General features: G+C 40.2%; 3 protein-coding genes and 2 long non-coding RNA genes across 6 annotated transcripts in view; 1 reads left to right on the top strand and 4 right to left on the bottom strand.

Moving 5' to 3' along the window:
- Positions 1 to 9,872: 9,872 nt before the first annotated feature.
- On the bottom strand, positions 9,873 to 12,581 carry LOC144992013 (uncharacterized). The gene is made up of 2 exons (XR_013655718.1): positions 12,342 to 12,581; positions 9,873 to 12,104 (listed from the first exon to the last, which is right to left on the bottom strand). It is a non-coding gene; the product is annotated as an uncharacterized LOC144992013 (long non-coding RNA).
- A 7,076-nt stretch (positions 12,582 to 19,657) lies between these two features.
- On the top strand, positions 19,658 to 93,394 carry fbn3 (fibrillin 3). Its single transcript, XM_004067848.5, has 65 exons — positions 19,658 to 19,805; positions 21,862 to 22,172; positions 29,764 to 29,846; positions 29,979 to 30,080; positions 36,065 to 36,160; positions 38,558 to 38,653; positions 52,384 to 52,581; positions 54,990 to 55,115; positions 61,720 to 61,845; positions 63,757 to 63,909; positions 64,264 to 64,509; positions 65,217 to 65,360; positions 65,566 to 65,685; positions 66,029 to 66,154; positions 66,234 to 66,356; positions 67,270 to 67,545; positions 67,652 to 67,705; positions 67,791 to 67,916; positions 68,631 to 68,756; positions 68,895 to 69,014; positions 70,848 to 70,985; positions 72,244 to 72,294; positions 72,439 to 72,564; positions 72,670 to 72,897; positions 73,002 to 73,127; positions 73,210 to 73,338; positions 73,435 to 73,560; positions 74,290 to 74,415; positions 74,545 to 74,667; positions 74,751 to 74,876; positions 75,093 to 75,218; positions 76,441 to 76,563; positions 76,684 to 76,806; positions 78,411 to 78,536; positions 78,636 to 78,758; positions 78,844 to 78,966; positions 79,336 to 79,497; positions 79,602 to 79,670; positions 79,746 to 79,871; positions 79,973 to 80,098; positions 80,922 to 81,071; positions 81,184 to 81,255; positions 81,341 to 81,466; positions 82,340 to 82,465; positions 83,572 to 83,697; positions 83,783 to 83,899; positions 84,216 to 84,344; positions 84,413 to 84,532; positions 84,703 to 84,828; positions 84,953 to 85,105; positions 85,180 to 85,245; positions 85,340 to 85,465; positions 85,655 to 85,774; positions 85,883 to 86,005; positions 86,123 to 86,254; positions 86,340 to 86,465; positions 86,558 to 86,764; positions 86,868 to 86,993; positions 87,503 to 87,625; positions 87,741 to 87,857; positions 87,970 to 88,098; positions 88,263 to 88,382; positions 88,856 to 89,087; positions 89,183 to 89,333; positions 90,713 to 93,394. The coding sequence occupies exons 2-65, from the start codon at positions 21,994 to 21,996 to the stop codon at positions 91,088 to 91,090; spliced, it is 8,667 nt and encodes a 2,888-aa protein (XP_004067896.1). The 5' UTR covers positions 19,658 to 19,805; positions 21,862 to 21,993; the 3' UTR covers positions 91,091 to 93,394.
- Positions 93,395 to 94,615: 1,221 nt separating this feature from the next.
- Positions 94,616 to 95,287, bottom strand: ctxn1 (cortexin 1). The gene has a single exon (XM_078946525.1). It carries the CDS (start codon positions 95,143 to 95,145, stop codon positions 94,765 to 94,767), a length of 381 nt encoding a protein of 126 aa, XP_078802651.1. The 5' UTR covers positions 95,146 to 95,287; the 3' UTR covers positions 94,616 to 94,764.
- Positions 95,288 to 95,812: 525 nt separating this feature from the next.
- LOC105353898 (uncharacterized) lies at positions 95,813 to 111,727 on the bottom strand. The gene is made up of 3 exons (XR_013655719.1): positions 111,632 to 111,727; positions 110,522 to 110,600; positions 95,813 to 95,946 (listed from the first exon to the last, which is right to left on the bottom strand). It is a non-coding gene; the product is annotated as an uncharacterized LOC105353898 (long non-coding RNA).
- Positions 111,728 to 138,902: 27,175 nt separating this feature from the next.
- timm44 (translocase of inner mitochondrial membrane 44 homolog (yeast)) overlaps positions 138,903 to 144,179 on the bottom strand; it is a 9,223-nt gene continuing 3,946 nt past the window's right edge. For both annotated transcript variants that reach the window (XM_004067714.5, XM_020702269.2), the window contains exons 7-13: positions 142,983 to 143,068; positions 141,436 to 141,528; positions 141,154 to 141,278; positions 140,932 to 140,982; positions 140,732 to 140,821; positions 140,380 to 140,490; positions 138,903 to 139,401 (exon numbers count right to left, since the gene is read on the bottom strand). In XM_004067714.5, coding sequence (XP_004067762.1) covers positions 139,282 to 139,401; positions 140,380 to 140,490; positions 140,732 to 140,821; positions 140,932 to 140,982; positions 141,154 to 141,278; positions 141,436 to 141,528; positions 142,983 to 143,068 — 676 coding nt within the window. In that variant the 3' untranslated portion in view covers positions 138,903 to 139,281. The remainder of the gene's footprint in view (positions 139,402 to 140,379; positions 140,491 to 140,731; positions 140,822 to 140,931; positions 140,983 to 141,153; positions 141,279 to 141,435; positions 141,529 to 142,982; positions 143,069 to 144,179) is intronic.

The raw sequence follows: 144,179 nt of genomic DNA on the forward strand, positions 1-144,179 counted from the left end.
AGCATGAGTCTTTGGTGAAACGCAGACATTTGACCTCACCTGGATGGGTTTTGCCAGCCCTGACTCAGGGCAGAGTTTACCAGCTGTTGCTGTTTCCCACACCCTTAACTAATGCGCTTGATGCTCTCATACCTGCAGAACAACCTGTTGCTTCATGACTCCTGCAGTGACTTGCAGGGATATATGCAGTGGAGCATGTCTTGCAAATCTGTGATTTTTAATTATATTCGTGTTCCATTGCCGTGCATTTTTAACCCTAGTGGTTAAAAAACGTGTAGGTTCTAAAAACATCCAGCTTTTCATGAAAAAAATAAAAATACACAGCGATTGACAATTCTGACACAAGATCTGTAAAAGCAGTTTCTTCAGTGGAATCTGCATAAAATTGTTATTTGGCACACTTTGAAGCTGGGAATAGGATTCTATTTGTGCCTCCACTGAAACTATTTTTTCTAGAGGAAATCTTGGTTTCAGAACCGACTTAGACTGGAGTCTCAGCCTCACATTAAACCCTCAACTGAATCTGTTTTATTGGCATTTTAGACCCAGAAAGACTTTAGGATTTCATGTCCAGACAAGCTTTATGCTGATTCATGCCGTCCTGTACTGCAAGCTGGACTCTTGCTATTTTTATTTTTATTTTAGCACCTTTATTGTACTTTCTTATGAATGTTGCACAAGCGAAAAGTTTTCAACACTTTCAGTTGCCTCAGTGAATGAAAGTAGCCACAGAAATAATGATTGCTAAATGACAGAGAGATTAAAAAAGCAATAGTTGCAGATTTTCAATTTTTAACATTTTCTTTTTTTATAATGGACCAAACGTCTAACTCGGGGAAACGATTCTGTTGTTTTGGTGCCACAATTCTAACAAACATCCTGCACCTAAAAGATGAATTTCTGAGCAGAGACTTTTGTCTGTGTGTCTGTCTGCCTGTCTGGGCCAACAAAAACAATAGTAGGGAGGCGAGGAATGTGTACAGGAAACGAGCTCCTTTGCAGCAGCTGCAGCAGTTTTGGCAGCTCTGAGCCAGGCTAAGGGCGGCTTAACGTCTGAGAACCTGGCTGGCTTAAAATCATATTTCAGCCAAAGCACATGGTAGTTGCTGCATGTGCTGTTGAGCTGCTCCTTAAAAAAGTACTAAATACTACCAAACCAAAGGTTACCAGCTGGTAGAGATGACAAACATCTGTACTAATCTACCATTGGAGGTTGGCCCTGATAATAAGTCATTCACATGACTGATTTTTATGCATTTTATTTGTTTTTTTTTGTCCTGTCCTGAGTAAATCCTTTTTACATATCATATTTCAACTGAAGAAACACAGTAAAAGAAGACATTTTTTAATCTACTAGGACATTCAAATGAAACAAATTACCAAAAAAAATCCTTAAATGATTTTAAGGTGTCAGAGTTTTTGAGCTCACTGCAGACAAGTGCAACACAACTGGAAGTCCTTCTCAATTTTCTGATGTAGAACCGATTCTGTATAATAATATTACTAGTTCCTTCTTGTCATTTTACTTTTCAATCCTGTCGTTGAATGGTTTTAATCTGTAGCAGATCAACTTTATTGTCATTGCACAAGTCAAAGTTACGAGACAATGAAACACTGATTAGGTTGAACCAGAAAAGCGATAAGCAGCAAGTGCAGGATGTGTATGAAAAACATTAGGAGAAACCGAGATTTACCGGTAATAAAAATTATTTGCAGTATGTATTGATTATTATCAGGAATGAAAAATACATAAACATAAGATACTGGTTGCTATTTACTACATAAAATATCAGTAAATTACAATAGGTACGTATATAAGTTTTCATCCAGAATGTTACTAATGTTATGCATGCATGGTCGTTTAGAGTGCAATAGAGTAATTAGAAAATAACTTTGATTACAGACTTGAAGTCTAAATGTCAAACAATAAAAAAGAAATCTAAGACCTACAGAAAAATTAAAATACAAGTAAAACACAAATTGTAAACTTTAAAACCTAAGGGCTTGAAAAAGGCGTCCATAGCAGTACCTCTAAATCAGGGACGGAAAATGAAGAGTGCTGTACCTCATGTTAGTGACAGAATGATTTCAATCTCTGGTGTGTTAAGACGTTGAACAAAACATAAATAATACTTCTCAAAAGAGCTTGGAGAGTGGTAACGCCTTCAGCAACACACATCTCACTCGTGCCACACCACTGCGGTCTTTTGAACAAAATCCTGCCACCTGCAGCCTCTGCATGTTAGTAACTAGTCCAGAGGTATGCCGCATACAGAGCTGAGCTGTAAGGTTTAAAATAATATTGATGAGAAAACTGAAATGGTGCATTATCATGGGAGGAGAGTATGATGAAGGGGAGCTGTGGGTTCAGAGGGGGGCGAAGGAAACTGCTGATCTTCAGCCTACTGGTTCTCGTCCTGCTGGGAACCTGAAGCGCCTGCAGAAAGGCTGGAGAGAGGAGTCTCTACATGTGTGCTTAACACAGACGTTTCCTCTGGATGTCCTCTTTGGATTGAAGCAGAGTCTCTGAGATGCTCTGGACAGGTTTCACCTTTCGCTGCTCAGGCTCACGCTCTGCAACAGAGCCGGTCCCATCTATCCTACACTGATGTGCCCTTTTTCTTTTGCCTGAAGAAAATAAGATTGGTTACTTTTACCATTGGTTACCTTTACAACTATGATTTAAACAAAAATGTAAAAGTAAGCGCAGTTGTGAAGGTTTAAACAAATGTCAGAATTGCTTCAAACCTTTTCTTCCAGCAGAGGGCAGCGCATGTTGTCAATTTCCTGAAAGCCACCAGGAGGAGGGGGTCAGCACATCATTTACGTTAGACAAAATAGCAAAAAATATATATGTTTGTCAAATAAGTGCAACCACAGTATTACCAACAAGAACAAGTGTGTGAATGTATTTAAATAAATATTATGGGAAAACAGTATTTGTCTATTTCACTGAATCATGGAAGTAGAAGTAAAGACAATTCATTTTTGTTATGAGCTCAACAGGTTATGCGAGACCATTCCAGATCCAACTAGAGAAAAGCTGCAGATGATTTCCTCCCATAACTGCAGAGAGGTGTGTGAGTGTTCAGTGAAGGTTTTCTCTGTTAAACACCAATGAAACCTGCAGTGAAGTGGGTGGGTTGAGTGTCTAGTATGAAGTCGGAAATAAAGCATTTATCACCAAACTGTGTAAAGCTTTAATTAGCAGGCACACTTCAAGCCAGATGGCGCCCAAGTCAGAGGGGTCGAGCTTTAGTGGGCAACCACACAGGAGGATGGATGGATGAGGAAGGTCTCTGAATTTCTGAAGATTTAAAGATCTTTTTAAAATGTTCAGGTTTTGGTGGTCTAACTTAATTTAGAGACTCAAACTGCTATTTTGGTTCAGATTTAAGTCACATCACACTCACATGTTTATATGTACAAACCCCAAAAAAGTCTCTTTGTTAGCTATGTTCTGGCTACATTTAATGATTTTTATCTGATGTTCCCTGTTTACACAAATTTTTTTTTATTGATGGGTAAAATTGCGCTTAATTGTAAAAATAAAACAACTTTCAATTTGTCTGACAATGTAATGAAGAAATTAAAATGAATGCATGCTTTTTTTACACTGCAAACATCCTTGCAAAGATTTATAACCGGTTTTTAGACATTCTAGATGTTTGATCAGGTTTGAAGTCTTTTTAACTACTCTTTGCTCCACATTATTCCTGTGACTAACAGGTTAGCTGACAAGGTTGTAACTGCATTTCACCTGATGACTTCTGGGATAAGAGAGTGAATGGATGGAAGAACAGACAGTTTTGCTTACTTTTCATCGACCTTGTTTTCTTCGTCTCAGCTGTTATCAGGACCTAAACTACACAACTGGATAACGCCAATATTGCTAGATATTTTTGTTGCATCAGTCAAGTCAGGTTGGGGGTGTGAGGGGCTGTAAACTAGCGGGAGAGCGTGTAAATAGACGGATGACAGGAAGTGTGGACAACGGTCCTGCCCACAATTTAGGAGTATTTCTAATTTCCTGCAGCTCTGCAGAAACTATGTCCTAGAAGACGACACAGGTTTTTTGATTTTGGGATAGTAACGGCAACATCATAATTCAGAGACCACTGGGAATGCTTTGAAAATAGATCAAAAGATGATTGGAGTGGCGTTTAAACATTTTTTTTGTAGCCATTTGAATTTGGTACTCAATTTAGGGCTACAATGTTGAATTGTAAAACAAAAACTGTAAAGTAAAGAGCGGGAAGTTTAGGCTGAACTACTTTTCCAGACGTTTGTTGACCTCTCAGCAAACAAAGCTGTATAATGCCAGATTGCAATCATAATGATTGATTAATCTCTACTTGTCAGAGCTTCTAGACACATAGTTCTTTGCTTCTCTTATATCCTATTGTTTTTTTCTATTCTAAGTCTATGTTACTACATTTTATTTTACTGTTTCTGTGCAACAATCTGTTTATAAAAAATGAAACGTGTTCAAATTCCTCTTGTTGTTCTCAACCACAGGAAAGTGAACGTTGTGTGCCTCTCTGGACAATGGTGCGTGAGTTATATTGAGATCAGGGGATGAGGGAGTCAACCGTTGATGCTGATCTTTGCTGAAGTTAAGAATAGGACAAATGTAGAGCATTGAAAGCTCTATAATGGAACAATGCTTGTTCAGTTTTGTAACAGGAAGCAGTGAAGCTCCAAAAGTGGGTTCCCGTCATAACTCCATGTTTTCTCATAGCTTTTGTTGTCATTTTGCTCGGCCTCCATTTTTAAATGAACAAACATTTCCAGGCACGTCCACTGGTCTGTTCATATTTGGGTAACTCTGCATCTGTATCATGTCATCTCACCTCTTGACTTCATGTTGAGTCTGGAGAAAAACAGGTTAGCATTGATCTTTGATAACCTCCTTCATCCCTGCTGCCCTCACCATCCCCTGCAGCTCAGCTTCCCATTGCCTTCCAGTGACATCATTCTAAACTCACGGTTACACAGCTTTCCGCATAGTTTTTGTAATGATTATAATTATTACCAGGCTCCACGGCTGCTCCATATCTGTCTGAACTCCAGTTACACCTGGGTTGAGGGGAGGCCGAAGTTAGAGGAGTAGGCGGTGTTTCAGGTACAGTTTTTACTTAAAAAAGAAAAACTTCAAAGGGCCCATATCATGCAAAATTAACTTTTTGAGCTTTTAAGTGTGTTTAAATGTTAATTCCTCATGAAAGAACAACCCCAAAGCGGTATTTGTATCAATATCTGAGTATTTCTGTAGAAAAAACCTGCGCTCTAATAACATGTCCCTTACAATCCACGAAAATTAGCGGGTCCTCACATTGTGACATAGATAAGTGGGAACAGCCCCTTCCAGGAAGAGTCAGGGCTGCCAGCACTGCCCCCAGGCTTACCCACAAACCGCAGAGCTACCAGTGATCGGCCAAACGCTTTCATTTATATGTGTAATAGGCACATTTATCTGTGCAAAAGTCTGGATGTTGTTTGTTTTCGTGGGCAAAACGCAGACACGCTACCGAGGCCGGTTCTAGGTTGACGTCATGAAATGGGCAGCACCCATAAAGAGAGGAAGCCGGATCCTCGGAGATCGAGGCGTCTTACTTCCCGGTAGGAAAATGAGCTGCAAAAATAACTTATATTTCATCGTTCTGTAGTGTGCCAAAGGTAATATATTATCAATTATATCAAATAGCTTCCTCTGAAAGGCTTAACCCTTGTGCTATCCAAGGTACTTTTACATTGGGAGTGGGGTCATCTGGACGCCACTAGACAGTGCTCTGAACCTTTTTTCTTCAATGATTTATGATCTTCACTGGTGTCCATGGATTACATGAAATCTTTACACCTTTATCCACCTTTTTCATGGTAGGGAGAACACGTCAATGTAAGGGTGGGGTCATCTGGACCCCATAAGATAGCACAAGGGTTAAGTATAGTATAATATAGGCCCTTTAACACCCAACTTAAAAAGATGAAAGGATGTGTTAACCATTTGAGAAGTGAGGTTTTCAATCACACATGATGGAAATTAACACCCAGATGTGACAGTTATTGAGCTGTTTCAAAATCGTTGCTGTTTCAGGCTTGGCTCTTTGTTGCAGTGATCAGTGACTGTCGGAGCGCTGCAGTGACCTCCCTCTAACAGGACAATACCAACCCCAGAGAGGACCCTCACAGTCAGATACCCGCTGACAAGAGGGTGTGGTTCCTGGGTTAAAAAATGATGACGCATCTACCTCAAAGAAAGACGCTATAAAATAACTCGCTTTAAAGTTCAGCAATCAAACACAAAAACAAAACAATCTAAAGAAGACAAACACAATAAATACATATCCATTCATATATATATATATATATAAATATATTTAATATAAATATTAAACTAAGATAACTAATCGGGAATTGATTAATTGGAAAATTTAAAAAAAGTAAAAGAAGATAAACACATACACATACATATACATGTTTTTTTAAACATCTATACACCTCCATATATTTACATCCACATGCATATATAAATGATGCCATTATAACTACACTTAATCATAAATGGACATATTTGCACTTCTACATACAGACATATTCCGTTCATCTTCCTCTCATCCTGGTCCTGGTTGCGGGGGCAGCAGTCTAAGCAGAGATGCCCAGACTTCCCTCGCCCCGGCCACTTCCTCCAGCTCCTCTGGGGGGACCCTGAGACATTTCAAGGCCAGCTGACAGACGTAGTCTCTCCAGCGTGTCCTGGATCTTCCCCGGGGTTTCCGCCCAGTGGGACACCAGAGGAACGCCTCCCTGGGGGGGCGTCCAGGAGGCACCCGAACCCAGATGCCTGAGCCTCCTCAATTGGCTCAGTTGACACATTGAATTCATTAAATATTACTTTTCTCCAAGAGTTCATTAAGTGCTTAAAATATCGTAGAAGGAAGTGAACTTATATCATCCCACTTATATTATATTTCTGTTTTTGATTAAGTTTAAGCACGTTAGATGTTTCTTTAAATCAGTGTCAATCAACTCTTATTTTTGCATCTATGTGAAAAGATGTCAAACTTAAATTAAGATAATGAATCTGAGAATGAATGTTTGGTACCGAAAGGGCATAACCTTCAAATAATGATTATAAATTATTATAATCAATGATACGAATAATAATTTACAGGCCGCTTGAATGAGAGCTGTATTGTACAGGTGCAGAGCGGCACGTCTGCGCTCCTCTGTGGGAAGCAAAGTTCGTTTTTTTAACAACAGAAATCCAATCCGACACAACAATGGTATTCTTATAAACAGCTCATAATAATGTTCAATGGAGCTTTGATTAGGAATCTGTGAACTTTGGAGCTTGTTTGAGCAAATAAAGTTGTCTGTTTAGTCAGATTTTTCCACAAATGTTTCTCTGCATAAATCTTTCTGAAGAGACAACGTTATTTGCTCCATTAAGCTCCAAAGTTCACTGATTTCTATATCAAAGCTCCATGTCTGTATATGTGTTGGCAGAGACGAGAGAACAACATGCGAAACCAGCAAGACAGCAAACTGCTCTGGCAGAGATTTTCCCAAAAATTCCTCACAACTATCACAACTAGCAGCGTTCAAGTAGTCCCAGATGCTGGTGAAAGAAAGTGATATAGAAAGCCTCTCGCCAGATCGTAACAAGTCTATGGAGACAGTGCACCGAATGCCATGACTTTGTCTCACTGTCTTATAATTACAACTCAGAATGTTGTAACAAAAGACTTTTTGGAAACTTAAAAATCAACTGGCCACGTGTCAGCCTCCGTTCAAGTGTGATTGTGACCAAACAAAATCCTCAAAGCAGCAAATATTGACTCCACTGTGTTCCTCAGAACTGGGCTGGCAGAGCAAACAGCTGGACCACCACAGCTCTGTGTTTCATCCTGACAGCTCCTACTCTCCAACCCTCCAGGCTCCTATGAAGCTGCACAACTGCTTCATCTGTGCTTGGGGGGGCACACACACTTTAAAGAGCTGTGTGTCTGAGCTCCAGGGGTGACAAGCAGCAATGACCCAGCTGAGCAGGATCACACTTGTCAATGTAGAGGCAACGCAGGCTGCAGTCTGGCCGAAGCAGCTTTGTGTTTTAAACGAATGACGGGAACACCAAAAGTCCCACTCCAAATACCTTTTTCCAAATATCTGTTGTAAAAGCGTTCGTAGTGGTCTTCTAATTATTATCATGCCATTCTCCCCCCATTTTTCTAGAGCATAGTTTCTGCAGAGCAGCAGAGGTTCATCAAAAATTTGCTTCTAAGTTGTGGGCAGGACTGTTGGTGGTAAATAAACCTGCTCTCCTTTTACATCATTCCTTTGTTTACACGCTCAAATTTTGTCTTTTTAACTGCATTTTTTCAGTCTGCTCCTGATTTGCCACTATTTGAATATAGAAAAATTCTGTTTTAATCTAGAATTTCTTAATATGTCTTCCATTATGAGAAAAATGCCACAAGAACATGTTAAACACAATAATAACACAATTTCCTTTCAAAGAGACTGCATGATATGATTTTTACAAAAAACGCCACAGTTTTGTGTAAAGTTTCTAAAACAGATTTCACTTATCATTTGCCACAGTAGTAGATCAAAACATTTTACTTAACAGGCAGAGAGGTTTGGACACCTCTGGTACTGTTCTGTGTGTTTTTTTTCCTATCTCACAGATCGAAGATTTTATGTAAGTATGGATACATGCTCTTTAAAGGCCTTTGTTGGAGAAGTGCTATACAAATAAAGTTTGATTTAATTTGATCTTCAAAACAGAAAAACTTTATTTTATTCAAATAATTGCAATATCAATATCTGTGACATATCAAAAGACATTTTTAAACTTTTACATATAAAGCGAATAACCACATATTCTGAGCAGACTTTTTACTTTTGCAGGTGTTTGGATTAAAAAAAAAAAAAACTAATTTATGTCTACGATTGGTTCCCTGGGTGCTGTGAACTTATTTTTGCCCTTCAGAATCACTTGTGTGATGTGAGACACTATCAGTCCAGTTAACCTGTCAGCTTGCATGTTAAAGCAACAAAATCATTGTCCATCAGTGTGACCACGAAAACAGCGAGACAGAAGGGGACGGAACTGGGTGTTAGCTTTATGACGTAAACACAGCTGGTCCTCTGATGGCCCCAGCCCAAACTGAACTGTGGAAGTGGCCTTGGACCTCATTTGTTTTGGGCATGTGCACTTAATCGTGTGTCTTGTGTATCTGAGTGGGTCAAAGTGTGAAACCTGACTCGTCGTCACTTCAGATCTTCTATCTTGTTTCCACATGTGCTTCGTTCTCTGCTCCAACCCCACTCTGAGTTCCGTCTGAGTAAAACTCCTGGGTGGTCCATTGATATGAGGCTCTAATGGACTTCACAGGCTAAACGTGTCTACTCGTGATGGAAGTTTGGCTCAAAACTACTCTGCCATGGGCAGTTATTGGGCTTTGCTTGTTCTGGTACCAAGATGGTCTAGGAGGAACTTATTTTAGATGTACATCCTTTTGCACAAAATAGCATTTTCAATAAAAACTTTCAGGCAAAAGAAAAAAGAAAAAACTGAATAAACATGCGGCTAAATAAAGTATAAAAGGATTATTTAGGACTCTAATGATCGTGATGATTAAACAGTCCACACACCTGTCTTACTGCCTCTGGACTTCCTGTTCTCCCATTTGTCCATGTCATTTGTGTTTCAAAGGGAAGCATTCACAAAAGCGTCACACTAATAGACACTTTTTGTGAGGTTTTGTGGCATAAAAACCCACAGCAAAAGTGAGAGCGTTAAAGCTTTAATCACGTTTGTGCACTCCAGCAGGATGGAACAGTAATTCAAATCAGAGCCTTTAACCTTTGTTCGTTTTTTCACAGTAAACTTTATTTAAGTTATTACAACCTTTCATTTTGTTTGAAAAATCTTTAAATTTTTTTAAAGACCCACTCAGATGAATATGGATCTTGACACAGCTTGTGACTAACGTGCAGACGTCCAGATCATCTGGTATAATTCACAAGGAAATAGACGGACGGACCAGTGCAGAAGTTCAATTCCGCCTCATTTTCAGTCCAGCAGGATTGAACAGTAATTTAAATCAGATGGATTTGATGGGTTCACTGTGGCCACAGATAACTTCCGCTTGCGTGAGTCACATAACGCACCATTCATGCACATTTTATCACTGCTGTTAGCTTTGTTTTAAGGCCGTTTGTTTTAAGCCGGTGGGGTGTCAGCGTCCTCAGCAGACTTATCTCTAGTGATTCAGAGGACAGATTTTGTATCTTTCCTTTCTGTTTGGCGGAATATCCTCACTGTGACGAAGTCTGAATGGATTTCTGAATACTCAGTTTAATTAAAAGGGTCTTAAAAACTGGTCACAGTAATGAGTGTTTAAAGTGCGTTCATATGCACACCAGATGCAAATATGCATGTATTCAAGGAACCAGGCAGTCCATCAAAATAATGCAGCAGAGCCGCGCTGGGCTCCTTGAAAGTGGAGGACAACCCCCCGATAAACCACATTTTTGCAGTGGAAGCATGACTCACTTTTTCCACTGTACAAATCTTTCTTTTGTGTGCGTGTGTCATCATTCTTTGCTTTCTCTCTGAACATTTTCACAGTTAACAAAAACATTTTCACAACAAAAACTACACTGTAAATTCTTACCTGTTATTGTTTTTTTCCTACCATCCTGATTAAAATGAAAACGTTCAAACTGAAAATGGTGGATTTGTGTGGGCGTTTGGTTTTTATTTTTAGTGATAAGGTTAGAGAGCCACACAGCTCTAACAATATGCAAGAGTTACAAGGATTTCATCCATTAATTACTCGGATTAAGCAAAACTCACAATAACATCATTTAATCTGAAACAAATCACTAATACCATTTTTGCAGGTTAATTTTTCAATTTATTACATCCTTCTACACCAGTCCCATTTTATTATGCAGAACATATTTTTTGACAACTAAAAACCCTAAACATAATTTTTTTCCCATCATTCCTCATCATATATCAGCATTAAGCAAGAAATTTGCTTTTAAATGTCTCAGAAGAGGCTCTCGTTGGTCTTCAAAGGACGAAATTCCAATGAGACTGGCAGAAAGATGATGTAAAGCCTGTAAAATTATCAAAAGTCACATTCATTTGGACTGCCCGAAAGAACAAGTACATTCTATAAGTAATAGGACTGTATTAAACCAGACTGTTAAAGTTTCACGTATAATAAACTCTGAAAGTTCACTTGAGATGATTTTTGGAAGCAATATTTACACGGATGAGAATCGGCAAACAGTGGAAGTTGTTTACCTGGATTCTTTTAAGAGTGTCTGTCAGAAACATGACCGTTGGGATCTGGAAGCACTACCACATGGACGGAAACACTCAGTCATGTGGAAAACATGTTCGCTCCCAGCCGCTGTGTTAACCACACTAACTTAGTTTAAAGGCACTCTGTGAAAATGTCCAAATTCAATATAAGGGTCATGTTCTTGTGTTAAAACAGACATGCAGAACAGTTTCCATCATGAACAGGCGCTTTGTAACCTACAGACTTTGCTGCTCCCTCCCTAAAACATTGCCCTGAGATACTTTATTTGATTTTTTTTGTTTCTATTTCTTTAATAACAAGCATTTTGTAGGAGATAAAAACATTTATTGGTGAACAAATTGCCCAAAAATTCAAATTAAACTTCAGCTTATATTTCCTCACATGTAGTTGCTTATTTTTGAAGCTTTTTTATTTCGATTTTTCTGAGTATTTTGATTAAATAAAGGTTACACGATGTCCTTCATTCAAATTTAACATATTTGTTGCTTGTTTAACCTTCAAAACTGATCATTTGTGCTTGTTAACTTGTGAAAACATCTTTTTTTTCTAAAAGACGAACCGAATGCAAGCGTGTTTGTGCTCACTCCTGTGCAGCCGTGCACACCGTGCACGTGTCTGAGACACCCCGGCACTCCACCGCCCTCCATTTTACAGTTGGAGCAAGAAATGATCTCACCTCGTCCAAGTCTCAGCTCCCCCAAGGTTTAAACAGGAAATAGGGAGAGCACAACCCCCGCCCAGGAAAAAAAAAGAAGTCTAAAAACGAAAGAAAAGAAAAATACAGATTTAAAAAATGTAAGATGTGAAACAAAAGCAAACGTTAGTTAAAACTCGTGGGTTCTCGGTCTGCATTGTTTGGATTCCCCTGAGAGGGAATGTTTCATGCTCCCCTGAAAATACAAAAGCTGTTGCACACATCTGAAAGCCATTAGTCTTTTAACTGTTAGCGAGCATTCAGAGGATTCTTTCTTCTCTCTCTCTTTTTTTTTTAACCGTGTTGCCTTCCCAAATCTTTGATATGTGCCTTCTTTCTCTTGTTATTTCTTCTCCTGGACTGATGCCTCTTTCTTTTGCAGCTCCAAGCTTTGTGGAACCTGGCGTCCATGTCCAAAAGTTTCACCCCATGGGCTGCAGAATTCCAAAAGTCTTCCACATTTCAGCTGCATATCATCTCCCCTCAGTCCCTCTCTTTCACTGTATATGTTTTGACAGTCATTTTGGGCAGGCTGTCCAGAGTTACAGTCTGCTGAATGGTTGGGGAACAACATCACGTGTATTCCTGCCTCCTCCTCCCCTGATTCCCCACAAAGCCAGCGTGGGACATGCAGGGCAGGTTTTCCCTCTCCGATGTGTTTGTGTGCTGTTTTATGAGATCACATATTCTCATTTGCCTTGAACACTGACATCCTTTGTCCCTGCCTCTGTACTACTTTGAAGTTCTGCATTCTTTGCCCACTGCATCACTTGTGCTGCACAGCTGCACAAGGCCAGTTCTAATGAAATCCATCCTCCAGGTAAAATGAGAAATGCCCCGCTGACAAGGAAACGCACTGATTGAGAATTAATGGACAGACATGACTTCAACAATCTATGTATCTTTCTAAGAATCTAGTCTGGGAATCAGATTATTCCTCATACAGGAAAAAAAACTCACAGGTGAACCACAAGATTCCCGCCTGGGATTCTCTATAGTCTGTCACGCTTCACCCTGACCCCACAGACTCCCACCACAGACCAGGACCATAAAGATAATCAAACCCTTCAGTTCTTCTTTACCAAAACCACACCAGCACAGTTGGACGTGCACTCATCCTGCTCCCATGATTTCACATTTAGTCTCTGTTATAACATAAACAAACTGAGGACAAAGTCAGATGATGCAATGTGGATGATTGTAACTCTGAAGGTGAGCGATGAAGGTCAGCGATGTGTGCATGCTTTCTTTGATCAATAGAAAGTTTAGAGTCTCAATAGAACTTGGTTTGAAAAAAAAATACATAAATGTTCTATTAAAGTAACACCTTCACAGCCACTTTCTTTCACTTCATTCTTAATGGATGACACCAAACCAACCAATATCCAGATATACAAACAGATTTATTCCAAGTGTCAAAAATTACCCAGCAATCATTTCATGGGTGGGTCTCTTATGCAGTCTGGTTGCTGACAGATTTCCATTTTAGAAACCACATAATCTCAATATTTCTCAGCCATGGGCTCTAAATACATAAGAAAGGTCCAGTGAGATGAGTCAACAGCACAACAGAGCGAGCAGCTTGATGGAACGTTAACTTTTTTGTTTAATTAAATAGAAAACAAGAAAAAACACTTTTTTGGGGGGGAATAAACTGTAAATCAAACAACTGCAATGAAGCTGAAAGCAGCAAGGGAGGTGAAAGGATCAAACAAGGAACAAAGAAAACCAAAGACTGTATTTGCTGGGAGGACAATGACAAACAAGAAGCAGCTGTGGTGAATAAACAATGATGCCCCATGTGAAAGCCAAATACAAGCTGGAACAGAGGAGTGGGGGAGAAAGATTCATTTTAATAACAATTCCATTTGATTCGAAATTTGTTGTTCCTGATTTGATTAACTTTCAATATCAGTTTATTTTGAACGATCAGCTTCTCTGACCTAAAATGGATCCAGAAGATCTTTAGCCAAAATTTCAAGCAGTGTGACTCAGAGAGAAATACCGGGTACTGAACAGCGGAAGTGAAGTTTTCCATACTCCTTTTATTTCTTGCAAGATGATCAATTAATCGATTAATTGTTGCCACCCTACCGAGGAGTTTTGCATAAAGTCACACGCAGAAAAATGACCAAAACAAACCAAGTTTAATTCAATTTTTGTTTCTTTTTTTCAGTGATTTGATTGGGTCAGCCCTGAAGACTGTTTCAGTTTTTCTATGGGATAGAACCATTAACTGTATCTGAGTACTGGAGTGACTCCTCATCCTCGCTGACGTACCAAACAGGAAGTACCTGCTGGCTCCAAGAAGCCAAAATCTAGACTTCTATAGAGAATTTTTCTATAAGTCATTCTATTTGTCAGAATATCCATTCTTCTTCTGATACCTTTTCTTTTTTTTAAATGTTTGTGCTAATCCTGTTTTTATTATATGTTTTCTGTATTTCAAGTTAGAAACTGACCAATCAGATGCCTTTATAAAAGGAATTAGGAAATCAGGAAATCAGGAAATCTTTATTGTCATTTCATCACATGATAAAACGAAATTAGGCTCTCTGGTCCCGGGCCAGCCGTTTACATTCAGACATAAATAAATAAAATAATGTCAATGTGATATCAATATGTTACGGTGTGGTTCCTGGTGAGTATTGCACAGAAAGTATGTTTCAAATTGCACAGTATATTATATTAAGTATTGCACAGCCCTGTGATATTGCACTTGAGAATTAGCTTGTTCTCAAAAAAAGTCGGTGGTCTCACATCCAACATTCAAAACATTTGATTGACATACTTCGTGTTGCTCGCTTTCAAGTGGTGGGGGGCTGGACTTCCATCAAGCTTATTCCTGATTAGTGCGAGTGGTTGCCATAGAAACAATGCCTTAGACTAATTCCTGCTGACTGACGATTTCTGGTTCCAACATGGTGCACCACGGAAAAATGGCGACTGAATTTACTTCTTTTGGTTGGGTCTGGAAGTAAGGCATTTTCTGTGGATGGCATCATATTTACTCACTCCAGTTCTCATTTACAGTCAGTGGAGTTTTAGTCATTATATGAGACTTTCAAACCCTACCACCAAATGTAAATCTATTGCCAACAAGAGTAAAAACTTTGATCAGGTCTTTAGATTAAGATAGTTTTGGACGTTTGCTATGTTTAAATCCAATTCACTTACCCTTTTCCACACCTGACAACTCTTTTTTCTTTCTTGTTTTCTTTTTAACCCTGAGATAAGTTGCTTCAACCTTTTGTGCAACAGCACAGCGTGGAGAATTCTGGCCGCGAATTTTTCCCCGCTGAGAAGCTGTCAGGGTCGTGATTCAGTTCAGGGAGGAATTTGTAACCTCAAGATTGAGGAAATCAAGCTTTAAGGGTCAGACGAAAGAAGCTGTCAATACGCTCCCGAGCAGAGTCACAGCATTAAAGCATCAGTTTTAATGAATGCTGGTGATTACAGCTCCGGATGGGATGCGTGGGTGAACGTAAACTTAAAGTGTTTGCACGAGGATGATGCAAACCTCCTTTTTCATGCCATGTGAGCCATGTTCAGCACTGGAGTAATCCAAACATTACTGCTCCTCTTGGACCAGACACATGAAATGATGATAACATTAATACATTCTGCTCTGTGGAAAACAAATAGCCTGCTTCTTTCATTAAGAGAGCGTGTAGCCACAAGACTGAGAAACCCCAGCGGGAGCATCTTTCTTTGATGGAGTGCTATAAAACATGACAGTTTCATGTCCTGCATGGTTTTTTGTTTGAGTGCATCTTGAGCCGAACTAATAGACAAACTAACACTAAACTGAACTAAACAAACTAAAAGAAATAAATCCAACATTAGAAAAATTATTCAAAGTCATTCATTTGGGTCACAAGTTACAGGTTTTTTTCTTGAGTTGACGGGGAATCTTTCAACAAATGTTTTCGCCGGAAAAAAAGGGAAATGGGTGAGAGACAGAGCAAGTAAAGGTGGAAGGAAATACTAGTAGAAGTATTTCCCGGGCTCTGACAGTACAATGCTGTCCAGACGGTGGCCTGCTTTCTCTGTAGTCAGATGTCTATGCAAAATGTGGTTCTGTTTAAACGGGGAATGGAGGGACTGCTGGGAGTCAGTGGAATAAAAGAAAGAAAGGGGACACAAGCAGACATGAGGGAATTTGAGAATAATGCTGTCTGATTCTTTTATATAGTCAGATTCCTAAAAAGCCCCGGCAACACCACGTTTCATACTGTGTGACCGTGCTACAAGTAATGGGCTAGTTTGACAGCATCCTGGATTTCCTTTACACCAAAAAACAAACTGAGGACCAGAACATTCTGACACAAAAATGTTGGAAAGATTATGTGTGTATGAGTCCAAGAGTCAGTAATTGCTAAAAATTCTGATTTAAGACAATGTCCAGATATCTTTTTATTCCATCCATCCATCCATCCATCCATCCATCCATCCATCCATCCATCCATCCATCCATCCATCCATCCATCCATCCATCCATCCATCCATCCATTCATCCATCCATCCATCCATCCATCCATCCATCCATCCATCCATCCATTCATCCATCCATCCATCCATCCATCCATCCATCCATCCATCCATCCATCCATCCATCCATCCATCCATCCATCCATCCATCCATCCATCCATCCATTCATCCATCCATCCATCCATCCATCCATCCATCCATCCATCCATGTTCTTGACCCACTGTATACCTGTCAGGGTAACAGAGCCTACCCTTGTTTGGGCGAGGGCAGAGTACGCCATGGACAAGGCCACACAATCACACAACAATACAGTCACTGGAACACTTAGGGGCAATTTAGAGTGATCAATCAACATGAAGCATGTCTTACTTTTATTGTCAGCTTAAAATAGCAAAACCTTGGTGTTTGTTTTTCACAGAAATAAGTTTGAAATATTGTAAATAAATATTGTAAATTGTTTTGTGATAATAAATAAAGTAAAACTTCTTTGAAATGCAAAACCTTTCCATTCACTTTCTTCAATGCAAATTATGCCATTCAGAGAGAAAATATAACATCATATTCTTTGCTTTCATATGATCTGACGACATAAACAGAAAGACGTTTTGTCCCCTTTTCAGGCTACCTATAAATGTAAAAACAGGAAAGCAATGATCAGTTTTGCAGAACACACTGGTGAAACCCAGAGGTTTATTGGGGTGCTATGCAAAAATTAACAATGGTCTTTTAATCAGCAATCCTAAATAATCAGATACAAACAACAACCAATAACAATTTTATTACTTCTTTTTTTGAGATTGAAAAAAAAAGTTTAATAGGAAAAAGTTTCAAACGCTGAACTAACAACCAGTACTATATTATCAAGGAGGAACTATTTCTGCCTTTATTTTTTTACTACTCATTGCCATTTTTGCTCTTCTCTTTCCTTTTCACTTCCTTTAAGCTGGTGGACAGCAATGGTACAGAGGTAGTGCAGCCGACCTCTGGTTGGAAGATCACAGGTTAGGTATGTTAAAGTGTCCTTGCGCAAGACACTGAACCCCACATTGCTCCTGGGGTTATAGGTTGGCGCCAGTGTTCGGCAGCGAAGCCGCCATAAGTGTGTAAATGTGTGTGTGTGTGCATGGGTGAACGGGACTGTGATTGTAAAGCACACTGGACCTTCTAAGAAGGTAGTGAAGTGCTATACATAAGTATATAAGTATACACCAATTTCACTCTGGTTTAGGGTCCCTCTGGCACAGAGATATGACACTAAGTCAAACACTTTACCTAAGTTTCCCAACAAACAGGCAAAGTGCAGATTTGCCACTAAGGATTTTATAAGCACAAGAAAACATCACAAAACATTAATGTAACATGGTTTCACTCCAAATTAGAGCTGTAAAAGACACAGATACGTATCAAACAATCGATTGAGAACTGATGGTAACAGCAGTAGAAGCTGAAAACCAGATATAAACACGATTATGTTGGTAAAAAATACAGTTCGATCAGGAGGTAAATAATCGATTTCCGTCAAACTTTGTCAGTATCTCCTTCTGTTTGGTCTCTAATGTCTTTGCCTTTCTATGTCCATGTGATTTAAGCAAAATAATGTCCAATCACAAGCTTGCTTTTACCAAGATGGCTGAAGGTGAACCACTGTGAAGGTTGTGTTGTGTGCACTAAAAACAGGATAACACTCTGTTTGACACAGCAATGCAAACAATGCCTGAATAAATTAATGTAACACTGCAAAATGCTGGTTTCTATGTTTGAAGCTGTCATTTTCGGCAGACATTTTGGTTTTGTAGCTTAAAACAAAAAATACCAATAAAAAAAGAAAGTTTTCCTGTTAAATTGCATTTTTACAGACAGGATCTCTGGGGCTCCGCCTTTCATTCCTTGTGGGCGCCGCCCATTTCATGACGTTAACCTAGAGCCGGCCTCTGCAGCGTGTCTGCATTTGGCCCACGAAAACAAACAACATCTGAACTTTCGTAAAGATAGATGTGCATATTGCACATATGAATAGAAAGCGTTTCTGCAGATCACCGCTAGCTCCTTAGAGAAAGTGGGCGTGTCTGTTAGCCTGGGGACGGTGCTGGCAGCACAGACTCTACCTGGAAGGGGCTGTTCTCACTACGTCAGCTCGTTAGAACCTGTTCATTTCCCTGAGTTGGGAGAGAAGGTTTTTAGGGGAATATTCATAAATTCATGAATGGAACAAATTTTTTTTGTGTGGAATGAACATTAAAATACACTTAATAGCTCAAACAATGATTTTGCATGGGTATATAAGCATTTTATCGTATTGCTACAAAGTTAGTTAAATGCTTTATGTATTGATTCAAAGAGAATAATAAGGACATACCCCAACTCCAAATGCAAAACCCCTTTTGGTTTTCCCTTTTCTGTACTGTATGAAAGTCTTTTTAAAAAAATGTGAGATGAATTGTTCAGGTATGGTACAATTAGAGGTGGAGCTAGAAAATTTTAGACGAAGGGGCGAAGTAGGGGTGCAGAAGACTTTGGAAGGGTGGCAAAGGAGAAGAGCTGAGTGGAAGGCCAATACAAATGGAAGGATTACAAATATGTATTTCAAACTGTTTTATTATTGTTATTAATATTAAAACAGTGGTTCTTTTATATGCGGTGCATTTATTAGTCCGTAAAGAAGCTTGTATTGTTGACTTCTTAATCTTTTCCACTGATGATTCTAATATTCACCCAAAAAATGGGGGGCTAAGATTTTTCTTGGGGGGGGGGGCACTGGCCCCTCTTGCTCCCTTGTAGCTCCGCCCCAGGTATAAAAATAAAAGTGATGCACCTTTAGAGTCAGAAATGGGACATTTTGGCTTTCCTTCTTGAAAGCTGCTCTGCAGTTTTATGTAGAGAGCTGGGGGGGGGGGCACAGAAGTTTGCAATTAAAGACCCTCTGAGTGGTATGTTTATGACACTTTGACATGCAAACCATCAGAGAGCAGAACAGACGTTGTGATATCCCGATATCTCAGATTAACCGTGAAGTCATGTCAGCCTCAGTGGCTGCTTGGCCCCTGTTCCAACAACTCAAGAAGTCTTGAGGAATGTGGGTTTGTCCTGCAGTCCGTTACTACCCCCTCTGTCTCTGCCTCATTCTGTGTCCCCTCCCCTCTCCTCCAAACAGAGGTTTCCCAAACTTTTCTCCTTTTCTCTCCAGTTCAGTATTCCACACTGGGACGCGCCGTATCCTGTCTTCTCCACGCGCGGGGCTTCTCGACGCAAAGGCGCACCGACCGCTCTAAGGTAAATACTGCATGTGGCCCACTTCACATCTCTGGATAAGTCATTTGGGTGTGAATGGCGTGGTTTGTAGCTTTTGTTTCAAAAGCCCGTGCTGGTTTCACGGGGATTATCCTGCTATGCATGACTGCTCTGCAGATGGGGACCAAAAAATGCGAGGCTGAGGATGCAGGGCGGGAAGAAAAAGTCACTTTCCCCCACCACAAAAAAAAAAAAAAAAAAAAAACCTGCAAGGAAAATTTGTTAGAAAGAAAAGAAAGAAAAAAGAACGAAACAGTCCAAACACATCGGTTGATGCCTCTTTGGAGCGTTTTGCGCGTTTTATGCGCAGAGCCAGTTGGTTTATTCATTCATAAAGTTGCAGAGGCATGACTGTTCAGTCGTGGACAAACCATTTTCACCTTCCTGTCAGCTCGCAGCAGATGGCTTTAATGGCTGGCTTGGCCCCCTTTTGGGGGGTGGGGGGGGGGGGGGGGGCAGAGGAGAGTGAATGTAAATCTCTTTTAAAATTCTTCACCACCTTAGATGTCAAAATTACACTCTAGACTTTAATTCCAGCTTTGCAATCAAGTGTCATAAGGAAAACCCCCTTTAGTCCAGGGATGAGAGGGTTCATTTGGGTAAATGATTGTGCCCCCCCCCCCCCCCCCCCCCCCTCCCCATACTGTACTGCAGCAAAAATGCATTTTTGTCAGAATCAAAGAAATCCCCCCTAAAGTTTGAGTTTCAGGTCAGGCAGAACCAAACAGTTTCGTACATCTTTGCAAGTCCCTTGTGAACATTTTGAATTGAATTCTGCAGACTAGAGCAGATTTCTTTTTGTTTAAAAGGGTTTGTGCAGTTATTTGCGATTATACTGTTTTTGGGATCGGGTTCAGGGTTGGAGAAGATGAGGTTTGCTTTGCTAAGGCTGTATATCACCAGGGGCCCACAGTTCTCTTTCTAACCTGCAGCCTTTTAAGAAGGAAAGAAGAGCAGAAAAAAAGTTTGAACAAAGTCTGTTAGGAATAAGATTCTATTCACTGTTGTTTGATTAATATGCAACTAATCAAATGTATACGACCTGATCAAATGCATTTTGTTTTTTATGACCTGCTTTCTTTGTTTCTTTACCCCTAAATCATTTTTTTCTGTATACATTAGAGAATAAATTCTCCTTAATCATTTTGTCATAATATTTTATTTATTTATTTCTAAGTTTTTGGTATAATTCTTTTCCTGACATTTTAATTATACTTTTCACGACTTTTTATCTGGGCTGCATGGTGGGGCAGTGGTTAGCGCTCTCGCCTTATAGTCCCTGTTTCCAATCCCAGGTGGGCCTTTTTTTTGTGTGGAGTTTCCATGTTCTCCCCGTGCATGTGTGGGTTTTCTTTGGGTCCTCCAGTTTCCTCCCACTGTCCCAAACCATGCTTCTTAGGTTAATTGGTTACTCTAAAGTCTCCCTAGGTGTGAGTGGGAGAGACTGTGTGCCCTGTGACAGACTGGAGACCTGTCCAGGGTTTACTTCACCCAACAGTAGCCAGGACAGGCTTTGGCAACCCTGTGACCCTGAACGGGACATAGCAGGTTAAAAAGATGGATGGTCATTTTATCCTGTGCTCTCCTGGCACTGACACCTTTTATTGTATTGCATTTGGGTTTTATTTTTATGATTTATTGGACTGCGAGTCTGGAATAAATTCTATCTGTCCATATATCTCTCCCTCCATCTGTCTTAGATTACTCCCTATGATATGTTAAACAGTAAGCTGTTTTGTCCACGTATATAAATATGGTTTATGAGGACCGATGCCACAAACATTTGAAAATGTTCCACTAATGCAGGACTGTAAAACGTAAAGAGGAAAAGTCTTTAACAGCCTGTTTTAAAATGAACTGGTGTGAACCGTTAAGAGCGATGCTGCATAAAAATCATCCCCTTAAAAGAAACAGCGGGTTTTCTGGTTTGTAGCGTGGCGTTTGTTTCTTAAACTCAAATGAAACTTCTGTCCTTCTCAATGTAAACACGTGTTTGACCTGTTTTTCTTAATTTTCACATCTTTCTTGCTGTGTTTAGCCTCTGCTGTGGAGTACACACCTGGACCTGGTCTAGATCTGGTTTAAGTCTGCTCACTCCGCAACCGCACATTGCACAGCAGGTGAGCCGAAGCGGCGGGCGATTGGGTCGGAGGGATTGTCCGGCACACCAATGGGATCAGGGCAGCTGGTTCAAGTGCTGCTAGGATGGACGGTGGCATGTCTGTGGTCGGCTCACCTCGCTGTTGGGGAAACTGGAAATGGACCTTACCAAGCTAGCCGCTTCACTGGGAGTGTGGATCAAAAGGAAGTACAGCGGGTTCGGCGCCGTGGCCAGGAGACTCTGAGAGGGTGAGGATTCTGTGGCAGTTCTTTACAGATCAACCAACCAGCCTTTCAGTGCCAAAAATGTGTAGCAACTAGCCCAGAATGTCGGTTGGTGAATCTGCTTTATTCACTACAAAATAAATAATGAAACCAATGTTTCCTTGATGCAATGATTAGATCCATATTAATAAAATGATTTAGGTTTAAATAGTTGTTTTAAAGCAGGGTTGTCAGGCTTCAGGCCTTAAGGTCACTATCCTGCTGGTTTTAAGAAATGTGCTGTCGACTATCTGGGTCAGGTATGTTTAGCCAATAAGGATCTTCAATGGCTGGTGAGTTGGAAAGCTTAAAGGATGCTGGCAGAGAAAATCTTCTCTTTTCTTTATTTCTTTCTTTATCATTTCTGAAAACAAAAATCAAAGATGACCCTGCTGACGGGGTAAAATATCTTTTGAAATAACACAATATTTCCAATAGGAACCTGGAGAAATACAACACCTTAAAATATATATAGCGGCAGTAAAATGATAGAAAAAAATCTTTAATAACTTATATATAAAATTGATTTGATATTTTCCAAGCATTACCTTTAGACAAAACAACAAGAAATCAGAGACACGAGACAATAAGCATTAACTGTTTAACAAACCGAAAATACATTTTATTAAGGTGCAAAAACCGTATCGATGAAGGAGCAGTCAAAACCCTAGAAGCATTGAACTTATGTTGAGTATCTATTCAAACAGCTGCAAGAAAATCTGGAGGCCTTGAAACCGAAAGATGGAACGGTTTATGTGTGGCTTCAATGTTTTTCATCTGGTTTGTATTTGGTGTTAAAAGTCCAATCTTTAGTGAAGGGCGAGATCCCCTCATTTTAAGTGTAAATGTTACATTTCTACCATCAAAAAGGCTTCTGCTAACACCCCCCCCCCCCCATTTCTAAAACAAAAGATGTTTTCTTGGAGCCAGATTTCAGTGTTTGCATCAGTTATTCCAATCAGTCTCCCATCTGTCCCAGCTTATGGTTCCTCCAGTGCCAAGCCACAGGAAATGAGGTATTCGGATCACCAGAAGGGGGTATGAAAGGGGGCATTTGTTTCACTGCTGTAGGTGACAAAGCAGCTGAAAGAGTAGCAGACGGGAAAAAAGTGTGAAAGACAGACAACACATGGGGAAAAGTGAAAGATAAACAGCAAATTGGGAGAGATTGTAACAAACAGACACTACATTTATTTTTTGTGAATGGGTTTCACAGATAAAATCACAACGAGCTTCAAAATATAAAACCAATAGATCAAATAGATTAAACAACATGTTCAAATAAAAATCTGTAAATAAAAAGAAATTATTTAAATGGTAAATGGCGTATACTTATATAGCGCCTTTCTTCCTACAAGGACAAAGCGCTTTACAGTCACAGACCCATTCACCCAGTCACACACACATTCACACACTGGTGGCAGCTCCGCTGCCAAACACAGGCGCCCGCCTATCACCAGAGGCAAGGTGGGGTTCAGTGTCTTGCCCAAGGACACTTTGACTCATGGGCGTGCAAGGCGGGAATCGAACCTGGAATCTTACGATCATGGGTCGACCGCCCTACCGCTGCACCACGGCCACCCAAAACATGAACAACCTACTAAATTTCACCCACAGGGCTCCTTTAAAAAGAGATTTTTAATCTCAATAGGACTTCCCTGCTTAAATAAAGGTAAATAATTAATAAATACAATTAAAAATATTTCCTAAATGAATAAGGTTAAATCTTTAGGCTTACTGTAATTGTAAAGAGAGGTTCACCTGGTCCTGTTGGAGGTTTAAGCTGAATGTGCTGCAGAGGTAACTTTCCATGCAAAGCTTCTAAACCGATATGGAAATTGACGGACAGCGGATCATATAGGAGAAGTGTGATGCTGAGTTTAGAAACATTTGAACCCAATAATGAGAGAAAACTACAGTGAGGGCATCACAGTCACTCTACATATTTAAACACACATTTTGACAAAAATGTTAATAGTTCCGTCCTTGTGACAACGGTTAAAAGATTAACAGGCAGGAACCAGAACCTAACATTTAAATTCGGTGCTCAGGGCGTGTTAACCGACTCAGCAAAGGCTCTGTTTTGGGGTCAAAAGTCAATTAGTTTTCTTGACTTTCATAACTGAGCTATTTACGTCGCTAAATGTGTAATGTTAGCGACTTAACATATGAGCAGTTTTTGTAAAGACTCCCCCTAAAAACCCCATTCACCCATCAGCACTTCTGATTTCCCTCGTTTCTATGGAAACTGTGCAGCATCACTGTTGGAAACAGTCGCCTGTTCGAGTCTGTTGAGCACATCCCGAATTTATAGGGTCGTTGATTTAGCATCGGTGAATCTGGTCTTGTTACACTGGATAAAAGTAGGAAAATGGCAGCCATGTTACCTGGAAAAAAAATAACTTTTGCTTCTCAGGAAGTGAAATATTCAACACCTCTTTGGATTGAAAGGATTTAAATTTCCTTCCAAGTTCCTGCAATGATGCACTGTCAGGCTGAAGCACAGTTATTTTCCCCCCTAATTTACATTTCTTCTGAAACTTAGTTTGCTATTGAAAAACATTCTTGATAAGAATATTTTTCCTGCAAGACAAAAAAAATAAGACAATCTTTCTTGAAACAAGGATCTTTTTCCTAGGATTGAGTTTTTGCAGTGAACTGTAAAAACAATGAGTTAGAGTTTGCGTGGTGTAATTCATGCAAGCCCATGCTTGTGACCACCACTTTCATTTGGGACTATCAGTAACTCAGCATTTCTGTGTGGGAAATCTGGAGAGAGATTAGTTTAATGATGGTCGTTACTCTGGCCTCGGGCTTGACTGCCGTGTTTATTTGATGGCGTTTTTCTGGTAGGGCTGGGTCTAAGGCTTACCACTGATTTATTGTCTGCCACACCACCCTGAACCCTGGCATTAGTCCACTCTGAGGTGGTACCTGATCAGGCCTCGGGCGGGCTCCTGGGCTCTCTGAGCGGCCTCGGTGATGGACTGTCTGGCAGCGGGAAATGTTGGGCTTAACGTGTTTGATAGAGTCACCCCAGCTTTTATTTTGATACAGTGTTTCACTTTTTAAATTGAACTATTCTTGGGAATAATCTGTAATGGATTCAGCAGAAAGTTGGCCTCAAAGTGGAGATTTTATTTGATTCCTTTGGAACTCCTTCAGAATGCTTCTATGGTGACTCCAGTGTCACTATGGAGGCATTACTTTCCACTTTATTTAGAGTTCAAATGTTAAAAAATGCGTCCTTTAGTGTGTGAAGGAACAGAGAAGGCAAAGGCATATTAAAAGGTTCTAGATGACTTTAAAAATGCGATATAGATGTTTGTACCACGGCATGAAAACCGCCACAGATTGATTTGAGTAACTTTCAGGCAATGTTTTGTCCAAAGGGGAAATTAATCTATACAACTGAAGGAGCCAAAGATCTAACAGATCAAAGTGTATGATGGACCTACATGCTTTTAAGGGTGCTTTCCCAAAAGGACCACCTTAAGTCATTATTTCATGGTGCAATTGTCCAAACAAGTCCTGACCTCATTATAGTTTTTTTTAATAAAATGCTTTTGTCACTTATTCTCTGGCTTATTTTCATTGGAAAGTCCATCTGCATTCACGCTCCGGTAATCCGCTTGCCTCTTCGGACTGGGTTTTGCTTGTTTTGTTCCAAATCAGACTTTCAGATGAGCCAAGCTAAAGGATTGTTGAAGAAACCAAACAGCCCCGAGTGAAATGACCCCTTTGAGGGAAACCTGGTCACATGCTACCCAGTGGTTTTTTTCTTTTTTTTGAAATTTGACTCTTGAGTGTCAGCAGAGTTTATGAGAAAGAGAAAGATACTTTCCCTGTGAGAAATTCATCACGAGGAACCCGGTTTCCCTAACCGCTCAGCCTAGTTAGAGAAACCAGATTTCAATCACAGTCAAGAAATCAGTCTATTTAACCCTTGTGCTATCTTAGATGACCCCACCCTTACTTTGACGTGTTCTCCATGCCATGACTAAGGTGGATAAATGTGTAAAGATTTCATGTAATCCATGGACACCAGTGAAGATCACAAATCATTGAAGAAAAAAGGTTCAGAGCACTGTCTAGTGGGTCTAGATGACCCAACTCCCAATGTTAAAGTGGCTAGGATAACACAAGGGTTACAAAAGTCTAATGTAACCAAGAAAGTGAATCTCATGGAAATTCAAACATTTAATTTAGTGTTTACCTGTCTCCTGAAGTTTCTCTCCCTATTAATTTTCCATAGTATTTTTCTTCTAAAGCCAGGAAACTGCTGAAAACCTGAGTTGTATTCCACAACAGTCCTTCTATAGAAACTTTTAGTCTTTATCCCTCTAATTTTCTTTATTCATTGTTCTTGTGTTAAGTCCAAAGCTAAACAGAAAAGTGATGCAAGTCCTCCTATAGTTGATGCATCAGCCTTATCTGCCGTCTGCATTCCTGCATCGGCCCCACCCCGACATCTGATAATAAAAAAAAAAACAGTGAGCTCTTGCTTCGCTGTAGGCACAAACACATACAAGCAGACACCTATGACCGACAACCAGAACACAGAAACGCACACACAAGAGAGTTGGATCAAAATCCTGGAGAGCTGAGAAGTTCTGGTCATTTTGGGAAGTAATCTTTAAGGTGTCATCCATCCTTTCTCCTTTAACTGTGCTCTAAAGGTTTTTTTTTTGTTTTATACTTGAACTAAAGACATTTCATGAGAGAACAATACATGTAGTTAAATATTTCTTGCATAACCATTTTTTATAATTAGATTTTAAAATTATAGTTCATTATAGTTAATAGATCATCTTTTGATTTATCCCAAAATTGTTCCAGTGGTCGTTTAATTATGATTTTGTCGTTTTAAGCCAAAATCTAAAAACCTGTGTCATTTTCTTGGACATAGTCTAGAAATTCATCTGAGTTATGTGTGGGACTGTTAGTGCGGAATAAGCCCGCCCCCATTTCCCATCACCCATCTGTTTACATGCATTCCCTCTAGCTAACAGCTAGTGTTAAAAACGCTAAAAACAGGATTTTCAGTGGTTTTCAAGTTAATATTTAACTGCACTTTTCTGAAAGAGCTGCAGCTTATTGTGGTTGTAAATTTCTGGGTTTTCCTAAATTACCAGACAAATAAATTGCAGTAGCATGAGTTAAATGTCATATTTCCTTAATGTTCCTGACTGACTTGTACTCCACCTCCTATACCTTTTTTCTTTGCATGGATTGCTGCCTTTTATGCACTGACACCCCACTGACGTGCTGTAGTGCAAGTCTTTTGGCTTCTTATACATTAAAAGGCTGAACTGAACTCATGCTTTGTCCAAATCGTTGGCTTTTCTGTTAGTCTGGCGTCTTTCTGCTCAAACTGCTCTCTGCTTCATTTCTATATCAGTGCTTCCTGCCGCCTCTCCTCATCCTGCTTCCCATTCTTCCTAACGTAAACTTGTTTTGCCCCTTCTCTCTTCACACCACCTCTTTTTTCTACTCCTGCTCTCATTGTTCTTGTTCTTTCTTCTCTTTAATACTGTTAAGAGTTTTTTTTTACTCCATTTTTGCCCAGCTCTGGGCAGAAAAGATGTCTTGGCGGCAAAGCGTGATCTAAATATGTGGCTAAAAGTCGACTCTACTTGCCGCACATAATAAAAATCCTTGTTCTTCTCTGTGTGACAGATCGGTCACCATGAAATCTGGAGAGATGACACACATCCTTTGTTTGAGACAGAAGTCTTATCTAAAGTTACTCATAATTCATAATTTAATTTACAGACTTGATTTAAGTAAACTTTCAAGCTAAAACAGTAGAAAAAAATTAACATGCAAGTGCCATTAATGTATTTGACTGCTTCTTTATGGCTATATTTAAGTTTTAATTTAATACAGCAACAACCTTTTTAGAAACAGAACTTTTAAAAATTTAAAATACTCAACTTTTTTCACTGGACCCACTCCAATGAAAACCACGTTTTTGGTGTTTTGAACGTGTTCTTGTTGCATTTTTCTAATGATGGATAACACATATAAAGAAAATTAAGCTTAAAATTGCATTTCTGAGTATTTCTATACTAAAATGTTTGTGAATCAGAAGCAGAAGAAAAAAAATGCCATTTTAAGAAGCTTGTAGATGTGACATAGGTGCTCTAATTGGCCACAAGCTCCCTGCTCCACTCCATTCTGATGCATCCGCTTCAGACAGGCTGTAAGATAGTGGAAGAGACTGTAAACAAAGGGATGATGGGCAATGAGCACAGGCTTACTCTGACCCAACGGTCCCACCCACAACTCAATCATAGAAAACAACATCGTTTTTTTATGTGGATAAAAAAGGCTTAATCATAATTAAAAGACCACTGGGAACACTTTGAAAATAGATCATTGGATGATTGGAGTGGGACTCAAATCATTCATTCTTTAAACCTTTTTTTTAAATTCATTGCAAGATAAGCAAACTATCACTTCAGCAACAGGAGGATTTCAAGGATGAAACCTAACCGTTCAAGACAAAAAAAAAGATTTTCTACTATTTTAAAAGTAGACAATCACTTTTCCCAATTTCCATTAAATAAAAAAGCATTTTTTATATAAATTAAAGGTTTAAAAGACTGAAAGATATGGAAATTGGAAATAATTTAGGAAATACCTTTATTTATCTTTGCCTATTAAAAAATAGAAACACTGCAGAGACTTTAAAATAGGCACAACATCAAGTAAGTTTATAATTTAAATGCATTTGACACTGAATAATTGTATTTGACCAAAAACTGCTCCGATACCCCCTATCTAATAAACGATGCCCCCGGGACAGAATTGTCTAGACTAAAGAGATGCAATCCGCTGGGAAAACGACTATCGGAACCACCGCCTTTGTTCCTGACAGCTCTGTGGTCTCTGTCTTTGTTGTCAGGCTATCAGCAGATGCAAACCGCAAAGACACAGATGACCACAAATACCTGTCACGACACGCCTTGAAAGGTCACCCAGCACAACCACGTACTTGGAACCCCCTCCATGTGGTGGTTTGGGTGTTTCAGATGAATGCTCACTTCCAAAAAGCACTAGCATGAATCACCTTTTTTCCAAAATAGGGGGAAAGTTGTTTCGTAATTATCTACCGAGGACCACACTGCATTGATCTGTTAGCTTGTGAAGAAGCGGGGTGTGTGTGTTTTTGTGTGAACTGAGCCTCTCTAGATGTGGTTTTTCTATTCCACCTAAAGAAAACTTTGCGGTTAACCTTCAGGCCTCTCGCGGCCTCCGTACTGTGGGATGACTCCTGCATCTGGATCAAAGTTTGCTCTCCCACCAGCTGAGACCGCTGGGCCCTGCTGGAGGAGGACTTTATTCATGTTGCCTCTCCAATACATTAGCATTTAGAAAATATTTTTTTAAATTTTGCTTTAAATTCTTCCCTCTTTTAAAATACCTTCATCCATCATTCAATGAGGTTTTCGTATTTTCTCAAAAAACAGTGGAAGAGATTTCATAGTCGTCCATATTTGTTTTATGAAGTTCGATTCTGAGGCTTGGCCGGGTATCAAGTTTGTTTGCTCTGTCTTTCTGTGTCCCACAGACCTAATGTGTGTGGCTCACGCTTCAACTCATACTGCTGCCCGGGCTGGAAGACCCTGGCGGGAGGGAACCAGTGTATTGTTCGTAAGTCACTCAAACCCTCTTTGATGCTTTGCCACGAAAAAACAAGAGGCCAAAGAACAAATCAGATTCCCTACAAAAGTGAAAAAAACAACTGAGTGGATTCTCGTCTGCGTCTGTCTTTGTTCCCTCCAGCAATATGCAGGAATTCATGTGGAGATGGGTTCTGCTCCAGACCCAACATGTGCACGTGCTCCAACGGTCAGCTCTCCCCCAACTGTGGAGGAGGAGGAGGAAGTGAGTAGTTCTTCTCATCTCACTTACTTTTACTGATATTTTAGCTTTTATTCAGCTTTAATATCACTATATTTCATTTATTGTCATGAATGCTCGTAGGGCTGAATGGGTTTTCCAAAGATATTCTTTTTTTTGTGGATAAAATTGATGTTTTTCTCTCTTTAAGGGCACATTAGAAGCTTCATATCATTTTTTTAATTCAGAAAATGCATTGCAACCTGGTTAATTTAGCATTAAGACTTCAAAGATTCAGTTTAACTCTAAAGAAAATGTTCCAACTCGTAGCTTCTTCCACAGGTAACACTAATACAACGTCATCTCCAAGTAAAACAAAAGTCAAATTAACATCAAAGTTTTAAACTAAACAACAAAAAAATATTGGTAGAGCATAAAAATGAAACTGTGTTTGTCATTCGTCAATGTGCACAGCTGTCCGTTGAGGGGGTTTGGCCGATGTGAATTTGGTTTTGAACTGTTCAAAAATTTTGATTAGTTGAAAATTACACCGTTTGCGTGTATTTTATGTAGATTATATGCAATTATTATGTAAATCTTACCCAATTTCCTTGATTTTTGTGAGATATAAACGCAAATATGTGGTTTTCCACGAGTGTTCCATGTATGTCTAACAGACTTTTCACCCATGTACCACCGATGTTTAGCCTTTAAATCGGGTTACACGCCGCACATATCACATAACTGACACACGAATCAGTAATGAATTGCATATAAACTGTGCAGTTATCATGCACGGTTCATTATACATTAATTTATGTGTTCTTTGCGTGGTTTATTTGTACTTCTGTGGTTTTCACGTGGCTCATTCGTGATTCATCTGTGAAAATTAAAAGACCACAGATTTTCTCACTTTTTCCACGTATATTTATGTAGGACCGATTTTCATCTGTGCAATATGTACATAGTGGCCGTGTAGCATTTAACCTGTGTCAGACACAGCAAAGACCTTGTGAATGGCCACTCTAGGAGAAAAATGTGGTTTCTTTAGCCAAAGACAACTTATCGGTCATCCTGGTCTTCTTCAGACACCTTACTTACTCTCACATTCCAAAAAGGCCACAGACACACAACTTCACTCGCACTCTGTGTATCAGAGAAAGACACAAGTCTCGACACACTCACTCAAATTCAAACAGACTCAGTGCGATCATCTCTTGGCTGTGATCCAAAGGCATGAAACACACCTTTGACCTTGAGATGTCTTGTTGTTTGGTGAGACTTTTGGAGTCGTACTTCTCAAGATTTTACTCTCAACAGATTAAGAAATAGCTGAGCAGTTGTTCCAACCCACTTTCATGTTTTTCTTGTATTAAAGATAATTTGGCTTTTGTTGGGAAAACAGGAAACCTAAGCGATCCAGGCATTTCAAAATATTTTTTTTAGAATTCCAACTGCTTGAAGGTTTTGTGTGTAATGTCAGAAACAAAGCAGCTGTGTCTGATTTTTTTACGTCTCGCTGGGCCTGTTTCGTTGCTCAAACACCACGGTGTCCATGTGGACCAAATGACATACCAGCAGTCTGCCACTGTATCAGATCATCCCATAATGCTCAAACTACAACCATAAACCCAGTTTTAGGGTTTGTCTCAGTTAAAGACTTCCCCCTGCTGCCTCCACACCCCTGTAACAAATGTTAAAGGTCTCACAACTTTATGACAGTTAATAAAGTCAACTCCTGACATTTCAACAAATAAAACCATGGAGGTCAACTCGTTTGGTGATGTGTACCCCTGTTAAGGTTCAAAAGTCTTTTTTTTATTTGCTTTTTCCTTTTATAAAATTAAAGCAATAAGCTCTTTGCCTCCATTTTAAAGACCCACTCTGATCATCTTCTGATCTAGTTCAAGTGGTCTTTTAATTATGATTAACCAAAATAAAAAAAACTGTCGCTTTCAAGGACATAGTTTCTGCAGGGTGGCACGACTTTTTAGAAATTTGCCTCTAAGTTGAAGAGAGGACCGCTGGCATGAAGCAACTCCACCCCCCTCCTTTTCTTCATGTTGTTAAGAGCTCGGAGGAGGGAGCTTGTGGCCCGCTTAGCGTGCTTTCATCACAAATATGAACTCTTTTTCCAATGACATTTTTTGTCTGCCTCTAATTCACAACAATTTAAACAAAAACAAACTTAGAAATACAATATTCTATAAATAGTCTTTATACAATTTTTCCATTGTCAGAAAAATACCACAAGACCACGTTAAAAACACAAAAAACCCACTTTTCATCAGAGTGGGTCTTTAACTCCTATTTAAGTGGATATAATTCAGCACAAATAGAAACAAACTGTAGTTTTACATAGATCTGTTTTTCCCCCCCAAATGTTACCTTCATCCATTTTAATAACAAAAAAGATTTTAGCCCCTGGTTTTTGGCTGTAGATGGCTATTTATGATTTGACAATAGAAATCGGCAGCACTTTTGCTACTTTTTGAGTTGACTCTGCATTACTTTTTGGATTACAATTATTTTTCAAAAGCTCTTGGTGGAACTGGGGCTGTTAATCAAGAAACTACATGTTTTTTCTACAAATTTGGAAGGTTTTGTAAATGTATGTGAGGCTCACATTCATTGATTACCTGAAAACGCTCATTAAACCTTGAACAAGAGTTATTGCTCCACCATCCTGCTAATGAACAGGTTTAGTGCAGAGCAGCTGTGCCGAGGACCGGACAGGGATGTCTTCCCGTAACCATCATTACAAAATCAGTACTGATGTTCTCACCCTAATGCTGAGAAAAAGCTGACTTTTAGACCGACTTGCAGTGAATGCTGGGAAAACATTTTCAAATTCCTCCACATTCTCAAACCTGAATGTACAATGTTCCTCTTTTTCCTATAAAGTAATAGGTCAGAAAACCAATAAATACATTTCTGTCTCTCACTTTGAAAATGTACAATTTACATTTTGTATGTTTTATTTATATAAAGAAAAATTTGTTCAGTGTCAGTTGACTTTTTAACATGTTTAAATGTTATACAAGTCATTATGTATACATTTTATATTTGTATTTAATTTAATTGGGTATTTAATTATATAATTATTAGATGTCGGTAATATTATTTGGATATGTTAAACATTCATTCATTCATTCATTTATTCATCTTCTAAAGCCGTTTTGTCCTTTTTCGGGGTCACGGTGCTGCTGAAACGTATCCCTGCCACTCAGAACCTATTTATTTTTCATGTTTTGTTACATTCATTTATTTATTAGTTATCTGATTTTGTCCCCTCTTGTTAGAAAGGACTAACTATCCACTGCCTAGTAATGGCCCATTACAACCAGAATCGAACTTGTCATGAGTCAAATCTAATCAAGCTTTATTTATAAAAAGCGCTTTTAATGGTTTGAGTAGCTTAAAGTAATTTAAAAGGTAAAAAAAAAAAAGACATAAGCCTGCCCCTTTGCTCCCCCCTTTCAGCTGACACACATCCCATGACTCCCCATTAGGGTTTGTGTAAATCCAGAAATCCATCAAACTCTTTTAGACATGCTCACACACAAACTGGGACTTCCCAGATGTGTAAAAACACCCAGATGTGAGCAGATCACCAGCGGCATAAAACTGAGCCATTTTGTGCTAGGATTTACATTAAAAAAACATTTTGCTTAGTGTGTAAATACATCCTAATTCATGCACAGGACGCAGTTATCTAGAGAAGGACGTGGGGGCCTATTTGTCACTTTTCACCTACAGAGACCAACTCTTATGACAATAAAATAAATGGTCTAATGAGATCATCCCTTTTTGTGTCCAGAAGTCCTTATTTCTTCACATCAACAATTATTTCCTGCAGAGAAAACATGACTTTGAGTTGATTTGTGGAAATCCGGCCAACTTTCCAGGCCCCTATCTCATCATGGGTTCGCAGAGTTCAGCAAATGGAGAGAGAACCTCTTCTCAGTGTGTGCCTTGGCTTCTTCCCCATGCTTTCTTCACCTTTAACGCTATCCCTGGGAGGGGACGGGTTACCTAAGTTGCCCTCAGTTTTGGAAAATCTTCATGCAGCTTACTGGAACATTTTTCTTTATTCCTTCAGCAGGGACATTTAAATCACTCCCAATAGTCAATATTCATGTTTCACATCACAGCTCCATTCTCTGGCTATAAAGTGACAGAAGATGGGCTGCAGTGTTTAGCACTGAATGTATATTGCATTGAGGTGGAGTTGAAACCAGGAGAAAACAAAGGGGAAAAAAACAGAGGCCTAGAAAACCAGTATCAGTTTTTTTTTTCCAAACCTGCCTAATGAGTCAGTTTCTGGAGCCTATCCCACCAACTGTTGGGTAAAGACGGGGTACACAGTGGACGGTTTACCAGTCCACAGCAGGGCGTCCTAAAGAAAACAATCTTTAAAATCAGTGTTATGCTACGTACACAACAGGCAACACCAAATGCTACGGGATATGGTCGCTACCTGATACTAGCGTATGTACCTACAGTTGGAAGAGACTCAAGGCTTCTTCTTTTCCAGCTCTATTCCGATACACGAAAGACTTTGTGTCATATAATTCTGGCCGGGCACAAGCCACAATGATTACTGGTAATTTCTCCTTCACGATCAATTTTCAAACTGTTGGCACCTCCCTGAATTAAAGAAGGACGTCATCCATGCGTCACTACCAAAGCTGAGTCCCAGATTGGTCAAAGTTTGAAACTGACTTAAAAACTTGCTTAGCGATAAATGTAGGCGAGAGTTTTGAACGCGGAGGCCTGAAACGTGCATTTACACACATTTACATAAACTTTTTATTGGAAATGGCCGCTTGAACATGTGTTTCTGAGGCCTGTGTAAATGTAGCATAAGGAGGAGTCCAGAACTGCTTTAGATATTACAAGACTAAAGCAGTTGTTGCCATGATTAAATCTGCAGACAGCCAAATGTTGCAACATTTTCCATAAATTCTTTGAAAGGTTAAAAACAAAACTGCAAGAATGTAGTATGTTGGAAGCATCACAATGAAAAGCTCCCTAACTTGTGAGCTTGACCCACATAAATCCTATCGAGGGGGTTCAGTCAAAAGCGGCTGGGTAGCTCAGTTGGTAAGGTAAACTGACATGCAGGAAATCAGGATTCGACTTCCAGGGGGGAATGAACAAGCAAGCAATTGAATTGGTGAGCAGTTAACACCACCCAGTGAGGGCCCTTGGGCAAGGCCTTTAACACTACTGCCTACCAGCATGAATGTGCATGAATGATCCTGGTGATGGTCAGAGGGACCAGCCATGCCTCTACCATCACCAAGTATGAATGAAGAGTGAATGAATGAATTTTTATTATTATAAAACCTGTGTGTGGAAGGGGGTTGCAGTATAGTGACTGTTTTCCAAACTCCAGAAGTCTTAGTTGGATTTAGGTTGAAGCAAAGTGATTTCCTCTCTTCTGCACAACCCTGCGTGCCAGAAATGCTAAAGAGAAAAAGACGCAAAAAGGAAGGATCGGAAGAAGACAGGAAGTTAGATAGACTGAGAGGAAATTAATGGCGAACCGGTGATTAAGTGACAGTCAGAGGAGGATGGAAACCACAAAGAGAAAGTAAAAGCCTGAGGAGAGTCAGGGAGAAAAGTAGAACTTTCTTCGCTCTTAAAACAATAAATAAAGACTGTAATTCTTTTTTCGATTGTGTCATAAAGTTAACTTTGAAAAGCCATCAGGCAGATCGGTCTTGACTCAATAAAATCTGACAGACTGGTTCAGTATTTCTGGCTTCATCTTTACTTTCACTGTTTTTCCCTGAGCACCTTTTTTCTCATCTATAATTTCCTTCCTAATTCCCCTTTCCTCTCCATTCAGCATATTTTTGCTGCACCTATATTTATTTATTAAACCTTTTTATTTTACCAGGAGGTCCCTTGAGATAAAATCTCTTTTTTGAGCCTGCCCCTCCTTCTGCCCAGTTAATTCACCAGACTGGCCCACTGGCCGTATAAGACTTGTTTGGTAAGTCTGCTCCTTTCTTTTGCAGTTCAGTCCTGTAATGTCAGGTGCATGAACGGAGGCAGCTGCATGGAGGACTCCTGCTTGTGTCCGAAGGGATATTCTGGCGGCCATTGCGGACAACGTGAGTGCAGCTCCTTCAGAGTCCACATACCTGAGTGGACATTGTGTGCAGAGTTCAGTTTCTTGTGTTGTTTCTAATCTGAGCCTTAATATACAGAAAGATGTAAACGATTCCAAAAATTAGAAATAGAGACTTGTACTCGACCTTTAACCTCCTAAGACCTGGCGTCCAGATGTGTGGACGTCACATTTTGTGGCCCCATGTGACTACGCCTGTAGAGGGGATAGCACGGGTCTTAAGAGGTTAAAGATTTCCGGGTGGACTTGAACTTTGAGACTTGTGGTTGCTGACTTGCTTTTCTGGAAGACTTCGCCATCAGACTTGACAACCACAATCTTTTTGCAATTCTTTTTACTGTTAGCTTGCATCTAATGACGCTCAGAAATTCTAAATTGAATATCCATCAGGTTTTTAAAGCACCATATTGACTTTTGGGAGATGCTATTAACTAGGTTTTAAGATTTGACTTGGCTTATGATTATTCCTGTCTCTAAAAACTGATCTGCTCAAACGACCTCTCTAACTGGAACGTGGATGAACTACCTATGACATTTGTGGACATCACATTTTGGGTTGTGTGCATCCCAGACCTAAATTTTACTCTACAAAATCTTGATGTCCACATTAAGGTTATCTAATGCAGTGTTTTTCAACCGGTGGGCCACAGCACACTAGTGTGCCGTGGGAAATTACCCATTTTCACTGATCTAAAAACATTTACCATCTCCACGATATCAACTCTGTGTTCATCCAAAAAGGCCCTAATAAAACACTGAGTAGTTAGGAATATGAAAGATTATAAAATACTTCTATTAAAGACATTTTGATAAGAATAACGGTACCGCGATTTAGCCGGAGCTTCAACTCTGTTTTTGGAAAAGTCCCACCCCTTTAACTGTCTCCAATCATTCTTGGAGGCTTAATCATACGTCATCAGTCTAAATAATCAGGAGTGATTAAAGTCTTCACTTCCTTGTTCCGATTCTGCTCATAAAGTCTCTCAGTTCCAAAAAAAAAATACCAGCTAAAGCTCGTCTTTAGCGGTGCAGCTTTCTACAGAATCCGGTATCAGACCGTGGAACAAGTGAACAAAACAATGAAGCTCAGAGAAGCGAGTCTGTCTGGCATTGGCGGCTTTTGCACTACATTTCCCATGATGCATTGGGTTAAAGTGACAGAGTCTCAGCGTACAAGTCTTCCCTGTTAAGCGTCTTGAAACCCCAATGAACACACATCAAACAGTTTTTAAATCTTCTTGATGAAATCAGAGGTCAACAGTTTAGTTCTCCTTCAAGGTTTGTGTTTATTAACAGCCAAACATCCCAGAGTTTGGTCCAAGTCATCTTTCTAACTGAAACATTTTTCTTATAATGTCTGGATTATTTTATATGTTAATTTTAAGAAGAAGTAATAAGAACGTTTAAGAAACAGGATTAAGGTGAAGTGGCCAACAGACACATTTAAACTAAATTGAAACAATTTAATCATCTAAAAAGAAATAAAACATTTTTGTTAAAGTTTTCAAAAACTTCATCTTTGATTAAAACAAGAGAAAAACTAATAGAACTTCAACATGTTCCCTTTTTGTGTAGCTACAGAAAACATAAATATAATGTTAGTCTTTTTGTGTAAAATTTATCAAACATATTGTGATCATATTGTTCAAAAATGACAGTTGCCTTTGTACGAACACTGAAAAAATGTTTAAAAAATAAATCATTATTTAGAAAGAATATATTTGTTTTTTTTTGTGAGGTTACATACATTTGCTTGTTAATAAACTGGAAGAAAAAACAACTACCAGGGTAAAATTTCAAATAATTTAGTTGAAAATTATTACGGAAAACTAACTTTATTACATCTTTAGGAAACAATAGCTGCAACTTGCATATGAGATTGCGGAGGGACTGTACATCAATACAGACCATGAGTTTCTCTTTTTTATTTTTTTTTTTGGATGCTGATGTGCCGCAGGATTCTTGTCAAGGATTGTGTGCCTTGGCTCAAAAAAGGTTGAAAAACTCTGAACTAATAGAATAAAATTGTTAGGAGTGTCATCCTGGAGGAAATGGCAGTTGCGGGAATCTTAATTACAGCAAATATACTGTAGTCACGTTGTTGACTTGTCATTGTACCTTTTTAAACAGCAATGACTCTTTTAATGAAGCCCAAATTATTATTATTTTTTTACTTTTGGTTATTGTTTTTACTTTGAATGAGATATTATTTTTAGTTTGAACTATTTTTATAATTGACTTTTATGAGGGTTAGATCAGAAAAAATACTATAGAATATAAAACAGAGAGATGCTCAGTTTTCGTTATTCGTGTGACTAAGATAGAGACTGAAGCCGAAGAATCGTGCTGATCTGCGTCTGACTCCTTTCACGTCTTATAGCTGTGTGTGAGAATGGCTGCCAGAACGGTGGGCGCTGCATCGGACCCAACAGATGTGCCTGCGTCTACGGTTTCACTGGCCCTCAGTGTGAGAGAGGTAAGTCCCTGGGCTCCTATTGTCTAATATTTTGTGATGCTGAAAAAGTTCTTGTGGTGCAATTATTACATGGTCCAGAAACACCAATCAAGTTCCACCTCTAAACTTCAATCTTTTGGACACTGTCTTGCACATCCAGACATACTAGAAGTTTTTGACAAAGGAATTTTGTTCTGATAACTTAACCATACTCCAAAATTTCGTATCATTATGATTTTTAATGAAGACAATAATAATACAATAATACAAAGAATGTATTTGTGGACTAGCCCAAAAACACACTGTTCACTATTAAAACGTGGACAATTTCAGAAAGTTTACTTAAAATGAATGTATTTCTAGGTAAAAATAAGCTTTGTGCAATGTCACAAAATGGAAAGATGCCTCCCAATGGGTGGAGGGCAGGTCCCACCCTGGACAGGTCGCCAGCATGTCGGACAGCTCACAATCACTCCAACACACACATACACACTGTAGAGACACCAACTACCCTATGAAGCATGTCTTTGGACAGGGGGAGGAGACCGGAGTGCCCGGATAAACCCCATGCATGCACGAGGACAACATGCAAACTCCACACTGAAAGGGCTCAGCCGGGATTTGAACCAGGACTTTCTGATTGTGTGTGTGTCTGTGGGGGGGGGGGGGGCTACATTTCCATTGATTCATGGGGTTACTTAGCTTTCATAGTTCCTCATCTTTTGTCTCACTGAGATAATACATCCATCAAAAAGACAAAAAAACTGTTTTACTTTGAAAGAAGTTGTTAGCCATGATGATTGACGCCATGAAGTGAGATCGGAAGGGTTGATACACCTTTTCAAATCAGTTCACACACATATATATATGCACGTCTATGTCAAGATAGATATTGCTTAAAGATATGAAGGTTTCAGCACTCCTAATTCAGCGCTCAGGAAGAAGTGTGGATGACTTCACACCCTCAGACAGACAGACAGAGGGTGTTTATCTACTGTGCTTTGATCTGAAGCTTGTGGTCTGTGTCTGCTGGGAAGTGGTAGCATGATGTTGGAGCTTGGTTATTGAGCAGCTAATGACAGAAAAAAAATGTCTCAACCTTTGAGATAAATCTACCGTTTCAACTTCCCAGAAGACCAAAACTTACATTTTTCTTTGTGTTTGACACCCCTGCCGACCTGTAACTGAATTCACTTTGTCCGTCTACAGATGTTTTTATCTGAAACAAAAACCCTCTGTTCTCCTTTCTTGTCCACTTCCTTTTACCGGATGAATTAAACCACAGCTTACCTTTAATCAAATGTTAGGAAACTAGTAACACTAAAAACCTTTGGGTTTTGTTTTCTTGGAAAATGTAAAACGTAAGGAACGGGTTTGTTTTAGGGAGTCTTACAAATATCTGGCAATAAATGACCCCCCCCCCCCTCACCATCAACACTCATTCTCATTCACAAAAACAATTGTAAAAGTTCCTCTGAAAAGTCATCATGGACGTTTCCTCATAAAGGCTAGAAAAAGGTAGGGAAGCATAGATGGAGGTAATGTTGGGAAGGGGTTAAAAGAAGAAAATGGAGTCTGCAGCTGTGTACACAAAGGCTGCTGCAGGGGAGTACAAACGCTCCCCACATCGACCAAAGAACTTTTAGGGGGACGGCACATAAATCTCAGCTTTTGTGCGCTTCTTGTGCCAGATAACCTTCAGTGAAATGCAAAAATCGTTGGGAATCACAATAGTTCAGAGCCTAAAGTTGCCACTTTGTCAGCATATCGCAGATATGTACATTTATTTTAATCAATACTTGCGTTTCTATGCTTTATTTTTATACTCCCCTTTAGAAACAACCACAGGGTATAAAAACGTTCATCCTTCAACAGCACATTTGTGATCACATTGAAAACAATATTATTCCTCCTGCAGTGGGTTTGGCCAGAGGAGATGCAGTGCCCCTGGTGTATCCTGCGGTGCTTTGGCTTTTTCTTGTGGTTTTAGAGTTTGTGTAACTCAGGACACGAGTAATTTGATTTACAGCATGATGCAGCCAGAAGAGTGTGATGAGCTGCGCTTTGGAAAGTCTGCCAGTGAGGGTGAGCGGGGTAAAGAAGGAATCATCTGTGAGTGTCTGAAGTACGCTCAAGTGCAAGGATGTGTCCTGCCACTGAATGCACAGGTCACTGGTTTCCCACAAAGATTTGAGGTAAAACGGCACAAAAACTAAAGAAATATGTGTTGGGTAGATTAGTGTTGTGCAATGCTTCCTGGAAGTAAATTCTGTTTCTCTTTTAAAGGGTTATTTGTGGGGAACAAGCCTTTATGGGTAGAGCATCAGACACAGTGGACAGGTAATTTGAAGTGACAGGATTCTGAATGACAAAAATTAAGCCAAAAGTAGGACTTGCTCATCGACTCAGGTTTGTTTCACCCAAACCAAGAGCGTGCTGAAAATGACCAATTGGGCGGAACCATTGACTGCATTGGAGAACTGGACCGAGCGAGTTTGACGTCACCCATAGAAAATGGCTTACTTCCGGCTCCCATCAAATGTCAATTCAGTCACCATTTTTTCATAACATGGATGCCAACATGTTGGAGCCAGATCAAATCATTAAGCAGTGATTGGCCATTTTCTAACTTGAAAAACTTGCACCACAGAAGAAAAAATCATTAAAAAAAGTTTGGATTAGCAAGAACATGTTAAAAATGGTTATTGTGACCAATAAAATGTCTTAGGGGTGGCTGTGGTGCAGTGGTGGGACAGTTGACCTCTGATCACAAGATTGCAGGTTTGATTCCTGCCTTGCCCGCCCATGTGTGTTCTTGGGCAAGACATTGAACCCCACCTTGCCTCTGGTGGAAGGTTGGCGTCAGTGTTTGGCAGCGGAGCCACCATCAATGGGTGAATGGGACTGTGACTGTAAAGCGCTTTGGGCCTTCGAAGAAGGTAGATAAGTGCTATATAAGTATATGCCATTTACCATAGCTATTTATTTTTCAATAGAAGTCTACAGGACTTTAGCTTCTTGAACCCAGCTGGTCCTTCTTGTTTGGAACACCAGCGGGGAGTGAGCGTAGCTTTAGAGTTTCTTGTGTGGTTTTCCATGAAGTGTCAACAGCATTTTACTTTTTTGTGGAATGGAGCTGTCAACTCGGTTCCCTGACTGTTCCCAGGACTGCCCAGTTTCCTCGAGCCAGAAGAAAAACAAATGATAACCTCAGGAGAACAATTTTCACCCCAGCAATCAGTGACATCATGGGCATTTTAAGGGGCTGGAAGAGGAGGAAGTTGAGCTATTTCTGCTGTCTTGACTCTGGTCAGAGAAGAATGGCTGGACAGCGTGGCTGCAGCCGTGACAGGCAGCATGGAAAACTGCGAGAAAAAATGTCAGCTGAGTTTGCAGCACTGGAGTCTTGTAAAAAATGTTATACAGTAAGGCTATTTAGCCTTTTAATGGTGGCCCCATTTAAAGAGGCTTCATTTGCAATAACGTTGGTAAACCCATTGATCCACAAAAGCCCAAATATTAAGTGAGTGCCCTTTAAAACAGCATGGAAGTGTTTTTTGAGTTCTGTTATACTGGCCTCTGGTTGTGCTAACATCTCTAAGCCCTGAGCTGCTTCCAAATACTGTAAATGACTTTATATTCTCAATTAAATAACCATTAATATTATTCACATGTTGATTTTCCGATAGTTTCTTTTGTGTTTTAAAATCCCTTTTGTGGAGCTTTAAAAATGTGCATGTTGTAGCTCGTTGCCTTTACTACATTCAAAGAAGTCTGCATTATCGCTTCACTGTGAAGTGTTGGAAAAAAGAAATTCCCAAAGTGGGCTGAAATAACTGGATGTGAAGACAAATTTTTTATTTTAGGCAGCGAGATTGAGAAACAAAAGAGAAAGGAAGTGTCTTTCATCACCTTCTACGAATTGCAAGTGTAAAGCTACGTTTATTCTGCCATCGGCAATGCACGTCCAAGCGGCCGCTTCCAATGAACAGTCTAGGGAAACGTGTTTTGGACTTCTGCATTTAAAAGTCTCGCATTAGCAAATGTTTTTACGACCATTTTCGGGTTCTATGCACAAAATGCATAGTCAGTGAATGCGCGTTGCAAGTTAAGCCAGGTGGAACTGTTTCCAATCAGTTATTCAGATTTGGTAACAATGTGCGGATGGCGTCCTTTTGGACTCATGGGGATGCAAACCCTTGAAAAATTGCTTATACATTCCTTTACTACCTTCTTTTAAGGCCCAAAGCTTTCTACAGTCACAGTACCATTCAGCCATTCACAAACATCCACACGCTGATGGCGGCTTTACTGCCGAAATCTGGCGCCAACCTATAACCACCAGGAGCAATGGGGGGGGTTCAGTGTCCTGACCAGGAAACTTGAAGGGCAAGAGGGGAACCAAACCTGTAATATTTTGATAAGAGGCCAACCGCTCTACCTCTGCACCGTGGCCATTAAAAAAAAGCCTAGATCAAGATTCTTGGATATGCACTGCTTCAACATGTTGCACCAAGCCTCTTTTGACTACTGCTAGTAAACAGTAGGAAAAGAAAAAGAATAAGAAGCCCCTCCCTGCACATCAGGGTGAACACCATGGGCTAAATACCCATGTGTTCTTGAACACGCGTCACATGCCCGTTGTGTCCGTAGCTTAGGAGTTTTTATCTGTGCAGTCTTCCACAGTTGTTGCTCCCGTGTTTGTTTTTGCTCCATGTAAAAACATTTAGTCACAGTTGAGTGGCTGCTCTGGGACAGAAAGAAAAGAGCCGGCTCCTCCACAAGCACTTACGGCCAAAAACCAAGAGCGATCTGAAGCCTGTTGATAATGGCGCTGATAAGACTAACAGAGGCCACTGCAGGATGGAGATAAACATTCCAGATACGTACATGTGCACAATTCAAGCATACACATGAGAACCATTTGTTTTTGTCTGCATGAGCTATTGGACACACACAAACAAAATGCTACGAAAGGAGCTACTCTGACACGCATGATGAAAGTTTGCACACACAGATGATTAGATTTCTTAGCAAGGTAAGTGGCTGCTTGAGATTTATTCTCAAAGTTGGTTTCCAGCTGTATAAAGTCTGGAGGCAAAACTTACCCACATTTAGCCTTTTGTCTTATTCATTTCAACCAATAAAGGTTTTGCCTCAGGAGAGTGTATATAAATAAGAGTAAACCCATCTTTCAGCAGTATTTTTTTCCACAGACCTTCCCCCCTGAGAATGTATGTAAATAGTGAGGACTTAATTAATTTACTCCCTGAATAATTTTTTTTTCTTCTTTTGATTCTCCCAACATTATTTTTCTGCCTCCCAGCGCTCAGGTCAGTGTTCAGTCCCACCTCCACGTTCCCATAGCTGCATCTGGTTGATGGGAAAATGTTCCCGTCAGCATCAGATTTTCTCTCACATGCGCCTTCACAGCACGCCGTCCTCATTTAACTCAACCCTCTCCAGAGGAGCCGCTTTAAAAAAAAGGACTGATAACGTTTTCTTCTTGTGGTTTGCCAAAGAAAAAGAATACATCATATGTGAAAGATGGGAGTGTATGACCACAAATCCAGATCCTTTAAATCCGGTTTAATTGTGAATGCTCTAGTGTATTTAAAAAATGTAACCTTGAGACTAATGTAAGAACTTTACGTTTTTTTCTATTCTATTCTATTAAACTAACTTTGATCCTCCATGGTTCTGCATCAATCCAGGACAATCTGTTTTTTTTTGTACTTAGCAAACCTACGGCTCAGAACTTTTGTTGCCGTCTTTTGCTGCAGATGAAGTGTCTTCTCCCCAATTTGTGAATATTTAAGACCAGTTGTGTGTGCATTAGAAAAAGGCAAAAAAGGAAATAAAAGGAAAATCTGGATTTTTCTTCCCTTGTTTTTTTTAAAACTATTTCCCCTGTATCCCTTGTGCTATCCTGGGCACTTTACCATTGGGAGTGGGGTCATCTAGACCCACTAGACAGTGCGCTGAACCTTTTTTCTTCAATGATTTGTGATCTTCACTGGTGTCCATGGATTACATGAAATCCTTCCACCTTTATCCACCTTTGTCATGGTAGGGAAAACACGTCAATGTAAGGGTGGGGTCATTTTGACCCCACAAGATAGCACAAGGGTTAAAGTTTTCTTTCTGTTTTTAGCACAGACAACACTTTGTGTGCTCCTCACTTTTTCCATTCTCCATGGAGTTACACAGTTCTTGAGAATGTTATCCTTTATACTTTGCATCATAAAACATAAATCCCTTATGCGTCAAAGCTTTCTTGAGCAAGGCACCAGCGCCGTTATGGCCTCCAGTACACAAACTGACACTCAGAGCTCCGTACATCATAACAACAGGATCTGAATGAGTGTTTGTGTAATAGCTTGAAAACAAAACATGCTGTAAAAAGCTGTGTTGTTAATGTGGAAATACAAAAAAAAAAAAAAAAAATTGCTTTTATTGCTATATTACTAGTCGCCAAACAAAGCAGCGATTGTTTTTAACAGTTTTCAACAAATGCACGAGATAATCAGTGAGATGTTTAAAAACACTTCAACAAGATTAGTGGATCTTATCGCTCCACAAAGCAAAACATCTTTTAACCATTTCTGTAATGTGAATAGTTAGTTTCGTAGAGGGAAAGACTGAACTGGACGTTTCTATTTTTGATTACTTAGAGTCTTGATGCAACAACAAAGAGCTGTTTTATTATTTCAAATACAGAGATGCTGACTTTTTCTGCTGGAGGCTTGTGTATTGACGTCATCGGATGGACAGTGGAAATGTAATTTTTCCAAAGCATCAATATTCCAGATGCCATTTGGAGTGAATATGAAAAGAAGACACAAATCTGATTGACTGACACATTTACCCTTCTTTGATGGCAGGCTTTTAAGTAAAAGACATTCTGTTTTCAGGCTTTCCAAGAAAGCTAAGACTCAGTTAGACCTCACCCCGGACCCTTCCAGCTTCCTCATCTGTGCGGAATGATTTTTTACAGAAATGTTGACAACATAAAGAGCCTATTCCATTAAAATTCCATTTTTGAGCTTTTAAGTGTATTACAATGTTCATTCCTCACTATAAACAACGCCATGGCGGTATTTTGATCCATTTATGCATTTCTGAGTTTTCCTCTGAAAACCTTAGCACAAGCCCCTCCCTCAAAACGAGCAGGTCCTCACATTGTGACGTAGACCAGTGAGAACAGCCCCTTCCAGGAAGAGTCTGCGATGCCAGCACCGCCCTCAGGCTAACAGACACGCCCACTTTCTCTGCGGAGTTAGTGGTGACGCTTTTTTTTATAAGCACAACATCCATATCCATCTTTGCAAAAGTTCTGATGTTTGTTTTTGTGGAACGCTGCCGAGGCCGGCTCTAGGTTGATGTCATGAAGTGGGCGGCACCCACAAGGAGTGAAAGGCGGAGCCTCAGAGATTCAGTTGTTTTACTTATGAGCAGTAAAATGAGCTGCGAAAATAACTCATATTTCATTATTTTTAAAATCATTTTCTGGGACATGTTCACAATTTAAGTATAAAGAAATACTCAGAAATGGAATTTTAAGCTTAATTTTCTCAATGTATGTCCTCCATCATAAGACAAATGCTACAGGAACAAGTTAACAACACGATTTTCATGGAAGTGGGTCTTCATTCATTACAGACTTAAATGCTCAAATATTTATTAGTTTCTCAAATAAAAAAGGGAAAGTTTTTGTAAACCATAGAGACAGAAAGTCTTAAACATTTTTTGATGATACAGTCATTCGATATATGACAAAAAGAGAAATATAAAATAAAATGCTGGCTCCTGCCTGACTGTTAATTTTCAGTGCTCTCAGGCTTCTGTGGACCTCTGTGTTGGAGGTGATCATGAATGCAGACGTACAGTGTGCAGATCAGCGCTCTATAGAGCGAAGGTCACGTGAGGATTGAGGATCAAAGACTATCTGACAGACGGCGAGTGAAGAGTCAGAAAGTGGGCAATGAAAACCGAGCCAGATGGATGGGAGAGCACTGGCATGAGCCCCAGGCTGCTCTCCGTGTGCTCGTCCTACTTTCTGCTGTCGTTTTCTTTATCTCACTCCTCTTTTCTGCTGTGCGTCAGTCTGCGTGACCTCCTGTCTTATGTCTCTGGAAACTAATCAAAAGTCAAAGTCAAAGTCAAAAGGTAAAAAAAAAGTCAAAAGTCAAAAGTAAAAAAAAAGTCAAAAGTCAAAAAAGTCAAAGTCAAAAGTCAAAGTCAAAGTCGGCTTTATTGTCAAATGTACTGCATCCATAAAGACATACAGCACAGATGAAATTGCTTTCCTCTCACCCCACAGTGCAAGCAGCATATAAAAAATAAATAAATAAACGATTTAAAAAATAGATAAAAAGACAGCAATAATAAGAAGATAAGAAGAATAAGAAACAAGAAACAAGAAGAAGAATAAGAAGAAACTAATGAGAGATTTGAAAAAAACTCACTGACAGGATCACTGAACGCTCACTTTTCATCTTATTTCTTCACACCTTCAGCTGGCCAAACAGGCAGTTTGTCTGTCATCTCCATTCCACCCGATGTAACCTTCCATAAGTGAAAGCTACATCGACTTTGAATTACTCGAGAAAGAATTTAGTGCTTAAATGCTCATGGATCATGCTCAAAATCTCTGATCTGTGAATCTTTCCCTGCTTAATCATGAGAGCATGACTAGGAGACAAGAAGAAACAGGATTGATGCACTTGCAGGATTGCAAAGAGAATAAATGAATGAATGAAGCTTGATTTGACAGATGCAAAATGAACACAAAGTCAACAATCAAATGCTTGGGATGAGAAGAACCATTTAACTCACCAAAAGTAGTTAAGAAGCACTCGTAGCATCCACGAATACCTTTCAGAAATACAAAATGTAAACAACTACTAAAATATCATAGAAAACAGGGGATAGGTACAAAGTCCAGGTAGAATTAAATACTAAGGTTACTATCAGGAGTTCATAAGTCCAACAGCTTGGGGATATTAGGTGTCTTGGAGTCTTTTTGTGTGTGCAGGCAGGCTCCTGTATTGCCTGCCAGAGGATAGCAGAAAGAAAAGTCCTATAGCTTGACAAGTGTGTTCTTTTGAGCATTGTACATACAAGAACACACATGATGTACACAGGTTCAGCAACAGAAAAAAAGGACACAGGTTTCTCCCAAACCAGTTCAAATGTTTCTACTAGATTGTTTTTTTCTGGAAAACCTCTTTAAAAATGTGTTATTTTGCAGCATAATTTAGTGAATTGTAGTTACAAACTTCTCAAAGGAACCAGAGATGTCCGATTAACCTAAGTCCTGGCATGTGCTTCATTACACACAGAGAGCACGTGCAGTGCAGTTAAGTCCCAAAGCAGAGTTTTTCAGAAAAAAAATGGTTATTGTGCTATTGCTTTTTTTAAACAAGCTGATTTGGATGCCAGAAATCACATTCCAGACCTGATCTTTAATCCAACTGTGAAAGAAAGAAAAACATACAGGACGATCTAACACGCTGGACCAACCTGCCTCTGTCCCTTATGGGCAAGGTAGCCACGGTAAAAATGAAAATCTTACCCAAAGTTAATTATCTCTTTTCAATGATTCCCACACAACCGCCACTAAAATGGTTCAAAACATTAGACTCATCCATATCAAGCTTTTTATGGAACAATAAACCTGCAAGAATTAGTCTAAAAACTTTAAAATCTGCAAAAAGCTGTGGAGGATTAGAATTACCTAATTTCCACAAATACTTTCTTGCAAATAGATTACAATACATCTTAAAATGGTTAAAAAATAATCCAGAAACCAACTCATGGTTAGACTTGGAACAGGCGTTATGTGGAAAGATCAACCTGTCAGATCTTCCATTTATTAGCCAAACAGTTAAAAAACAGGATTGTTTCAAAACTATTAATATAAACGCCACTTTAACAGCCTGGTGGGAATTTCTCAAAATATCAAAATCATCAATTCAACCGTGCAAAATGACACCCATCTGGAACAACCCAGACATCCTCATAAACAAAAAAATTATCCACTTCCCAGCTTGGCAAGCAGGGGGCATAAAACAACTAGAGCACGTAATTATTGATAGAAGATTCATAACTCCCCAGGAACTTCAAGACAAACATGGAATAAATAACTTCTTGGAATATCAGCAACTTAAATCAAGTATTACTAAAAAATTTAAATACAGAGACAACGATTTAAAGCTACCAGATGTAGTTACCACTCTGATCAATTTCTCAATGAATAAAACTCTCTCCAAAATATACAAACTTTTATGTAATTTAGATAATAACATTTCACTTCCGACAACAAAATGGGATGCGGATTTGAGCATCAGCACAGATGAAAGCTTTTGGTCAGAACTTTGTCTAAACACCTTTAAACTGACAAAAAGTCCAAATCTGCAGCTAATCCATTTTAAAACCCTTCACAGAATTTACTACACTGGACAGAGGATGTTCAAGATGGGTCTCAGCAACTCAGACATTTGTCAGCACTGTGACAGTAATCTACCCGACAATTACATGCATGCACTGTGGTTCTGCACTCCTGTCCAGGCTCTCTGGCAGCAGGTATGTGCCGATTTATCAGTCTGGCTTAAGGTTTCAATCACAGCTTCACCGTCACTTTGTGTGCTTGGTGACATGAGTGCCATCGATGTAGAAGGAGGATTAGGCTCTATCATTTTCATAACTCTTTGCATTGCTAAAAAAACTATTTTAACAAATTGGAAAAGCAAGAAAAATATAAATATAAGTCAACACAGAAATCTGCTGCTTGATCAGATCAGCTTGGAAAAAATGTCAGCCCAAGGTTCAAGTAACTTTGAAAGAATTCGGTCTCTCTGGTCTCCCATAGCTGACTCCATGACTTAGGGGGTGGGGGGGCCTGGTCGTCGCTGCTCCTTGCCCTTCTGCCGTGGGCTGGGGTGGGGGCCGGGGCCTCCGGTGCCTGGCGGGGGGTGGTGGGGGCTCCGTTGGTCGGGGGGTCGGGTCCGGCGCCGGGGTGGGGCGGGCTGGGGCGCTGCGTGGTCCTCTGGGCTTGGGTGTGGGGGTGCGTGGGGGGGGGGGGGGGTGGTGTTCTGGCTTGGCTTGGGGGGGTGGTCCCTTTGCCTGTGCTGGGGGGGGTTGGCGGGGGGCGCTGCTCGGGGGGGGGGGCCCGGCGGCGCTGGATGGGCTTCCCATCTACGCCTGGGGCTGGGATCAGCCCTTCCCTGGCTCTGGGGCGGGACGGGACAACCCTCTTGGGGCCCCCGGGCGCTCTGGGTGTCATCCGCTTCGGCTGCGGGGTCTGGGGTGGGGTGGGGTGGGGGGTCTTGTCGGCCCTGTCCTGTGGGGGGGCATTCTGGGGGAGGGGGGGGGGCCACTATTGGTGTGGGGCAGGGGGGGTTGACGGGTCGGGGTCTCCGCTGAGGCCATCGGCGGTTTCCCCGGCCGGTTGGCTGCCTCGGTCCCGTCGAGGCCTGACCAGAGCTCTTCTAGGGCCGGCGTTTGGGGGTGGGGGCCTGGGCTTGCTCCGGGGGGGGCCGGCGCTTTCTGGCTCCTCTCCCTCTGTGTGGGGTGGGTGGTGCTGGGCCTGGGGTGTCGGCGCCTCCGGGGGTGGGGCCCCTGGGCTGGGTGGGCCTGGCCCCCTTGCTGGGGGGGGGGGGCGGGGGACGGCTGTTTGACCACCGGGGGACAGTCTACCAGCTGTCCCCAACTTACCCCCTTCCTCATATAACCTCATAATAGGGTGAGGGGGTGGGGGGATTAGCCTGCGATGAGCCTTGGGGGGGGGGGTTTACTAGGCAGTGGCCCCCCCTCCTATGGTTGCCGTATGGAGTGGTCCCCCCCTCTTTCGGTTTTATTTGCACCTTAGACATGTAGGGCCCTTGGTAGGGGGGGTGCTTGGACATCACTGCCAGCAAGCAGCAGATGTCCTCCTAGCACCCTACCCGCCAATTTTAACCGCACCTTAGACATTTAGGGCCCCTTGGTGGGGAGGGTGAGGGGACATCACTGTGAGTAATCAGGAGATGTCCCCTTAGTGCCCTACCCGCCAATTTTAACTGCACCCCCCTTAGTACACACACCCCTCCCCCCTCAATATATACATCCCAACATAAACACACACACATGCACACACACACCCTCTTAAACACACATATACGCACACACACATTTTGCAAGGAAGGTGGGACCTAGGACCATCTGTCCCCTGCCTCTTCCCTGGTGGGGGGTACGGGCCCCTTTGCAGCGGCGGCCGTGTCCCCGGGGTGCCGGCTTCCTGGGCCCGGCGGTGCTCTCTCCGCGCGGTGGGGGGGTTCACATTACATCTGAGCCGGGGGTGTTGGTGTCCCTGGGGGGTGGGTTCTGGTCCTTGCTCCTGAGCGCTGGGCCCCGCCTAACTTCCAACTGTGGCCGAGCCTGGTCGGGCCATATTTACAACACCCCTTGTGGGCCCTCTTTTTTCCCCGGGGTTCCCCCCTCCTGGGCGGGGGCGGCGGGCCCCTGCCTTGCTCCTCCCTGGACCAACCGTGGGCCGGGCGGATGGCTGCCTGGAGTGCGGGGCGGGTCTCCCTTGGGGGGTCCTGGCTCGTACCTGGGGTTGGGGCGGGGGGATGCCCGGAACTCCTGGGTGGTGGTGGGGTGCTCATCTGGGGCTGTGGGCGTCCCTCTCCGGTGGGGCCCTGCGTTGGGCTCTCCCGGCGCGGCGGGGGGGCTGTTCTCCTGGTTGGGCTGGGGCGGCCCTCTCTTTCCCTCTGTGCCTCCCTGCTCTCTGGCTCTGGGGGGCCTTGCGGCGGTCCTGCTGGCCCTGGCCTGGGTGGCGGGCTTGGTCGCCCGGGCGGCGGTTGTTCCCTGCCGGTTTCCGTGTGGCGTGGGGGGGATTCCGGCTGCCGCTGCTGCTGCGGTGGGGGTCTTGGGGTGGGGATGGCTGGGCGCTCTCCTTCCTTCTTTACACATTCCACCATCCATATTAGAAGAACATGAGCACTCACCTGAGCACGGGTGTTGGCTCACCTTTGCACTGGCGGTTTGCGTGACTGAATGACTGAAATGTTTCACACTAGTTGGTTTTAAGGCATAAGTATGCGTGTGAGCACTATCTGTTTTGTGTACATGTCGACAGATGGACATTTTTGCAACTAGCAGGTGTGTTTGACACTTGGGTGTGTGTGTGGACAGGCTCCGCCCTTTTTGTACTGCATTTGAGCCTTACCATGGTGATTAACAACCAGTAAACTTGTTGCTCTATGCTGCTTCATGGTCTTATCCCCCTTCCCCTCCTACTATCACCCTCCTTCCCCCCCTCTTTCTAACGTCCCTCTCTCTTCTTCCCCTCTTTCCTTTTCCGTCCGGTCCAACACCAAAGATCTTCAAACATGTTTGAAATTAATAAAGTTTGGCCTCAATTACAAAAGGGGTTTATTCAGACATACCTTTGGTTTGTCTGAAGATTAATAACCCCTCTTGTTAAAGTAAAATATGTCCAACACAAGAGGCCCTCAGCTCTCATCTGTTTGCCCAGCTGTTGGACAGGACAAGGTAAAAAAAAAAAAAAAAAAAAAAAAAAAAGAAAGAAAAAAACTGCACAAGTAATGAAAGGCGTGCACGATTGAGACTATTTCACTGCTTTTACTGATTTGTATTGTTGTGTAGGGGAATGCTAATCCTGCAATTCATTAGATCCTCATTTCCTAATTAAGATGCTAAATCTTTCTCTAACCAATGTGATCTGTGCTGATTTCCAATCACAGACTACAGAACTGGACCGTGCTTCACCCAGGTGAACAACCAGATGTGCCAGGGCCAGCTCAGTGGAATTGTCTGCACTAAAACACTATGCTGCGCCACTATTGGCCGGGCCTGGGGCCACCCCTGCGAGCAGTGTCCTGCCCAGCCGCACCCCTGCAGACGAGGCTTCATCCCGAACATCCGCACCGGAGCCTGCCAAGGTCAGATCTTCCACTTTGTCGAATTCGCACACCTCACAGGTCCTGCTTTTACCTTCATCTGAGCTGCTCTGCAGCAGCTGTGTAAAAAACAAAAAGAGAAACCCAGAGAGGTTCTGAAGTGCACAACTGCACCCATCGACACAATAAAAATGCTAACCCTCACTTTTTCCATCATCATCTCAGCTGCAGAACATCCTCCAGCCAGTGTTGACAGCACTCGTGGTACATGTATACAGTGGGCCGGATACACACTCCAGTTTTCCTGCTGTGATGCGACTTGGCAGATATAACGGTGCGAACAGCTTGTAGGAATACTTGTAGCTGTACGTCAGGGAAGTTCAGTAAATATCATTGTCTGTCACTGAAAGTCAACGTCTGGATGAGTTTGGGCAGTCATTATGATGAAGAAAGGCCTTCAAAAAACACAAACTCTTTTATCTGATCAGCAGTGCAGCGACACGGTACAGCAGACAGCCTCTGAAACTGGGGATTCTGCCAGCTGAAAAACTGTTTAGAAACTGCCGGTGGGCTGTGATTTAAAAAAAAAAAAACTCTGGTCATCTTTGATGTTATTGTCAAAGCGTTCCAGTGGTCTTTTAACTTGGACAATGCCTTTTTTAGTCAAAAAAGACAAACCGAAACAAAAACGTATGTTTTTTTTTCTAGGACATAGTTTCTGCAGAGCGGCAGGAGTTAGTTAGAAAGTCACCTCTGCATTGTGGATGGAACTGTTAGCAACCCCCCCCCCCCCTTCTCCCACGCTGAGAGCTCTCTGTTTACATGCCAACCTAACGTTACCAGTGCAACAAAAATGACGAGCGATGTGGGAGCTGTCCTGCCGTCCATTTTGAGCCAGATTCCAGCTCAGACGAGGAAAGGGAAGACGTACATGGATTTAGTCGGAACAAAAACAAGCTTTTTCAAAATGAATTTTTTTTTCTGCTCCTAATATTCCTTTAAAAAATACTCAGAAATGCAGTTTTGAGCTCAGTTTTCTTTGATATGTTCTCCATCATCAGAAAAATGCTACAAGAACATGTTAAAAACACCAGTGAGTCTTTAAAAAATTGTGGATTTTTAAGGAATGGTTATGCATGCTCAACATTGCTTGAAGGCATACATAGAAGGAAACATAACAGACACTCTTTGCATTCCTTCCTAATAAACTGCAGGCCTACCAGACTATGCAATAATCTTCCATCAACAAACAGCACATGAGGAGAACATTTCCCCTTTTCCAGGAACTCAACCAGTCTCTTTGTTGCCCCCGTTCAGCTCCTCTCATTTGAACAGCAGGTTTCCCCCTAGTTGGGTATTGATAAATGACATGTTAATGGCATCCTCCCTGTGGAGTCCTGAAGCAAACTAGCCACATTTCAATTTTTGCAGCGCTGAAAATGAAGTTGAATATTAGGTTCCTTTAGTGTATGAAGGCCTTTTCTGGGTCGTACATAAACAAACCTAAACACACCTGGAAACACCTAGATGATGTTTATTTAGCAGAATAGACATGGGGCTCCTTATTTCTTCTTCATTGCATATCAGAGTCTTCATGGTTTTGATGGGATGTGTGCCGATAGCATGCAACCGTCTGCTAGCTTATCTTGTTGAGAGCTTTACATACCTTTATGTACTTTATATACTTTTTGCAAACATTTCTATTATGTTTAACTTGAAATTCACATAGAATGTGTAACTAATTCTAAGTACCACCTCCTCTCTTTGTGCTTAAGCTGCTCATAAATTTTCCCATCAGAGTACAAAAAAAAACTTTTTAGAGAATGTGGGCTTTATTTTCTGCCTGAATGTCTTCTTACCTCTGTCTCGAGTTGTGTTTTCGCGCACACATTCATGCTAACACACACACACACGTCCTGGCTACAGCACAAAGCAAACATGACCATGAATCCAAATGCAAGTACTCCAGGCTTCCAATCAGGATGTTTGGCAGTGGTACTCTCAGCTTCTTACACATGGAACTTCTCAACATTTTTTGCTTTTCCCATCAGCGGTGAATTCATGTTTTGCACTGATTGTGAGCATGTGTATGTAGGTCACTGTAGACACGATCAGAGACCATCACTTTTTATACACCTACACAACCCATATACTGGCAAAAGTGACTCACTCCATTTTTGAGAAAGGTATAGTTAAAAAGTCATTTCCTATTTGAGAGCTGACGTACGTCTTACTGGATGAGGTCTTGGACATCACAGCTCGAGCCAAGTTAGTGCACATTGCAGTAAGTTCAGTGGAATGAAGACTGAAGTGTTCAAATGGTGGAAAATTGCAAAAAAGACATATTAAACACTTTTATTAAAAACATGTGACAAATGTACTTCTGAAACGCTTCGTTCTTCACTATTTTCTCATCCACTAAACAATTTGTGTTTCTCTTCTTCTGATAGATGTGGATGAGTGCCAGGCAGTGCCTGGATTGTGTTCTGGAGGCAACTGTATCAACACTGTGGGATCCTATGAATGTAAATGCCCCGCTGGTCACCGTCAGAGCGAAACCAGCCACAAATGTGAAGGTTAGTGACAAAAAGTCTGATTCATGTGAGGAAATAAGATAATGGCTGCAGTGTAAAAGGGAAGCTGCTGAATCCCTTTTGAAGTCAAAGGTTTGCTTGAGCCTGTCGTGGCTATTATTGGACTAAGGAGGGAGCAGGACTGGACACCAGTCTGTGGCAGGCAAAGGTTTTTTATGGGACATTTTTTAAATTTATAGTTAAAGTTCCACTCAGATCATTATTTTAAATCTATTTCCAAAGCGTTCTCAGTGGTCTTTGAGGCTGGATTCAGACTGGACACATTTAAGAGTATATTTCACCAGATAATCCAGAACAAATTTTCCGTCTGGATACATCCAATTGGACCCTGGACCAGGATCCGCTCTTGGACCCATCCTTTGAGGTGGTCTCGGTTCTTTTCCATTAAGACTGAGCTTCGGTTGGCTCTGAGATTCCTCAGTCTGAATACAATCCGTTCACAGAGGGGAACAACTGAATCAAACCACCGTAGCCGGTCGTCACGTGATGTAAACAGAGTAGGAATGTGGCAACAAGTGTTATCAAAGAGGAAGAAAAAGGGGTCCAACTCCCTAGGTTAGAACTTTAATTTTAACACAGCTGAAAACCCATTTTAAATGCTTTTCTGCATCTTGCTGTTCCTGCACCTTGTGCACCATTGTATCATCCTAAAACGTACCTTGTAGTTTCCTTCACAGAATTCTCTGATATTGCTTCTCACTGTTTCCCCGACAATCTAAATGTCATAAACACTCATCAGTTTTAGCTTCTTGTCAGTGCGTGGAACTAGAATCTTTTTATTTAATTCATTCATTCATTTTCTATTCCGTTCTGTCCCTTTCGGGGTCACGGGGCTGGCGGAGCCAATCCCGGCCACTTGTGGGCATAGGCAGGGGAGTCCCTGGACAGGTCGCCAGTCTGTCGCAGGGTAGAATGTCCACAATCACACATCCATTCACTCTCACACTCACACCTAGGGCCACTTTAGAGTTGCCAATTGACCTATGAAGCATGTTTTTGGATGGTGGGAGGAAGCCGGAGACCCCGGAGAAAACCCACGCATGCACGGGGAGAACATGCAAACTCCACACAGAAAGGTCCCCCATTGATGTTCTGGTTCATGTTCCCCAGCCGGGACTTGAACTGGGGGACTTCTTGCGGTGAGGCAAGAGTGCTAACCACTGCACCACATTGCAGCCCGTTTTTTTTTTGTTTTTTTAATATGATCAAAATTAATATCAATTTTCACTTATTGGCAGCAAATCATCAAAAAACAGCTTCTGTTAGTAAAAGAAATGGTGCTAAGGAAAAAGATAGAGTTGCTACAGCCTTGTTCATGTTCCATGGTTCTTGCTGAAGACTTTTTTTGCATGTTTCAAACATCAAAAGTTGTCAGTTGTGGCAGGCAAACAAAACTATTTCTTAAAAAAAAAGAGGTTTCGTTTTTTTAAAGCTCAAATGAATCAAACATGAAAATAGAGAAAGCTTCGGATTCGATTTTGGGAGTTAAACGTAAAAAACAAAACATCAAATGACCCTTTTCTGATCTGTTTTAGGGATCACTGCCACAAATCCCCTCTCTAAAATGTGTCTTCAGTCATTCTTCTTTGCTGTGGATTTACATTACACTGTGTGATTGGGAGGAATTTAAACAATGCCCAGAGTAAACAAGGTATTAACCAAGCAAGACGTGTGTGTGGGCTGAACTGAGGCCCACATAAGTCTTCTGGGAGGATTACAGAAATCTCCCAAACCCTTTGAACTACATGACATTTATTCGACTACATAGCAATAGTTGTAGTGAAAAAGTGACTTTTATTTGCTTTTGGGGGTAACAGATGCAGATAAAGTCAAACTGTTTATGTTTACTGTTTCCAAATTCAGTTTGAGTCGATGCAACAGCCATAAAACACTAAGAGGTGATTGATGACTCAGCAAATGAAGAGAGAAAGCAGATGGATGAGCGAGTCTCAGTTTCACTTGTGGTTTTTTGGGGGAAACTCCACCATAAGTTGGAGGATAATGAGAGGGCAGTGTGGAGCTTGAAGCAGCTCAAAAGATGTTTTTACAAACTTGAGACACTCAAGAAAGATTCCTTTTAGAGAACTTCCAGGTCTATTGCCTGAATGCAAGTGGGAATGCATTACATTGTGGCCAGCCAATGAAAATGCGGCTGCTAATACTAATCAAGAGGAAATTCAGTTGAATGCATTCATGCTGAAAGTTGTTTGTTTTTGCTCACATGCAAAAAGTTGAACATGCTAACAAAAAATCTGCAAGAAATCAACAAAGTCAATCAACGCATTACTAGAATGTTTCAGGAACATGCAATAGTCCTGCAGCAGAAGAACAGGAAACAGTCTGCAGCACTCTTGAAGTCCCGATTCTTATAGGAAAAAGGCTCCATCACGGGTTTTCAAGACAGTAAAGGGTCATAAAGTTGACCGAAACCTGGCCTGGGCCTCTTCTTCACATGACATGAAATGATGTTCCTCTTTAAATGTCAAATGTACGGAGAGGGGAAACAATGTGCCTCTTTGACTTTGCTTTGTGGTTCACAGAGAGTTAGTTGATGAACAAACTTGTAAGATCACGTCAGAAAAAAGGTGTTTATTGGTCACATGGTTTGAGAAACCTTGAAAGTCAAACATTTTTGTCTCTAAACTTTTTCTTTTAAATCACCCCTCTTTAGGAAAATGTTCATGAAACAAACAGAAGTCATTTGCTTTGAGATTTCTTGACTCTCATGTTCAAAAGGCAGATATTCAGCAATAAAAACCGCTTAGAATGAAAACTTTAGCTTAAACTTGTGACCTGTTCTAAAACAATACTCAGCATTTTTTGTTGTAAACCAGCACTCATGTTTTATTTAATTCAAAAAGGGAAATTAAGCTAAGAAGTGTTAGATATATTTACTTCCAATTGAATGTCATACAACCCAATTATTTATTTGCTAGTTCTGAACACATAGTTTGGATTTTCTGAGTTTGTATTAATCTTATTGTTTTTCATTTTGATCTCTGTAACAAAAACGTATGTAATAAGTGTTAATGAACAAAATGAGAGAACCATATTAGTACAAGTTAGCTCTTTAAATTTTTTTCATAAAATCTAATTACAACAAAAAAACAACAAATCTCACCAAATAATTTTGTCAAGTGTATCTTTTTACAATTGATTTAAGACAAAACGACCTTCCAAATAACTTTTTAGTGACACACTTTTTAGTGACACATTTGTTTCAGGGCAATAAATCTCGAATATCTTGTCGCGTCATTTGATCTAGAAAACATCTTCAATTTCTAAAGATAAAATATTTTTTACTTAATAATTTTGAAGCAGAGTTTTTAATTTGTGCATGGCGATTGGACTTACTTCAAGAGACAGACTTGCAAGATTTAGGAAAACTGGAAAGTTTATTTTGACTCATAGAACAGAACAAATGCATTTAGCAACAGAAGTTTCTGGTTTAAAAATAAGGATATTTGGACTGTCTTACTTCTCAAAGTAGGATCTATGTGAGAGGACAAAATGCATAAATAGACCTACTTTAAAGTTATAAAACACATTTTGAGCAAAACACACTTATTTTAATGTAATATTTTCACTTGCCAGTGAAATAAACCCAAATATGAATGTTTAGGGTTCATTTCAAGATGTAATTTTGTCCTAAAATGGCTTAACATCACAACTTATTTTAAGAAATCTTACCAAGACAAAATCTACTTGTTCCACTGGGAGATTTATTCACTTGTAACAAGTAAAAAAAAACATTTTGGATGCTATATTTTTAGACTTGTTTTGAAAAGGAGATTTTTTCCAGAACTTAAATCAAATTTTTTGCTTTCAAAATAATGATAATGAATGCCAGTGTAACATGTCAACATTTATCAAACTTTAAAATTACATTTTTAAAATTTGAACCAAAAATTGCAGTTTAGTTTGAGGTTTTTTGAGTTTTAAATAAACTTTTTCTATTGTTTAGAGTTAGGAGCAAAAGGATTTTTGACTCATTTTAATAACAATTTCCTTACTCTAGATTCTACCTATTGATAAGACAAAAATCCTCGACAGTACTGATTTAAAAAAAAAATCTTGAAAAGATGTGGAGCAAAGAGAAGTTAAATAAATTTAAAACCTGGCAAAATATCTTGAATGCCAAAAAACCAATTTTGAAATCTTTGCAAGAATTAAATAATTTGCAGTGCAGTTTTGTTTAGCAGTTGAAATAAAGATGTTTTTGTCAATGACCTCTGTAGGGTCAAGGCAGAAAGTTCTGTTCAAGTGTAAGAAGAAAACAAGAGTAATGAGATGTTTCTTAGTTCAAAGCTTGGCGTGAAACCCATGTTTAGTGAAATCAATCAAGAGTCAACTTTAATTTTAGGTTAAGTTTTCTTTAAGATATAAGCTTAATGAGGCAGAAGATGAGAAACAGATCAGACAAAAGGTAGTTAAAGATGAAAACTTTAAAAGTTTATAGTGATAAAAGTTTTACATCTGTTCTCTTTTCCACCTGGTCTTCTATCTGCCATCTAGACCAGACTCTACTGAGCAGTTTTTTTTCCTCCTCTCTCCCCCTCTTTCTGTTTTTCCTGCTTCTCCTTCCATTTTCCCCTCCATAAATACAGTCCTTTAACTCAAAACCAGCTGTTTGAGCTGAACAAAGAAATGCTTAAAACGTCTGGAGACTTTCTCATTACGCAGGCGGACCTCCCCGCTCCTCCCACATGCATTCATTCTCATGGATGCACTTGCTCACTTATGGATTTCTTCATAAGAAATGCAGGCAGACGTGAAGTGTGTGCACACAAGGCAGCTTTCAGCAATGCAACCGACTTTTGTCCGGGTGACACAGATTTCCTGCTGCACACAGATGCAAGGTCTGTGTGGAGTAATGAATGCTGACATACGTTTTATTTGGCAGAGCTTTTACAGCCTCACAGAGGCTTTCTGCCTGGCAGACGGAGGTTGGTGAGGCCATCACAGACACGCCCTTTTTACTAGTGGCCCCCTCTCTGAAAGCGCTCACGTGGCCCCTTGCAGCACCTTTAATCCAATAATTGTCCCCAGCAGTCACTGAGTAATTACTAATGAATACGCATGACACATTGTAAAAACTCACTACTTACTGGAACTGAAGTTCAGGTTTCCTCCATCATAAGGCTCCTTCACAGAATAAAAATCCCTCCATGTCCACATAAAGCCCTCCACACAGAGAAGAGTCCTGCCAGACAGTGTGTCCTCAACGTGTCAGCCTATAGTATGTTTGAATCGTGTTAGGGCTTCAGTTTGAGCACCCTAAACAGTGATAAATACTGCTTTTACAGAAGTGGAGCAGCAATATTTTTACAGGTGTGTCCAGGCTGAGATCAGGGCTTTGACTGTGGGAGCGAGAAACTGGTGTCAGTCAGAGATTCTGACTAAAAGCTCCAGGATTTACCATCAATGATTTCATTTTTTAACATAGACGGGCAATGATGTCATTTAAAGTTAACCATGTTAACATTTCTCTCACTGAGGAAATCTAGAGCAGTTTTTTTTTTAAACTTTAGTTGATTCAGGGTCGCCTCTCATTTCGGAGTATTTGCGCAACATCTGCTAAGGGTGTTGAAATCCTGTTTTTGATCTATTTTAAATGCGTTCTCAGTGGTCTGTTAATTATAATTATGACTTTTTTAGCCAATATATAAAAGATTGTTTTCTTGGACATACAGTAGTTTTTGTGGAGCAGCAGTAGTTCATTGAAAAAAATCATCTGAGTTGTAGGCGGGACAATTGCCACAGAGTAAGCCTGCCCCTACTTCCCATCATCCAACTGTTTGCACTTTCTCCTACTTATTTACAGCCCCTCAGCCCATTAAACCTAACATCAGCGGTACATAAAAATGATGTGGAATATTGGAGCAATCCAGCCGTACTGTTTTGATCCAGATTCCAGCTTCAACGTGGAAAACAAAGACGATTCTAGTCGTCTACAAGTGGATGCATCTGAGTGAAGCAGAGCAGGGAGCTTTTGGGCTGCTGTTGTAGCTTCTATGTCACTTTTTCCTACTGCATTTTTTTGTCTGCTCCTGACGACTTGATTAAAAAAATTCTCAGTAATGCAATTTTAGGCTTATTTTTCTATATATATGTCCTCCATCATCAGAAAAATGTTAAAAACACATATTTCATCTGAGTGGGTCTTTAACCCTAAATAGCCATTCGTACCAACATCCCATAACCGAAATATCGAATAAAAAAAAAAGATTTTATGCGTATTTCATCAAAGGGTTTAAGTAACATCTTAATTCCAAAGTATTTGGATTTTCTATCAATTCTTTGATGGAGTGGGCTTTACAGGGTTAAATCTAATTGGTTGATTTAGTATCTGTTACAGATCTTTGATTGTTTCTGTCAATAAAATTTGTGTCTGACGAACTCTACCCACATTACAACCCAAGTGAGGTCATAACAATTTGACGGACTCCAGATACATTTGGTTTGATTTAAAGGTAGCAGGTCGCTCCTCCATCATCTCAAATAAAGAAAGTAGACACTTGAAGATCCACAGATGTGTCCTTTGACAGGATAAAGCGAGGTGCTCATAAAAAACTCTATGTTTCAGATATTGATGAATGTAGCACCATTCCTGGAGTGTGTGATGGAGGAGAGTGCAGCAACACTGCTGGCAGCTACGTCTGCACTTGTCCACGAGGCTACATCTCCAGCACGGACGGCTCCAGATGTGTTGGTGAGTCACACAATTCTTCACCCCTTGGCATCTGGTTGATAACTTCCTCCATTCATCACCGCTTCCTGCGAGCGCGCTCTGGTGACTGGAGCTGACCAGCAGACCTGTTTAGCTTTGACGGCATTAATGCGCTTCAGTGTAAGCGCTCCTCTGACTCATGCACAGCACATACCTCTCTGACATGACTCATAAACCTTACCAGGTGTTAATGTGTTCCTGCAGTCTTACCTCTAGCGGCAGCTTCACTGAAACACGGTCCACCGTTGCATCAATAACTTGACCCGCTCCATAGGAGTCTGTAATCGGAGGTTCTGAGAATAAAGCTGTATGTTTTTCACTCACTTCCATCTTGCATTTTAAATGCAAACTGGTTGGTTTCTGCATCGCCACATCTGGCCAACATGACTGGGCGTTCTGGGATTTGAATTGAAGCACATGAAACATACATAAGGAGGCACATTCAAGGCAATACCTGGAGAGTTTTTTGTGTGTGGCTGAAGTCGATCTAAAAGGAAAGCAACAGCTGTTCTTTTATTGATTTATATTTGAAGTATGCACAGATTGGTCTGTACAATAAATAAGCACCAGAGTTGGCAGCTTTGTGTGCTTTTGGTGCATTTTGATGTGTCTGGCATAAATTGAAACATCCCTCCCATGACTCAACCCAAAAGTTTGCATCTGTCTGTTGTTAAGAAGACTGAAGACTTTTATTTCATTTCTTTGCTTTTCCTGTGTTTTCCTCTTTACTCTGAAGCGGGTTTGTTTCACCTCTCTTTTCTCGAAAACAACAAACCGCTCAGTTGTTTCTTTGTCTCTATGTTTTATTCAACAAAAGTTCAAGTATTTTGATTATTTTATATTTTTTTATGTTTCTTTTTTTATTTTACATCTGGATCTTGCCTATTTTTTGTCAGTGGTTTGCTTTCATCCAGTCAACCGAAGAAAAAAACAAACCAAAAAAAGTAGAAAGATACAAGCATAAAAACATCCCTGAAGGTTGTTTTATTTTCTTATTCAAAAAACCAGACATGACTGAAAGTGTGCAGTTCTGGTCTAGACAATCCAAACAAGTCTCTAACAATGAAACCTGGATTTTAAAAAGAAGACTCAGCCTAAACAGTTTGGTTTTTTGAAACAAACTAGTCAGTTTTGTTTGACCTCTGGAGCTTTGGAGGTCGAAAAATCTGGCAAACAAGCTTCTTCTGGTTCCCTGTGTGGCGAAAAAGAAAAGTTCTGTCCAGTTAGTCAGTCTGTAAAACCACCTCAGCGAATGAAAGCAGATATTCGTGTCAGAGACAGCAACCCACAATCTGCATCCAATTTAAAACATTATCTTCTTCATTTCCCCCACTTTCTGTTGTCCTATGGGATGTTCATGCTGTTAGCTGGTTGGTGGATTTGTGTGTGAAAGTCACCCAGCGTAGAGGTTTGCTCTGAAATGTCTTCACATTTCACTGTGTGAGCTCTCAGGCTCAGAACGGGCTTCATGTTCTAACTGGCAAGAATGACTGCACATGTTCCTGATTAACTCCAGACTGCCGGCTCATTATGGAGTTAATCGACTTGTGTCTTCCACTCCCTTTTGCTTTACTCCTCGTTTCTATAAGATGGTCTACTCTTTGCCAAATAGTCGGCTTTTTTCCCTCCGTGAGTGTTCCTAGATTTGTCAAGAAACTGTAATTACTGAGGAGTGAGAGGTCTTTCTCTTGGTTCACTCTTTACTCAGAGGCAAAGACTTGCTCCTTTGTCCCGCTGTTGAAATAACAAAAACTTGTTTTTAGGACCTTTTCTACCCTGACCCATATTCCTCATTTTGATTCATTTCTGAAATTATTTGACTTTTTCTTTTAAGCCTAAACTTCAGATGAACCTTATCGAATGATCCAAACTGGCTTTGTCTTGTGCTATCAGATCAGCGCGTGGGTACCTGCTTCTCAGCGCTGGCCAACGGTCGCTGTGCCGCAGAGCTGAATGGTCAATACACCAAAATGCAGTGCTGCTGCGAAACAGGGCGCTGCTGGGCTTTGGGGCAGATTCCAGAAATGTGTCCCGTCCGGGGCTCTGGTAAGTACGGGGAACACTCACACGTCCATTTATTACTGATCAATCCTTTTTGCCACAAAACAAATTATTCAAGTTAAGTTCTTAAACACGCTTAAAAAAATATGCAAAAAAAGAAAAAATAAATATTACAAATATAATTTTAAAAAAGCTTGATTTTTTTCCCCTCCAAAACCACCAGGATACTTTTTTTGTTAATTTTGAAACTGCAATATTTTGACTTTCATGAATTTATTAGTATTTACTTTAGATTTAAGGTTAAGGATACACGCAAAAAGAGCCAACAGCTTTTGTCAATTCACAGCAAACAACTCTTTAAATAACAATTACCTGCTCTTTGTTGTCTTTCTCTTCAAGACGAGTACAGGCGACTTTGCATTGTGGGTGTTCCCCAAATACACGGTATCCCTCACAGCTTCCCCAATGGATATTTCCCAAGCAACAATGGTAACCATGGATTCAAGTTCCCCAGTATATCAAATGGGAATGGTAACGGCAATGGTCATAGTCACAGCAATGGAGGGAACGGAGGAGGAGACGGGAACTTTGGTGGCAATGGTGGAAACTATGGTGGCAATGGAGGCTCAACTTACCAACACATAGGTGAGTCCATTAGGAATGAGTTTGTTATAAAAAAATTGTATTTTTTATTATTAGAAAGCAGTACTGTACCTTAAAGGCAACACAAGCAGCTAGTCCTTAGTTTTGTTATCAAACTGTAATTAAGGAATAAACATTTGTTATTTACATGCATAAATAAGGAAATGTTTATTTATGAGGCCCTTTTCTCATGTGAGATCACAGTATTTCACAATAATAAAAAATAGCTTCAAATCAAACAGAAACAGGAAATGAGAACAATCATCCCATTCATAGGACAAGCTAAAACAAGGATTTAGTCACAGTAAATGACGTGTTAAAATCAACAAAAAGCTTTTGTGAATGAAAACCTGTATTCTAAAACATTCAATGGAGTTGATCTGTCATTATGACAAAAGCAGGGCGCTCAGAAGGCGAGATCTCCTTTGGTTTCAAGTTTTGGGAATATTCAAAGCTTTTGTTTTGGAGACCCACTAGGGAACGTGAGCTGGGCTTAGACCATCGTGAGACAGGTTAGTTTTAACCTACTGATGATGTGTTGTTGCAATGGCAATCCTGCAATGCTGAGACAAAGAATAAGGGGTTAAAAGGTCAACAGTGTAAGCAAGCTTTTTTCCATGGAAGGCTCTAAAAACAAGCAGTAAAATTTTAAAATCCATTCTAGATTTGGCTTTTTACTCTAATGTCCTTCTCCTTTGTTCTGTTTGAAGGCGCCGTCTCCCTGAATGAAACCATTGATGTGTGCAAACATTTAACAAACCTGTGTCTGAATGGACGCTGTATCCCAACTGCTTCGAGCTACCGCTGCGAGTGCAACATGGGCTACAAGCAGGACATTCGAAGGGAGTGTATCGGTAAGGGAATATAGGAATAAACAGCATGCACACATAATCACAGCCAGAGTCATGCACTGCTGCAGAGACAGGGACTGTGGGGCAAAGAACTGCATGTGCTGGTCTGTACTGCCATCTTCTGCCAGATTAATCCAAGAGCTGGTTGATGCTGACAGGACCTCAAGGTGTAGAAATCCTTATGTTCTTTATCATTTTCTATGGTCAGATGTGGATGAATGTCTGAATAATCCATGTGTCAATGGAGACTGTGTCAACACACCTGGATCATACTACTGCAGATGCCATAAGGGATACCAGGGAACACCAACCAAGCAAGCGTGTATTGGTAAGTCTCTAATCAGAGAAAAGTCCAGATTTTTAAACAAAATGTTTTTTTTCTTGTAAAAACATGAAGAATAAATAAAGGCTGACCTCATGTATTTATGTACAACCATGCACGAAAACGGATGGAAATACATCTGGTTTTGATGCACGTTGCTGCATTGGCCGCACGTATTTTACCTGCATCCAATGCTTAATGTTGTTATTTGGCACAAGCATTAACCTAACCCTAACCGTAACCCCAATCCTGACCCTTCCTCGAGGTCCAAGAAAGAAAGCCAAGAAAAAAGTTAAGCACTGGCTTCACATCTTTAGAAAATGTCCTAAAAAATTGGTTCTTTTTTCAGATATTGATGAGTGTATCGTGAACGGGGTGATGTGTCGCAATGGCCGCTGCGTCAACACAGAGGGCAGCTTCCAGTGTATCTGCAATGCTGGCTTTGAGCTCACCTCCGATGGAAAGAACTGCATCGGTGAGGACCATCAGCAGACCGGACCACAGACACACCCCGTCACCTTCATGAAACTGACCTTCTGACTTGATCCCATCAGATCACGATGAGTGCGCCACCACCAACATGTGTCTCAATGGCATGTGCATCAATGAGGACGGCAGCTTTAAATGCATCTGCAAGCCAGGCTTTACATTAGCACCAAACGGACGCTACTGCACTGGTACGACTTATTACTTTCAAATAACAGAACGGACTTTTCAGGTTGTTAAAGAGTGGTTTTCTGTGTCAAATATTTCATATGTCTATGAGTATGGACAAACCAGGCATGAGAACACATGTTCAAGAATGCACTAAACACCGGCTCTTGAATGCACATTTAGCCCATTGTGTTCATACTGGATAAGCAGGGCGGGGCTTCTTCTTTTTTTTCTTTCTACAGTTTACTAGCGCATGTCTGCCACCTACAGTTGGAAGAGGCTTGGTGCAAAATGTCAAAGTGGTGCAAGTTTAGCAAATCTTGCTCTAGGCTTTTTCTTTCACAGCTCTATTCCGATATGTGAAAGACTTGTCATATAATTCCAGCTGTGCACAAACCACAATTTCTAATTTGTCTTTTATGATCAGTTTTCAAACAGTTGGCACTTTCTTCAATTAAAAGGGACGACATCCATACATCACCACCGAATTCGAGTATACTGTTGAAATTCAACCTGGTTTAACTTGCAACGCACGTTCAATGACACGTTTTGTATGTAGAGCCCAGAAACGGTCGTAGGAACTTGCAAAGCTAGGCGTGAACACAAGAGTTTTGTACATGGAAGCCTGAAACGCGCGTTCACGATTGTTTACATAGACTTAACATTTAAAGTGGCCGCTAGAAGCATGTTGCCCAGGGCGGTGTGAACTTATTTTAAGGATTTAGCTTAGGTTTTTCTTAAAAACTGAAAATATTTGATAATGTAACGGAAATGTTTTTCCCCCAATTTAGATTATTCTTACATTTATAGATGGTTTCTTTGTAATTTTCCTTTATTTGTCTTATACCATAAAAACGTTTCCCGTCAGCATTGTTTTTTTCATGATCTTCTCACACTAAGCAGCCTTTTCTTGAACACTTTTCTTCTTCGCATCAGACATCGATGAGTGCCAGACTCCTGGGATCTGTATGAATGGCCGCTGCATCAACTCTGAAGGCTCCTTCAGGTGTGAGTGCCCCCCAGGACTGGCTGTGGATGTGGATGGAAGAGTGTGTGTGGACACACATATGAGGACTACTTGCTACGGCGCCATAAAGATGGGCACATGCTCTCGACCCCTCCCGGGCGCAGTGACTAAGTCGGAGTGCTGCTGTTTCAGTCCAGACCATGGCTTTGGACAGCCCTGCCAGCCCTGCCCGTCCCGTAACTCAGGTAGCACCTCCAATCACGCCTTTGTCCATCGCCTTTGTTGAGAATAAAGTGTTTTGGGAATAAGGAAAACAAGGTGTTATTGAATTTGTTAATTTTATTTTTATAGCTGAGTTCCAGGCTGTGTGCAGCAGTGGTATTGGCATCACTACTGATGGTAGAGGTGAGTTACAGAAAGGCAAATGACTTCAGTCAAATGGAAATGTGCAACATTCATGTATTTTGTTCTTATGTCATATTTTTCTTAGACATTAATGAGTGCGCCTTGGATCCAGACATTTGCCAAAATGGTATTTGTGAGAATCTACTAGGAAGCTATCGCTGCATCTGTAACATCGGCTACGAGTCCGACACCAGCGGAAAGAACTGCTTTGGTCAGTGGCTTTTTTTACTGTCTTTATTTTATCAAAAAATTTGGGTAATTTTTTGCGTTAATGGAGATTACGATTTTCTGACTTCTAAAAAATGCCATTGCCAGTAAAAAGCTGAAAAAATCCGGTCAGCGTAAAATAATGTCAGTTTGTTGCTGCTAAAAATATAAATAAGAAAAAGGCAATTATGTATTTCTAATCACCTAAACTGAATCCTAAAGCGGAGAGAATTTTGAAATATCCCTAATACCAAATCAAAGTAAAGAATAGAATAGAATAGAATCTTTATAAATCCAGGAGAACATTTAAGGTCTTTCTGTAGACATTTGTTTCCTCATTCGGATTAAATGACAGTCACACAAAGGAAGAAACAAAAAAGCATATATGCTAACATATTAAACTGCATTTCATCCCATGATGCATGTACAGCCTCATAAATGTAAGTTAGTGGCTCCTAAAAAAATCTTAACAGTAAACTTTTCCGTTTTTTTCAGCAAAAGTTTTAAAAATGTTCACAATTTAGAAGGAACCATTCTGCTTGTATTTAAAGAAAAAAGACAAGATTTTTAAAAGCTTGACAGTTCCAACATGTTTTTATTTTTATTTAATCACCTACTTTAAAAAGACTAGATTTTGAATAGTTTGCAGATTATTGGCTGTTTTGAAGCATCTAAAAAATCTGTGTTGATAGGAGATCTGTTTCTGTCTTTTCTGCAGACATCAATGAGTGTTTGGTGAACCGATTGCTCTGCGACAATGGTCTGTGCAGAAACACTCCAGGCTCCTACACGTGCACCTGTCCTAAAGGATATGTCTTCAGACCCGACTCGGAGACCTGTGAAGGTGAGCACTTGCTCTGTCACGGCTGAAGTCGGACTTTTGATCCTTTACTGCCCCACGTGTTGCATCTGATGTCATGCTTATAGCTTGTCTAGAGCGGGCCCATCTGACACAGGGTTGTGTGTTTGGGCACCTTTTCAGATATTAATGAGTGTGAGTCAAATCCATGCGTCAACGGAGCCTGCCGCAACGTGGCCGGATCCTTCCACTGCGAGTGCGCCCACGGCAGCAAGCTGGACTCCACTAACACCATCTGTGTGGGTAGGTCATCTGGACTGTTAAGACCAGTATAAATTCACTCAGGAAGCGCACGTTCACATTTAAAGATCCACACAAAAAGTGCAAGAAAAATCAAAGTCAGCAAAAACGGTTCTCAGATCTAAATTATTCAGAATATGTTGGGTTCCTGTCATCCAGCCAATTCTGTGTTCCTACTTGTATATTTTATTATTGTCACACTAATTAACCAGTAGATTACCAATGTAATACTCTTTAATCTGGCCTCCCTAAGCAGTCTGTTAAACAGATTACAGTTTTTCCAGAATTCAGATGTTCATTGTTTTTTACTGATATGAGGAAGAGAGCGTACAGCACTCCTGTCTCCTAGTTTTTAAATGTCTTAATGGATTAGGACCTTTCTTTTTATCAGATTTCCTCCTGAGCTCTCTGATCCTCAGATGCTGCTCTTTGAAATATACTCACTATGAGAGCCAGGACTCACGGCAAAGCCTCTTTTCAGTATCTTGGTCCTCATCTGTGGAATAACTTACCTGAAGACCTGAGAGTTTCTGCATCTGTGGCAATTCTTAAATGTAAATTAAAGACTCATCTTTTTAACTTAGCACTTAAATATTTCATTTAATTAACTTAGATATTTGGCTTTTAAGTATTTTGTGGCTTTAATGCTTTATTTTTGTCCATATATTACCCTTTGCGTTTTAAAATCTAAACAGTGTCTTCTCAAACTATAACTATCAGCCACAGAATTTCCCGCCATCAAGTGTGTTTATGCCTTTTTGTTGTTTTAACTTATGTTTATATATGTATTTTATGTCAACAACCTTGTGTTCTACTCATGTTGATGAAAGGTACTCTACTAATAAAGTAATTTGTTGATCGATTGATACTTGACGGGTTAGAATATTACCATTAGAACAAGACTTAAGGTAACCATTACTGGTTTGGGTCTGAGAGGATGGGAAAGGAACAAAATTCAAGCACTGGAATGTCGTTTGTAAGGAAAAAAAAGAGCCGAGACAGAAACCGCAGGGAGTAGAGAGCACGGACACTCTCAGAATCTATCAAGTTCCTCACAGAGATCATGACTGTACTGCAGGATTCATTAGGCACACACACTCTGTAGACATATCGACCTTAAGTGGCGCAGCCTTGGCGTCCATTGATAAACACTGGCATCTTGTCCTTTAAATATCATGTTCAATAGATGTAGTGATCGTTCTGTTTCTGTGTAATTTCACCAAAGATATTCAACATTTCTGTATCCCCAGCCTTTAAATAATTATACTTTCTTATTCCAGCAGAAGTATTTATTTAAAAACGAATGTAATCATTTATTGAAGGAGGAAATGATTAACTGTCAGATACATAGCTGGACTGCATCAGCTGCTCTGTCAGAGGTTTACACATTTCACCGGTTTGTCTTGTTTCGGTTTGAAGCTCAGGAGCTCATTACTCAGTGAAAATAGTTTGGAAAAAGTAAATGTGGTTTCGTATTTGGATGTGGTTACAGAGAAGAGGTGTCTCTCTTCCACCATGATTTAACACTTCAAAGCAATGCATAAACAGAGGATTACATGTAGTCATTAATGGTCTAACCTGAAACCTCAGACAGTGTTTGATGCCCGCTGAGACAGGAAAAGATGACATTTGCTAATCTTGTGGCTAAACTGGGAAAAAAAAATTCTTCTGGTATGTTTGACATCTGGAGCTGTGGTCTGATGTTGTTGTGATGGTCCCCTTGATTTCACCCATATAGAAGAAATCGTTTTTATCTATGCATTCACTTCCATCTAGTACATTTGTGAGGCTGTAAACAAAACTCAGTGCCCTTTCTGTTGCTCCTTGGCATTGCAGACAGCATGAAGAGTACTTGCTGGCTCACTATACAGGATAACCGCTGTGAGGTCAACATCAACGGTGCCACGCTGAAGTCTGAGTGCTGCTCCACATTGGGAGCAGCCTGGGGAAGCCCCTGTGATCGCTGTGAAATCGGTCAGTTCACGCAACTCACATTTAGACACGGAAGATTGTTAGTACCGTCATTTGGATTTGGTTTATTTCAAACAATCAAAACAAAAAATACTAAAAAAAGACAACAAAAAAGAGATTTATAATATACAAAGATATATCAAACTTTAGATAATAAATTATGACTTGATTGGAAAATTAAAAAATAGAAATTAAAATAAATACATATCCATATTTACATCCACAAGTAAAAGTTTCCATTATAATATACTCTATTATAATAATAAATAAACATGTATTACATGACAAATTGAATCTATTAAGTGTTTAGTTTGTCAAAAAGAGTTTAATTACCTTAGAGGGAGTGGTAGGAAGCAAACTTTTATAATCCAACCCCCATTTTGTTTACCTTATTTAACATAGTTAGCATATTCCGGTCCGTAACTTCTAATTAAAGACATTACATTATTCTAGAAATCCTTAAGCAAATCCTTGTACCACAGATCAAGCATCAAAATGGAGTGCTTTATGATTATGATAAACAAAGATAATTAAATTGTTGTTATAAATAACATTGCAATGAAGACAATTATTTTAGTTTTCAGTTATGAATAGAAATGTGTCTAGAATAAGGTTTGTGGCCCCAAAGTTAGGATGATAGTTATCACATTTTGTAAGAAACTATAAAAATAACCTGAAAATCAAAATAGAAACAATGATAAAAGTTTAAATATGACCAGGAAAGAAGTGATCTGACAAACTAAATAAATATAATCTATACAGCCAAGTGTGAAAAATAACAAGAAGCGAATAATCACGCATTTAAAGAAAACTATAAATATAAGACAAAAGATTAATGGTGTGAATGAGCAAAACATCTAAAACAAACCCAAGAAAATTAAACCAACGACACAAATTTTCACAGAATAGAGTCAGATTTTTTCATCATTTTAGATGAGCAAACATGTGTTTCAGTTCAGGAAATGATTACCAAAAATGTTTTTTTAAGGTTTCTAACAAAAACTTGTGTCCATAATGCCTTGAAGGTAATGTTGGTCATCCAACTGTTCCCAGGGGTCGTTTATCATTATTTTCCCAAGAGTTAAAGATAGTTTAGTTACTTTCAGGCAGGAATTACAGACCAGTTTGAGTGAAAAGAATTAATGGGAAATAGCGTACTTAAATATTCAGACTAAAACACCAGCTATTTTCTCAAGCTCTTGTTAGCTCCACCCATTCCTGGAAAACATGCTACAGTCAGTCATGTCATGTTTTTTTGCAGACACCGCATGTTCTCGAGGGTTTGCTCGCATGAAGGGCCTGGTCTGTGAAGGTGAGGCTTTTTGTAACTCTTGTCTCCTTTAATGATTCTCATTTTGTCTTTTGATGGGATTTTATCATATTTCTCTGGTGTGGAAAGTGTTGTCTTAAACGCAACTTTTATTAGGTTTCCCTAACATACTTGTCTCTCTTTCAGACATTGATGAGTGTGAAGTTTTCCCTGGAGTTTGTACAAACGGACGATGTGTGAACACCCAGGGCTCCTTCCTCTGCGAGTGTGCTGAGGGTCTGACCCTGGACAGCACCGGTCGCACGTGTGTTGGTAAGAGGGCTGTGAAAAAAATATATAAAAATCAAACTTCAGTAAATAGAAATAGACATTCATTGGTTCTTTGGTGTCTTTTGGTGATCTTTTTTTCTTTTTTAGACATGCGCAGTGAACTGTGCTACAAGAAATGGCATGAAGATGAGTGCGGTGAGCCTCTGCCTGGAAAGTATCGCCTGGACATGTGTTGCTGCACTGTGGGAGCTGCCTGGGGGGTCGACTGTGAGGAATGTCCTAAAGAAGACACGCCAGAATTTAAAGCTATTTGTCCTAGAGGGCCTGGCTTTGCCAACAGAGGAGACATCCTAACAGGAAGACCCTTCTACAAAGGTATCCCTGTTTCCTCTGTCATCCAGAGGGCTTCTATCTATTCACATTTGAACTGCATTTTAGTTAAGTTGGGTTTTTTTTTTCTGTCCATGCTTCTTTTCAAGATGTAAACGAGTGTAAGGTGTTTCGCGGTCTGTGCACTCATGGAAATTGCAGAAACACCATCGGCAGTTTCAAATGTCGCTGCAACAGCGGCTTCACCCTGACTGCTGAAGAGAGGAACTGCACAGGTTTGAGCGGGACACCGAGGAAACATGTTTCTGTCGCGTACAGGGAACTTTTATTGATCAGTCCCCCCGCTGTGTGTTTCAGACATTGACGAATGCCGCATTTCCCCTGACCTGTGTGGTCATGGCACATGCGTCAACACACCTGGAAGCTTTGAGTGCGAGTGCTTTGAGGGATATCAGAGTGGCTTCATGATGATGAAGAACTGCATGGGTAAGTCGAAAGTACTTTTACATACAAAGATGCAAAACAATAAACTGTTCATTTTTCATACATTTTTTTCCTTTACTTTGATTCCCTCGTCTGCAGATATTGACGAGTGTGAGACAAACCCTGCGCTGTGTCTTGGAGGAACCTGCCTAAACACTGATGGAAGTTATGAGTGTGAATGTCCTTCTGGTTACCTGCTCAGCAGTGAAGCTTCTGTTTGTGAAGGTAGGGCGTCCTACTGCAGAAATGTGGGCGGATTTTACCGTGTTATCCCTAATATTTACAGACCCATTCTGATGAAAATCCTGTTTTTGGTGTTTTGAACAAGTTCTGGTGACCTTTTTTCTCATGATGGAGGACACATTTTGAGAAAATTCTAAATTGCATTTATAATTATTTTTTTATTTAAATCTTTGTGAATCATGAGCTTATTTGCTACGTCAAAAAATACGCTGGGCGGCCTACAAGCGCCCTGCTCCACTCCCTTCTGATCCATCCACTTTCAAACAAATAGATCCACGTACGTCTTTGTCTTCTTCGTCTGAGCTGGCATCTGACTTAAAACTGGATGGCTGGATAGCTCCAATATTGCTCACCAGTTTTGTTGCACTGCTGATGTTAGGTTTGGGATGTGAGGGGCTGTAAGCTAGCGGGAGAGCAAGTCAAGAGAAAACTCTCAGTAGTGGAGAAGGGAAAGGGGGAGCAAGGTTGCTCCACTCCAACAAGCCTTCTGACATCTTAAAACAAATTTTCTAAAGAACCCCTGTCACTCTGCAGAAACTATTTCCTAGAAGCGGTTTTTTGACTTAGCTTAATACTGCATAATCATAATTTAAAGAGCACTGGGAACGCTTTTACAATAGATCAAAAGACGATCAGAGTGCTACTTTACTAAATGTTCAATAATGTAAACAGATGCATAGTAGGTTTGTACCTTCTTTTTTGCCGTCTCAGATATGAACGAGTGTCAGCTGAGTGACAGCTTGTGCAAAAATGGACAGTGTGTCAACATGCCAGGGACTTACCAATGTTCTTGTGACACCGGTTACCAGGCAACCCCAGACCGACAGGGCTGTGTGGGTAAGTGGAGAAGATTTTTACTGCAAACTATATTGACTTTAGATCTGGAAAGAAAAAAAATATGCAGGCAAAACCACAATGCAGATGAGCTGCTGTCTTTATCCTTGTTGCTCATTTAAATGATGGCAGATATTGATGAGTGCACCATCATGAACGGAGGCTGTGAGACCCACTGTACTAACTCGGAGGGCAGCTATGAGTGCAGCTGCACAGAAGGATACGCTCTGATGCCGGACCTCAGGACGTGTTCAGGTGATAAAACAACCAATGTGGTTTGTTTAAAGTCAGACCTGCTTTACCACAAACCAAACCAAACTTCTCCATGCTCTGATTAGATATTGATGAGTGTGAGGAGACCCCAGACATCTGTGATGGAGGCCAGTGCTCCAACATCCCCGGTGAATATCGCTGTCTGTGTTTCGATGGATTCATGGCCTCCATGGACATGAGGACCTGCATCGGTAGGAAGACTGAGAAAGCAACCTTTGAATCCTATCCCTCTCTTTCCTTTGACACATTCCTTTATTCATTCTGACTTCTGTCCCAACACAGACATGTTTTTTTTTTTGGTCTCATTTAGACATCTGTGGGACTGTTGCTGTCAGACTCGTTCTCAGTCACTCTGATCTCTGCTGTGGCAATGCTCTTATGTAATCTGTCTATTCCTGTCTGTCCAGATGTAAATGAATGTGATTTGAACCCAAACATCTGTCTCCATGGTGACTGTGAGAACACCAAAGGCTCCTTCATCTGCCACTGTCAGCTGGGATACTTTGTCAAAAAGGGATCCACGGGTTGCACAGGTAGAGAAATGAACTGCTGCCCAGTTGATCCCGGAGGCAGTTCATCCATGCATGCAGTCGCTTCAGGTCTATATTGCTGAAAATAAAGGATTAGTCTGCATGAGATACTTCTAAAAACATTTCTGGAAACACACAAGTTTGGATAACTAATAGAATTAAAAATATTTACAAAAAGATAAATAAATCTGAATTTTTTTTTCCAATTAGCACCAAAATGACAGTTTACTGATGCCAATTTGTTAGAGTTTAGATCTAAGCAGAGGCAGAGCTACAGGGGGAACAAGGGGGGGCATCTGCCCCCCACCCCCAAATAATTGTCTGTCACATGTCCCTCAATGTTTTAGACGGTGTCATTATCATTATTGACAAATAGTCAATAGTACGGTATGATGTAAAATCGCGATGTGCGATTATAGTGATCAATATTGCGATGACAATATAACTTGTAATACATGAACAAATAGCAAAACAACCAAAATCATAATTTCCATTTCACTGCAACAGATTAATTTAAATAACATAACTTTAGTTATACTCCAAAGGAGCCTCGTCTACGCAGGAGGCAAACATCTAACATAAAAGGGCTTTATCCGATTGGTCAAATGCAGAAAGGGATTTCTTTGATTCGTTAAATTCTTCAAGCTGCCATAAGATTTATTTTAGGACCATTTATTGCATTTTTCATCGTCTTTAGGGATATGCACATTGCACAGCTTGATATCGCAAAAACGATAAAAATTTGCCATTTATTGTGCAGGCTTATTGACAAACATTAAGAAACAATCAACACACACACACAAAAAAAAAAACAATCAACACAAGCTTCTTTACGCATTGCAAAATTTACAAAGAAATTAATGTTTTTAAATGAAATCAAGTACCCTTCAAATGATTTACTATGCTTCCGTACATCAAAACAGCTGTTTTCACTTGACACATTTTCAAAGACTTCTGCCTCTCTTTCAAACCCCCACGTAAATAGTTTTAGCTCCGCCACTGGATTTAAGGGTTAGTCTCTAGAGAAAATAAATAAATAATATATGAAAAGACATCAATGTTTATATTAAATAAGATTTAATTTAACTTCTGCTACATAAAGCACACACACCAAGGACTCTACAGGAAAGAGAAAGGCGTCCAAAGTAATTTGGGTGCTTGTGGTCATTGTGCATGAAATTTTGTTCCTAATTAATGTTCCTTACTGATCCTTTCATGTGTGAAGACATCGATGAGTGTGAGATCGGAGCTCATAACTGCGACATGCATGCCGCCTGCGTCAATTTACCTGGAAGCTTCAAATGCCGCTGCCAGGCAGGCTGGATTGGGGACGGCATCAAGTGTGTGGGTGAGAAGAACCTCAGCTATTTCACTTGTGATTTCATCTGTAGGTTGATTGTTATATGGTCAAAATGTAAATTGAACTGGACTGAATTCTGTTGGGGTTTTTTTTTTACTCCTCCTGCAGACAGAGACGAATGCACTTTGGAAGACAACAGTTGCCACCACAATGCAGACTGTGCCAACACTCCGGGGTCGTACAGGTGCATGTGCAAAGAAGGTTTCAACGGAGATGGTTTTACGTGCTCCGGTGAGATTTGTCTTCCATCCATCTATCCATTTTAACTCATGAGGTAATGGGGTGGCTGGAGCCTATCCCAGCTACTGTTGGACTAAGGCGGGATACACCTGGACAGGTTGCCACACTGCAAAGACAAGCCAATCTTACACCACTGGCAGCTTTTCTTCAACTATGCAAATAAAATCTGCCAATAAGGTTAGAAAAATGGTTTTACCAATAATTCTTATTTTTTCAATAATTCTCATGTTTCTCAAACTAAGCTATTGAAATTATTTTTTTGCCAGACAGAAAATAGACTCTCTTTCCTGAAACAAGGGTCAATTTTACTTTAAGATTCAGTTTTTGCTGCGTTGCAGACATCTGTCCTTGAATAATGTCATTATTTTGTAAGTTTACACTAAAACCAGTTTAACCTCTGAACATGTTTGTGATCCTTAGTGTACAGTATTCCCCCCATATTCGCGGGGGTTAGAGACACTCGCGAATACGCAGAATCCGTGAACACGGAGAAGCAAACCCCAACCCTGCTGCAGAAGAATGTCTGTCACTCATCAAAAACCCTCTGAAACATTTTTGATGTTATGTATTAAAGAACATTGACATATTGCGCAACATAAGGAGTTTTTTAATTCAGAGCAATAGACTGAACTGTAGCGTACTTTATAACAAACATGAGGAGTGTCACTTTGTCACTCATAAAACCAGGAGCCTGTGCTTCCTCTTTCATCAGTTAAGTGCGTGAGGACCTCCAGCGCGATTTGAGCGTCAGATACGGCCCGTCATTCTGGCAGTAGCATGTTGTGGGCGTCCCTTCTTCCAGAAGAGGCCGGTTTCATCAATCATTCATTCATCTGAATGATGATTATTTTCCGCGATTATCTTCCTCAGCAAAGCAGGATATTTTCCGGCCACTTCTGAGTCGGCTGATGCCATTTCTCCATGCAGGGGCTCAAATTTGGGTAATAACGATTCCAGTGAAACCAGCTGTCGAAGGCCGATGGTCCGGCGCGCTCTACATTTTCGCCCCCCTTCCTTGGAAACTCCCGCTGCACCTCTCTGGAACGCAAAAGTCTCATGAGTTGTCTGAGCCTTTGTGATGAGCCAGAGGAGTCAAGTAACTGGAAAAAAATCTGCGAATATGTGAAACTGCAAATATTGAAAAGCGAAGAAGCGGGGGAACACTGTATATGTCTATGTTTGAGTGTGTTTGTGTTGGAGTTGCATTTCTAATTTGAATACTGTGGTTGTGTTGGTGAAGAGTCTTCAAAAATCCACAGAGGCCTTAGATTAGTTGGAATGGTAAAAGGTGAAGTCCCATTAGTTGCAATGAACCTATACGTGTGATATTTGCTCTCCGCATCCCCCTGGGGAGTGGCGAACTGCAGACACAGCTGCGCCTGGGAAGCATTTGGAGGTTTAACCCCGAAATCTAAGCCCTAAATGCTCCAAGTCAAGCAGAGATGCTTTGGGTCCAATTTTTTAAAGGTCTTTGGTACGACTAAGCCTTGACTTTAAACTTACGACCTTCCAGTCTTAGGGTGGACACTCTACCACAAGACCACTAAGCTGAGCTCTGTCTGACAACTGTAAACACTTGTGTTCCTCTGTTGCAGACATGGATGAGTGTGCAGACAATGTGAACCTCTGTGAGAACGGCCAGTGTCTAAACGCTCCGGGAGGCTACCGCTGCGAGTGTGAGATGGGCTTCACTCCCACTGAGGACAGCAAAGCCTGTCAAGGTGGATCCCCGTGCTTTGGCTTCACTTGCTTTTGCAGATTGGTTGTTCAGTTTGGTTCTACAACCTATAGCTTTTTCTCCTCTGCTTCCTCCGCAACAGACATTGATGAGTGTAATTTCCAGAACATCTGTGTTTTTGGGACTTGCCAAAACCTTCCGGGGATGTTCCGCTGTGTGTGCGATGATGGTTACGAACTGGACCGCAGTGGAGGAAACTGCACTGGTGGGTTTTTTTTATTTCATTTTAATCTAAACTGCAAATAAACTAGCATCTTGACAGAGTTCTGCGTATGGGACGTGTCCTGCAGATATCAACGAGTGTGCCGACCCTGTGAACTGCATCAATGGAATCTGTGTCAACACCCCAGGGAGCTATTTGTGCAACTGTCCAGGAGACTTTGAGCTCAACCCCACTGGTGTAGGCTGCGTGGGTGAGTCCGTCCCAGAGATTGCCGAATGAATATTTCTTAAGAAAAGGTATTGTGGGAGTCTACAAAGGATTAACAATGGTTTAAATTCTATTAACTTTATTGATTTTTTTTAAATAGCAAAAATAGGGAAATAATGAATATTCATACAAAATAGGTTAATACAATGTTATTTTGGATGTCATCGTCTTAAGCCCTGGAAAGAAAATTTTTCAAAACCTTTATTGCATTAAGGTGACACTACTGCATTTAGAAATGTTGATGAAATTAAGAACAAAGAATTTCAAGAAGGAAATGCTGAAGCTGGAGATTAAAAGATGGTGGCAGGTTAAAGGAAGATTAGCTTGCTTAAGAATTCTCTGTCATCTGCAGACAACCGTGTTGGAAACTGCTTCCTGGACATTCTCCCCCGTGGCGATGGAGGAATCTATTGCACTGCAGAGGTTGGCGTTGGTGTGACCCGTGCTTCCTGTTGTTGCGCCAAGGCACTAGCTTGGGGAGAGCCATGCGAAATCTGCCCGTCTCCCAACTCCAGTAAGCACAGGATCTTGACTCATTCTCTTAAAATATTTATGTGACAGAATTCCAATCAACTAAATCCTGTTACAGCAATGAGTCATGATTTTGTTTTTCTTTAGCCGAATACAAGACTCTCTGCCCAGGAGGGGAGGGATTTAGACCTAACCCTATCACTGTCATCCTTGAAGGTAAACCAGATGGTCTATTTTTATATTAAAACAGCTGCTGCACATGAAACTGAAATTTAAATGTTTTTTTTTTAGATATTGATGAGTGCCAGGAGCTGCCAGGTCTGTGCCAAGGTGGAAAATGCATCAACACCTTTGGTAGTTTCCAGTGTGAGTGTCCAGCGGGCTACTATCTAAATGAAGACACTCGCATCTGTGAAGGTATCTGCCCAAACATCTCATTTTATTACAGTGATCGCATATCAGAGCAAACCAACCAGCACCTCTTACTTTATCATCTAATGTGTGTTCTGTGTTTGCAGATATCGATGAATGTGTGACGCACATCGGTATTTGTGGACCCGGCACTTGCTACAACACTTTCGGCAACTACACTTGTGTTTGCCCCCCTGAATACATGCAAGTCAATGGAGGAAACAACTGCATGGGTGAGTGGTCAAGACCTGATCCACTACAATGTGTTAAGCCTTAGCCACAAGCACCCCTACGGGGGTTGAGCCATACAGGTGCTGCAGGGTTTTTGGTTGTCCAAGGCCATGCAGGGTCGTATACAGAAGTGGCTACATCTTTAGGAAAGCGCAGATGTGACTTGCAGTTCCCTTGAGGCCCGTACGGCCATCTCAAAGGACCTTGTAAAAATGGAACGCACCCTTGTTTTGTGTGTGGTAAGTGTATCGTGAAGTATTCGTAAGGCAAATGTAAGTTGTACGCCTTTATGACATATAGGCGATGCTGTCTTAAGGCGCCCTTAGGCCACACTTTAGTACTGGCCCCTTACTGACAGTACTGCACGCATTGCACGTGATACATTCCTCTTAGGACGACGTAGGTTGTCCACACAAACTACGGTCTGACCGTCTTATTTCCTTATTTCCAATAGTCAGGCTGAACACAAGTAGCGCATGAACAGCACCAACAGTCTCCTTACGTAGTCCAAAGGGTTCAGGGGGTTAAAAAAAGAAAACTTTGTACCTGCGTCTCACCTATTTCTCCCTTACGTGTTGTATAAGTGTTCACTACAACGTGTCGCTCGCAGCGTGCACGTAGAAAAAGTGTGCAAGAACATTTTCGTTCTACTGGCTCACCGAGTGGTCAGTGATCTTAGAAATTTGTGGGGGCCCCCAGCACACCTCTTACAGGTTTCCACCAAGTTTTTACTGTATCCACTCGTAAGGGCAGTTGTGATTAAGGCTTTAGTTTTTTATAATAACTTGGATTTTTTTAATACATTCTTTTCTGACCACGATCCAGACATGAGGAAGAGTGTCTGCTACCGCAACTTTAACGATACCTGTGAAAACGAGTTGTCCTTCAACATGACCAAGAAGATGTGCTGCTGTGCCTATAATGTGGGGAAAGCTTGGAACAAGCCCTGTGAGGCCTGTCCCACTCCTGCCACTAGTAAGTCTCCAAAAGAAAACTCAAGCCTGCGTGAAAACTAATGACTAGACTAATCTTCATGAATGTACTTCATTCCTGTCTGTTAATAACTACTTTGTCCTGATTTCTCCAGTTGAGTACCAGCTGCTGTGTGGTAACCAGGCTCCTGGCTTCATCATTGACATCCACACTGGCAAGCCAATTGGTAATGTTTCCATAACCTGGCAGTTAGCCAGGCCTTCAAAGTCCAGATTGACCCTTTTCTGCGTGCTAATACCACTTTTGTTTAGATATCGATGAATGCAGGGAGATCCCAGGCATCTGTGCAAATGGAGTGTGCATCAACCAAATTGGCAGTTTCCGCTGTGAATGTCCAATGGGTTTCAGCTACAACAACATTTTACTGATTTGTGAAGGTAACTTTACATCTCTACAAAATACTAAATGTTTTTGTTAAGCCCAATGGACACAATGAATATGGACGAAAGCTGTGGTTAATCAGCTCTGGATTTAAAAACAGACCAAACCAAACTACATGGTCTAATGTTCAACCTGCAAATCTGATTCCTGTTCATTTTATATCTGTATATTGTATATCCGGTATATTTTAGTACATTAAACAGTTTGTAAAAAACAACTTAAGCTTTTTCCCTGCACTTTCATACCTTGTGTTGCTGTAATAAATGTATTTATCCCATGTGAGATCAATAAAGAATCCTCTTCTCTTTTACAGTTGAGGATTGTGTCTAATTTAAGTAAAATGTAGTTTAAAAAGCTGAGATTTGTTATATTTCTCAGCAAATGTTTTAATTAAAAAAATGGAAGGTAGGGTAAAGGGTTTCAACAACTTTTATGTTTGCTGTAAAGATGGAATGAAGCTTGTAAGCCACCTAGAGGTAACTTGGTGAGCTGCAACAAAGTTCATTTCTTTGTTTTTAGACACAAAGAAGTCAAATAGTTGCTCCCTTTTTTGCTTTACTTTTTTTCCATAACCAGAATTGCCAATGTTTTCCATAAAGACTATATTTTTGTTTTCTATTATAATCTTTTTGTAAAATATATGCACAAACCAAAGATATGAACATCGTTTAGAGATGATGAAAACTTTTTCAAAAAAGTTAAGGCTGGTTTTGTTGCCATGGGTAATTGTATGTGTAAATCCAGTTATTTCACACATGAAAAAGCCCATTTGTCTGTCAGAGCAATGGAGAACCTGTCAGCAATGATCTGAGCGTTTCTTTGACCTGACAAGTATTGAGCCGGAACCTGCTGTTTCTTTTTCTTCTTAGATATTGATGAATGCAACAGTGGAGACAACTTGTGCCAACGCAACGCCAACTGCATCAACATCCCTGGCAGCTACCGCTGCGAGTGCTCTCCAGGCTTCAAACTGTCTCCAGGCGGGGCCTGCCTGGGTAAGTCCAGATCCATTGGCAGGTTTGAAATACGTTTTTCATTTGAGGAAAAACGAAGCTACCGTGCTTTAATTTGGAAGATACAACCTCTAAATACCTTTTAAGGGGATGCTTTATCCATTTCAAAATTTGTTCGAATTTTAATTTATAAAGATTTACTGTGTTATGAGCAACAATGTTTGATAGTAACATTTTGTCATTTTGAACTGTGGTTTTTACATGAGAAAAAATTAACTTTATTTTTCCTTTTTAACTTTTTTATTTCCACTGTTGACTAAATCAAAAGGCATTGACTGCTTTGCCATTTCTCCAAAATGCACACATTTTAGGCAACTTACCAAAGTTATGGTGAAAGGTTTGATCTATTGTCAGTAGTTTATTATTAGAATAAGTTTGCATGTATATCTACAGCAGCAGAATCTTATTTGGCAGATGATATATTTTATTTTGAAAGGAACTTGCTTGTGCTGCTGCTAAAGGAAATTAAATAGAAGTGAAGCACTGTTGTAATTTTGTTATTGTAAATATTTAAAAGCTAGATTTTATAAAGGAATTGCTTAAAGGGTTTATATTTGTTAAAATGGAAGTGCATATAAAATGAAAGCGTTTTGCCGATCACTGCTAGCTCCGTTGAGAAAGTGTGTGTGTGTGCGTGTGTGTGTGTTAGCCTCAGGGCGGTGCTGGCAGCACAGACTCTTCCTGGAAGATTTGTGACGTCACAATGTGAGAACCCATTCGTTTTTGAGGGGCTGGTGCTCAGAGCGCAAGTTTTTAGAGGAATGCTCAGAGATGTGTGAAAGGAAAAAAATACCACTCAGGGAATGAACATTATAACATATTTAAAAACTCAAAAAAGTGGATTTTGCATGTATAAATAAAATGTATTTTTCCAAACTGTGAGGTGGGACTTTGCAGCTCTCTCTGGGTTCTGGTCAGTAAGAAACTGGTTCAAATGGTTCTTGCAGCATTAAAGGTTGCCATATCCTCGCACTTTTCCACTCAGTTTTGTTCATTTGACTTTCTTCTTTATAGCCACCACAAAACTGAGAAATAAATGTGTAAATAAATGGAACATAGCTCTTTAAAATTGAATATTTTATTTTCAGATCGTAACGAGTGCCAGGAGATTCCTAATGTGTGCAGTCATGGAGAGTGCATCGACACACAGGGGAGTTACCGCTGTCTGTGCCACAATGGCTTCAAGGCCACTGCCGACCAGACAATGTGCATGGGTAAGAATGGAGGACAAGCAGATATGGTTGTCAAAATGATCGGTGGAACATTTTCTCTAGAAAACGTGTTTCATTTGGGTTGCAGACATTGACGAGTGTGAGAGGCAGCCGTGTGGAAATGGCACCTGTAAAAATACCGTGGGATCCTACAACTGTCTCTGCTTCCCCGGATTTGAGCTCACTCACAACAATGACTGCATGGGTACGGATTATTTACCAGACTGCTTTTCAAAGAACAGCGGCAGTTAGCCGTTTCCCTTAAAGGTCAACAGCTCGACAAAGGTTAAGCTGTCATATTTTGAAAGATGGCCCCTTTGTCTTTATTTTTAAACACACTGCCCTTTTCTGTTTCACTATTGGAGGCAGACGTGAAACAAGATGATTATGTTTTGATTTTTATTGTCATTCAGTTACACAAACAGGGAAATACATCTTATATTTTTGACTCCATGTTTCGCTCTCAAAGATTTTTTATTTTTTCCAAAGTTTTTGCAAACATTTCAACATTTACCTGACAGACATCGATGAGTGCAGTGCCCTTCAGGGCCAGGTGTGCAGGAACGGACGGTGCATCAACGAGCTCGGTTCCTTCCAGTGTCTCTGCAGTGAAGGCTATGAAAACACAGCTGATGGGAAGAACTGTGTCGGTGAGTCATCAATTCCTAAGTCCAGTGGCAACATGGAACATCTGGACATCAGCGTTTTCCCCCTGCAGATATCAACGAGTGCCTGAACTTTCCTGGAACATGTTCTCCTGGAACCTGCCAGAACCTTGATGGGACTTTCAGATGCATCTGCCCACCAGGCTATGAGGTGCAGAATGAGCAGTGTATAGGTGAGAAACACACTCACAAAGTGGCAGATCAGTGGAAAAAGTGTTTTTGTTTTTGTTTTAGCACAGAAAATCAGTCAAACCCTTGTTTTTTAAAATACATTTAAGTTGTAGTGCAAATTATTTTTAGCATCAGCATTGAGTTTCTTCTTGTTTTGTGCCTTTCTCTCCAGATATCAATGAATGTGATGTGGAGCCCAACATCTGCCAGTTTGGCACCTGCACCAACACACCTGGCAGCTTCCAGTGCTCCTGCCAGCCGGGTTTCGTACTCTCCGATAACAAACGGCGCTGCTACGGTGAGAAAAGCTGCAGGTGTTTGCTCGCACCTATCTTGATTAAACATGCAACAGCTGAAAGGAAAAAAAAATCCACATTTTTACAGTCAACTGTTTCTAAAAAATGTCCCATCTCTCCTGGCAGACACCAGAGAGAGCTTCTGTTTTACCAAATTTGAAGGAGGAAAATGCACCGTGCCCAAAGCGTTCAACACCACCAAGGCCAAATGCTGCTGCAGCAAGATGCCTGGAGAGGGCTGGGGATTCCCCTGCGAACTGTGTCCAAATCAGAATGATGGTGTGCACTACTGACCCATTTCCATGTAGACACACTTGTATCTGTTTAATTCTAGTTTAATGTTTTTTTTACAGCTGCGTTTAACACCCTGTGTCCGTACGGGCACGGAGCTTTACCCGGATTAGATGACACTCGTGAGGGTGAGTCCTGCAACTCTGGCTTTCTGCATAAAGAAATCAAACAATTTTCTGTTAAAAAAAATGTGCAAAAAACGGACTGAATATCCTAATGTAGATATGAACGAGTGTCTGGAAAACCCTGGAATCTGCCAGAATGGAATCTGCATCAACACAGACGGTTCCTTTCGATGTGAATGCCCCTTTGGATACAACCTGGATTTCACTGGAGTCAATTGCGTTGGTAAGATTTTCATGTATAATGCAGTTTTAGTTGCTAAAATGGTAAGTATATTTTCACCAACTTGAGGTCTTGTCTCGAGAAGCCTTATTGAACCTAAATTCCGTTGTTACAGTAAATGTGAATCGAACTCTGATGTAAAAATGGGAGGACTTCTGTGTTTTCTCATCTCTGGCTCATGTCTCTGCTTAGACACTGATGAGTGCTCCATAGGAAACCCATGTGGAAATGGAACCTGCACCAATGTGGTGGGGGGTTTTGAGTGCTCCTGCCAAGAGGGCTTTGAACCAGGACCCATGATGACTTGTGAAGGTCAGTGACTGACCAACAGATATGTAACAATTAAACTTACAGTCCAGATAGAGTGAACTGAGAGTTAGTCAAACCTCTGTGCTTCTCATCCCTTTCTATTCTCTCAAGACATCAATGAGTGCTCCCAGAATCCTCTGCTTTGTGCCTTCCGTTGTGTAAACACCTTTGGGTCCTATGAGTGCATGTGTCCTGCTGGATATGTGCTGCGAGACGACCAGCGCATGTGCAGAGGTAGGAAGGTGCATCGTGGATAACAGAGATTAACACATTTTGTCCTTTTTATGTTCTTAATTGGAAACGCAGTGAATCTCATTATTCCAATGTTTGCATGTAATTTTCCATTAATAGACCAAGATGAGTGCTCAGAGGGAATGGATGACTGCGAATCCAAAGGCATGACCTGTAAGAACCTGATCGGTACTTTCATGTGTATCTGCCCACCTGGTATGCAGCGACGACCGGACGGTGAAGGATGTATGGGTGAGTAAAAATGCTTGCTTTTGCTTGCTTTTGTGTTGTTGTTCACTCTCCTTATCCTACCATCCTTTGCTCTGTACTCTGGCAGACCTAAACGAATGTCGTGCCAAACCAGGAATTTGCAAGAATGGGCGCTGTATCAACACAGTGGGCAGCTACCGCTGTGAGTGCAATGATGGCTTCGAGCCAAGTTTAACTGGAACTGAATGCATTGGTAAGTTTAGGCACATGTTGTCACACATAAGAAACTCCCACGGTAGAATCCAGTCAAATGTGCGATCATCATTCCTCTTTCCTCTCATTTAGACAACAGAAAGGGCTTCTGCTACACAGAGGTTCTGCGGACCATGTGCCAGCAGTCATCAACCAACAGAAACAGCGTGACTAAGTCCGAGTGCTGCTGCAATATGGGTCGAGGCTGGGGGCCACAGTGTGAACTTTGCCCTCTACCTGGCACCGTACAATACAAGAAGATGTGCCCCCTTGGACCAGGCTTTACCACCGATGGTCGAGGTGAGGAAAGGGAAATAAAACAACAATATCTCATCAACTGAAAGATTCTGAGGGACGACAGATGGAACTGCAATGACAAATGAAAATGCCTCCGTTTTCACAGACATCAACGAATGCCAGGTGATGCCGGATCTGTGTCAGAACGGCCAGTGCATCAACACCATTGGATCTTTCCGCTGCCATTGTAACATCGGATACAAAGCCGACTTCACTGCAACGTCCTGTGTTGGTACGGCTCCAGACATCCAAATGGGTTGTATCTGAATTCCCTCATTCCCTAATACCAATAAGACTAAACGGTGCAGGACTGTCAAGTGCTCTGAATTTTCATGCAATTCGGACACATTCTCATTACTTTAATGATTGTTTTAAAGCCAAATACGACATCGCCCGTTTTCAGATGTAAAAACCTCCACTGAGTTCTGATGATGAAAACTTGGATAAAAATAAATTTACATCCACGCTTTTAAGTGAAAAATCATTCAAACACAATGCATTGAGGATCTATATTTGCTAATAAAGCGAGCCTCAACGCAGGCTAGTTTTTGCCTTCTAAGAAGTTTCTATGACACTGGATTTTGGATTTGTAGATCCGGGCACCCATACAAAATACCCTCTATAGTGCACTAAGCACTGATAGGGAGTGAATTCAGATAAAGCAATGGTTTGAACCTTAAAGCATAACTTCTGCTTTGTAATATCGACCCTTATTTGCTTTTTTGTTGTTTTTTCTGCCAGACATGGATGAGTGCTCTCTGTCTCCAAAGCCCTGTAACTTCCTGTGTAAAAACACAGAAGGCAGCTACCTTTGCTCCTGCCCTAGAGGATACACTCTGCAGCCAGATGGGAAGACATGCAAAGGTAAAGGCTTTTCATCTGCATGATAGGATTTTCTGCTCTTCTAAAATCCATCCAACATCCAATTTAGGAGAATCTGTTTACGTGTGCTTTTATGCTTTCTTCTTTTCCCTTTAAGATCTGGATGAGTGCTCGACAAAGCAACACAACTGCCAGTTCCTGTGTGTGAACACCATCGGAGGCTTCACTTGCAAGTGTCCTCCAGGCTTTAGTCAGCACCAGACTGCCTGCATCGGTGAGAACAGAAGCTTTAACTTTGCTGCTACAAAAAGGAAATGTTTAGAGACTTCCTAAAAAGATAAAGTTGAGTTTATATTTTAGGTTGTGGGTTTTTGTGCTCTTTGCAGACAACAATGAGTGCTCAGCTCCCAACAGTGTGTGTGGATCCCGGGCTTCTTGTGTCAACACTCCTGGGAGTTTTAACTGTGAATGCTCTAAAGGCTTCTCATTGGACAACACAGGAATGGAGTGCGAAGGTAAACAAATTAAAGACTAGATTAGATGTGCTTAGTTTACTTTGGGAAAAAACTAGGTCATACTACAGAGTAGATTTAGGCAAATTATTTTTGTTCTATCTTCTAAAAGGCTTCCAAAAATATAACAAATGTTTGATAAAAGCCTTGATTTTTGTTTTCCTTAGATGTGGATGAGTGCAGCAGTAACCATCGGTGCCAGCACGGCTGTCAAAACATGATGGGAGGTTACCGCTGTGGCTGTCCTCAGGGTTATGTCCAGCACTACCAGTGGAACCAGTGTGTGGGTGGGTTACCAATCCTAACCAACCCTAGAAGCTCAAAATCTAAATCTTTTTGCCACTTTTTTTTTAATCCTAAAGCACATACAAATTCCAGTAGAGAGAATAAAAGCAAACATGATTAAATCATCAGTTATTAGCTTAAATACAATGGTTAAAAACAAAAAATGTAAGGTTTTTCACAATTTTGTTTAGAAAAGTGCAGTTGAAAGTGCAGTTATTTTTACAATTTTAGACAGCTATAGAGAAAATTAACTTTACATCAGGACCTGATAACATTTTCTTAAAGTGTTTTTCATTTTTTAATTAAATAAATATTTTTCTTCATAAGTTACTGTTTTGAACATTTCAGTGGACACCTGACATTGTTCATATAAAGACAGAATCTTAATGTGTTTGTGTTCTCATTTCTGAATTCATTGTGTGCTTATGTAATATCACGACCCCCTTACGTCTGAACTCTCCGCCCCTCCTTGCAGATGAAAATGAGTGTCAGTCCGGGACGATTTGTGGCTCCGCCTCCTGCTATAACACTCTGGGCAGCTTCAAATGCACGTGTCCTTCCGGCTTTGAGTTTGAGCAGAACGCCGGCGGCTGCCAAGATGTGAATGAATGCTCAATGGGCGCAAACCCCTGCATCTACGGTTGCTCTAACACAGATGGAGGCTACCAGTGCGGCTGTCCTGGAGGTTTCTATAGAGCGGGACAAGGGTAGGAACAAACGCAGTGGAGGTGGCATCAAACGGCTTGGAACTGTCTGACCGCATTTCTCTGAGTGTTGACCTTCTCTGCTTTTATGTCCACAGCCACTGTATAACCGGCTCGGGTTTCCCTGGCCAGCTCCTGGATGATGAGGAGGACGGTCTGTCTCCTGAGGCCTGCTACGAGTGTAAAATCAACGGAGGCGGAAAGAATGGAAAACACAAGCGTAGTACAGATGAAAATGATCTCAATAAGGTAACTGTGATGTCTAAGGCTATGCTAATCTTCAAGATTAGCTGCCGCCGCCCAATTTTTAAAAAAATCCCTGGCGTGATCACAAAAGTAGACGGTGGCCGCCAGGCGGCAGCCAGTCAGGCGGGAATGATGTCAATACGAATTTGAGTGACCAGAGGGCGGCGTTAACCGGATCGCGGGCTGGTAGTAAGCCTGATTGGACAATGTGTAAATGTCTCCGGACGGCACATGTGCATATTAAATGTCACCGGCTGCCAGCTACACGGTAGCAGGGGGGTAATTAAACTGTCCTGTCCAAGCAACACTGCACTAAAACCACGGTCTAACCCAACAACTTCTTCTTTGCCCTTCTTATGTGCGGAGCTCTTCTTCTGTGAGTAGTGGCCGCGCTGCTACCGTACGATTTCTAACAATCAGACGGTGGCAGTGGAACGGCAGCATAGGGGCAGGGGGGTGGCAGTCTGAAATCAGCCATCATTAGACGATTTTGGAGACTTTGGAGACCCTCCTCTCACTCAATTCTTGCACTGCTGCCGTCCTGCCACCCACCTGCCACCGCACGACCTCAAAATGTGCCCGGGCAGCCACTGAACGATGTAAAAGATTTTAAAAAATCATCCAGTAGCCATAAAATCTTTTTTTTTTTTTTTTTTAAACTTGTCCTGTCCAACAGCTAGGCAGACAGATGAGAGCTGAGGGCCTCTTGGGTTGGACATATTTTACTTTAACAAGAGGGGTTATTAATCTTCAGACAAACCAAAGGTATGTCTGAATAAACCCCTTTTGTAATTGAGGCCAAACTTTATTAATTTCAAACATGTCTGAAAATCTTTGGTGTTGGACCGGACGGAAAAGGAAAGAGGGGAAGAAGAGAGAGGGACGTTAGAGAGAGGGGGGGTAGGGGGTGATAATAGGAGGGGAAGGGGGATAAGACCATGAAGCAGCATAAAGCAGCAAGTTTACTGGTTGTTAATCATTATGGTAAGGTTCAAATGTAAAAAAAAAAAAAAAAAAGGGCGGAGCCTGTCCACACACACACTCAAATGTTATAAACACACCTGTTAGTTGCAAAAATGTCCACCTGTCGACATGTACACAAAACAGATAGTGTTCACACGCATACTTATGCCTTAAAACCAACTAGTGTGAAATATTTCAGTCATTCAGTCTGTTGCAGTAGCCATAAAATCTAAAGTTTTTCTTCAAACCTTTGTAGCCGCCACGTGTCGTGTAAAAATGTGCCTCCTGATTACAAATACTGCTACACAGCCACCTGCCAAATTTTCTGAAAAACTTGCAGCGTTTGGGGATATGTGACCGTTGTGATGTCTACTGTCAGTGTCAAAGTTCACTGATCACCTTTTCTGTTCTGGTTGCAGGAGCCGTCAGTCAGCATGGCAAGTGTGGACACGCTTGCTTTCCTACCGATGAACCTTTCTCTGGCCTCCCTACTCAACAAAGAGCCTCTTCTAGAGCTCCTGCCTGCCCTTCAGCCCCTGGAGCACCACGTCCGGTACGTCATCACCCACGGCAACGCCAACGAACACTTCCGCCTGCTGGAACGCAGAGACGGGAAGAGTTTGCTCAGGCTTGGCAAGAGGCCGCCCCCTCCAGGATCTTACCGGCTAGAGATTACCAGCATGCCAGTGTTTGGGCCACGCAAACTACATCAGCTGGAGGATCAGCACGACAGTGACTATCTACAAGGGGAGATAGGAGATACTCTGCGGATCAAGCTCCACGTCCACCTGCACTGAGCTCAGAGTCCAGCTCCGGACTGAGATTTAACCGTTTTAACCGCTGATCAAGTAGTTCCTCCGCCCACAAGACCATCAGACCCATGGGGGGGGGGATATCAAGGGCTATGAAAGACTGAGTCAATCAGCCCAACTCTGCCACCACTTTTGTTACTGTTCACATTATATTTGTTCGTATTTTGTTTTGATTTAATCCCAGCTTCAGTCATTCTCCACGAGAGCCAGAGATAACAGAGAGGTTCTTTTGTGCTCGGACCTCCTCATACAGGAGGCGACCTGCTAGTGCCTGTAGCCCTTTAGTGGGTGGAATCACTTCAATCGGGGCTGTTTCAATCAAATCTAACATGTGGCAATGTTTTAACTCAGTGTTGTCACAAAGAAGATAACTGACAGCAGAAAAGAAAAGGTCCAAGGACTTTTTATCCTCTCTGGGATCTTGTGAAACACACTGGGGGGGAAAAGGTTTGCTACATTTGCCCCTCTCTCCATTGAAGAGCGTCATTTTAATGTATTTGTACTGTTTAAAGATGCTAACACGAAGGACTGCAACGTTTTCCGCTCATCAGGTTCATAACATCCAGTTCTTCACAGCTGGATGCCAACAAAACCTCAGATGAGAAGACAGCTGAGAAGCTGTGTTCTGCTCTGATGTGCTGCTGCCGATGCGCAGAGTAAAGCAGGGATTCACATGTTTGTGTGTTGTGTCACGTTTGGTTACCTCAGTACCTCTCACCAACTATGTGCACCATGCTGTGATGCTAACTTTAAGACAAAAGAGGGTGCTAGTGTCCCTTGGCATCCATCATGTGCAGGGAATAGACCAGTTTGAAGCGAGTAGACTTTAAAGAAGGTAGATCAGGTCGTGTTTGTAATCCTCCCAGGGGTCATGTGTGCTCATTTTTCACTAAGTGGAAAGTGTTTTATTCCATGTCAGCTGTCAGAGGCTTTTTACTTCTCCTGGTTTTACTTCAAACTTTTAAAAATACTTCAGGAGCACAGACTTGCAGGTGAGATAAAGTTGACTTTTTCTGACTTCTTTAACTTTACTGTAGCTTAACATCTGAGGGCTTCTGCCATAGAGCAGTGGTCTGCAAGGTACATGACATGTTAACTAAAAGTGGTGCTTTACAGAGACTAAGGGCATGAACAGGTAAACACAGGAACAAACAAGTCATACTTCATTCCTCTTGAACATTCTCTCAATGAGATAAAAAAAAGGTGCTACAAAGAAAACATCTGCTAAACTGCACAAAGAAAGTGCAGTCTTGAATCTGGAGTTACTTTACTGTTGGATGTTTGCTTTTGTCGTCTTAAAAACAATATTATGCTTCTTGAGAATGAATTTGTATATTTTTAAATGACATGTAGATTTCCCTTTCTCTGGTTTCCATTTTCGTTAACAATCACCATAGGAAGAAGATGAGTAAGTTTAAAGGTTTCTGGCACTTTTGTTTTGGAAGGAAACCCTCTTCAGAAAGCGAAAGCTGCTTCATATTTGTCGATCACTGACTCTTCACCATTGAAACCAGCAGAAATAAATATTTTGTTGTATTTCAACCCCACAACAGGGAGCTTAAAACCCCCTGGAGGATTAGATCAAACTTACAAATCATCTAGGGATGGGCAACTCCAGGCCTCGAGGGTCGGTGTCTGCACGATTTTCAGATATCCAAGCCCTACTCATGACTGATTAACTGGTTCAGGTATGTCCAGCCATTTGGAGCATGCCAAAGCAGGGTATTTTGGAAAACATGTAGCAATACGGCCTTCGAGGCCTAGAGTTGGCCAACCCTGATCTATGGCATCTATGGTGCTGCAGGGGACATCCAAAGGTTCTGCACTGTTCCCCAGCTTACAGTGTTCATAACAAATAACATTTCTAGACAGAGAAACTTCATATGCATTGTATCTTTCTTGTTTATTTGTTATTTTTCTTCTTTTTGCTGCTTTTTTTAAGGGACGTGAGCTCACTGTATCCTCGCTTCAGTGTCAAACTTGAATATTGTCACTATCATCCGTCTGTGGCAATGTGTTGTGTCCTAAGAAAACGAGGGGCAGGTTATTTTTTTATTTTTTTTTTATTTTTAGAAGATTTAGATCTGGTGATGCCAGAGTTTAGGTGAAGCTGATGACAATCATCCAGTCACACCCACCAGCGAAGGATTGATCGGGAAAAATCGACTGATGGAAACCAAAGAGTCCAGACACCAAATGTTTGTGTAAGATCAGGGCGACACATTTGGTTTTGTAAACTTCTGCCACTGACATTTGTAGCAATAAATTTTTGTGGGTTAAATTTGTAAATGCTTTGTGAATTTTTTTTTTTTGGTTGTAAATTAATGCAAAAAAAAAAAAAGAAAGCAGGACAAAAGAGACAATAGGTAGCAGTCCTTTCCACTTCCAGCATTGGCAGTGTGGACTCCTGACAGAGTCCTGCGTCCAGTGAAGGAGAAAAATCTTGTTTACAGTCTAACAATTGGTACAGTAGAAGGAAGAGACAAAAAGGGTCTGAACTTTTACTCGGGAAATAGAAAAATAAAACTTTCTACCTGTAGTAAGTTGCCATTTGCTTCACCAACATGTGTGGCTTACAGCAAAAAGTACAACCACTTCATGTGAAGTCTATTTGTAATGATGAAGGATTAGATGCGGCATATATGGCTTTATTTTCAGACACATTTACACACACAAAACACACCAAACTTTATAAAAACTACCTCCATGAGATATTGAAAGCATTTGAATCTGCAATGTTCAAGGATCAAAATCAAAAGTCAGAAGGAATGAAGTGAAAGTCAGAGCTGCTTCATCGGGTCTCCAACCCCATTGATTCCAATTGATGCAAATATGCATCAAACCACTTCTGTTCCAAAATTACCTCAATTGAGCATCTACTTGAAAACAAAAACACAAGTTACTTTTTTTCTTTCAGAACAGGAAATAAATTCAGGGGGTTACATGTAGATATGTCATTCTTTACCTTGTTTCTTTAAAGGGGCGTCTGCATAAATGTAAACACCATCTGAGTTCTGCCTGTTGTGAAGTGTTCCTCACAACAATAAATCTCGAAAGCTTCAGGGCCTTGAGAAGATGCTGTAAAAAAAGTCACTGGATCATCAACAATAATGTGAAATATCTGGGGGAAAAAATACTTTCATAACCGTTTCTTCTTGAAAAATATCAAATATGGAAGTTTTTGGTGATCATTCCATTTCATTCTTGATCATTTAGAAATAGTGATGCTGAGATGTTGGAGCACTTTAACACCAAGTCAGGTTAAGGCAGCTTGAAGTTCTGTTGTTTATGGTTCATCCACTGAGCTGGAGAGAGCAAGTTGAGCTTCTTGTTGTCCCGGACTCCATGCCCAGAGGGCTGGCATCCTTCTGGTTTTTAAAGAATCCTGCCTCATCTAGTACTGAAAACCTGGATCAGGTGTGTTTAGCCAATAAGTAGCGTCAATGGTAGTTTGGTTGAAAAACGTGTGGGACACCGACCCTAGAAACCTGGAGTCTGGAACATCCAATTTACACCAGAACACCAAAACTAAACCAAACTAAAGGTAACTTTTCTGGTGGACTCACCAGCTCAAAGGTTGTTGAAATTGTCTATAAAAACCAAACAAAAGAGGAGGATGTTGTGTGCAAGCAAGCACTCTCCTATTTTAAATGTATACTTTACACAAGTCCATAATCAAACTGACCCCTCTCCACCCCGTCCTTGTGGTCAGTCCAGGATGATGCAGGCATGCGGCTGTAGGGGTCAAGCAGGATCCTGAAGCACCTAACCAGCAGGAAGACCAAGAAGAGCAACAGAAGGCCGACGAAGGCCAAGGCAGTTCGCTGCTCAGTGTCTACCACCACCAAGTTCAGGGGGGGACTGCTGATGCCACTGCCAGGGCCACCAGGCAGGGAGGAGCTGGATGGGTACTGCAGCAACTCATAATCAAGTGTGGGTACATCGTTCATCCTCCACGGGGCCCGAAGACAGGGTTTACACACTGACTGAAAGGTTGGTGTGTTGGCTGGAGGAGTGGAGAAAGCAGGAAAGGCGTTCATGAGGTGGGGTGATCTTGTAAAGAAGTTTATGAGAACTGTAATCTAAGTGTGCACATGCACTTCTCAGCACTGCAGTCAACTTTGCTGCTCTACACGCTTGAAGTAGTGACTAAAATGGGTAACGGCGCTCATTTGTTTTGGGTTTGGTGTTCCCTCAGGCAGCTATTTTCCTTATTTATCAGAGTCTGTCCCATCAGCTCTCATTTTCACTCCTAATCAGAGAAGACAAGCTGTGACACTTTCTCATGCTGAGCCAAACAAACAAACTGGTCACTGGCAAGGTCAGCAGCGTGGTCTAATAGTGAAGACCACAGAGGAAGAACCAACCCTCAGCAGAGTCCTGCTGTGTGAGTGTTGGAGAACTGGAGGTAGTAGACATGTGGAACAGCCACAACACTATTTCAAGGATCTGCTGAGGCCAGCAGTTTGGTTAGAGTGGCTGTGTGGGTGTTTGTCTGCAGTTAATTAGATGTGGAGGTCAGACCATCATTGGGCAGAAATATAAAACATATGCTTTGTGCGTGGCGCCTTCTAAAATGAAAACTTCAACCACGGGTCAAAACTGTTGAATGTCCAAATCGCTTTCTTCCATTGTTGTGTTTTCCAGGGGATGAGCCTCTTGAGGAGCAGAACATTAAGGAGGTAGAATTTGTTCTGTTGTCAGGAGCTGAAATCAGAAATGGAAATGGTTTTTGCTGAGTAAAATCTGTTCCGGCAGTCCTCAGCCGACGGGACAGAAGGACATTACGGGACGTATCGTCATTCAGATGCTCCTGGTATGTCTGATCCAGCAACCATAACCTGAAATAAATAAATAAAACCAGGATTAGAAGATTGTACTTTATATTATTGACACATGAACATGAACAAACTGACGGGACTCTGTCAAATTAGCTTAGCTCTACATTAATGTTGTTTCCACTGAGGGCAATAACAGGAAAATAATGCACTGCCCTCTTATTATCATCTTACAATGTAATTATTATGACCCTCTGCTCACTAAGCAACACAGACATTAGCAACTGCGTAATTAGGAGGCCTATTATGGTGTCATTTTGGCCACATTAGCGGTAATGACTGCATGATTTTCTACACTGAAACCCTTTTACCATGCCCCTGTTTGACAGTGTGCTGTTACCGGGACGGGGGCATGCGATCTCCCGTTGAGCCCCTTCAGACGTTTGTCTTTGTCTGCATCATGCCAGCAAAGTGTTGTGGAACTTCATTAATAATCTAAAATCGCATCTCCTGCAGCAGACTGGGTTTCAAGTTATGGAGGCAACGTGAGACGAAAACCGTCTCCACCTGCTCGGCCGTTTGAATAGAGCGGTAATTTGGCCATTTGTTTGGACAAATATGATGCCGATGGATGTGTAGATATCACACGCAAACACACTGTGTATGTGTTTTTGTCAAAAGATACTTCAGAGAAATTATCATGCAAAAGGAAAATTCTAAAAGACCCACTCTGATAAAAAAAAAACGTGTTTTTAACATGCTCTTGTAGCATTTTTCTGATGGATGACATGTATCATGTATAAAGAAAATTAAAATTAAAATTACATTTCTAATTAATTCTTAATTTAAATTGTTGTGAATCAGGGGCAGACAAAAAGTTTTTATTTGTTACTTAGAAAACACGTTGGGCGGGCCACAAGCTCCCTGCTCTGCTCCATTCTGATCACTTTTAGATGACTAGATCCATGTTTTCCTCGTTTGAGCTGGCCTCTGGCTAAAACTGTACGGCTGGATTGCTCCGAAATTGGTCGCCATTTTTGTTGCACCGACAGTGTTTGGTTGGGGCTGTAAGCTAGAAGAAGCTAGAAAACGACAAGTGGTTTTTATGTGGGATAAAAACTGCGTAATTATAATCAAAAGACCACTGGGAATGCTTTGAAAATAGATCAAAAGATGATCGGGGTGGATCTTTAAGAATGAGTAAGACACTGCTGTCTGAGGGATGAGTTCAAGTAACCCTAACTTTATTTTATATTTATAAATCTGGCGCTCCATTAGCTAATATCTGTTGAGTGTTTCTTGGAACAGGTGGATGGACAGCAGGATGCTCCACATGCAGGGAGAGGCTCACGCAGAGTCTTTCATGATCTAGATGGTTGCCCTAACTGCCGTCTGGTCCGTGAGCAGGGCTTCCTAATCAGTTCCTGCAGGTGTTTTCATCACACCAACTGTCACAAAAACACGGACTCCGTGAATAAATGCCTTCTTTACAATGAAAATTGTTTAGCGTTTTTGCATGGACTTTTCCACTTTTTATAAGTAGCACAAATCCTTTTTCTACCCTGTCTTTTATGTAAAAACTGATTTCACAAAAACTGAAGCCTGCATGTTTAGACTATTATAAAAACCTGAATGTGCAGCAGACATTAATCACAATTTGATTGCAAAGATTTGGCATCAGAGTACAGACAGAAATACCTTAAAAAACAAGCACCGTGTGTTTTATCTGTTAGAGAGGAGGGGATAACAGGACTGAACCAACAGACCAGTGGTGGGCTTTAAAAGATGTGTGGCGTCTGTGTTGCAGTGTGAATAAATAATTGGGAAGTGGAGGGGGGTGAGACAGATTGCTCAGCTCATTTTCCTCCTGGTTAGACCTCACTACCACCATCAGCCTTGCACACATGCACAGGAGCACACACACACACACACATGCTCCATCAGCCTTGCTGTGCATCGGTTCGCAGCACCAATGAGACCTCTGAGATGATGGAAAGTAGAGCAAACAACCATCAGTCTTTATTGTAAAGGCCTGAATGTGACATCTCTGTCACACTCAAGCACATAATGAAACAGTACGTTGGAGCTCCATGACTGATATTTACAAAACTACACAACTAAAGAGGCAGGGAGACTTAAAACATACTTGCAGACACATAAAATTTACAGCTGAATCTTAAAAGTGTTTCAGAAGTCAACCGCTGTCCTCAAATTTGTTTGCATTGACAGAAATCGTCAAAACAGATGACCGAATGGGCAAGAATTCTGTCTCCTGTCAGGTGCCTTCATTCTTCACACTCAAATGTATTACAATCAAGGTGATTCACTATCACCAACGTATTCAAAGAACCTCCTCCTTACAGAACATGAAGAAAAACTTCACAAGTGGTTTACAGCATGACTGTCTTTTTAGTTTATCATTTTTTACTTCATACATTTCAACCCTTGTGCTATCCTAGGCACTTTAAAATTTGGGAGTTGGGTCATCTAGACCCACTAGACAGTGCACTGAACCTTTTTTCTTCAATGATTTATGATATTCACTGGTGTCCATGGATTACATGAAATCTTTCCACCTTTATCCACCTTCGTCATGGTAGGGAGAACACGTCAATGTAGGGTGGGGTCATAGGATAGCACAAGGGTTAAGTCAACTTTGTCATTGATTTACCCTGAAAATGCAGGAATAATACTTTGATTGTTCTGCAGACAGCAATCTGTAGCTGATGCCTCATTTTAAAGTGTATTTGGTTCATTGAACCCCACAACAAAACTCAAAAACCCTTGCTGCAATCAGACTTAGAGGACTCATATTATACTACACTATTCTGCTTAACTGCACAATCCTGTTTCCTATTGCACACAATGCACATCAGACACTTCAAAACTGCTATATCATAGTTTGGTTATTTTATTTCTGTTTTTAGTCTAGTTTGCATTTTACCTTATTGCTCCCTGTTTTTTGAACAATATATTGTTTTTACTTTGTTGATTTTTAATCAGCACAGGGTAGAGGACAAAGAATTTCATTGAACTGAAAACTTCACTTCCCTGTTGTATATGACAATAACAGATTGTAGAGAGCTTCATAAACCTGTTTCCCGAAGATAGGTGAGGTAAATGCTCACAGAGCACCAGAGTACAAGAGGCCACCTTAATGCCAGAAACATGTTAAATATATTCCCTTGTAAAATAAAAAAGAAACTCTAATGTGCTCCAAAAAAAAAAAAACTCAGACACTTAGAGAGATAAAGAGAGAGAGCTTACTTCTGGGTAGAAGAATAAACTGTGAACATAACTAATATTTAATTTAAAAATCATTCTTTAGTATGCCATGGTAATGTATGATCATATATATGGATACAGTTTACTCTGAAAGGCTGAAGAAAAACATGATATAGGCCCTTTAACCCTTTTACACCTCAGCTTTGGCTCCAGTGTTTACATTCTTTTGACTATCGTAACTCTACAAATGTAATTCCAGCAGATTCTGAAGCATAGCAAAGCAGCTTTGCGACATTATGCAACACTTTACGTGACAAATGTTTGCATATCCGTGCCACACCGAAATAAAAAGTCGTTTTTTTCCTCGTCCGAAATGGCGAGAAGTTAGAGTTTGTCAAAGAGGGTGTGTTATTTACGGTAGGTATCGCTGGCGATTTTTCCAGTGTTAAGGTGGAAATAGGTAGGTCGTGCTCAATGACAATTTGCTCCGCCCACCTCAACTATAATTGAAAAACGGCAAATGGGTTGAGCTGTCATGGATAGGAAATAATGAAACATTCAAATAAAAGATCATTGAAACCAGATATTTTTTTAATGTCAAATTTGTTTTTGTTTTTACAAGGTGTCAACAGGAAACTGCACTCCTCATGAAGTCCTAGTGGTCTTTTGAAGAACTACAGCATTTGATCCTTTGGTTTTCGTTGAATTTGTGAGCTGTGGCATCACGGAGAGCAGATGGTAAATGTTTGATTCCAGGGCAGGACCACAATAGAAACAGTGAAGAAATGCAAAGAAGCAATTTCAAAATAAATAAAAAAAAAATAAAAAATTAAAAGACAGAAATAGTGTTACTATCACTGCGTGAAGAAAACTCATAACTGCTACCAGTTCATAATTTAAAATCAAATAGTTGCCCTCACAGACAGTAGAGATGCACACAATTTTTGAGGAATTTCCAACTGTCAGAGTTGTCTCCTGCAGAGTGCATGTGGCTTACGAGAGCAGAGACCGGGTCACCTTGAGCTGCTTGTAAATGCAAATGTTCTCTTCATTTCAACCTTATCTAACTCCTACATGTTTAGCTATGACTACAGCTCACAAAGCTGTGTTCACTAGTAATATATTTTCATGCATGTGCTGGTGGACAGAATTGCATGTTTGCACTGGTGCAGTCATGCCCACTGAGACGTCAGAACCAAAGATATCTGTCTGACAGGTATTTTTAGGCGCCTGTCCAAACAGCCATCTTTAGGCTCTGCAAACACACGTATGTGCATTTGAGAAAGCTCCTGAATAAAGAGCCTGTTATTTTCTGTGAACGTTCATGCAAATGAAAAGCGGTTCTGTAATAGGGAGGCACTCAGGACTGCTGACCTTTTAAAACAAAAAGGTTTAGCCACATGGCAGACAAGCAGTACATTTAACGTACTGCCACACTGAACAAAGAAAGAAAAGCTCATCCTGCTCTGTCCTGACCATCAGAAGCTAAGATCTTGAAAAGGTGCAAGGATATAAAACTTTTGTGTGTTTTTAGTGACAGAAGTTTGTATCATCTTCCTGATTGTTTTCTACCTTTACCTGTCAAACCTTTTGTTACCTGCCTGTATTCGGTTCTTTCTTGACAAATCCTTGTATATCGTTTTTGTTGCCACCTCTTCTTGGTTCAGTCAACACATCTGTTAAAATTGAATATCTCTTGCTAATTTACTGTTTCATTTTCTTATTATTTAAATTATTTTCTCAAATCAGACAACCTCTTGAATAAGAGGCAAACTGTCTTCAACTGGAAAAAGTCCAGATAACTTTAAAATGTTTTCTGCTATGAAGCCATCCTGGATGAATACAAATCTTCACATATATGTTTTATTTTTTACTGAAGTTTTATCATAATTTTTTTTTACATATATAGGCTACTGTTATACAGAGATTAAATCAGAATGTGTGAATATTTAAAATTGTACGGTAAAAATCCTTCAATAAAAATGTACTTCTTCACTTTTTTTTTATTTTTTTTTTATTTTTTTTCAAATATAGAAAATAAAACATCCAGTCTTCTGGGTTAAAGGCTAAACTAAGTCCAGACGAACTTTAATAACATTTTCTCCTATGGAATCATGTTGGATGAATGCGAGTTCTCACAAAAATTTAAACATGTGCTTTCTTAATCTGTTTTGAGGATTTCAATAAGTTTTAACTGCTTTTACCACTTTTAGTTTTTTTGGGCATTGGTGTATTGGTTTATTTCATGCAAAAAAAACAAAGGAGAAAGACAATATATTATATATATATATATATATATATATATATATATATATATATATATATATATATATATATATATATATATATATATCAAACCTATTTAACATATTATTTCACAAATTAATTGGAAGATACAGAAAAATAAAGAAAATGATGCCATTATTTTGACATTATAATTATAATAAAAACCTGCCCCTCTCATCCTCCGCGGGTGGTTTTTTGACCTTGGGGTTTCCAGCACATATTCTGCACACATCTTCCTATATACTATACCAGCCACTTGATTGTGGCGCTCCATGTATGCTTTACCTGCCAGCATCTTACATCCTGCAGTTATGTGCTGGATTGTTTCAGGTGCCTCTTTGCACAGCCTACACCTTGGGTCTTGTCTGGTGTGGTAGATCTGAGCATCTATGGCTCTGGTGCTCAGGGCTTGTTCCTGAGCTGCCATGATGAGCGCTTCAGTGCTGTCCTGTAGGCCAGCTCTTTCTAGCCATTGGTAGGACTTCTTGATATCAGCCACTTCAGTTATGGTCCGGTGGTACATCCCATGCAGGGGTTTGTCCTTCCATGAGGATCTGTCCTCTGTCCGATCCTGTGCTCTCCATTGCCTGACACATCCACTGAACACACTGTCAGTTGGGGCCTTGGCTTGATGTATTCATGTATCTTGGATGTTTCATCCTGGATAGTGGCTTCCCCCCTTACTAGTCCTCGGCCTCCTTCCTTGCGGCCAGCATACAGTCTCTGGATGTTGGATTTGCATTGTCAGGAGCTTTCATGTCTTTACATCCACGTTCTGCATATCTTCCTTTGGCCATCTTTTTATTCCTGCAGGGTATCTGATAACTGGCAGTGAGTAACTGTTTATTGCCTGGGTCTTGTTCTTGCCATGAGCTGGCCTCTCAGGACTTGCCTTTCTCATACATATATGTATATTATTTATCAAGTGATAATGGTATTAAAGTATGACTTCATTCATCATGCAACATTTTAAAAGTATTACTTTTTTATTGTCTTTCATTTTAATTTGACTTGTTTGAGTTTTAAACTTTATTTAAATAATCTAGTTTTACCATTAGGTTGGGTGGCTGCTCTTTTCCCCGTGTCACATCACACCTGGTTTCAATCTGTCATCATCACAGCTGCATCTTGTTTCTAATTACACCCTCACTATTTTCAAGTGAGGTTTCAGTTACGCTTAATAACTAAACAAGATAAGCTGAGAAGAGTGTCCACTTTCAGATGAGCTATTTAAAGGACTAAGTAGGAAAAAGTAAAGTGCTTTGTTCACCCAGGCGTGCCCCAAAGAGCCTAATCAAGTGAGCGACCAGTTCAAAATAAGTTGTCTTTCTTAAAGCCCAACCATTTTCCAACCATTAGTATGTTCCATGGACCACAACCTGCTTGTGCAATATTTGTTTTAACGTTTTTGCTGAATTCTGTTTTAATAAAACAATTGCAAATTACAGGAAAAAACATATATTGTAACAAAAAACAACATAAAAACTGATCTAGCTTGTTTAGAGGTTCTATGTGTGGGCCCTCTCCAAGGACCCCCGGCTTCCTCCCATCATTCAGAAACATTCTTCATAGGTTATGGGTGTGTGATTTGTGGCCCTGTGACGGACTGGCAATCTGTCCAGAACAGGGGTCGGGAACCTTTTTGGCCGAGAGAGCCATAAACGCCACATATTTTTAAATGTCATTTCGAAAGAGCCATGCAATATTGTAGAGTCCCTTTCCCACACTGAGGCACGGAGACTTAACCTCTTTTAAGGTTCTTTATTCTGGTTACTGCAGACCGTAACCAACGCCGTACTACTAATTCAGCAACTCCTCAATCTCTTCCATCGAGAGCGCTTCTCCCAACTTTTTATTCCCTCGCTGCCGCAACAGCCCTCCTATTTCCCTTATTCGGCCCATAGCTGAACCCCATTGGTCCAAACTCCCCAACGACAGACTGAGTGACAGAACTGAGGACCAATCAGCATCTCTGCTTGATGCGTTCAATGAACTCCGGAACTTGGAACGCGACCCAACAGCCACCCAATCCAACTCAGTCCATTACAGAATGTTTAGAAGGAAAAATACAAGTGAATGTGTGCATTTGATGTGATTTGATGTAATTTAAACAATTTCAACAATAAATCTGTGGATTCTTTTAAATAACATTGTTATGCTGTTGCTTATAAATGATGAGTATTTCTTAGCATGAATGTGACTTCTGGTGCTGCATGGTTTTGCTGATGGTCTAGTCTGGTTGATACGTGGTGAGTTTTAGCTTCATGCGGGCGTTGAGACTTCCATCGGTCAAACGTGATCGTAGGTTGGTCTGAATGTTCTTTAGATGTGAGAAAGACTGCTCACATGGACACGTGGAGCCAAACACACACTCACACGCTGCAGTGTGTGGTATGTAATGGGCAGCGTGTTTTAAGTTTTGACAATCAGTGCGTCGTCTCACTTCGTTCCCTGATCCCACTACCCCTCCCCTTTTCCTTCTCAAACATTTGGGGCTCCTTCTCAGAGGCGGGAGTGTCTAGCTGCAGAGACGGCAATTCGCAGGTTTCAGGCTGATACAAACTCTGTGTTATAACAGATAATGATAAACTGAAAACTGATGGCGCAGATTTTTTTTCTCTCCAAGCACCGCTACTACTGCGCTCCCGTCTGGCATTGCATCGCGCCCGAGAAGGACTGGTCTAATGAAAAAAAGATATATAATTAAAGATTTGTCTGCGAGCCAGATGTGGCCATCAAAAGAGCCAGATATGGTTCCCGAGCCATAGGTTCCCGACCCCTGGTCCGGATGTCCCCTGCCTTTGCCCACAAGTGGCCAGGATAGGCTCCTGCAGCCCCGTGACCCCGAAAGGGACAAAACGGGTTTAGAAGATGAATTTAATCTTGTTTTATGGTTAATAAATGTTTTTTCTTGTGACAAAGTATTATCTTAATTGATTTTCAACCAGATAATAAAGCTTTCTTTCATTTGGCTGCATTCTGCTCGTAAATCCTGGATAATGGCTTTAGCTGGATCCTTCAAGTGCTCAGGGCCATTTTTAGGACCTTTTAATTATCAAATTACAGCATCGTTTTCAAAGAGCAACAGTTGACATTAGAAGATGTATATTGTGGCAAGGCCAAATTGATGGAAAGGACACAAACAATAAAATGCCCAATGTAATTACATAGATGCCTAAACTTTGTGCATCAATTTATCCACGATATGAAAAAGATTGTGTTTTTTTTAATCTATACTGTGTTTTAAAATCCAAGATTTTTCGTTTTGGATTTGAGAACATCAGAAATGTTGTCACAGGTGCTCAAACCTTTGCACGTTTCTGCTCAGATAAAGACAGATGGAGCTGAGCACAGACAAAGGAGCAGAGGGGAAACAACAAGCCCTTTGTGGTTTTTAGCAGCAGCAATGCAGCAGAGCAACTCCGTGTTCAAAGCAGCCTCCAATCTATCATTTTAGCACTGCTCAAGTGAATCCATTTTTCTTTATCAGCATATTTCAGCTGCACATGATTGCTTAAGCCAGTTTTTACATTCAATGTTATAGATTTATTAAAAATTGTAAGATTAGAAACATATTTGTTTGCTAAATTTTTCCCTAAAATAAAGAAATTTGATATATGATATAAATATAAAAAATTTGATATATTTGATATATGTGACATCAAATTTTTGTGAAAAATACCAGAGGCAGCGCTGAAGGTTCTGCTGCTGATCAAAAAGTACTAGCAGAGCATTATTCATCATTCATTATCATCAGAAACTCCTCTTCTCTAAATTAAAAAAATATGAACAGGATAAAAGAAAGGCCTACAGACACTAAAATCTCTAAGATGAGAAAAAACATGAAACACTAACAGAACAGAAAAAATGCTGGATTTAGCCTAAGAAACGGGAATATACTTTTGGTCCATTTTTGTACCAATAAATGTATTGTAGCGACCTGGGGGTTAGCCCCGCCTTCAGCCCCTTAGAGTCATGGGAAGTGGGGAGTCTTGGTGTGAAAACCTTGAGTGAGAGGGCTGGAAGCAGAAGTGACCTCCATGCTGTTTGGGCTGTTTGTGTGTGCTTGAATAAATAGGTTTGATGCTGAAAAGGAAACCTTGCTTCTCTGTCTGCTTCTTCATCTCTAAGACTGTCCGGTGTTGTGCAGTATGTCCGGCATGGACAGCTCTCCAATGAAACCACTTCATTAGCAGTTTGGCGTTTACGTCCCCGCTAAAGTGATGTGCCGGCTGAGTTGTTACAGTATATTGTTACTAATATAAGCATAAACAAGTATACATTCCTACAATTATTCTCAATTTTAGGTAACAAAACCTTAATATCTTTCTCCACTGCCTATAGTAAATTTAAAAAAAAGTCAGAAACTGATTTTGAGCTTCGACATGCAAACTGAGGCCTGTTGAGTCTGAGGCCGCATTTACACTGCATGGTTCAAGTGACCCAATTCTGATTTTTTTTCCTCTCATGTGACACAGATCGGATATGACCGGTGAACGTGTAAGCAGGAAAAAAGCGCATGGATTCCAATTTTCTCAGATCGGATTCAGGCCTCATTCATATGTGGAAATAAATCGGATACGAGCCCTCCTTTTTCCTCTCCCGCGCATCCCCTCTCGTGCGCCTGCCTCATCCTGGAGCGCCCAAGGCAACGCCTCCTTCCGTCACTGCGTTGCCTCCATGACAACCGCAGATAACAAAAGAAACACAACAAAAAAAGGGGGGGGGGGGCTTTGCTTGTTTCTTTTTCGCCAATGCTAAACCTTTGAGGGTTGGACCAACACGCATCTTCAAAATGTCCTTTTATTACTGTTATAATTATTATTAAGGGCCTGCTCGCTCATAATTGTCTTTTCATGCTTTACTTCTTTACTATTTCTTTACTTCATTAAACTTATGGAATGAATGTTCTGTTGTCTTCCTGACTCTTTTCACGTCTTTACTCTCACTGTCCACGTGAGATTATGGGTTTTCACCACCTAAGTGCAAATATACGCTGTATATATACAAAATATAAACTTGTAGGTTATGTGCATATGGTGATTCGGAAAAAATGCATATGGCAGATGGAAAGATAAATAAACAATTATGAGAATAAAAGCCATTTTGATCATCGGCAGGTAAAAGAAAGATACGTTTAAAAAAAAATCTGTTTAAACTTGATGTCGTTGTCATTGTTTTTGCACTTGTTTTATGCAAACTTAAATTATTTATTGTTTTTTTTAAGTGTTGTACTGTGTCATTCAGTGCCAGAAAGGCGCCTTAAAATAAAATCTACATTTATTATAATCAAAGTTTATTTAAAAAAAACATTCCATCTGCTTCCCCAAATACTCCTGTCGTGCTTTAGTACAAGTGATCAACCCCAACCCTGTTCTTTCGGAGAGCTGAGCCACTTCTCTCCACATCTGGTCCAGATCTTATGAAACTCTGCCAGGAGAATTAGTCAGAGTTTGGTTCCATTCACTTTTACACAAATCAAAACCAGGGAATATCATTGAAATATCATTAACCCTTGTGCTATCCTAGGCACTTTAACATTGGGAGTGGGGTCATCTAGACCCACTAGACAGTGCTCTGAACCTTTTTTCTTCAATGATTTGTGATCTTCACTGGTGTCCATGGATTACATGAAATCTTTCCACCTTTATCCACCTTTGTCATGGTAGGGAGAACACGTCAATGTAAGGGTGGGGTCATCTAAGATAGCACAAGGGTTAAAGTTATACATTGGTGGTACATGTGTGAAAAGTCCGTTAGACATACCTGGAACGGTCAGGGAAAGTCACAAATTTGCATATGCATCTTCCAAAAATAACACACAATTACGTAAAATTTACATAATTGCTACATGAAATATGCGTAAACTGCGTAATTCTCAGCCAGCCAAAAATTTTGACCAGCTCAAAATCGAATTCACGTAAAGACCCATCGGCCTCGAGGGACATCTGCACACATAGACGAATGACAAAATGTAAGAAAACCTTTTGTGTATATAAGATAAGATAAGATAAGATAAGATATTCCTTTATTCGTCCCACGATGGGGAAATTTCCTTTTTGCGGCAGCAGTACAGGGCAGAGAGAGAGCAATATATAAAAGAAACAAACTATGGAGTCAATATACTCACATATATACACAATATACACATACATTTCCAAAAAAAAATTGCACAGGATGACCATATATCGGTTATTGCACAGGATAAAAGAAATATGACAGAGCCGATGATTTTGGTTAGCGTGGTTCACTGGGAGCAGTTAAGGTTGTACAGTCTAACGGCAGCAGGTAGAAACGACCTGCGGTGTCGCTCCTTCAGACACTCAGTCTGACGCTGAAGGAGCTGCACAGTGAGGACACAGACTCATGCATGGGGTGGGCGTCGTTCTCCATCATGGATGATAGCTTAGCTACCATCCTCCTCTCTCCCACCTCCTGCATTGAGTCCAAAGGCAGCCCCAGAACGGAGCTGGCCTTCTTCACAAGCTTCTCCAGCCGCTTCCTTTCTGCAGCCGAGATGCTGCTACACCAGCAGACCAATCCATAAAAGATGGCTGATGCCACTACAGAGTCATAAAAAGTCTTTAGGAGTGATCCCTGCACTCCAAAAGACCTCAGTCTCCTCAGCAGATAAAGTCTGCTCTGTCCTTTTTTGTACAGTATAATATAGTATAATATGTATAATATCATGCATATATCACCAAAGACCAAAATTTCATACATAAAAAATGCTCAAAATGTACAAAATGGCAGTATGACACGGCCTTTAAATTCTGTTTCAAAATGACAATTATTTTTTTTTTAAAATTATTAAAGAGTCCATAGATGACATACTTTAACTTTTTTTTCTGACCTAATATTCACAAAGACCAGCTTTACTCAAAAGTTTCCCACCAGGGTTGGAATAAAGCATAAAGTAAGGTTTCAAATTCGTTGTATAAAAAAACTAAAAATAGCAGAAAATAGTCAGTTTGTTACAATTTATAACAACACAGAGTCCATAAAGCTCTTCTATCTAAGTGTGTCGTCATCTGTTGGAGACTCTGGGTTTAAGTGGAGCCATAATTTCACTGATTTAAGAGACTTTTATGTGAAACCATAGAATACTACTGACTGCCTTTTGCTTCCTCATCTTTTAAAGGCATGAGTGGGGAAATAAATGTCACAAGAAATTGGAAAAACACTTAACCTGCACATTCATGGAGGAGTTTTCATATCACCAAGTTGTGACTCACCAGGTAATATGCGTATTTTTTTCCTTCTTTGAGACCCTCTCGAGGGTTTGACTCACAGGCTCGATTTTGTCGCCTCCAGCCTCAGACCGACGATTTCCCCACCCCCTTCTTTCCTGTTAACCACATTAATCTGCACAAGAACTCCTTAGCCCCACCAGTCTATTCTGATAAATGTCAGTCCAGTCAAATTCATCAAATATTAAATTCAAAAATCACAAACATGAAATATTAACATGGGCCTAAAAGGCGGACTGAGAGGAGGCGGGTTCAAAAGTGTCAACAGGTCGAGAGAGAGGTGCTGAAAACATCCGAGAAAACGTGAAAAAGAAGAAAGAAGAGGTATGAAACAGCAGCTGACACAGTCCATCAAATCACAGCAAAAGTCCTCTGTCGCTGTCAACAATCACAGCGCCTAACAGCTCCAACAGAAGCAGCAGGAAAGAGCTGGTGACAGCTGGTCAGATGAATGATGAGGGAGGAGAAGACCAGGACAGGTACAGGCATAATTTAAGGGAAAATACAGCTGGAGAAAGGACAGGAGCAGAGAGGAAAGGTGGCGCGCAGAATGCTAAATTCCCATGATTCATGTCTGCGTTGAAGCAGAGCAGAGTTCTGCAGCTACCAAGGGAGCTCGGGGGGTCAGGTGGCATCAATCAGATGCCTTGTGAGGATAAAAGGGAAGGGAGAAATAATCAGAGGGCCAAGAAGTGGGTAAAAAAAAAAAAAAACTTGGGATGTGATTTGGGAAAGATGAGAGCAGGAGGCATGAGTGCATATGCAACAGCCAATATGAAGATGTCAGCACTCCTAAAGTCAGAAGACAGCACTTTCTTTCCATCAGGCAGACATTCTGTCAAGCCCACTGGGACAGAACGGAGTCTGTGCGAGCCTGCCAACTGGCCCACAATGAAACCCAGATATATATTACATGCCCCGCCCACGCAACACTTGCTCAAAGGCGAGGTGGAAGAAGGCTGCGAGTCAGCACTTAAAAAGTCAAGAACTTTCCCGTAGAATAGGAAAGGAGCTGAAACGTCAGAGAAACGCCGAAACCAGGATGCAAAACAATGCAACTCAGTCAGCAAGGCAGGAGCAGCACGCCCTTTAAAAAACACACAGTACCACCCCGCTCGCCATTGTTTTCCTCTAAATAATGGAGCCAACACAGTTCTGAAAATCACACCTCACGGAAGTAAAGGTAAAGCACCCATTTCATTCCACATCCTATACCAGAATGAGGTGTGTTTGCCCCCCTCCCATGCTTAATTAATGTGTGCTAATCCGTCCCAACCTTCAGCCCCATCAGCACTTTTCCCCCGTTAGTAACCTGGGCTCAGCTCCTTCCCTTTTCACGAAATTTTAAACAAGTTAAGAGACTTGACTTGGGTGATCGAGGGGCTGCTGTGGCTGTTTTTGGAGTTAAACGACACGCAGATAACAAATACTGACAACTGGTTAATGTCTGATGAGTGTGTCATCAGATTAAACATAAATGGCTAAAAAACATTTATGAAGAAGTGAATTTGTTCTCCTGGAGGTTCTGCAACGTGTACAGCTGTTGTATTTCCACATGTGACACTGCACAGTCAATCTGCAGCGAGCTCAATGTAACGCTGCCATCATTTTAGGGTCGGCATGCCGAGGAAACCTCCAATGATTGCTCAGAAAACAGCCCTTTCTGATCCCAGCAACGATTCAATCACGGCTGTCAGAGTGATGCGGCACTTCACCTGCTTTTAAGCTGAACAATGAAAAACATTAGACAGTAAATGATATCACATATCCCCGCTAAGAGCAGGTTGGCAGTGATGAGATGGCAGCAACGAGGACAGCCTGATTTTTTAATGCACTTCCTGTAGGTGTGCAAAGAAGGCAGGTGAGTATAACCTCACCTGGGTTTTCCCTTCCGCCTCCACTTCTTCTCCCATTACAAGTAATTACGTGATGATTTCTGTCACCATCCTGCCAAACCTATGGAGTCAGTTTAAAAATAAAGCTTCACAAGCAGGAGTGGCCTTTGGAGAGCACTCTTCCTGCTCTGTTTTGTCATTTAAAACAAAGTAATATAGATCCGCTATGAAATCTAATTTCCTTTGCTCGTGTTTCCATCTCTGCACTGAATTTTTATTAAATCTGGCGTTATTTACAAGCAGACAAACCAGCATGTGTGTCTTTCACAGCAGAATAAGATTGTGTCGTGCACCTCGGAGGGAGAATCCCAACAACCTTTTATTACTGAGGAAAATCCAGATCTACACCTCATTTCCAAACTAATGTCATGTACTGCACAGTGAATTATTATTATTTATTAAAGTAGCTGAGAAGCTCCTGGCAGAGATTTCTGTAAATTTGGGGTTGACTAATGTCCACACTGGCACCACTGGGACTATAATCCAATCACAGTACAAGGAGCTGATGAGACAAAGTGGGACTGATGAGCTACACATGGTCTGTGTAAAAGGGAAATTTAAAATACACTACACGTCGTGTGTTGGTGTGTGGTGGTCATAATGAAAACACTAAATATTCTTTAGCATTAGATTTTATGAAAATTCCCCAAAGATTTTTGCTCATTGTTAAAAAATACATGTATATGTTCACGGTGTTTTCTTTTTTTCTACTTCAAACCACACAAAGTCAACCTGTTTTTAAACAACAAATGACTGAACTAACATGATTCTACCCTTTAAAGTGCAAAATCATTAGTCAAATGTGATGCTGAATTTTCAAAAACAACTGTAAAGTGAACAAAAAGATCATTTTTGACTTTCTTTTTCCCGTTTTTATTTTTATTTTTTCCCTTCAATGATCTACTTCCATTTACGCAGCAGCGAAACATGCTGTTCTTTGAAAGAACTACAGACGCTTCAAAGGGACAAAAGCGTTCGAAAGGTGAGAACATCCTCCTGAAAAGTTTGACACGGATCAGATGATCAGCAGATAAATCTAAACACCATCTGTTCTTCTTTCATCTACATGAACACAAGCGCAGGCGCACCAACCTGATCCGGGCTTCCCGCGTGCGTATCCGGCAGCCTCAAAGTTTGGGATGCGCTCCTGTCTGCTCTCATCCTCCTTCGCAGCTGCGCGCCTCTCAGCTCCGAGGCTCGGATGGAAGGAGGCGGTGGATGCTCTTGCCCCCCCCCCTCCTCCTCCTTGCGGAACGCACAGCCAATCAGAAAGGCTCAGCTGGCGCAATTAATTAGCGCATCCACCGACACAGCCGCTCTGGTGAACAAACTTGAATGTAAACAAAATAATGTGTTTTATTGTACATGTCATCACTTTAATCCGTGTTTCCTAACTGATGATCTTCATTTGGCGGCCTTCACTGTTCTCATGTCCAATAACCTGAAGCTCCACCAACGTCTTTGTTGATGCTTTCAAGTCATTTGCAGCACAGAATCCTCCTTTTCTTATTTTTTTCAAGGAAGAAAGACGACAAACTTTCTGTCCTTCAATCGACTTTAGTCATTTAAGAAACCAGGTTGAGGCAAGAAACCTGCTGCTGCTTTGACCCAATCGAGTCCAGGAAGCACAAATTGCTTTACCTGTCCTGACAAACTGAATAAGTTTATCCTGTCTAGGTTAGCAGGGTTGATTGAGGCAGAGCCTTCACACAAAAACATTTCACCTCTCAATATTTTGCTTCAACTTTGACTCAAACTGGCATTTATCCGTCCTGCAATCTTCCCAACACCAACTTAACTCAAATGCTTTAAAACTTTTTATAAAAAGGTTAGTGAGAGCACACAGTGCCCTCCTCTCACCTTTGTTTTTGATCGGTTTAATCTTATTTAGAATTCACCTTTCATGGAGTTTTTCAAAAAACACTAGACTTGCATAACTTGTCCAGACTCTTCCTGTTTTTTTAATCCTGTTATTCTTTTGCATCTTCAGACATTTTTGTTTTATAAAATAACTTCAACCTCACATCTTTAAAGTCTCACTCTGATCATCATTTGATCTATTTTTTAAAGCATTCCGAGTGGTCTTTTAATTATGATGATGCCGTTTTTAGCCACAATAAAAATATTGTTGTTTGCTGGGACATAGTTTATCCAGAGCGTCAGGAGTTCATTAGAAATTTACCTCTGAGTTGGGAGTGGGACTGTTGGCGACTCCGCCCCTCTTCCCATTGCTGAGAGCTTGGAGCATGGAGCTTGTGACCCACCCAGCACATTTTCTACATCATAAAGAAACTCGTTTTCAAACTTTTCCTTTGTCTGCTCCATTCACAACAATTTGAATAAATACCCAGAAATGCCATTTTAAGCTCAATTTTCCTAATATATGTCCTTTATTATCAAAAAAATTACACAAGAACATGTTAAAAACCCAATTTTCATTGGAGTTCAGTGTGACTGCCACCTGCTGCCATGTCTTCAGCCCTTCTGCCAGGTATCCTGCTCATCTTCCGTCCAGTGTGTCAGGAGTAAAAGGGTGAGGAAAAACATTTTTCTTTTTCCCAGAAATTTCTCCCAAATAGTAATTACGCGATTGGCTCTGATTTTTTAAAAATCTTTCTATGTGGGTGTATTTTTTTTGCCAAAACAGTGCTTTTTTAATCTTTGGAACAGATTTTCCCTTAAGTGCAAACTCCCTAAACTAAACAAATGAAGAAAAATCAATGCACTGCTGCAGCAGCATCATTCTAAAATACTATCACTGAAAAAAAGCTTTTTCGTTAGAAAAGCATGCAGGTAAAATTACATCTCTGTCCTCTATCATTTTAGCCACTGCCAAAAAGTCTCTGGAAGGACGTGTTGGTGAACAATGTCAGCAATTCCCTGCTGATTCCACCTCTGATGGTGAGAATGTGTGGGCTGACACAGAGGAACATTTAAGTCTTTCACAACCCAGACGGGTTTTCATTTATTACCACTATGCAACTCTTAATTGACGTAATCTTCTCTTGGAACAAAATGGCAACTTTCCTGGGGCAGCAAACACTCCAGCTTTAGAAAAAGTGCATCTGTGCGCCTCTTCATCCCTCGTGGAGTGGAGGTGTAGGTGTTAGCGAGTGCTTTTCTGAGGTGCCATTTTCCCAGGTGTGTTTGTTCAAATGTGCCAGAGTGGATCTGTGTGAGTGGGAGGTTTTAAATGAAGCCAGAGAGCCCATTTCTGACACTTTGATGACACGCTGACAACAGTCTACCCTCATATTAAACCCACAGAGGCCTATGTAAACACCAGCATGTAAGCTGACCTTTTTTTTTGTACTTCTTGAAAGTGATGGTGCTTCCGTGTAAGTGGGTGGAGAAGGTGGCTATGACCAATCAATAAAGCTGATAATTAGATCTGAGGGGCATCGTTATGGTGGCCCCTCGGGGGAGCAGCGCCTCTTCTTCCGTAAAGAGCATCGCCGCCTTCCCTCCTCTGAGCCAGCACGCACCTCATTAACCTTTGGAGCTAACACAACTCCGAGCAGACAACGCTTATTTTTCTTCAACGTGTCCTGCTGTTCGGAGAGGCTGTTCCAAAAGATTTCATCTGTTTGACTCTGTTTGCATTCTGCTTTTGTTCAACACCATTTCCGTTTCAGTGTAAATTCAACTCTATTTTCAAAATCCACTTGCTGTTTAAAATCACAACAATCAAGAGTTTGAAATCAGATCTTTTGCATCATTTGCTTTCCACCATCATTTGCTTTCCACATCCAATTTAAATTGAAGGTTTAGTACTAAGGCACATTTGTGTAATCTTTCTGTTAAGTTAGACTTATATTAGGGTTTTCACTAATAGTTGTTGTTCAATAACATGACTAACAGCAGTTAAAATTAGAAAAAAAGATGTGAATCGAGTACAGTCTGTCACATTTGTTCATTTCTTCCATCTAAGGATTGTTTGATCTGATTTCAAGGATAAATATGTGGCTTTTTAGGGATCACTTTGTTTTAGAAACTTTCAGAACTTTCATTTAAATCTAGTCAATGAGTTCACAAATATCTTACATCATGATTTAAGTCAGGGATGCTCATGTGGTCGACCGGTCGATTGCTGAAGATGTGACGGTAGATCACGAATCATCACCCTCACCGTGAACCACGTCACTTGATTGACATGCAGGTCATGCAATCGTACATCCTCTGAAACATAACGACACTGAGCGCACTTCTGTTTTTCTTTCGTCCCCAGCGAAGGACCACTCTGGCCCACAGGAGCATTTATTGAGACCCAGGCCAGCCCACGTGCGCCCTCAAAGGGGAATGAGTCAGTAACCCAGCCATCCTGCTGCTAGGTCCGGTTCCCACCCATGGGATCCGAGCCCACTCAGGCAGCAGTGTCCAGAGGCACGCACTCCTCGAGCCCTGCCCACGGAGCAGGGGCCACTGTTTGCTCAGTCGTGGTTAAGCCAGCCGCACTTTAGAAACATCATGCCCCCCCAACATGGTTTACAGCAGAGCATGAAACGAGATCATCGCTGCTTTCTGTTTTCGTAATAAAACGCCTTGTCTGTTACATAGAATTATGCAATACTACAATATTAATCCACTATCTCCTCACAAAGAATTGTGTACTCTTACTGTGTGGTTTTTGAGTCATAAGTACATAAACATAGTATGTCTAAGAAGACTCTCGTTCATCTATGTTGATTCCATCATGGTGATAGGTTTAAAGGTTGTCATCTGGACTTGATTTTTAAAGTTGTTGACGTTTCACATTCGATTAGAGGTGAAACGTCTTCAACTTTAAAAACCAAGCCCCGATGTTCAGACAACCTTTACCTACTACTATGATCATAAACATAGTATTTTTGAATGAAGATGTATTAGAAGTTGTCAACTTTGAAGTTGAATAAAGTGACTTTGGTGCATAGTTCCAGGCCATGACTAGCATATCCTGGTTCTACAAGTCCTGCACTGTCATGTCACAGAGATTTGTGTACTTTTACCTATTACTGTGTAGCTTTTTAATTATTAGTACATAAATACAGCGTTTTAGACAAAGAAATACTATACGTTGTCAAATTTGAAGTTGAATTTTAAGTGACATGTACATGTATATGTATATGTACGCACCTCTCTCTCTCTATCTCTCTATCTATCTAGCTTCTATCTCTCCATATAGGTATATAAGTAGATCTTCTGGAGCTTGTCGTGTCAAAAGTATCAAAAGTAGTTTGAATGCCCAAAAAGTGTGGGCACCTTGTTTTAGGCATTGTGCTTTAAATGTTTCAAAAATTCTGTGGAACAAATGGGTTATCATTTTCCAGACTGTTAGCTTTATACTATGCCATTTTGTCCTTTCTAACATCTACATTAATTTCTCTCCTATCAATGACAATAACAAATGAGTAAAAAAAAAGGAGTGAACCTTTTTGTAGGTTTTTAAGCTTCTTTGTGTTTTGTCAAATTGAAATCTTTGAATGTTTTCCATTTGTGTTTGCATTGTAAAAGGGTATGAAGTGTGGTGGGTGTGTGCAGGCTCAGAAAGGTTCATTGGAAATGTGAAAAAGTCCATCTTTTCCTTGAAGCCCACTGTCCCTTGTGGCAGTAATCCCTCCCTTGCTGCAAATCAGTGTGAGGATTATCACAATAATTTGCAGAATAACCCAATGCACTGTGTTTTGAAAGTGAGAGTGGGAAAGTGAACGGGGTGCCTGAAAGTCATTAGAACCTCCGGGAATCAGAGTGTTTTTTTAGCCGCTGACCTTGAGAGCCTTGTGAGTCCGCCATAGGGTGTTGGTGCATGCAGGAACTTGTGTGTCTGTGTGTGAGTGTGTGTGAATCTCCCTGTAAAGATTTAGCTGACTGAGGGTCATAGAGGAAAAATGCTGAAATCCCACTTGCAGCAGTGCAGCGACATTCCTGTAAGGAAAAAGAGCTTAATCGCTGCTCAAGTGTGTCGTACTTTGAAATGTGTGTCCTCATGCAGACTCCAGTTTGATCTGAAAGAGCTTACATCCACCAGTCATCTGAAAGTTTACATCCAAAATATTAAACAATAATCACTAAAAGAGCATTTCATTTTATTTTGAAAGATTAAAAATAGTTAATTATCAGGATGAACAGTAAGTAGTTGAGTGTTGGTAAAGTAGTGGGTAGAAGAAAATTCTTATTAATTCCCACCCCAAATTGTATTATATTTTAAGCATTTTTACATGTTGAACATTTATTAATCATTCAAGACACAAAAGAATTCAAGAAAAAGAATCAAGTTACCTAAAAATGTCACACAGTCATGATTGTGTGTTCATTCATTCTCCCATTTGGCTTATCATTTTCTATTATATACATTTCCTAAATTTCCATTTTTTAAACATAAAACATTTGTTAAAACATTTCTACTCATTTTAATACTTTCTTCCATGTTATTCTTTAATATCACCCCACAGACAGAAATGTGTAGCTGTTTTTGTGTTGTCCTTAGCAATGTTGTTAACATTTTTCTTTCTTAGTAGGTATTGTATTCTCCTTCTCCTTCTTCCAGGTTTTGCATGTTCTGTGGAAATAGTATTTTTTAGCATTATAAGCTATTTGCATTGTGTTATATTTTTTATATATCTGTAACTTTTAGTAGTTTTGTTTTAGAATAGAATGCTAATGCATAACCCACTTTATGAATTATTCTGATGACTCGCTCTTGTAATATGCATAGCAACTGTAGGGCAGTTTTGTAGGTGTTTCCATAGTTGAGGTAGGGGCAGTACTAGTACACAGTATAACGTTTTGTCTAGTTGTTTCTATCTAACCATCTTTTCAGTTTTAATAGCTTGGCTGTGACCACATAAAAGTGCTTTATGTTGTGTTTATGTTTAATGACAAAGTTTTTTGTGTTATTTTTCAAACATCAGTACATTACTTATGTAAACAGATCATGATTGTGTTCCTGTAATCAAGTTGCCCGATTTTCTTTCCTGGTTTCTTCCAGATTTTAGTGGACAAGGTTTATAATTCTCTTTCATATATTGTGATTGTTATTGAGTCCCCCCAATGCCACCACAGTGGAGTCAGGCTCAGAGACACAGTTTTCCTTCTCGCTGATCCATTCTTCAAGGACTGTCTGATGTTCTCTTTTATTGCTGTAGGACATCTGACATAGTGGGATCAAGGTTCTGAGTTTCTGCCTCTGTCCCTGATGATGATGATGTGAGGAAGAGGCTTTTTTTGTAAATCAAACTAAATCACAACTTAAGCGATTTATTCACTGGAAGATCAATATTGTAAGATCTTTTTTTTTAAATCTATACAGCAATCACGCGATTTGAAATACCAAAACATAAAGTTTATGATTCAGGAATCAACCTGCTTATTTCTCTAAGTTTCTAAAATTCCTTTGTCATGAGATCCAAAAACAAATACAAATGCTGCTTCCATTATCAATTACTGTAACAGTGAAACCAATTAGAATTTAAACCAGATTTTGCAAGAAAACATCTAAAAAGAACTGTTTACAACATATAGAAGAAGCTTGAGTGAACAAACCTGTAGAATTTGGGATTTGAGCATCTTTTGACTCTAAAATTGGGCTTTTTTAAGGGTCATCTTAAAGTATAAAAGATGGATGGTGAGATGATTACAAAATATATGTATTTTAATTTTTTTCCTAAACAGAGAAAATGTGCTTGGAAGCTCAATTGATTATCTTTAAACATTTTTATTGTCACTATTGAAAGCAGGGAAAACGTTGTCATGATATTGAATGGTAGTTTAGCTTTATTAAGCAGATTTTTCAGAACTGACTAAAGATCTCTTTGTGTGCAGAAAGCAGAAAGGTGCTGCTTTTTGTACACCTTATTGGTTTACTCAAACTTGGTGACATTCATACACTTTAGGCTCCCTGCTTGATAAATATTTGCTTCATAAAATTATGCACTGAACTGTTCAGGTGAGAATGAGGTAAACAATACATAGAGTTTAACAGCATTAAAAACTAAAACCTGCTAGGATGTGACGTTATTATTCAAATGCACAAAAAAATCTCAAGCACCACCAGTGATGGCATGTGACAAATAAACTAATTTCTCATTTCAATCTTTTTTCCACATGATTAACATCGTTGAAGAATTTAATCCAGGCTACATTTGGAGTGACTGATCATTCCTGTGTGTTAATTAAACAAATAGTGAATAAATTACAAACAAATGAAGGATAAGTCTTGCCAGAAAACCAGCCAGCCGTGTCACTGCAATACATCATTTTCAAATTTATGATTTGCAACACAGCCTCACGTGTGGGGTGATGCACCCACCCACAAACATTTAAACTTTCTTAGTGACTTATTTTATTTCAGAAAGCCATTGCTCATCTTTAATCCTTCCTTATTCACTAAGATTTTAAAAACACGTTGAAAAAGAGAAGGTTTTTCCTTGGATCAGTGTGGCGACTTGGGAGATATATATATATATATATATATATATATATATATATATATATATATATATATATATATATATATATATATATATATATATATATATATATATATATATATATATATATATATATATATATATATATATATATATATATATAAATTTCCTCTTATTGTGATGACCATATTAATTTATAAAATAATTTTTAAATAGACTCTGAAGCAGAAACTTTTGTGGTATCAAGTAAAACTTTAAAATAATATACTCAAGGAGAACTCTGGATGTCGTCTGTGTTGTTTATGTTCAACATTCAGGCTTCAGGTAAATTAAACTTCACTCAACTTAATGGAACAACAGGAAAAGAAACAAAGACAATTAACCTCAACGCGTAAAGACTGGTAACCAGGACAGCTGGGAATTTGCCTTTAAAGACAGATGTGCAGCTATCAACCATAAAACATATCAATTAGATAATAATTGTCCTGTGGATTATTAGATCTTTTAGGACAAAGTGTTCCACTGACTCTCCAATCATCCCATCACACAGTACATTATTAAAAATACACATAAAACTACAAAAACCTGAAAATCTAGAATTCTATGAAAACAATTCAACCAAAAGTTCTCACATTCTAGCTTTAGCATCATTAAAAAAAATCGATCAAGTCTAAAAAGTCTGCTTTCAATTTATTTATAAGGCTCTTTTTCCACTGAGTTTTAAATGCCACAAAAAAACAAGAAAAACTATACAAGAAAAATAAAGCGGCTGTTAATATAAGACTTTATGATTGCTCTATCCAGCTCAGTCAATCAGGGACAAATTGTTTAATTGTATGTTTTCATAAAATGTCAATATGTCAAGTCAAGAAAAAGGCCAACAGATTGGAAGGAAGGGAAGGGAAGGGAAGGGAAGGGAAGGGAAGGGAAGGGAGTTGGTCAGAGAGGACAGATCAAAAGTACAAACTGACACTGGAACATCTGTTGTACAAGGAAGGATAGAAAATGGAGCATGGGGAGAACAGGAATCAGACAGCGGAAGACAAAAGTGCCATGACATCTGTTTGGCCCACAAGAAATTGATTAATTGTAGTAGCAGTAACACAAAAGAACTGGAACATCTGTTATGAGACAGAAGAGACTGGAGTTTGGTAAGTATGTGGAAATATGACATATAACAGCAAAGGGAGATCAGACATGGAAAAGGCTTCACACTGATGAAGTGTGTTGAGACAACTATCTTGTAAATTGGGCTATATAAATAAAACTTAATTGAATTGAAGCCACAGATTGAAAGGCAGAGAAAAACACCCAGATCATCCATAGGCCATCCCACTGGTGAAAACATGAGGCTGCCCCAATAAAGGCATGGCTCAAGGCCACTGAGGCCAACCTCAAGGTTTGTCGAAAAGAACGTTGTTTAGGTCTAGCTTTAAAGACACAGATGCTGTCTACCTATTGGAGTGGATTGTGGAGTCGGTTTGACAAATCAAATAGTCTGATAGATAAAGGCTCCATGCCTCCTGTTCTGGTTTGGGATATTTTTTGCATGGGAAGTTCAGGACCATTACACCTCTAGACAGATAGCATGTGGTTGCCTTGGGAAAACTGTTAACGAGAGGCAGTAACTCAGAAACGCATGGGTCACTTGCAAACTTCGAATGTCGCCTTTGGGAGCACATCTGTGCTGGGTGAAGTGAAGCAAATGCACAAGAACCCTAGAAGGCACACCAAGCCCAGAAAATGAGGCGAGGCCTAAAGCGGTCTCATCGGAAAAAAAAAAAAAAAAATTACTTCCGTTTTTCCCCCCATCAGTCACCCGGAGAAGAGCATTGAGGAGCAAGGGAGAACCAGATGTGGGATTTTTATTTTTTTTTACTGGGATTTAATTTCCTCTCTTTCCATATTTTATAAAAAACCCTCTCCTTTTTCAATCTCAGTCCTGGTGCATTCATCTCTTCCTTTCCTGCCTTTATTCCTCCACCATCTATCACGAAATCTTACTTTATTATGCTTTACAGAGGAATATAACCCATCCATCATGATGTGGCCTGGTCCCCCACATCGTGATCCTGCACAGTTCAGTACATGCCAGCAGCAGCATGGACCAACTGTAGAGCTGCTGTTGCCCCTATTTATTCTGCAAGGCAAATCTGGCTATTACACAAAGCTTGACTTCAGTTGTTTTGTGTCACAACTTTGAACAGGCAGAGGCTGCTTCTAAGCACCCTTCTACTAGTCAAACAATTTTTTTGTGGGTAGAAAAATAGCTGTGTAGATGGAGGATTGGAGTTGAAAATGATACCATGCCAAGCTTAGAATAGGTGGCATTAAAAATGTGTAAAAGAGGAGACGATGAAATGAAGAGGCTCGATCCACTTGCAACAAACTTTATATACATTTATGCCATGATTATGTAATCCATTTGGAGTGTATGATCCTGTCTAAGTGGTCCAATGGGTCATTTTTAATATATTGTAAAATCAAATATCCATTTCAATAATAATTTTTCTGAGTTTACATCTAAAATTAGGTTGTGGGTATATATTAGTTGATTCTGGATTAATTGATGTAAAATGTGGAAAAGGCCTTGGGTATTTTCTAGAAAGATCATGTTCTGATGGACAGATGCTCATCCATCCATCCATTTGTCCATCCGTCCATCCATCCCCTGATCTGTATGCCTTAAAGTAGAGTTATGTAGTGCTTTTAATCTTGCCACAGCCAACCTGAGGAGTGGAATTAAGGAGACGAGGAGGGATTATCACAAGAACAAAGATGGCAACCCAAAGTAGGTACTGTATATCTTCAGACATCAGATGGGGCTGTGATGTGGATGGAGGGGAGCACATCAACTTCAAAGACAGAAGAGCAGAGCTGCGTTTTTGCCATTGACTGTATGTGAGAACTAGACTGGGTGACAACTCCGCCCTCGCGTTCCAAACAGGAAGTGGCCACTTGTGTGACTAAGGTTGTGTCAGAATTCCTTCATTATTTATTTATGTATGTATATCTATTTAATAGGGACAAATAAAAAAAAACATAGGTAATTACAGTGAAACAATCAGATGCCTGTATGACAGTCTTAGTAGCAATGGCGAAGTTGCAACACCTGTCCCTATAGAGGAGCTTTCACAGAGATTGTAAATAAACAGTAAAAAGACAATACCAACGTTTGAAAAACATACAATGCCCTCAACTGTACTCATTTACATGCTTCACATACACAGGGTATTTCACATCATATGGTTGCAATGCCAATGAGCCAAGATTTTATTTGTTGTTTTTTTTAAGTTGGACGGCATAGTTAAAGATTTTATATTTACAGGAAAACTACTCACTACTTAGTGCATTATATAGTGTGTTCACCATTTTGTAGGGCTGTCAGAAGCTACAATTCCAAAATCAAATGCCCGAGAAATTTCCCGGACGTCTCTAGGAAAAGAAAAATTGAGGATCGATGCTCACTAGATTGACCAAAATAGACTAGTAGACATTGTCTTTTAAGAAACCATCCACCTTTTCATCATCAGTGTGGATTACACAATGGATTCTTAAACGGTCTTTGTAAAATGTTTGCATCTATTAGGTGTTTATTTCGTGAAATTGTTGACGTCAGACTTGCCGTTTAAAAAAAAGGTAAAGGTAGTGAGCATAGGGTCCGAATTGCTTTCAGTATCCAGGGCACTTGATAATCACTGTATAGTTGACATTCTCTTGTAAAATAACCCCAGATTGTTAATTGTAAACTGTAATATTCCACTCAAACTATCCATCCATCCATCTTCCTCTGTTTATCCGGGACCGGGTCGTGGGGGCAGCAGTCTGAGCAGAGATGCCCAGACTTCCCTCGCCCCGGCCACTTCCTTCAGTCCCTCTGGGGGGACCTCGAGGCGTTCCCAGGCCAGCTGAAAGACATAGTCTCTCCAGCGTGTCCTGGGTCTTCCCCGTGGCCTCCACCCCGTTGGACATGCCCGGAACACCTCCCCAGGGAGGCGTCCAGGAGAAATCTGGACAAGATGCCCGAGCCACCTCAACTGGCTCCTCTGGATGTGGAGGCGAAGCGGTGCTACTCTGAGCTCTCTCCGGGTGACCGAGCTTCTCTCTAAGGGAGCCCAGCCCCCTCTACAGAGGAAGCTCATTTCAGCCGCTTGTATTCAGGACCTCGTTCTTTCGGTCATGACCCAGAGATCGTGATCGTAGGTGACCATTGGAATTAAGATCGACTGGTAAATTGAAAGCCATGCTTTTTGGCTCAGCTCTCTCTTCACCACAACGGACCGGGACAACGACCGCATAACTACGGACGCTGCTCCGATCCGTCTGTCAATCTCACACTCCGGTCTTCCCTCACTCGTAAACAAGACCCCAAGGTATTTAAACTCCTCCACCTGATGCATGGACACTCCACCCACCGAGAGATGGCAAACTACCTTTCTCCGGTCGAGAGCCATGGCCTCAGATTAAGCGGTGCTGACCCTCATCCCAGCAACTCAAACTAGCTTCTTTTTTTCTTTCACCCATCTGTGAGAGAGACGTTTTTGCATTTTCATTCATATGAAAGAAGTGATTCTGTGAATTCTTTGAATCATTGCAAGTTTCTAAACCTGACTCAACAAAGCTTTTCCTTTCCTTTTCTGGATTGATAAACATGCAATCATAATTCCTGGCTGAGACAGATGAAGTCAAGCCTGGATTTCTATCTTATCCTGGATTACTTTTTTGCAAGAGTCCTCTGGAGTTCAATGTTTTGCACCTCTGTATTTTAGGATAGAACCAATTTGTGCATGTTCCTTTCAGACCAAACAGTCAAACCTTTCAGACCAAACTGCTGCTGCCATGTCAAAACATCTAGAGGTTTACAAGCAATCCCCAGACCTCCCACAACCACAGCCTCTGACTCGTGGGAGTGTAGATCAGGAGGAAATCACAGACTGTAATATTATTAACACTGTTCGCGCATAGCTTTTAAATGACTGCAATTATTCTTTGTAATGTGATTGGGCCAAGGCGGGTTCTCATGAGAACAGTGCAGTACGGTAAATATGTCAGCTTGACACTGGTGTAATTCGGAGACCGCGAGCCGGAGAACATACAAGCACATTAGTAGGACTTCCACTGCGGGGTAGACATCAAACTTTACTCAATGAAGCGAGTGATTAAAGTTCATTTCAAAGAAAAAGTTTCATCCACCTGAGAAATAACGTGTGGCTGAAAACAGCTTATCTTATCGCAGGTCATCCAAGTCCTGAATCCTCACGTCAGCGAGCAGTAATCCTATCGCTGCGTTGATTAAAGAATTGTCCCTAATTAATTCAAATCATTTCATACTGAATGGATTCGATCATTAAACATCAGTAAGACGTCTCTGTAAATTAACCTTTGACTTCAGAAAAATATAGATTCAATCTTTTTGATTAATTAACTAGAAAACATCAATTTAAAAAAAGTTTTTCACCTTTATTTGATCAAATGAAATAGATGAAAGCCACAAAAAGTACAAGAAAAAATGCTGTTGCTTATTTAAAATGGTTGCATAGTTGGTTTATTGGTTAGTTTTTAAGTTGTATTCTTTACATAATTTAAAATATAAGACAACAACCCATAAAAAAAAGAATAGGCAGAAGCATATGAAGCTTATTAGAAGCCTAACCTTCAGTATTCTTCAATGTCCATGCTGCAGTTTGACAAACTACAATCAAATTAAATACAAATAGAAGGATACAAGTAAATCCCATTTGTGTCTTGTAATCATTTATGCATTTACTTGTGAAACAATTTTGAACTGCAGAAAAGAAGTACTTAATATTAACTCGCCTCTTAGTTCATTCCATAATTTCACACCAAGAACTGAACCACAGCTTGCTGTAACATGAGTTTGAACTTTAACCTGTTCAAAGTGATGAAGGCCTCGAACCCTTGTGCTATCCTATGGCACTTTAACATTGGAAATTTGGGTCATCTAGACCGACTAGACAGGGCTCTGAACCTTTTTTCTTCAATGATTTGTGAACCTCACTGGTGTCCATGGATTACATGAAATCCTCTCCACCTTTATCCACCTTTGTCATGGTGGGGAGAACACGTCAATGTAAGGGTGGGGTCATCTAAGATAACACAAGGGTTAAATTATAGTGACTAAGTCTTAAAGCAAATCATCTGGAATTCTGGAATTAAATTGTTTTTAACGAACAATTTCTACTACTTTACTATTAACAAAGTCCTTAACTTTAATACTTTCAATTAAACTAAATAATGAATTTGTTGGTTCATAATAGCCTTCTTAATTAACTATTCTGATAGTTTTTTTTTGTAATTAAACCAAGGACTCCACAATATTTTTTGCTGCATTTCCCTAAATCTCTGCACAATATGAAACATGTGGGACAATAATGAATAGTAAATAAGATACAAGCTAGAAACTTTGTGTCTTATGTAAACTAATGAGATTTCCAAGACAATTTTTCATCAATTAGATCAATAGACTTTACTTCTTTAAGATATTGAATTTCTGTACCATATATATAAATTTAACATTTCTTACCTTTCTATTGCCAGAAAAAAAGCCGTACATTTAGTTTTTATTTTCATTTAGAGATAACTTGTTATAACTTAAATTCTTGTTCAACTACACTCAGCTATTCATCTATATTTTTCCTGTTCAAAAAATTATAGGAAATAAAGAAACGTTAGTAGGAAACATTAAATAAATGTAAAAAAAAGGTAATTTGACCAAATCAGCGCATTTGAACCGAATTAAACCAACAAAAATCAAGTAAAGGTTTTTATTTGTCAAACTGATCATCAGTTGATCAATTGAAATTATAATAAGCAAATAGAATTGATGTTTTTATGCAACATTTTTATGCTACAGAGAATGAAATCATTCTAACCCTCACCAACATCAGGCACAGCACTTTCCGTTACCAGTGCCCAATTTGATGTTTCTTTTTAAGCCGTAAAAGTCCCGCCCCAAACATGTTTTAATCTATTTTCAAAGTGTTCCCAGTGGTCTTTTAATTATGATTAAATTAATTACAGTTTAAATAAACCATCAACCTTTATATCATCAGAACACCGTGGATTCTCAAATGGTCGTTGTAGAACGCTCATATCGATTAGATTTTCACTCCGTGAAATCTGTGATATTATATATGTATATCATATTCGCCATTGATAAAAAAATAAAAATAAAAAGTAGCAAGCATGGGATTGCTTTTAAAATCCAGGGCAATAGATAGTCCAGCACTTTATGGTTTTCTAGTTGTTAGGGATAAGGGTGGGAATTCTGACATAGCAAATATTGGAGCTATCCAGCTGTACTGTGAGCCAGATGCCAGGTCAGACGAGGAAAATGAAGGCGTTCATGGATCTAGTCATCTTCAACTGGATGTGTCAGAATAGAGTGGAGCTGGGAGCTGCAAGCGTCACACTCACAAGCAATTTAAATAAAGAACTATTCAAAAATGCTAATTTAAGATTAAGTTTATTTAAATGTGTCCTCTATCATGAGAGAAATACCAAAAGAACATGTTTAAAAACACCAAAAACACATATTTCATTGGAGTGAGTCTTTGAGCTTTAAAGTTTCTAATTTGTGTTTTTCCTTCTTCTGTATGTTTTTTTTATGGTTTTAAAATTTGGGCCTTAAGTCTACAACAAAGTCTTCTAATTGCATGTGAGTGTGTTGTATTTTTAATTTTTAATGAAGTTTTAATTGAAAATATTCCTTTTTACTGAAATAAGTGAAGTTTTCCATTTTGTTACAAATAATTGTTTGTGTCCTCAAGTCATTTTACAGTGTTTGCTCTTTACTGTTTGTTGTATAAGTGCAAACACTCACCCGTCCTTTCTTTCCTAATTTCACGCTCCACTTTCTGCTTTCAGTTATAAATCCCTTCCGCAGTCGGTCTCTGCGGCCGTGACCTTGGTAACTACTGATGAGAGGATGGACATCTTCATTCACTGGCTGTCATGCTGATGACCAAAAAGCAAATCAACCGCGCATTCAGGCACACACACACACATACACACACACATTTAGGAGCAGAGAGGTAAGAGACACACATGGATGCAGAGGACCCCTGCGACCCGGCGACGAGTAGACGAACGGGTCAGGACTCGCGGCCTGCTCGAGTTGTCCTTTGTCCTCTGATCTGATTTACCTTCATAGATCAGCTGCCACCAGAGCCGATGCAATCTGCCACACACACGGGTTGAGAATGGGAGCTAAAAAAACCTCACATCTCCTTTTTTTCTGAACCCTTCTATTCCTTCCACCTGTTGATGTGACTCCACACTTTAATTAAAAGAAAGGTCTAGAATCGCCCTCACGGGTCCAGAATACATTCCCACACTTTCTAAGAGTGATAAATTGCTTCAGACTGCCTGGTAGGTTGTCGGCACTATGTGGTTATGACACTAATGGCAATACTTGACAACTCCCCAGACAACCCATGAACCTAAATGTGTCCTTTTTTTATATTTGCAGTCACGCCTATGATACTTTTTTTCTTCTGCAGTGGCTAATATGAAGGCCCAGCCCAATAAATCCCACACGCTTCAAACTCTCTAACAAGAACAGCAAATGTGGCAGACTGGAGAGAGATACCGACTGATCAATAGAAACCACATTTGCTTCAATTATTTTTCCTCTTCTCAGCAGAATCTCTGCTCTTTTAGGGAATCTGCTCACCGCAATTAGAGTTGCTGATGGTGTCTTCTGTGTCGCTGGTGGGAGATTTAATTTAAAAGAAGGAGCCAAGGAGCAATGGTTTGTGGGAAGAGGTGATAATGCAATTGAAATGGATACAAATTAGTCAGTGGATGACGTTCATGATGTAGAAACAAAAACCTTAAATTACTTTAAAAAGCATTTAAATCTTGAATTATTCCAATGAGAAAGGCAACATCTATTGAATTTTCTTTACGCTTAGTGGATTTTTTATTAAAGAATTTTGTCCAAAAATGTTGTCAGCCTTTAAGGATATTTTTAAACCCCACTGACTGCATGTAGATAATTTAACCAAGATTATGAGTGTTCCTGTTAACACACTGTTGTGTTCTAACAGAACATTAGTCACAGCCAAACAATGCCTGTGACTAAAAGAAGAGCACCTCTCCCACCCCTCTCACTGATAAAAACTGTATTTACCTGTGTCCTTGCTTTGCAGCAGAGAAGATATCTGTCTACTCTGGAAATACATAAGTTCACATTTTAAAAATGGCTGAAAATCTCCTTAAAAACACAACTGAAGGAAAAATTAATCATGGGTAAAAAGGCTTTCGCCAAACAGGCCAATTTCTTGAGCAGAAAAGCCTGAAGTTTGGCAGAAAATGAACTAAACAAGAGTTCAAAAAGCTCTCATTGGAGGCAAGAAATCGATGGCCAAAATGCAAAACCTCCTGTCAGCGAGTTTCTAGATTTTAAGGTTTTACATCTCCCTGTGCCGGTCCCCAGCCCGGATAGAATAGAGGGTTGTGTCAGGTAAAACATAAAACTCTCTGCCACACCACCTGTGCGAATCAGTGGCAGGTGATTCGCTGTTGCTGAGAGATATGGTGAAAGATGAACACTGAGGATAACTTCACATTTTAAGTGCATGAAAATTCTGATAAGAGCTGAAGGCATCTTGTGTTGGACAAAGAAGGGAAGAAGATAGAAGGATGCTCGCGAGGGGGAGGGGGTAGGAGGGTGATTATAGAAGGGGGGGGGGGGTTAAAACCATGAAGCAGCATAAAGCAACAAGTTTCTGGATGGTTATACTCATTATGGTGAGGTTCAGATGTAATACAAATCTAGAAGGGGCGGGGCCTGTCCATGTCTACATGTCAACATGTACACAATACAAATAATGTTCACACACACATACTAATGCATTCAAACCAACTAGTGGGAAACATTTCATTCAATCACGCAAACTATTAGTGCAAAGGTGAGCTAACACCTGTGCTCAAGTGAGTGTTTATGGTCTTCTAAAATGGATGATGGAATGTAAAAAGAAGGAGGGAGAGTGCCCAGCCATCCCCACACCAAGACCCTCGCTGCAGCAGCATCCAGAACCCCCCAACATGGTAGCAGATAGAGAACAACTGCCCCCCGGGTGATCACATCCGCCACCCAGGTCAGGGCCAGCAGGACCGCCACAGGGGCCCCCAAAGCCAGAGAGCAGGGAGGCATGGGGGGGACAGAGATTGCAGCTCCGGCCCAACCAGGAGAGCAGGCCCTCGCCAAGCCGGGAGGGCCCAACGCGGGGCCCCGCCCCAGAAAAGCGCCCACAGCCCCATGAGAGCGCTTCATCACCACCCAGGAGTCCTGGGCATCCCCCTACCGTAACCCTAGATATGATGAATTTGGCGAGGCCCAGCGCTCAGGGGCAGGACCGGAACCCACCCACAGGGACGCGGACACCCCCAGGCTCACATGTGATGTGATCCCCGGCTCTTGGCCTTGCCAGAGACGGGGATCCCTCGGGGGGTTAGGGTTAGGGTTAGAGAACTCAGGGATTCTTCTCTCTGCGTGGAGAGAGGACTCCCGGGCCCAGGAAGCCAGTACCCAGGGAACACTGCCACCGTTGCCAAGGGTCTGGTCTGACAGATGGTCCTAGGTCCCACCTTCCTTCTGAAATGCATGTGTGTGTGAGGGTGTGTGTGTGCATGTATGTGTGTTTGAGTTGGAGTGTAAATTCTACCCTTTTTTAAGACATGAAGGTCACAAGAACCAGAAATATTTTAAACGTTTTTCTTTTATTTCCTGAAAAAAGAGTTAGCAGAGAACAGACTTGATGTTGATACTGTCAACAGAGAAAGAAAGGGATTAAGAATTTGATCCATAACCTCTGTGCCCCCTCCCAGCATGAGGCAGCATGAGGAACCCTTCATCAGCTGCAATGCACACACACACACACACACAACTGTCTGGAACATTTATTCTCACCCACACCAACGTTGGCTCTGGGAGTTTTGGCACGTCTGCTGGCAGGAGGGTTTGAAGATTTCCTTCGCTGGTTCCACTAGAACACCTGACCCTCCATAAATCTAAGCCCTTCATGACACTCCCAGTTTTTTCTTCGTTCGTTCAGTTCTTTATTCTCCTTTTCAGTCCCTGCTCTTTCTCACACTCATCTTCTGGCCTTTCCTTTCTCATTTTAATTCATTTGATTTTTTTAGCCATGTCTGAAGTTTCATATCAGATATTTCTCTGGGGTCTAGAGCAATACTTTACAAACAACATGACCTCTAACTTTCATGGAAAGTAACAGTCATAGCTATCAGACCGGCTGTTACATAAAACCCTTCGCTGTCCTCCTACAAACATGTTCATATCTTAGAAAAGTGAAAACTGTTAATCTACTCAATGCTTAAAAAAATGCAAACAAAAATTCAAGATTATTTTATTACAATAAAGCAGAAAATGTTATTACTTTCTTCAAATTTTAAATGCAACAAACATAGTAGTTGAATTCTACATTTGCCTGTTTTTTACAAACATTTGATTTGATTTAATTTATTGATTTATTTCAAGCATTGTAGTCAAAGCAATAACCAATTTACACATATTTATCAAACTCCTTACATAAATGTTGAAATGCATAGTTTAAAAAGACAGAAAATAAAACAAAACAAAAAAGTCATTTCAATTACATTTGCTTAATTAAATACAGTGATCATTAACTTAAGCCAAGTAGAGCTTGATTTATTGCTTGAAAAAGAGTGGGAAGAAGCAATCTTCTATCATCCCACCCCTACTGAGATAATTCATTTCACAGTTTTACAGTGTTTTAAATCTGGTTCTGATCATATAAGATTCTCTTCAAGAAACAAAATCCAGTGCTTATTGATGATTGATTATCTTCAGAAAACATTTATTCATGATTTCAGTAAACAGTAACGGTACCAACATGTAATAATCATTGATTATCATTAGAACACATGATCACAATAAACCAGTAATTATTGCTACACATTGCAGATCAAGTAAACAAAATCGATAGCTTCTTGATTGTATTTAAAGCATTTCAGTAATCATTAATGCGCATTACAATGTAATACTCATTGGTTGTAATTAAAAGAGCTTTGATTATTTCACCATAATTAAGTTCACACATGTATTTGGAATTATTCAAACACCTGTTGATCCTTTACTCCTCGTATCTTCATATCCTGAAATCAGAGTTTCTTTATACATTTTCTTGAATAGTTGAATATTTGAACATTGTTTGAGCTCATTACTTAACCCGTTCCAAAGTTTAGTGCTACACACGGACACACAGAAACTTTTCTTTGTGGTTCTTATCAGTTTGATCTTGAAGTTCCTACATCCCCTCAGTTTGTAGCCTCCTTCATTTTCTAAGAACTGTTTTTGGATGTTGAATGGTAACGATTTCCCACTGGCTCTGTATAGAAGTTGTGCAGTGTAAAAATCCACAAGGTCATGCAGTTTTAAAAGTCTGGATTAATAAAATAAATTGTTTGTATGATCAAGATATCCAGCTTTATGTACAATTCTGACGGCTTGTTTTTGAAGTAAAAAGAGAGGATGTAGTGAGCTCTTGTAATTATTACCCCAAATTTCTATACAGTAGGTGAAATGTGGTAGTATTAAAGAACAGTACAATAAATATCTACTGTTGTATTCTAAAATGTGTTTAAATTTATTTGCGATTTAAATACTTTTGGAGACTTTAGTTTGTATGTGTCTGATGTGTGGCTTCCAACTTAGTTTGTCATCGATAAAGAATTTGATTTCTGTAACACTTTCAATTAACACATTATTTATTTCAATTGAGAGCTTGGTATTGGCTTTGTAGTTACCAAAAAACATCACTTTGGTTTTTCTTTGGTTCAAAGATAATTTGTCGTAATCCATCCATAATTTTATTTTGTTTATCTCTGTGTTTACCACATTGATACGTTCCCTATGATGGTCTGTACAATAGAATATGTTTGCGTCATCAGCAAATAATGAGTTTCATAAGCTTTGAAACATTGAATGTATCATTTATGTAAATATTGAATAGTAGCAGCCCCAGGGTTGATCCTTGTGGGACACCACAACTAATTTCTATGGTTTCTGATGTATATTCATCAATCCTGAAAAATTGTTTTCTTCTTGTGGAAGACGGGAGACAGATCTATAGTTTGTAAATTGGCGTTTGTCTCCACTCTCAGAAATAGGAATCACTTTTGCAATTTTCATTTGGTTTGGGAATCTCCCTGTTCGTAAAGATAAGTTACATATTGATGTCAGAGGCTTAGAGATACTATTAATGACCTTTTACACCACTGTTATATCTATATCCTCACAATCTTTTGAGTTTTTACCCTTGAATTCATTTACAATTGATATCAGCTCATTTTCGCCCACATCAGAGAGAACGATTGAGTGTGAGATCTTTTTGATGAGTGGATTATTGTCTTTGCTGGTTTTGCATTTTGGAATTTCTGCTGCCAACTCTGGACCCACGTTTACCAAATAGTTATTAAAGCCGTTTGCAGCTTCATTGATGTTATAGCTTTGACCCTTCTCATCTGTAAAGTAATCTGGATTTGTTTGCTTTTTTGTCCCATTTTTAATGATGTTATTTAATATTTCCCAAACTCGCTTTACGTTGTTTTTTATTTTCATTCAGTAGATTATTGAAGTACACTTTTTTACTGTGTTAGTTTATTTTAATGTGACTTGTATTTTTGTTCAGTTTCTCTTGTCTTCTCTTATTAGAATTTATTATAGAGGTTATTATTCTTTTTACTAGCATTTTGTAGACCGGTAGTTAACCATAGGCATTTGGCAAATTTGTTCTTGAATTTATAAATTGGACAGTTCTTATTGTAAAGTGAGCTAAATATTTCTAATAAAACCTTTATAACCGATGTCCACATCTTTCTCTCTGTACACAGAGTTCCAGTTTTGTCTGGATAAGTCATTATTCAGAGCATAAATGGTTTTTCATTTCTTAATCTTTTGTAGACTGGTTCTTTTATACTTTTCTTTGTCTTTACCTTGCTGTCAAAATAGTGCAAAAAACTGGTCAATGATCAGTTATGTCACATATCATTAGTCCACTCATATGAGTGTATTCTATATCATTTGTAAAAACATTATCAATAAGAAAAGCACTTTGAGTAGTGATTCTGCTGGGTCTTGTTATGGTTGGATGTAAACTCATAGCATGCATTCTGCTGATAAAGTCGTCGGTGGCTTTAGGTTTGCTGGGGATTATCAGATCAATATTGAAGTCTCCACAGCTGTATATTATTTGTTATTTAGAGAGGTAAACATCTTTTCCATCCAGTCACTGAACACTTCTAAGCTTGACCCCGGTGACCTATAAACACAGCTTATAATGAAATTTTTCCCTGAATCATTACATATTTCAATTGTAAGACATTCCAGTTTTCCATCCACTGCAAAAGTGGATGGAAAACTGAAAACTGCAAAACTTCCTATTTTTTTTTCACATATATTATGACTCCTCCACCTTTTAATCCACCTTCCACATTTTATTCCGTTTTTTTGTCAGACAATTTTATTCTGCATGTAAATGTTGAAGGTCTTCATATTGTTCATCATTTTTGCAATGGTTCTGGTGGATGCAGAACGGAGCTTCTGTTGAAGTATTTTCAGCTGGTTTTGTTTCAAGTTTCAACTTCAAGTTGCTGCCTGTTTTTTTTTTGTCACTCCTATAAAAATTGTGTTTCCATCTGCACTACAATTATATTTTTATCTATTATAAAAGTGTTCCCAGTGGTCTTTTAATTATGATTATGATGTTTTAAGTGAAAATTTTTAAAAAAGCCGGTGTGGTTTTTAGGGTGTATTTTCTGCAGAGCGGCAGGAGTTCATCAGAAATTTTGCCTGAGTTGTGGGCGGGACTGTGTGCAGAATAAACCCTCTGCTGATATCCTTTGTTTACACTCTCTCCCGCTTCCTTACAGCCCCTCACAACCCCAAGCTAACATTAGCGGTTCAACAAAAATCAACATTGTAGCCGTTCAGCGGCACAGTTAAGATCCAGATTCCAGCTCAGACGAGGAAAATAAAGACGTCAATGGATCTATTTGTCTGCATGTGGAAGCATCAGAACGGAGCAGAGCAGGGAGCTTTTCGCCCGCCCATTTCAGTTGCTGCCTCCCAAACCTGAGCTTTTTCAAACAGCAGGTTTTTGTCTGCTCCCATCCATTAAGATTTGAATACAGAAATGCTCAGAAAAGCTGTTTAATCTTAAGTTTGTTTTATATTTGACCTCCATCATGAGAAAACTGCCTCTAAAACATGTCAAAAACACCACAAAAATGATTTTCATTAGAGTGGGTCTTGAAGATTTTTCATGTTCAGAATTTAAAAGACACTGTTAAGGCGTGTTTTGGGTGTTTTGTTAATGCAAAATCTCTGCATAATTAAGGCTATGCAGCTATTCACAGAGAGGGAGGTCCCAAATAAACATTTTGTTTTCGTCCTCAGCCCATTTCCCATTGTCTGTCTCCATCAGTTAACGGGTGGGAGATGTGAAAGGGGTGGGGGCTTGTGTGTAGGTCTGGGGAGGGGGCTCTATTTTAATTATTCGTGCTTGTTTTTATATTTTATTTTTTAATTTTGTTTTGTTTTAATGTAAAGCACTTTGTGTTGTGTTTTTATAGGAAAAGTGACATATCAATAAAGTTTGAGTTGAAGTTTGACAAGAGAACTGATAGACTCTAAATCTAAGGACTTTTATCACACAGAACCAGAGTTCCAAAAATCCTTACAGTGAAAATTCAGGCACCAGAAGAAAAAAAATTAGATGGCAGCAAAAGACCAGTTCATTAAAAAAAATATATATTTTATGTCACAAATGTGAGTTAACTTCTTAAATTTAAGTTTATAGAAACACATCAGGTAATAGTGTGCAGGTTTGGGGTATAAAGCCTCTCCTCAATAATCTGTTTAAATTAAAAGAAAGTTAGAGCTGATCTCCTTTTCTCCTGATCTCTATGCTCAGATATACGAATACACTCATCATCGTTAGGACTTTATTATGGAAAATGAATCATCAGTGTGAATATGAAAGTTTGTGTATCTCTCAGACACCCTGCAGGCACACATGAACACACACTCAAAGGAACTTGGAGAGCCTCACCGGAGATGCTTCTGAAATCACACACGTCAAAGTAGTTGCAGCCGCCAGCGCTGACCTTCCCATCAAGCCAGGACCAATGTCATGTTGCATTAAGCCCATCTGAAGACACCTGATGCATAAAATTGTTCTTTTCCTAGTTGCTCAGGTGAGTGAAGTGCACACAGCCGCTTGCCAGCGTTGTTCTGAGGGTTTTTTAAAGAAACAGATGCAGAAAATGGACCTGCTCGGCTTAAAACGGTATGAATGTATCACTGTAGATAATTAAAATGAAAATGGGGATTGCAGAAAAGAACAATGCTGGTTGAATTTCCCTAAAGTAGGCTGGGTGTCCGGGGAGCTCAAGGACAGCGTAGTTAATGGAGCATCGGGAAGATGACAAGGAAGAAAGGAAATGAGGCGGATGTTGGGAGAGGCACGGATGACAGAGGAGGAACAACTCCTGGAATATGGCAATTTCTCATAGAAAGAGGAAACTGAAATGTGATTGTCATAGATTTAACGTTAAAAGCCGCAATTTTTAGTTTTCAACTTATTTTTCATGAAATTTAAGTAACAGCTGAATATTTGAGAATCTATTTGAGTAAAAATTAAGGTTTTATGCAAAATTCCTCACATGGATTTTAATTGTGTTTTATAGAATCCAGATTTCTGTTTGGTGCGTTCCAAACTTAGAGGTGCTGCAGCTGCCATCATCCATCCTCCATCTGAGGCCGTGGCGGGATGTCAGCACTCACACATCAAAGTGAAGACTGTATGCGACAATTCTGTCCTAGTTCCTTGACTCCCTTGACCCTTGACAACACTTCTGCATGTGTGTCTGGGGAAAGGCATGTAGTGGGCAGTCGCCTCCAGATAGACGGCTACATGCTGTCACCTCCTCTGTTTCTGGTTCCAAACAGTGACGTTTGATTTGTGTGTAAATCAGACCTCAATACACAAAACTGCAATAAATAACCACATTCACTCCAATGAAAATGGGGGTTCTAACATGTTCTTGTGGCGTTTAAATTACGTTTAAAATTGCATTTCTGAGTATTTCTTTAATGTTCACGTACAAGATTACACAGATCGCTGCCTTTTGATGAAGCAAAGAGCACCTCTTAAGAAATGTAACATACATGTGACTCCTGAATTCTTCCTGAAAATACGTTTTTCCATCAACATTTAAGGGAAATCTGCCCCCCAATAAAACTAAAGTATTAAGGGTTTGTGGTGAATCAGGAGAGTTAAAGATCCACTCTCCCTGAAATTGTGTTTTTGGTGTTTTTAACATGTTCTTCTGCCATTTTTCTATAATGGAGGACATATATTAAGAAAATCACGCTTAAAACTGAGTTTCTTTATTAAAATCATTGCAATACAAGAGTAGAGAAAAAGTGATGTTTGACAAAGAGCATTGGTCATGCAGAAAATACGCATGGCAGGACACCCCCCCCCCACACACACACACACACTCTGCTCCATTCTGATGCATCCACTTGCAGACAATGGATCCATGGATGTCTATGTTTTCTTTGACTGAGCTGGAATCTGGATCTAAACTTTACATCTGGATAGTTCCGGTATTGCATTTTTGTTGCATCAGTAATGTTAGGTTGGGGCTGTGAGGGGCTGTAAGATAAGCGAGACACAGTGTGATCAATGGAGGGGAAAGGGGGCGGCCTCACCCTGTGCCAACAGTCCCATCCACAACTCAGAGGTGAATTTCTGATGAACCACTGCCGCTCTGCAGAAAATATGTCCCAGAAAACGAAACCAGTTTTTCAATTTTGGCTAGAAAAAAAAGAATAATTATAGTTAAAAGACCACAGGGAAAATTTTAAAAATAGATCAAAAGATGAGGTTGGACAAAGAAGAGATTTAGCCTTAAAACTATAAATGAATAAAAAATGAGACAAGAATGTGTCATTAAAGAAATATTTGCAATAGATCACCAACCATGCAGCTGTAAGGAGGTATTTGACTAAGCTAAGCAGCTGTGTAGAGTCATTTAGTGTCACGGTTTACCACAAATCTTTGCCAAATTCTACTTTGAATGCAAACCTGTGGAAAATTTACATCTTAAATACTTGGAATACCTAAAGCTCTTCCTCTTCGAGCTTCTCACATGCAACCAAATGAGCCAAAACTGAAAGTATGACTCAAATAAATGCATTTATTTGGTCAACACATTTCTGGGATGAGTTTGAGGCTTCACTGAACGGCCTTTGGAGAGAAGAGTGAGTGAGAAAGAGCTACAGAGGGGCTTCCTGAGCAATGAGCACTTCAGTGAGGAGCTGCAACCTCAGCACAGCTCAGGAACCCTCAGAATTCATCATCCAAGACAGCAGCTGGCAAAGCGGCCGGTGGGGCAAACACATGCATGCAGCCAGACGCAGCAAGCAAGCTTGTTTGTACGCTGCCCACCACTTCCACTCTTCAAGGCTCTCGCAATCCATCCTGCTGTCCCGGAGAACTTACAGGCCGGAATTTGTGCAACGCTTTGTTTTTTCCTGCACCTCTGAGCTGTCAGATTCCTGCCGCAGACTCTGAAGGTGTGATCGTAAGTGCAGAGTGTCTAAATGTCTGGACAACCTCAGATGAACGTCATGAGCCAAATTACCTCATCCTATTGAACATTTGACACAATAGATTTTGGTTTAAAAAAAGTTTGACATCAAAAGAATCCTGTGCATCACAAGTGGCAGACGTTTCTTGTTTTTGAGTCGGGTCATTTGTTACAATGTGAGAAATATCAAGTTATATCCATAATATCAAGCCTGTCCTGTCATTCCTGATGAATTGATTTTGCCTGTAAACAAACTCTACCTAATAACTTCAACACTTAATGACTTTTGTTAATAATTAATCGCTATATTTGATTAACATGTGTGTATTCTAAACATTCCTGCAACAGAAATCTCAATTTATTGTTAATTATCATTTTCCTCTTACATTTTTAATCTTTCTTTTCAATCGATGCGATTCTTTGTTTCTGAAATAAGTTTCATATGTGATTTTTTTTGGTATTGTCTTGAAATAATGCTTAAAATAAACCCCCCAAATATCTAATCAAATGTTTACTTTTTGCCAGGACTACAATTAAATGTCTTTAATTCATATTTGCCTTACTATTGTTCACAAGAATGACACATAATCCTAAAAAGATAACTCTGCAGACAACCTAAACAGGATTTGACAATATCTCTTACTTTTTACAGACATTAATACAAAAAACATCTTTAGAGAGGCAGAAAATCCATTAAGAAATGCTTTAAGAAGATAACATGGTTCGTCATTCCTTTTTTATACATTTATTACTGTAATTGCATTAATAAATTGTAACTAGTTGCATATTATGATCAAAATTCACCCCCAAAAAAGAGATGAGGATTATGATTCAGTTTTATGGGATTGTTTTATCAGGAATAGTTTACTGTGCAAACAGCTCAGTTTTACTCAAACGCAAATCTGAAGGTGGGATTTTTTCCCCAAATGAAATCCAACAGCCAACACAAAAATCCCACTGGAGAATTTAATTTGAAAAATGTAATTAGAAAAGGCCCCAGAAGAAATCAGCCAATGGCCTAGAAATCTGGAACTAATGTAACCCTTTTCAGCGAAGATACTGCGTTTACCAGATATTTGCTACTCTGGCAAAATAGTGTTAATCTCTATTTTTATAATTAAATATTTACTATAGGGGGGTAACCATTTTATTGAATAATTATACAAATAAAGATTCTTAAAAAGAATGAATGGCACCAACGCCAGTAACCTTTATAATGTCAATGGAGATGAAAAGAGTGACTGAGTCTCAGAAACAGACTTTTTTTTAAAATTACAACCAGCAAAACAGGATAATATTAAGGTAATTTACTGGATTTAATGTACTTTTTACAGCAATAATATAATGAACTTTTAGTAATCAATCCTGAATATCAAAATTCGGTCAGAATCAATGTCTGTACTTTGCTGCCCTCTGGTGGTAAATTTGAGGAAATGACAACTGAATTCAGGCAATGAGCACAATTGGTACTGAAGCTAAAATTGAAAAATGACAAAGAGGCACCCATAGCATTCAACAGCAGTAATTCACATTGTGTTGACAAAAAAAGTTTGTCTTTTTTGCCGAGCGGTCCATCTTCCACGTCCTTCCATCCTTCCGTTTTTGAGTTTCTGTGCAGGTTGTGTGGTCTTTTCCTGGGTGGGCTGTTTCTCTTGGTATAAAAAAGAAGTCTTAAAGGATCTGTTCTGTGCTTGAAGCAGAGATATCTAGGAGTCTCCATGCAGCATATGGGTTAAGCTCCTCCTGATCTCGGCAGAGAGCCCACACATACATCATCCTGAGAACTTTATCCTGGAAGAACAACACAGGGTAGAAGAATAAGCCAGAGTTCACAGAAAAGTATGACTTTACCATAGTAAATAATACAGACTTCATTCTGTGTTTGTGCATTTAGATTTAAGACTTATTTTACTTTATCAATACCCATTATAAGCATAGTGAACATGCCTTTTAAAAAAATTGTCAGCTGTCAAAATATAATTTTTATTAAAATTAGAAAAGACTAACATTTAAAAAGAAAATCTGCTGAGACAAACAACAAGCTTCTAAATGAGTATTTAACTCTTCAAATTTAAATTGAATTAGTTTTAAAGTCCCACTCCATTTTCAACAACATGGTTTCTGCAGAGAGCAAGTTGTCGGTTAGAAATTTGCTTCCGAGTTGTGGGCGGGACCACTAAGACTCCGCCCCCTTTCCCTCCATTCATAACTAAGCTACCTTTTAATGTGCTCTCCTGCCAGCTTTCAGTCCCTCGCACCCCAAAGTAACAATAGTGGTGCAACAAAAGTGGCGAGCAATATTGGAGCTATCCAGCAGTACAGTTGTATTAATAATAATAATAATAATAATAATAATAATAATAATAATAATAATAAATTTGATCCAGAGCCAGAGTGCAGACGAGGAAAACAGAGACGTCCATGGATCCATTTGTCTGCTGTGAGTATTTTGTCTGCTCCTGTATCACAATGATTTTAATAAAGAAACACTCAGAAATGCAGTTTTGAGCTTAATTTTCTTAATATACGTCCTCCATTAGTAGAAAAATGTCAGAACACGTTGGAATGCAATTTCAGGGGGAGTCGATCTTCACCTGTCTTGATCCACCACAAACCCTAAAGATTCCTGTTTTATTGGGGGGAGATTTCCCTTAAATGTTGATGGAACAACATATTTTAAGGAAGAGTACAGGAGTTACATGTATGTAACAGAGGTGCTCTTTGCTTCATCAACAGGCAGTGAATCTTGTAGCTTTCGGCATCACTCACAGGGTCTCCCTCCACCACCTCCCCTTTGGTGTTTCGGATCACCATGACCATCTGAGCCTGGAAGGTGATTATCAACACAGGACCTTGCTCCATGATCTTGCCCATGGCCAGCTGGAGAGGAAGGCACACAAATGCTTCAATACCTCAACATATTTGTTATTCTAGTGATTTTATGTCATGAATCAGCGACTAAAAACACAAAAGCAGAAAATATGTACAGGTAAACCAAGTAAGTTACACTTTGTGTTAACATGTTTTGGACTTTTTAAACAGAAAAATCTAAAAGCAAAGAGAACCTGAAAAGTGGAAGTGACTGCTCCTCTCAGTTCAAACACTCCAAACCGTGACTTACGTCGATGTTGTCTATGTCCAGAATCTTGGAGTGGAACTGAAGCCCCATGGCTTTGGCCTGCTGAACGGGATGTGCGAGCTGGCTGTATGTCTGCAAACAGGCAGAAAAAGAGAAGTTGCCTCACAACAAATGTTCACCGGTTGAAGGGCGGTCAGCATCCGAGCTTTGGGAGGAGTCTGCGTTTGTGTGGGAGACCTTACGGCTTCATAGCACCAGTCCTTCAGAACCTCCAGCTCCCCTCTGATCATCGCCTGAAGAAAGACAGCAAACCTGCAGTCACATACACCAGTCTTCATCATCTACTGAGGATCTTGCTTTTCAGTCAATCTGCTTAAACACATTGATAAAATATGGCCTTCCTCAGACACAATTCCACGATTTACATCTCCTAAATAAGACTCAATGTTGACAGCTCAACGTACCTCCAGTATGTTTGGAATAATGTCTCGTTCGCACTGCTTCAGAAAAGCATCCTTGTCAAAGGAAGGGTCCACTTTCAAAATCTCTGTCAACACTTCAGACATTTCTGTCTTTGAAAAGAGTCCACCTAAAAATAAAACACCCACAAAGAGAAGCAACATCGAGAGAGCTGCTACGGCAGAACCCAGCAGTGGTTGGGGATGTTTTCAAAGCAGCAGGTCTTTACTTTCTCCTCACTGTGGAAGCTGAAGTCAGCCTCTCCCCACCGCTTTGACTTCTCTCACCTATGATGTCCGTCATCTTGTCTGTGACGGCTCGGGAGGCTCGGATGAAGGCGTTGTCACTCTCGTCATACTTCATCTTCATTTCAAAGAACCCTTCGGTTCACACAGAAATGCAGAGAGGGGATCAGACTAAGGCTTGGAACATTTTTACAAACAAGTCAAGCAGATTCACAAAAAGTGGACACACATTTCTGTCACTTGAAGGGTTGGATCAGACAGTCTGCACAGCGAAACACTGATAAATACTTGTCTAATGGTCAACTGTTGCATTTAATGATCAAGAAATATTAAAACCCTTTAACACAATCTGTGATCTATAAGTGTGAAGACTAGCAGGGATCAAAGATGGTTCCATAGCAGAAAAAGTTTATGTTATGTGATGCTAACAGTTTGTTTTTTTCAAAACGGTTTTTAAGTTCTGCCCAATCTTTTCTTTGTGAACACAGTGTGACGGTCTGAATGTGTATCATAGGCACAGAAAGGACTGCAGGTAAAGAATTCCTGCTGCTGTACTACATTTTGTCATTTCTGTTCTAAAGTGTTGTTGTGTAAAATGACACAACAACACTTTAGATTTGTCTAAAAGCTGGAACTACACTACATCCTGCTTTTCTTAAACCTTTCAAGTAAATTATATCCATATACATGTTAGTTTATTTATTACTAAATTAAGACTTTTTAAAATGATATTTGAGTTATTTTCGTAGCTACCAGGAAGTAAGACGACTTGATCTGAGGCTCCGCCTTTCGCTCCTTGTGGGTGTTGCCCATGTCATGACTTCAACCTAGAGCCGGCCTTAGCAGCGTTTCTGCATTTCGCCCATGAAAACATCAACATTTTTGCAAAGATGGATGTTCAGATCATGCATAGAATGTGTTTAGCCGATCACCACTAGCTCCACAGAGAAAGTGGGCGTGTCTATTAGTCTGGGGGCAGCGCAGACTCTTCCTGGAAGGGGCGGTTCTTCCCTTTGTGACCTCACAATGTGAGAACCCAGTTGTTTTAGTGGACTGGGAGGGGCTGGCGCGAATACTCAGAAATGAGTAAATGGATCAGAATACCGCTTTAGGGTCGTTTTTTTGTAAAAATGAACATTATCATCCACAAAAAAGCTCAAAAAGTTGATTTTGCACGTTAAATGCCCTTTAATTAGCATAGAAATTTAGAAATTTGATCAATGAAATAAGAAAATTATGAGCCACCTCTGGTATATGCATGAACTGCTAACATGGACCTGCATTGTAAAGGGACCATTTGGGGTTTTACAGGCTGATTAAATCTAGACAAAAAAAAAAGTTGTTGCTTTTTTTTGACAGAATGTGCAGCTTTTGCAAAAATGGCTGCAATATCTAAAAATAAATTTGAAACAGTTTCCATGAAACCCACTTCTACTTTAGAAATGTTTTCTGATGAATGGTAATTAAAAAGGAAATCGGCTCTAAACATCTGGATATGATTAAACAAAGGAAAACGATTTAAAAAAACGGAGTTTGGGCCAAAAAATAAAAAGCAGAGCAGAAAAACAGACACTTCTGATGAGCCTTACTGTTGAAGACCGCGTTGTTGTCTTTGAAGTCTTTCCACTGCTGGTACCATTTTGAGTCTTTGTGCAGCACGACGCCCATGGCTTCCCTGAAGCAAAGTGAACAGATGTCACTCAGAATGAGAAGAATTCAGTTCAACAAGGAAATTTAAATGACATCCAGAACCATCAAATTAAAAATTCAAAGAAAACTCAGTTTGGCTTAGTGTCCAGAGGTCCCTCACTCACGGTTCACCTTTCATTTTTTTGTTCAATTTTGCTTTATTTTATTTTTTTACAGTGTTCTGTGGTCTGATTGGTTGGAGACCATATGGAACCTTTTTTCCATCAAGTTTTGATCTTTAAGAGTTTAAACAAGAGAGAAAGGTGTGCAAATGTTTATATCTGTTTGAGAAGTGTTTGCTGACGGTTTTCACAGCCCAAAAGTCCCCCTATGACATTTCTTTCAATTAAAAATGTTCCCAGTAGCGTTTTAATTATGAATATAAAGTTTCTAATCAAAATCCCCCAACCTAAATGCCTTAAGAAGCCATATTTCATGTCTATCTGAACCACCGTTTCTGTGATCATTGGTGCTGAGCCCTTGACCCCCCCCCCTCCCTGGTGATAGGTGTGTCTTGCATGAGTGAAGAGCTTGACACAAAAAGGGGGAGGGGGCACACAAACAACACCGACTGACAGTCTCTATTCTCTAAAGTTTCTCTTTAGTGATAAAAAGCGGTGAAAAGTGACATTTTTTAAGAATGTGTGAACCACACATTTGTTTTGTCATTCCACACAAAAAATTCCACATTGCACTCATTTACACAGCAAATAAAAGGAAATGCTGCAAAGAAAGTAACTATTCGTGTGTAATTTTCCAAATATGTGCGGGCAGTGCTGAACCTTTTCTTGGCCACGCAGACCCAGAGGAAGGGTTAAATTTAGGATTACAGGTTACGGATAAGCGGTGTTCACACCGAACGCGATTCACGCGGCAGAGGCAGTCGGTTTCAATGTTAAGTCGATGGTACATACGCCATCTGAGGTCTAGCAGCGCAATTTGAACGATGGGGGTGGTGCAAAGGTCTGTCAGCAGCGCAGCACAATTTGGTACCAAATTGCCCAACAGTACCCGGGAAGGCCGGTACACTCTGGACAGTCTGTCGCAGGGCCGATGAAGCTGGAGCGCTCCCGATGTCGGCTCCCGGGAGGCGAGCT

This window comes from Oryzias latipes, chromosome 4, assembly GCF_053564925.1.
Source record: "Oryzias latipes strain Hd-rR chromosome 4, Olatipes_Hd-rR_3.1".
In the NCBI taxonomy this organism is placed as follows: domain Eukaryota; kingdom Metazoa; phylum Chordata; class Actinopteri; order Beloniformes; family Adrianichthyidae; genus Oryzias; species Oryzias latipes.

What these genes read in the sequence shown, in the direction of transcription:
- fbn3 (XM_004067848.5), top strand. Translation starts at nt 21,994, where the DNA reads ATGGGATCAGGGCAGCTGGTTCAAGTGCTGCTAGGATGGACGGTGGCA. An exon ending in TGGCGGCCATTGCGGACAAC is followed by an intron (nt 36,161 to 38,557) that starts GTGAGTGCAGCT and finishes CACGTCTTATAG; the next exon opens with CTGTGTGTGAGAATGGCTGC. An exon ending in GATGATGAAGAACTGCATGG is followed by an intron (nt 73,339 to 73,434) that starts GTAAGTCGAAAG and finishes CCTCGTCTGCAG; the next exon opens with ATATTGACGAGTGTGAGACA.
- ctxn1 (XM_078946525.1), bottom strand. Translation starts at nt 95,145, where the DNA reads ATGAACGCCTTTCCTGCTTTCTCCACTCCTCCAGCCAACACACCAACC.